This window comes from Populus nigra, chromosome 6 (genome assembly GCF_951802175.1).
Source record: "Populus nigra chromosome 6, ddPopNigr1.1, whole genome shotgun sequence".
Lineage (NCBI taxonomy): Eukaryota > Viridiplantae > Streptophyta > Magnoliopsida > Malpighiales > Salicaceae > Populus > Populus nigra.
Genome location: NC_084857.1, coordinates 7,705,914 through 7,819,406, shown reverse-complemented (window position 1 = coordinate 7,819,406; position 113,493 = coordinate 7,705,914). Strand labels below are relative to the sequence as shown.

At 33.9% G+C, this 113,493-nt stretch overlaps 13 protein-coding genes across 17 annotated transcripts; 2 read left to right on the top strand and 11 right to left on the bottom strand.

Moving 5' to 3' along the window:
* Positions 1-15,338: 15,338 nt before the first annotated feature.
* On the bottom strand, positions 15,339-17,754 carry LOC133696686 (uncharacterized; the record flags this gene model as incomplete). The annotated part of the gene is given in 6 exon segments (XM_062118941.1): positions 15,339-16,011; positions 16,286-16,475; positions 17,064-17,179; positions 17,404-17,481; positions 17,484-17,574; positions 17,662-17,754. Coding segments are annotated over 5 exon segments (393 nt in total), but the record flags the coding sequence as incomplete, so codon positions are not given.
* A 628-nt stretch (positions 17,755-18,382) lies between these two features.
* On the bottom strand, positions 18,383-19,932 carry LOC133697891 (uncharacterized). Its single transcript, XM_062120714.1, has 2 exons — positions 19,522-19,932; positions 18,383-19,369 (listed from the first exon to the last, which is right to left on the bottom strand). The coding sequence occupies exons 1-2, from the start codon at positions 19,833-19,835 to the stop codon at positions 18,520-18,522; spliced, it is 1,164 nt and encodes a 387-aa protein (XP_061976698.1). The 5' UTR covers positions 19,836-19,932; the 3' UTR covers positions 18,383-18,519.
* Positions 19,933-22,539: 2,607 nt separating this feature from the next.
* LOC133696683 (uncharacterized) lies at positions 22,540-23,733 on the bottom strand. Its single transcript, XM_062118934.1, has one exon. It carries the CDS (start codon positions 23,731-23,733, stop codon positions 22,540-22,542), a length of 1,194 nt encoding a protein of 397 aa, XP_061974918.1.
* Positions 23,734-35,928: 12,195 nt separating this feature from the next.
* Positions 35,929-43,082, bottom strand: LOC133697767 (choline/ethanolaminephosphotransferase 1). Of its 2 annotated transcripts, none has more exons than XM_062120528.1 (20): positions 42,916-43,082; positions 42,538-42,684; positions 42,407-42,416; positions 42,237-42,287; positions 42,077-42,154; positions 41,862-41,937; positions 41,744-41,766; positions 41,570-41,670; positions 41,225-41,319; positions 40,989-41,057; positions 39,961-40,030; positions 39,464-39,527; positions 39,341-39,381; positions 39,153-39,237; positions 38,177-38,239; positions 37,616-37,674; positions 37,454-37,506; positions 37,178-37,250; positions 36,555-36,597; positions 35,929-36,413 (listed from the first exon to the last, which is right to left on the bottom strand). In XM_062120528.1, the coding sequence occupies exons 1-19, from the start codon at positions 43,020-43,022 to the stop codon at positions 36,576-36,578; spliced, it is 1,287 nt and encodes a 428-aa protein (XP_061976512.1). In that variant the 5' UTR covers positions 43,023-43,082; the 3' UTR covers positions 35,929-36,413; positions 36,555-36,575. The 2 variants fall into 2 exon arrangements, with proteins under 2 accessions (XP_061976512.1, XP_061976513.1); XM_062120529.1 differs by having other exon boundaries at positions 42,538-42,688; positions 42,916-43,081.
* An 8,658-nt stretch (positions 43,083-51,740) lies between these two features.
* Positions 51,741-53,315, top strand: LOC133697207 (S-adenosylmethionine decarboxylase proenzyme). The gene has a single exon (XM_062119622.1). The coding sequence runs from the start codon at positions 51,960-51,962 to the stop codon at positions 53,025-53,027; it is 1,068 nt and encodes a 355-aa protein (XP_061975606.1). The 5' UTR covers positions 51,741-51,959; the 3' UTR covers positions 53,028-53,315.
* A 7,960-nt stretch (positions 53,316-61,275) lies between these two features.
* LOC133697205 (protein NSP-INTERACTING KINASE 2-like) lies at positions 61,276-65,295 on the top strand. Its single transcript, XM_062119619.1, has 11 exons — positions 61,276-61,957; positions 62,074-62,203; positions 62,345-62,416; positions 62,505-62,648; positions 62,777-62,848; positions 62,947-63,006; positions 63,133-63,224; positions 63,520-63,669; positions 63,779-64,120; positions 64,225-64,604; positions 64,701-65,295. Exons 1-11 carry the CDS (start codon positions 61,852-61,854, stop codon positions 65,019-65,021), a joined length of 1,869 nt encoding a protein of 622 aa, XP_061975603.1. The 5' UTR covers positions 61,276-61,851; the 3' UTR covers positions 65,022-65,295.
* Positions 65,296-65,718: 423 nt separating this feature from the next.
* Positions 65,719-68,341, bottom strand: LOC133697206 (F-box/FBD/LRR-repeat protein At1g13570). Of its 2 annotated transcripts, none has more exons than XM_062119620.1 (4): positions 68,106-68,341; positions 66,688-67,506; positions 66,343-66,501; positions 65,719-66,204 (listed from the first exon to the last, which is right to left on the bottom strand). In XM_062119620.1, exons 1-4 carry the CDS (start codon positions 68,268-68,270, stop codon positions 65,914-65,916), a joined length of 1,434 nt encoding a protein of 477 aa, XP_061975604.1. In that variant the 5' UTR covers positions 68,271-68,341; the 3' UTR covers positions 65,719-65,913. The 2 variants fall into 2 exon arrangements, with proteins under 2 accessions (XP_061975604.1, XP_061975605.1); XM_062119621.1 differs by having other exon boundaries at positions 66,688-67,513; positions 68,106-68,245.
* A 4,063-nt stretch (positions 68,342-72,404) lies between these two features.
* Positions 72,405-73,886, bottom strand: LOC133695890 (uncharacterized). The gene is made up of 2 exons (XM_062117855.1): positions 73,090-73,886; positions 72,405-72,972 (listed from the first exon to the last, which is right to left on the bottom strand). The coding sequence occupies exons 1-2, from the start codon at positions 73,303-73,305 to the stop codon at positions 72,664-72,666; spliced, it is 525 nt and encodes a 174-aa protein (XP_061973839.1). The 5' UTR covers positions 73,306-73,886; the 3' UTR covers positions 72,405-72,663.
* Positions 73,887-75,041: 1,155 nt separating this feature from the next.
* LOC133696124 (fe(2+) transport protein 1-like) lies at positions 75,042-76,814 on the bottom strand. Its single transcript, XM_062118176.1, has 3 exons — positions 76,188-76,814; positions 75,752-75,901; positions 75,042-75,645 (listed from the first exon to the last, which is right to left on the bottom strand). The coding sequence occupies exons 1-3, from the start codon at positions 76,812-76,814 to the stop codon at positions 75,340-75,342; spliced, it is 1,083 nt and encodes a 360-aa protein (XP_061974160.1). The 3' UTR covers positions 75,042-75,339.
* A 3,524-nt stretch (positions 76,815-80,338) lies between these two features.
* LOC133697615 (inorganic pyrophosphatase TTM2-like) lies at positions 80,339-88,997 on the bottom strand. 2 transcript variants are annotated; one of them, XM_062120289.1, is made up of 12 exons: positions 88,752-88,997; positions 87,317-87,679; positions 85,226-85,340; positions 84,188-84,383; positions 83,978-84,091; positions 83,659-83,832; positions 83,006-83,200; positions 82,047-82,169; positions 81,857-81,978; positions 81,582-81,705; positions 81,142-81,414; positions 80,339-80,799 (listed from the first exon to the last, which is right to left on the bottom strand). In XM_062120289.1, the coding sequence occupies exons 2-12, from the start codon at positions 87,651-87,653 to the stop codon at positions 80,587-80,589; spliced, it is 1,986 nt and encodes a 661-aa protein (XP_061976273.1). In that variant the 5' UTR covers positions 87,654-87,679; positions 88,752-88,997; the 3' UTR covers positions 80,339-80,586. The 2 variants fall into 2 exon arrangements, with proteins under 2 accessions (XP_061976273.1, XP_061976275.1); XM_062120291.1 differs by lacking the exon at positions 88,752-88,997 and adding an exon at positions 87,768-87,872.
* Positions 88,998-95,301: 6,304 nt separating this feature from the next.
* Positions 95,302-96,995, bottom strand: LOC133695809 (peroxidase 11). The gene is made up of 4 exons (XM_062117753.1): positions 96,575-96,995; positions 96,271-96,462; positions 96,006-96,171; positions 95,302-95,875 (listed from the first exon to the last, which is right to left on the bottom strand). The coding sequence occupies exons 1-4, from the start codon at positions 96,812-96,814 to the stop codon at positions 95,448-95,450; spliced, it is 1,026 nt and encodes a 341-aa protein (XP_061973737.1). The 5' UTR covers positions 96,815-96,995; the 3' UTR covers positions 95,302-95,447.
* A 1,999-nt stretch (positions 96,996-98,994) lies between these two features.
* Positions 98,995-101,187, bottom strand: LOC133696036 (uncharacterized). 2 transcript variants are annotated; one of them, XM_062118051.1, is made up of 2 exons: positions 101,082-101,187; positions 98,995-100,057 (listed from the first exon to the last, which is right to left on the bottom strand). In XM_062118051.1, exon 2 carries the CDS (start codon positions 100,029-100,031, stop codon positions 99,216-99,218), a length of 816 nt encoding a protein of 271 aa, XP_061974035.1. In that variant the 5' UTR covers positions 100,032-100,057; positions 101,082-101,187; the 3' UTR covers positions 98,995-99,215. The 2 variants fall into 2 exon arrangements, with proteins under 2 accessions (XP_061974035.1, XP_061974036.1); XM_062118052.1 differs by having other exon boundaries at positions 101,053-101,117.
* A 3,988-nt stretch (positions 101,188-105,175) lies between these two features.
* LOC133695745 (ceramide synthase 1 LOH3-like) lies at positions 105,176-109,424 on the bottom strand. The gene is made up of 7 exons (XM_062117690.1): positions 108,887-109,424; positions 107,451-107,680; positions 107,169-107,324; positions 106,769-106,954; positions 106,129-106,313; positions 105,741-105,808; positions 105,176-105,553 (listed from the first exon to the last, which is right to left on the bottom strand). The coding sequence occupies exons 1-6, from the start codon at positions 109,022-109,024 to the stop codon at positions 105,777-105,779; spliced, it is 927 nt and encodes a 308-aa protein (XP_061973674.1). The 5' UTR covers positions 109,025-109,424; the 3' UTR covers positions 105,176-105,553; positions 105,741-105,776.
* Positions 109,425-113,493: the final 4,069 nt, after the last annotated feature.

The window sequence follows — 113,493 nt, the reverse complement described above, 5'->3', positions numbered from 1 at the left end:
AAACAAACAGAGGATAAATGTGCACTTTAGTTCTCAGGAGAGACAAAAGAAAGAAAAATCACAAATAATCGATCACTAACGACAATTCAATCATGATATGTCTATATGCGATGTACCACGTGGAAGAGGACAAGTTTGCGCATCTATCTAGACGGCAAATGATTAGATTTGGCCATCAAAAAACATATCACACTCCTCCTTCATGGTGTGGAGTGAGCGTCACTCACTCGATGAGACGTGTGGAACATGCGCCAATAACTTTTCGAATAAACAATAGAAAAGATGACATGACAATACTAAAATATCTCTCATGGTTCTCTTAAACATCATGCCTAACTAAATTTTATTATCACAATCCACAATAATCTGCGACCAGAGCTACAGTGAAATCCCCATGCAATGTAGTTTTCTTTTTATATATATATTATTTCCCCTGCATATGGTGCGCATTTTTTTATATCATATATATATATATAATACCTTGCATGTCGTAATTAATAAATGATTAGGCAGTTAGCAAAAATGTAGCATGCCCAAATCTGCCGGTATCTCATAAATCTATATAGATAAGAATCCTCTCTAGTATGAGTTGTGATATGTTTGCTTAATGCAATAAGCAATTAGGTTTAGATTTTATAAAAAGAAAACTCATAAAAAACTAAATCTAAGCGCCTATTATCTGATGCGACATGCATCTACTCAAGTTGAATCATACAAACATGTTGATTTATCTTGCTTGTTGCTGCATGATTTTCACCTTTCCTGCATTAAAATCGACATTGACGAATGCTTTTCACTTCTACTCTCCTATATTGTCTATGATTTTTCAATCTTTCAAGTCTTATGAACTTTCGTGTGATTGTTGATTTATCTTGCCTGACACGGGTTGCACTTATTCAACCAGATGAGGTTGAAGCTCAGGGATATAATTTGCTAATGCTAGATCAGCCACACGTCAAAGAAGAAATAAGAATGCAATAATGGCTTCCACAGAACCACGGTGGAGGCCTAAAGGAAAACCTCCAAACGTTTTTGGGATGGGGTTGGAGCTTTGCGATGTATTCATTAATCGGGTTTGGCTTAATTATTAGCTTCCAATGACATCAGAAAGTCAATAAACGCTCTAGTAGCTAGACATAAATTTCTTGAATGGACCGGGACATTCTAACGTCTAGGTTTGCAGGGCAACTTGTGCTGTATGATTCTCTAAATGTTTTTGTACAAGTCTTTAGTTTTGTTTTTTAAGAAGGCTTTTCTTGCTTGTAATGTTGAATGCGGTACTATTTATTTTTATTTTTTAAAAATATTTTTTTAAAAAAAAATTGATGCATTAATATTAAAAATAATTTAAAAATTATTATTTTAATATATTTTCAAGTAAAAAACTATTTGAAAATTAAGCAACCACAATACCACTTCCAGACACCTTCTAGATATTGCAAGGAACCTTCCACCAACAAGGTTTGTTCACACAATTTTCCTTCTATCTATTATTTTAAAACCCGACTTGACAGATTGATTTATAATCTAGATGACTAGATCACGTCAGGTCTTAAACAAAAATAAAAAAAATTTATCTAGTTAAAAATTTAGATTAATCTATAACTCGTACTTAGAAAACCTAGTCAAAATAATTAATTGATTAATTTTTTAAAATAATATTATTTTTTTATAAAATTAAAAAATAAAATTGACTATGTTCATCCCACGTACCCGGTGACTCAATACTTTCCCTGAATCAACCCCGGCTCGGATTTAAAACTGATGCTTCTACCCCTTGCTCCGTGCAGAAGATCCGCCTTTAAGAGACAGGGAAGGGAGAAGCCTCCTTTGATATTTTCATGGACAGTGAAGTCCGTACGGTTTTTTTAAGTATTCGGCCTCGTCCACGCGACTCCCATGAATTTCTCTTTGTTTTTTCAGCTCTCCATTCATTTGTTATTTATTTATTTGTGGCTCAGAACAAGTTTCCTGTCTCGCCGCAAATACATTTTTGATAAGTCCTTTTTTATTCTTTTCTCGATAAACTCGAACTAAATGTTTAAACTCGTTTCGAAAAAACAAAATCAGAGAAAACGGCAGAACCTCTATTTTCTTTATTCTTTCTATTTCGAGGACGATATTGCTTCCAGAAAATCATTTGATTGTTTGAGCGAAGAAATACATTAATCAACCATGCGTGCTCATGCATCTAGCTAACTGCGCCAGGTAATGATAATATTGATGGATGCTGGATTAATAAGTGTTTTATTACTTTATTATGTAAACAATCTTTTTTGTATAAGATCTTCATATAGACATATGTAATCTTTATTTTGTGTGAGTTATCAATACTCTATTATTTATAAAATCCATATTTTATTACTCATCAAATTAACAGAGAGTTTGTGTAAATTTTGGAATGGAAGATTCTTGTTCCCTGTCCCATCTAGCGCGCGGAACACGCCGTGAAAGCTCCTTTATAAACATATACTCTATTATTTATAAAAATCCATATTTTATTACTCTTTATTTATTTGTGGCTCAGAACAAGTTTCCTGTCTCACCGCAAATAAATTTTTGATAAGTCCTTTTTTATTCTTTTCTCGATAAACTCGAACTAAATGTTTCAGAAAAAAAATATCAGAGAAAACAACAGAACCTCTATTTTCTTTATTCTTTCTAGCGCGCGGAACACGCCGTGAAAGCTCCCTGACCTGTGATTAAGGATGCAAGATATAGGGGACCACGGCTAGTTTCTCCTGCTCATTTACGAGGCTCCAATAATTTCTTTCGCCGAGAAAAAAAAAAAAAAAAAAGTCGGTCGTCGAATTGATGAGAGACGAGTTCTACCTGTGATTGACATTAATTTCATGAAAGTGAGTCTCTTACGAATAATTCAGGCTCACGTTAAGCCATGGAGGTATTTCACAGTTTAATTTTAGTTGGTTTTTAATGTGTTTTTTTTATATATATTAAAATAATATTTTTTTTATTTTTAAAAAATTACTTTAAATCAAGATACAAACACTTTTAAAATATAAAAACAAACAATCTCTCTTCTCTTCCTCCATGTTTATTTATTTTTGGTGTCTTCCTGAACGTAGAGCAACTGTGCAACACAAAATCTGATTATCTTTGCGATTCCCACTCCTTGGAGAAGCATGAATTTAAATTCCTAAACACTAAAAAATCTAAAATAAAAGTGTATCACAACAACACTTGAAGCATTATTATTTTACTCTTTTTTATTTATTTGATAATAAGATATTTTTGAACGTGTGTATGAATTGAAACTATATTTTTGAGAGACGAAACACACGAAGAAACGCAAGCCATTTATTACTCCAGGAAACAATCGGATTATAAACATGGCATGTGTGAAACACGTTCAAACAGGAGCCCACCTTGAAAAAGCTAGCAATAGGAGTTCATTATACATTAATTAACTAATACTGTAATACGTGTAGGGAAAGTATTATAGTTTTTTCTATATATTTTTATTTATTTGTTTGTTTTTTTTTATTAAAATTATCTTTTTTTTTATTTTAAATTATCTTTATTGATTTTTTTAATATTAAACTGGTTAATAATTTAGTTTTATAGTTTTTTTAAAAAATATTGTCGATTGCTACAGTGTTTCACCATATGATTTTTGTTTTGCTATATATTTTTTCACATGTTTTTTTTTTAAATTATCTTCGTTAAAAAATCTTGATATTCCTAATACTTTTCTTAAGTTTAAAAAACATAATCCTACGCCCACCTCGGTGGAACTTTGTTGCTATAGATTGGAACCTTCAAGTCCTGAAAATTCAAACAAAACATCCCCTCTAGCTCACCTCACGTTAAAGGGGACTTGGAAAGGACAAACCTAGCTACCAGACCTCGACATCGTCACTGAGTACCTTGCAATTCAACTGCTGCAACTGCCCGCAGAGCCAGTTTCTTCAATGTAAAAGAAATTGAGAAGGTTTGACTATACACGTACAGTAGATCATATTTGAGTATCCCTTAAAGGAGAATTGTGAATGTTAAATATTAAAAGATCCTCATATGTATTAAATAGGTAGGTAACTAACTTTCTTATTTTCTATCTGCCCGCTATAATTGACTTAATACAAGAACTTGTTACTCTGGAAAATGTTTTTTTATTCAGAAATATATTAAAATAATATATTTTTATTTTTTAAAAATTATTTTTATATGCAGATTTAAAAATATCAAAAAATATTAATTTAATATATATATATATATATATGTATATGTATTTAATTTTTTTTTAAATATTTTTAAAACTAAAAAAGCAAACAGGAATTATAATCCTGACTACGGGAACGTTTGGTACTGCGTTTGTACCTGCGTTTCGTCAAAATTTGAATTTTTTTTTTTTGCTAAAATTGAGTGCGGTTTGTACTTTTTGAATCGTTTTGATGTGCTGATGTCAAAAATGATTTTTAAAAAATAAAAAAACATCATTGGCATGTATTTCAGCACAAAAAATTATTTGAAAAGCACCCGCAACTACACTGACAAACACGCTCTACATGAAAGTTGACTAGTTTTCAGCTGTCCAGAAAGAAAGCAACGTGCTTTCGTACTCAAGGCCTAGCATTCAAATTTTCCACAATAATCTTCCATGCACGTTTCGAAATTTAAGAGATCGTCCAGGAAGAAACTTTGTTTTTCAAAAACCCAAAACAAAACCGACCACCTCATTCACTGTTGCTATATGTGAAGTCTATAAAGGTCACCCATTACCCCCATCTATTTTGATACAGAACCATTCCCTCCTTGTTCATCTCTCCCAGCTCCTTTTCTAGCTCATTTTTGTTTTTCGACAAAATTAGCCTCTAAACTCAACCAATCATGTTCATCAAATACTTAAATCTTATTAGTGCCCATCTTAGATGGGCATTTAATTTCTTGTGTTACTATCCGTTCAGCTTCCAAGAACACGAATTGTTTGCTGTGACTGCAATTGGTGAAGAACTAAACACGGTGATCAATGAAGCTCCTGCGGAATGTGCTGTGTGTCTAGGTGACGTTCAAGAAGGCGAAGAAATCAGAGAGCTGAGATGTGGGCATATCTTTCATAGAGCATGCTTATACAGATGGCTTGACTTCCGGCAATCGACTTGCCCACTTTGCCGAGGAAGTCTTGCTCCCCGGAGAACATTGATCCTTGATCAGCACCGAACAGAAGTATTGACGTTCAAGTTCTGTTCTTTCACATCCACCGATGAACGTGATACATGGTGGCTACGATGAATCAAGTCTTCAAGATTTTAGTACCTCGCTCAGGAGAAAGTACAACGGAATAAATACATTCTCCCCCCTTCTTCACAATATCATGGCATGTTCGTTAACGAGTTGCTATTGATGCAAACCTCTCAAGCATGAAGTGATGGTTAATTCCTGAGCATGTGACAGACTAATTAAGCTGAAGGTTCATTGTTAGAATATGATGTCTTTTTATTTCTTCCTATATTGCATCATCAGCTAATTTACCTGAAAGGGTGAAGCCATCTCCCTCTCAGCATCTCTAATAACATTCCTGCAATGTAGATGTATGTTGGCTCTTAGCCATGCTTGTAATAAACTTGATGTTTGGTAAGTGTAATTGTTTTAGTTAATTTTGGTGAATCTTTCAAAAGCTGGCTAGGATCCAAGCATAATACAGGAGAGAGTTGAATGGAAAGACGATGTTGAGATTTTTGTTTCATTACTGGGATGGGTAAGTTAGCTTGTCCACTACCATAAACAAAAAATCATTATTTTTCAGTTTTCTATATTACATATTATTTATTTATCACTTATATATACATATACATATATATTAAGATGGTATTTTTTATTTTATTTTTTGAATTCATTTTTGTGGCTCAGAACAAGTTTCCTGTCTCATCGTAAATAAATTTTTGATAAGTCCTTTTTTATTTTTTTTCTCGATAAACTTGAACTAAATGTTTAAACTCGTTTCGAAAAAAACAATCAGAGAAAACAGCAGAACCTCTATTTTCTTTATTCTTTCTATTTCGAGGGTCGATATTTCTTCCAGAAAATCTTTATCAGTCAATGGCTTTTAAATGACATTATTTACACCATAACTTCTCGTTTGAACGGTAATATATATGGATTAACAATTTTATAACTATTATAGCAAGCATGCGGGCATCTATAATTGCTAAAATAAATTTAAGGAGCTGCCAAGTTACCTCAGTAACTTATGTGCCAATTAAGTAAATCATTTGATTGTTTGAGCCGAGAAATACATTAATCAACCATGCGTGCTCCTGCATCTAGCTTCGACAGGTAATCAGAATATTGATGGATGCTAACCATTTAGCAGTGTCCTCTGACAAGAGTTTAAGATTAAGGGTTTTACTTTCCCTGTGATCTCAAGTTCGAACTTTGAAGTTGCTAATATTGATTGTTATTATATGCTTATTTGATCATTAACTTCAGGATCTGTGAAGATTAGTTAAGGTACACGCAAGCTGACAGAACTATCCAACTTGAATATTAAAAATATATATATTGATGGATGCTGAATTAATAAGTGTTTTATTAGTGGGATCACAAGAGTAATATTATGTAAACAATCTTTTTTGTATAAGATCTTCATATAAACATATGCAATCTTTATTTTGTGTGAGTTATCAATACTCTATTATTTATAAAATCCATATTTTATTACTCATTAATTAACAGAGAGTTTGTGTAAATTTTGGAATGGAAGATTCTTGTTCCCTGTCCCATCTAGCGCGCGGAACACGCCGTGAAAGCTACCTCACCTGTGATTAAGGATGCAAGATATAGGGGACCACGGCTAGTTTCCCTGTTCCGAGTATTAAAGAGTTTTATGTGGAATTAAGGGATTTTAATTTGAATCTTTGTACTTGTAAATGCATTATTAATGCATGTCCAAGTTATGTAAATTTAAGTAAATGTAATCCTTGTGAAAATAAATGTACTCTTCTTTTTAATTAAGGTGAAGAGTCTTGTTGTCCACTTTATTTGAAGCCACAATTCAATTAATTAATCAAATACCATTAAAATCTTTCACTTTTACAGGAGTCTTGTCCACTTTATTTGAAGTCACAATTCCGACTATTTTTCACTTTTACAGGAATCAACAAAACAGCAGAGGAAATCATTCACTTTTACAGAAGTCACAATTATCTTTTATTGTTTTGTGACTTCTGTAAACAGAAAAGACTTCCTCTGTTATTTGAACAACACGAGAAATAGTCGGAATTGTGACTTCAAATAAAGGTTTGTCTTTGTGGTGAAAGGTTTGTCTTTGTGGGTTCTTGTAGTAGCAGAAGCATGTGTGTCTGTCATGCTTATGGTTAACCATTGATTTCAAGTATTTTAAAGAGAAAAACCATCTACGATCTCTGCTGTTTTGTTGTTTCCTCTGTATTGGACCCGCGGCTCCATGGTTTCTCGATTCCCTGTTTCTGTTTCCCCTGTATTGGACCTGCGGCTCCATGGTCACAATTCCGACTATAAGAACCCACAAAGACAAACCTTTCTCTTTTAATTTTTATTTTGCACTCACAACACCAGAAAAATAGTCGGAATTGTGACTTCAAAGAAAGTGGACAAGACTCCGGTAAAAGTGAAAGATTTTAATGGTATTTGATTAATTAATTGAATTGTGACTTCAAATAAAGTGGATTTGAGGAAGGTAATTTTAGAAAAGATTTGAATTGTGATTAATTAATTGAATTGTGACTTCAACAGTTATTTTTTTTTTTTTTACTCAGGGTGTATTACTTTTGTTTTCCTACGATACTTTCTTTTTTTTTCTTCAAAATTATCTTTGCATATTTACTTTTTCAATATTGAGCTGGTTAACAATTTCGCTTTGTCATTTTTTTTCTTTAAAATACTGTGAATTGCTACGGTGTTTTTCCACAAGGTTTTCCTATTTTATTTTTTTATTTTTTAAAATTATATTTGTCGATTTTATTTTTTTAATATTGAGCTGATTGAGAATTTAGTTTTGTAATTTTTTTCTTTAAAACGTTGTTGGTTGCTACAACGTTTCTCCACATAGTTTTTTTTATTTTTGTTTGTTTTATAATTTTTTTCAAAATTATCTTTTCGATTTTATTTTTTAATATTGAGCTGGTTAAGAATTACAGTTACAATATGTGAGGAAAACACTATAGTTTATTGGGAAAAGCACTGTAGTTTCCCTCACAAAACATTGTCAATTGCTATAATGTTTTTCCTCATGAGTTTTTTTCCTTCTAGAATTATTTTTTTTTATTTTTTTTAAATATTAATTTTGTTGAGAATTTAGCTTTATAATTTTTTTTCTTTTTATTAACAGAAAAGCTAAATCATATGGTGAAAGTATTGTATCTTTCCTCTCAAAACATTGTGGATTGCTACAAATTATTTTATTCAGTCTCTAAGTTTTTTATCACCTACACAACATTTTTTTTCATCATGAAATATTGGTTATATCATACCTTTAGTTTCTATTATTTATCTAACGCTGCTTTACAATCATAACACTATTAAATATATTTATTTTATAAATCCACAACAGTGCGCGAGCATGTCATCTCATAATAACTTATTCCTCATACTTTAATGGAATTACTTGATTACTCCTCATGGATTAAAAAACTATTATGTAGCTAGTGTTTATATTTTTAAACACATTAATAATTAAATCTAATTCTTTATTATTTCTCACCTTGTTTTCTTAAAAAAAACATAAATAATAAAAAAATCGATGAGATTGGAAAACTTGGATTGAGATCTAATTAAGAACATGATAGATTTATGTTTGGAGAACTCAAACTCTTGAATTCAAATTAATGGTTGAATTTTGAATTGTGCAAGAATCATAGGTAGTATTTTTGAACGTGCATCAATTATAGGTAGCTTTTCAAAAAGTATAATTGGCAAATTATTTGATTTAAAGATAAGATCTAATTGTTGATTTGAATTTCACAGTGCATCATATTCTAAGAGTGAGAGGATTCAATTTCATAAAATTTTGTTTGTAGATATTAATATACTTTTGGTTGAAAAAAAAACTAGTTTTATAGAAAGACAAATATTGGTCAAAAAGACTATTACAAAATCATTAATATTAGTCAAAGTGGTACTTAATCAAGACTAATTAGATCTGTGGTTGAAGTAAACCGTTTGGGGTTAAATTTTTACTAATATAAAGAAAAGTTAATGCTCAAACGGTATTAGTGTTTCTGAAAACATTTCAATAATATTATGTTTCAAACCGTAACTCTAATTATAATTTTGCCGTTGTTCTAAAACATGATATCATTGAGATGTGAATATTAGATTGATTGGAAAATAAAATTAATGGTTTATTTTTTTCTATTTTTTATAGAGTTATTATAATTTCAAATAAATATTTTTTTTTAGAATTGTACTTAATTTTGTAAGCATTTATTTTTATCATAAAATTAAATAAAAATAATTTTAAAAAACAACAAAGTTATTAAACTTATTAAAGTCTATGATCCAAGTCGCAGGGTGACTAAGGTCAATTAAATCTGATATCATCTTAATATTTTAAAAAAATTATTGTCTTAATGTTTTTTTAAAAATTATATCATGTTTTTACCGGTTATCAAAGTTATTTTTGGACCTATTAAATTAATTGATTCACTTGAAATCAGCTTCTATGTAGTTTAATTGAAAACTTGAACTAAGTTAAATTAAAAAATTTCAACATCAAACCACTATTTAATTTAATGATATTAAAAAAAAATCTTGATATTCCTAATACTTTTCTTAAGTTTAAAAAACATAATCCTACGCCCACCTCGGTGGAACTTTATTGCTATAGACTACAACCTTCAAGTCCTGAAAATTCAAACAAAACATCCCCTCTAGCTCACCTCCCGTTAAAGGGGACTTGGAAAGGACAAACCTAGCTACCAGACCTCGACATCGTCACTGAGTACCTTGCAATTCAACTGCTGCAACTGCCCGCAGAGAGAGTTTCTTCGATGTAATTTAATATCAAAAAATATTAATTTAATATATATATATATGTATTTAATTTTTTTTTAATATTTTTAAAACTAAAAAAACAAACAGGAATTATAATCCTGACTACATAAAAGTTGACTAGTTTTCAGCTGTCCAGAAAAAAAGCAACATGCTTACGTACTCAAGGCCAAGCATTCAACTTTTCCAAAATAATCTTCCATGCACGTTTCAGGAATTTAAGAGATCATGTAGAAGAAACTTTGTTTTCAAAAAACCAAAACAAAACCGCCCACCTCATTCACTGTTGCTATATGTGAAGTCTATAAAGGTCACCCATTACCCCCATCTATTTTGATACAGAACCATTTCCTCCTTGTTCATCTCTCCCACCACCTTTTCTAGCTCATTTTTGTTTTTGCGACAAAATTAGCCTCTAAACTCAACCAATCATGTTCATCAAATGCTTAAATCTTATTAGTGCCCATCTTAGATGGGCATTTAATTTCTTGTGTTATTATCCGTTCAGCTTCCAAGAACACGAATTGTTTGCTGTGACTGCAATTGGTGAAGAACTAAACACGGTGATCAATGAAGCTCCTGCGGAATGTGCTGTGTGTCTATGTGACGTTCAAGAAGGCGAAGAAATCAGAGAGCTGAGATGTGGGCATATCTTTCATAGAGCATGCTTATACAGATGGCTTGACTTTCTGCAATCGACTTGCCCACTTTGCCGAGGAAGTCTTGCTCCCCGGAGAACATTGATCCTTGATCAGCACCGAACAGAAGTATTGACGTTCAAGTTTTGTTCTTTCACATCCACCGATGAACGTGATACATGGTGGCTACGATGAATCAAGTCTTCAAGATTTTAGTACCTCGCTCAGGAGAAAGTACAACGGAATAAATACCTTCTCCCCCCTTCTTCACAATATCATGGCATGTTCGTTAACGAGTTGCTATTGATGCAAACCTCTCAAGCATGAAGTGATGGTTAATTCCTGAGCATGTGACAGACTAATTAAGCTGAAGGTTCATTGTTAGAATATGATGTCTTTTTATTTCTTCCTATATTGCATCATCAGCTAATTTACCTGAAAGGGTGAAGCCATCTCCCTCTCAGCATCTCTAATAACATTCCTGCAATGTAGATGTATGTTGGCTCTTAGCCATGCTTGTAATAAACTTGATGTTTGGTAAGTGTTGTTTTAGTTCATTTTGGTGAATCTTTCAAAATCTGGCTAGGATCCAGGCATAATACAGGAGAGAGTTGAATGGCAAGATGATGTTGAGATTTTTGTTTCATTACTGGGATGGGTAAGTTAGCTTGTCCACTACCATAAACAAAAAATCATTATTTTTCAGTTTTCTATATTACATATTATTTATTTATCACTTATATATACATATACATATATATTAAGATGATATTTTTTATTTTATTTTTTGAATTCATTTTTGACATTAAAAAACATAAAAAATTGATTTTAAATAATAAAAAAATTTGATTTTTAGTAAATCTTTATCTGGACGGCACTCCAGAGCTAAGAATCTGACTTCTAAAGCAAAGAAAAGTATATCCATTAAAAACAAAGTTAATATTAACTTTACAAAGCAACTGACAGAAGTTTTCTTGATCAATCGATAGAATGAACCCAAACACCCCCGCTCCCACCAAAAGAGGGCCACGCCCAATAACCAACCCTGGGGCGATCGAACCTGCCATGCTATGAGTGAAAAAGAGAAGCAGCTGATAAAGTTTTTTTTGCGAGAGATGGGCCGGAGAATATTTTTCTTTCGAGGAGGAGAAAGGAACGGGGAATCTGTGTTTCCTCCCTCACATTCATCACTTGATAGATAGCTAGCGGCATAGTTACATAGTAGAGACACTGTTTAGTAGACAGCATGTCAACAAATTGTAGCAGAAATTGGTATTTATGCACCAACGAGATAGCAGCATGTGATAGCGTAAATGTATTAATCTTTAGTATATTATCATTTTCAGACAGTATATAATTGACCTTCTGTAGTATATTATCTTCTCTTGCACAATTTTGTTAAGCTATGACAAATATTCATTTCAATACCTAATATTTTCAACATTTAAGACTCACAGGTGCCCATATATCTCTATGATACCCTTTTCATGATTTTCTTCCTCTTTGATAATGCTTTTGACAAATATTCAAATATTTCTACCCATCATTTTAAAACTTGACTAGCCCGAAATCCAGTTGCTTTCAGGCTAGAACCAAACCAGATTTATAAAAAAAAATAGAGGTAGTTAAAAATAGATTGTTCAAACCCGGCTCGGTGATCAACCCGGTATGACTCTATCAAAACCCGATTGTAATTTGTTGACTATTTTTTATTTTTTACCAATACGATATCATTTTGATTTATAAAAAAAATAGAATTGGCCTGGGTAACCCAGTCAAAACTCGTTACTCGAGCCTTGAGCCAGGTTACCCTACAGGCCGGGTTTAAAAACACTGTTTCTACTAATTAATTTCTTTTTTATGTTAACTTGTTTAATGGAGCATCCATACATAATTTGAATTTAAAAATATTAAAAATTATATTCTGTGGTCTGAAAACAACGTAATTTAATTTTCACGAAATATAGAGCCAACAAAAGAGGGAAACTGGGGGGGGGGGTGTTTATAACAAAAAACAAATAACACCCAATAATCAACCCTGGGGTGGTCGAAACATGGTCTCATTGGCAGCTGCTCTCCCTCACAAGGGACGCTTTAAGTTCAAATTCATCTCCCCCAAAACATAAGAACACCCCATCCTTCGCACACCAAATACACAGCTCAACATCGTAAAAATGTTTGTATAGCATCCCGCTGAGCCTGTGCCAAACTATGCAATTTCAAGAAGAAAAAAAAAAAAACTGGATTTTCAACTCCTTGGATGAATGCTAAAGTAAATAACCAAGAATACGTGTCAAAAACTTCAAATGCATGAACTACAATGTGTAAGTCAACCTGGCAAAGATGATCAAGTAGTTGTTTGTCGCTCTGAACGAACTTTGCAAAGCAACCTGGCAAAGATGATCAAATAGTTGTTTGTCGCTCTGAACGAACTATGCAAAGAAGTCAGCAAGATAATTTACCAAGTTAATCTGCTTGGAACAGTTCATGTGACCCTTCAATTAATGGAGAGCACAAGGAGATTATATTGAATAATTAAAAAGGATAATGCTAATTACCTCATTGAGTGGATCGGAAACACTCAAAGGTCATCATCGCCCCCGTCCTCTTCATTCTTGAAGATCACAAAATTTTGGTTGGTACTGGGGGACGCGCAAATGAGAGAAAAAAATATAAAATAACATGATTTAATTAAAAAAATGTGACAGGTGGAAAATGTAACAATAAAACGGTAAAATCTTCATATCAATACACCTCATTATATGCTTTTGCCATTGCTTCGAGTTGGCCATGCGTAGTTCTGCCGAATGATGGAGCAGCAGCAGATCACAGCACCCTAGACTCTGCCACCCCTGACTTAATTTCCTCCCAGTCGCTCCCCTGCTGCAACAGTTAGCTCAAACCTTGAGAGTTCTATTCCTTGCACCTACGGGGACAATGACATTAAAGAAACCTGAAAAGGATGCCCCCTAACTCATCATCAGCTATTGCCTGTTCTCGGAATTCGATCACAGTGTCTGCCAACAAAGCCAATATCTGCAACATACAGAGACCAGATAAGGAAAGCGCATAAATGGTTGATTATATACCCTGTCAATTATTAACAATAAAAATAAAATAGTACGCACTGAGGTTAAAGTTCTATTCCTAAGAAAATGAAAATACCCCAAAATGCTAATTGGTGTTTTGTTCATTTGACTATGTAATATACCCTTTACAAATTGGCTATAGGATTTTTATTTTTTTTTCGATTTGAACAAAAAAATATATATTTTTTTCTCACATATGGGACAAATATTATGAAAGGGAGGAGAATTAAATTATTCCACGTCTTTTAAGCGTTCATCCGCTAGAAGTTAATGTAGCTAAGTGATGATGTCTGAAAAAATTGCCCTTTTGGAAAGAAAAAAATTATTGGGGAGGAACTTGCTTTCTCAAAGTCTTGTATAAAACATTGCTACAAGTTGATGTGCAAAAACATTGTAAGGAACAGTAAGTTTTTCAAGGAAGCAACACCAATATTGGTTTATAAATGAATAGTAGTGATTGTGATATATGGTGAAAGTGAGACAAAGAAAGCAATTGACTCTTGTTCACAAATAATTTTGAAATTCTTGCTATTGGCAAACTTTCTACCTTACAGAAGTGGGCACTATAGCCACTGATAAGGAGCCAATCTAGCTTTTGACCGAGTGGTTATTCCTGCAGCAGACTATTGATAAAAAGAGTAAGTTCTTGAAACAAGCTTGCATATCTATACATGCGCATTCAAAGCTTAATCGTAAGGATGAGCCTTTACATGTCCCTGCACATTAATTTTACTCAATTCAGCATGCCTCGTGGATAACAACAGGACCAGAGCACTTGTTGTGACCTTAATTTTTTAGGCCACTTGAATCTCTCCTGCATTCAATTACAAAGTTGGGGTTCAAAATCAATTTAGTTCATTTTGGTTATGTCATCGATAGCTCGGAAAACAATGACAGAAACATTACAAATCGATTGCAGTCATTATGCTTTATCAAAAACAAAAATACAAGGACATGTTTTATAATTAGTTCATCCAGATATAAATATTTTGCACATGAATTTAAATGCAAGATATATGACCCTTAGACATTGTAACCAAGTGAACTAGAATATTCAAAAGAGTACCTCAAAAAAGTAAAACCCACTGACCTCAACAACTAGCACATATTGGAAAAATATATGCAAAAAGTAATGGCTCCCATGTAGTTACTGAAAAGTTTCACAATACTTCCATTTATAATTTTATTCAAGCTTTCAGGTGTTAAATTCTTTCCAATCCACTAATGATTTGGAAACTTAATAAATCAAATACTTCTAAATTTGTATAAACTAAATCAGATCAGGAATGGCGTAACAGTAGATCTTCTCCATTGTTAAATAGCGCAAAGGTTTGAAGTAGGAGAAAAATGGCTCCTCATTCAATAGGTTACTTTTACCCTAACCAGAGCTGATTTCAACAAACTTCAATCTGTTGTACAAATTACAAAAACTAAAAGTGGGAGACAACCTGGTAAATTTACTGGGGAAAAGAACTAGACAGCCAGCAATATAAATCACATCCGTCATTCAAGGAAATTATAAACTGGAAGGAAGAGGAAAATGATGAAATTAGAAATTCCAAGCAATTTTTCCAAATGATATACTTACTGTAAGCATAGAATATAACCTAGCAAAATCCCATACAAGAAATGAGGATCCTACAATTTCGTTTTTCTTCTTAATCATAAGAATACTTAACGAGTGTTTTATGAAATGAGGAATCTGCAATTTCTTTTTTTCTTCTGGATAATAATAATATTTAACAGTGTCTTACGAACACGGAAATTAATAGCTCATGGCACCAAGCACTTGATTTTCCTTTAACTGTGGAATTTGGGAAAAGATGAGATTCAGACAAATAACTTAAATGGACTTATGTTACTGGTTTGAGATTCAAACAATCAGGATCAGTACTCTCTATATTAGTCGATATGAAATTTGGTAATTAAACCCGATGAATCCTGCTAAAAAGTCAAGATTCCATCAATTTATCAAATCAAATTCAACATTATAATCTAGCCAGGGCATGTACTGCACGGGCAAAATTTCAAACAGAAAGTGATTAAAACAGCACAAAAGTTGTCACTAACAAACAATGACAGAGACGAAAGAATCAAGGAATTGAACAGCTGTGGCCAGGAGATATCATCACCCCTAACACATTTGTAAATTGAAACAAAAGAAACTAGGAAGCATACTTACCTTGCTGTTTAGTCCATTCTGACATCACATAAACAAAGGAGTTTTCATAGCCTTCAGCTGGTATACCTATCAGCGCATCAAAGAATTGTTCAACATGAGAAGCGTTCATATGGACCTGTGTTTTAAACAATCAGAACGTGCAAAAGTCAGCCCATGAAAAGCAAATGAAGTGCCCGTGAAATCTTAGCCATAGCAGCTAATCAGACAGCAGTGTGTCAATAAAAGAGGATACAAGGCAAGTGATTGAAACCCTATTTATTAGTGAAATGATTGACATCTTTGCAAGAAATTATTTGACAATATCCTTAAGCATTGCCCTACTAGGCAAAAGAAAGTTGACATAGTTTGAGTTGACTGAAGCTGGAGCATCGAGTATTGAAGGCACATACCAATCTAGCAAAAATAAGCAGCAATGAGCTTTTCAACCCCACTATTTGAGCCGATTGCATTCGTTGAACAAGAGCAGCAACCAGGTCTCGGATATGCGTTGCCATTTGCAATGGCAGGTGTAAAATAAGCTGTAAAATGTAACTCCCAACAAAAACAGACCCAGAGCTTTCCAGATCAGGGCTGAGAAGCCTGCAAAGCCAAGAATTTAATCAGGGTCAAGAAACAAAATTCTACATGGAGTTCATGATTAGCAAGAATCATTTTCATTGTAAAGCTTTAGATGGAGCACCATCAAGAAACCATAAAGCAACTGACGTGCAAAATTACATTTACATCATACGAAATAGAGTTCATCAAAACAGACTCCATATTTAGAGGACCAGAAAAGGTTGAAATGTGGTAAGCAGCGAGGAATCGCGGTTTAGGCAAATAGGATCAAGAACTGAAACCCAATTTATCTGTTGTCCTATGTCAATCTGAAATGACGATGGGCAACTCATGCTCAATATATTTTCTAATTTTAAGATTCTTTTTTGGAAAACCCCCTAAATTTATCCCTTGTGTTCGTGTTAAAATTGCAATTCTCATGGTCCTGCTCTGTTCTTCAGTCACCTACTTAGCATGCATATATATGCACATGCACTAGCATCCCCACCTTTTCTTTGAACAAGTTCCTATTCCATTCATAGAAACCTCCCATTCTATAACCAACAAGAAAACTAAAACCAATCAAATAGTGCTTTCTCAAATAGCACAAAATATGTGAAGAACACTAACCTGAGGTGACGATACAATTGTATGCAAGCATGGGAACAAAACCGGTACTAGTGTTGGCACCACAGTATCATCTAGATCCCCAGAGAGAAGGGCCGAACACCTTAGAGCTCCATCCACTACAAATTCCAACATCAACTATAGCCATCTTTCTCGAGTCAAGTTTCAATGAACTGGTCACTTATAAAGATATCCAAACTCAAGATTCAATTTGACAAATAGAACTTGAGGATTTATTTATGTATTTAAAAATGTCTTGCTTGGAATGCACATGACAATCTCAAATTTAAAGTGGGGAGAGAAAAACTTCACCACAACCAAACCGAACATTCCTAAGACTTACCTCCACTCATATGAGTTTGATCGTTAATCAACTTCAAAAGAAACGGCACTAAATCAGGCCAATTCTCAGGCTAGTCATTACAGAAATCGAAGCAGTAGCCATACTAATTGCGGTACAAATTTTCCGGTGAGAATCATCCAACGAAGGTAAACGTAGTCTCTGTGTAACTTGCTAATGACAGAAGAAGAATAAACTAAAAATCAGGTCTCGATTTATGAATTTCAAGATTTAAAAAGAAGGAAAGGTGGTCATTACTACCTTCCCTTCAGTTGCGACAACAGGAGGCTCAAGCGAATCCTCGCCTTCATGCCAATGTTTCTTAATGAATTGCGTTAATAGTACCGCAGCTAGGTGATTATCAAGTTAATTCTCGGAACAAATCAAATTAAAATAAAAGTTAAAATAAATCACAAAATCTAAGAAAGAGGATATCTGACGCAATCCAAAAGGAAGTTACTTATTTACAGCAACTTTTGATAATGCGCGACTCCAAAGCCTGGAGAAATAATATTCGATTAGACTCCATCGATGATATCGGAAAATATTACGACGAGAAGAGGGAGGGGAGTGACCTGGATGGAGAGAGGCTTCGGGGAAGGAACGGGTTTCCTGGTTAGGATCGAGAGTGGTATTCAGGCAATTGAGTAGCCATTATTGATCTTGATCCATTACGCTTCCCATTTTATTTTATACCTAATTCAGCTATTCAGAAATCAAAAGCCCAGTTTTCTTTTTCCCGCTCTTACAAGGAGATTTTTGCGGTGAGAGGCAAGAGGATATTTTTGTTTCAGGTTTATTTTATATGAATATATTGGTCGAGGTTCTTTAGGGGTTACTTTAGCCTACGAGGGCACACTGGGTTGGGCTTTTAGCCCACCACCAATTTATTTCTTGTTTGAAGCCAATCCAAATGATTCTCAAAGGAAGACGGAAAAAAATAAAAGAAGCAAAGAACAGTCATGAAACATTGCTCTATCTGTTCAGTGTGTAAAGCCACATTTTATTCGCAGAACACCAAACGTTTCTTACATGCTTCTGCCTTCGTAGGCCTAGAACTCGTAGCATTTCAAATACAGTTTTAGGTGATTTATTAGCAAAAAAAAGACTGCAATTATGTCATTCCCATTTGCTCCTAATCTGAAGAGGATGCCTAAAATCAAAGGTCAGCACCACATTTCCATCCATCCTCTTCAATGCAAACCTCTCAACCAACACATAGCAACCGAATTTCCTCCACTCTCCCTTGCCATCAAACTCCTCGGTTCTCTTCACGCTCACTTGCCGGTCACCGGCCCACCCGACTCTTTCTTGCTCCCACTTCATTCTCTCCACAATTTCTAATCCCAATCCCACATTTGTTTCTCGTTCCACATCGCTAACACTCCTAAACCACATCACCCCACCAGCAACAATCTTCTGGTCATACACAGCTTCTGTCCCACCAATTTTAACCACTTGGCATTTGACAGCAACATCTATACTCACAGTATTGTCTTCATTATACGTACTTTCACAAGCAAAAATCTGCTCCCATTGTTGCTCGAGAGTCATCTCATAATAGGGTGAATTCCTCATCTGATCTTCAAGTATGTTTCCTTCTTTGATGAACATGAAAGGACAATACCACTTCCCCACCTTCACAGCTTCAGAACAATTCTGTGACAACGGGAAGCTGAAGTCTGGAAGGCGGGCACGGAGAGCCATGTTAAGGCCTGGTGCTTCGCTCAGCTGGAACTCCTTGGGAGTTGAAGCAGCCAATTCCCAACCATCTCTCCTTAAGAATTTTGGAGGTAGCCCATCCGAAGCTACAGATTTGGCAACAAAGGTACCCCGTTTTCGCTGTTGAATCTGAAATCGTTGATATATGTTTCTAGGATCCAAAGGTCGTGGTTCTAAACAGGATGTACGATTGCAGGAACGACTCGTTTTCACGCCCTCCTTAATCTTGCGGTTTACGTAAGCTTTCCTGATGCAGATCATGGTGAAATAATTATTTAAGTCAACTAAAACTATTTGGTTAGCATAACTAACAGCACAGATTGATTGTATAAGAGCCAATTTGGGCCAAAAGAAAAGGGAGGATAAAAAAGAAAGTGCAGATTGAGATAAGACACATACCCTTTATGCTTCGATTTCCTTTGAATGACATAGTATTGTTTGGAAGACAATGGTTGGTTAAGAACGGGAATGAATAGAACACGGGTGCATTCAGTGAAGTCCGGCCCGTCCGGAAACAGAACCTCTAGGTTCTTGTTTTGAGGAAACGGCAGGGCTCTAATATAATCAGTACTCTTGACCAACCCAAAACAGCAAGTAGGTTCAGTTTCATCATCTTGGATCACCAATATACCAGAGTTCGGACCCTCGGGAGGAAATAATGAACGAGCTGAAGGATATACTCGATACATTGAGAGAGGCCTTGTCACATACATGATTGTTTGTTTTTTTTTTTTTGGTTCTTTGTGTTTCCCTTGGTGTTTTTAACTAAGCATTAATGAACGTATAAATACGCATTGATTAATGAACTCATCGATTGTGGCTTGTATAACTTGATCAAGTTACATGATTGGTTCTGTAAGGTAGTAATCAACCAGTTGACTTTTGAAGATCAGTTTTCAGTGGTCTGTGCATGCTTTTTTTTATGCAACTAGGCATAAATGGTTCCCCATGGACGTGTTTTATTCGTCGGGTTGTGTTAGGTTCATCAAGTGGCCGTGTTCGTTCATCAAGTGTGCCCTTATTTATTTCAAAAACATCAAAATTCAATCAAACAGCATGTAACACAAGCATTTCCATCTGACATGCCATATGCTAGGAAATTTCCAAAAGTACTTGAATATGGAATACTTATTTGACCCCAAAAAATAATTAAATTCAAGTGGGGGAAATAATTAGTTAATTAGAAGACCCGAGATCAGAACCTATTTGAAATCTAAAGGCATTGCTTTAAAGTTATAACAGATTGGTTTGGTTTGACGAGGAAACTACTTAACAAGTGTGGGGTTGTTTTCAGTGGTCTGTGCATGTTTTTTTATAAATAAGTTTAATCATAAATATAAAAAATTATACATGTATTTAATTAAATAAATTAATAATTATTTATATAATTCATATAAATTATAAGGTTCAATCATTAACAAACTGAATATATCACGAATGATTATTTTGGTAGTTAAAACTATTGTGAATCGATTTTTCTTTTCTACCGCCATAATATTTTGACTCTCTCTTTTCTACATTAAATCATGAACCAAAAATAATAAAAATAATGTTTTGATCAAAAATGAACTTTGAAAAAAATAAAATGATGAAAATGATATGTTGCAAACTATAAGGATCATAATAAAAAATATTAGCTAATTTTGAAACCACGATCTATTTTGTATTTTCTGTGTTTTTCATATTGATTATTTGTCTTTTCTTTTAATTATACCTTTCCTTGATAAAATAAAAGTAATTGGATTTTAATTTGGCTATAGAAAGATGCGATTGATAAAAGAAAAAAAATGCAACAACAAAAATAATAATAATAAATTCATTATGAAAAGTCCGGTGAATTAAAGGGGGCTACGGTGTGTGGAGAATAGTATTTCCCCGGTGTTTTTTATTGTTTTATTAATTTTGAAAATAATACATATAAAAATCCAAATTTCCTAATACATTATGTTCTATAATAAAATCCGTTTTAAAATAGTGTTAAAGAATAAATATTGATTGATTAATGTATAAACTAGTCTTAAAATATATATATATATATTATATCATCGAAAAACACAGATAATAAGCCAAGCAGTACTTGTCGAACCCAGAAATTATACACATGCAATACTTTAATTCAAGAAATTAAATAAAACAAATGCATCTTTGAGCTTTACATGACTGGTCCATTTCAAGTGAAAGTGAAAAAGTGCTCTATGCTTTCACATGGAGATTGTGTGTATTTGGTAGGTAATTTGATGGAAGATGTTTTTTAAATATTTTTTAATTAAAAATATATTAAAATATTTTTTAAAAAAATTAGTACTAGTATATCAAAACCATAAAAAATAATTAAAAATATATTAATTTAATATTTGTAAATAAAAAAAATATTAAAAAACGAGTGAAACCATACAAAAAAAAACACATGACGAGAGGACGTTCACCACCTTGTAAAACACATACCGAGCAAGTAAAAAATCTATGAAAGTCATGGGATATGAACCACGAGGCAACATAATAGCCTGTTTAAAATTATGACAGTGGTTATAGTTTAAAATGATTTTTGTTTAGAAACGTATAAAAATAATTAATTTTTTTTTTTTGAGATTAGCATAATAAAACAATCAGAAAATATATATATAAAAAATTAAAATTAAAAAAAAAATAGTTTACACGTTTCTAAACGGGCTCTACACCAATCACTTCAAAGCACTGGAATTTACTACAACGACCAGTTAAGCAGGTTATGGTCCAATGGACCGGTTTTGTATAAAATTCTAAGAGTCCAAAACCCCATAAACCGAAACAAAGACCAATTCCACATGTTAAATGGCCTGAAAGCCGCGAACAAAAAGACGCGTCAAAGTCTTTCGATTTAGCATATCAATGGATGAATGAATTTGTGAATTCATGGTCCAACAGTACGATACGCCCATATTATTGTTTCTTGGCTTCCTTTCTAACTTTTATAAGAAACTCCAGTGAAAATTGCGCACTCAACCCAGCATCCATCATATCTCCCTTCCTCGAGTGATCGGAGATTCAAATCTCCCTTTGAGATTAGAAAACAAAAATGAAGCTCGAGAATCACAGGGAAAGACCAAACTAAACCCTTGCCGTTTGTGTTGTTAAGTTATATTTATCTGGTTTTCTACCAAAACAAAAATCTTGATGACATTTAAAGCCCAAGTAGAGTTTTTTTTCCTTCTTTTTTGTATTGTGGTAGATAACGAAATGAAATGCTTTCTTCTTCTTCTTTTTTATTATTTTTCTTTCAAGTATAAACTATAAAGTCATGCAAACTCATTTCTGTTAGCTACTTTTGTTTCAACTTGATCAATGCAACTACAGAATCCAGGAAGGATCTGACCACCACATACACATAGAAAGATACAAGAGCAAAAATCAAGATTTAGTCTAATTAGTAATTAATAATTAACCTAAGGGTTTGACCACAAGGTCTTCATCTTTCTTCTTTGCACCTGGATGCTGCCTGAAAATCCATCTCCAACTCTTGAAACTTTTTCTGCTCCTCTTGATCCCTCTGTCACTGACCGTGATCCTGCAGGAACCCCCATGACTGAAAAGCCCATCTCCCACTAAACTACCAAAATGCCCTCCATATTGATCCTGCGCCACCGCATCACCGCCTCTCAGGCTCCCCAAAGCAGAGTGTGAATCTGACAAAGAGACCATCTTTACAGAAGATAAATCTGCTTTAGATTCTGATGGGAAATCAAACTTCAAGTCAATGAAGCCTGAATCATCCACTGTAGTAAAATTCCCTTCTTTAAGTGAAAATACACGTCTGGTATTTGGTCCACTGTGGCCGGGATCAAGCCTTTCAGGCTCTAAAGCAGTACCAGTAGCATCTCTCTTTTCACCATCAAAGCCACTTTTTCTTGGCTCTGCCTCACTGAACCCACTTTTTCTGTCAGGATCAAAAAGTAGACCACCATTGACACCTGAATTTCTGGCAGCTGAAATTGAACTCCTGGCAGCTGAAATGGAACTCCTGGCACCTGAAAAGGTGCCATCTTCGGAACCAAAAAACCCACCACCTCTAAAACTGCAGAGAGACCTGCACCTAGACACACCCATGTAATCAACAACCCACACATCACTTTTCTCTTCGAAACCCCCGACACTGCTCCTATCACAGCCCTTCCCTCTTTTCTTACTAAACAGCCTTCCAATCCTCCAAAACCCACTTTTCCTCTTGATCTCAACACAGCTACTGCTGCTCCTCTTGAGCATGAAATTAAGTTCATCTCCTTTCTGATCCTTACTAGAACTTTTGGGCTTAGCAGTACCATTACTAGACTGTGAAACTTGATCATTTTTTTGTTTTTCATTTTCTATCAAGAATGAAATGCGACCAACACTGCCTACCTCAACAGTGCATGAATTACGATTGGAAGAGATCTCCGAGCAAGAGCAAGAAGAGAGCCTTTGCTCTCCACAATCTGAACAGACTAGATTGACCAAACGGTCTTTCAGACAATGAGCACATATACCAACTGAAGATGATGATGGGTGTTTCTTGCATGGAAGATCTGATGAAGTACTGTAATCTTGATCAAACAAATCATTGCTGTACATCTCCACGGCTTTGCCTCTTTCTTTCATGGCTTCTGGTGAACTAGCTTCTCTTTCAATTGAACTAGGCTTCAAGAACTCAAAAGGATTTCTCTTCTTGATGTTTCAAGAACTAGCTGGCTAGGGTGTTAAAAAGGGAGCTTAGAATTAAAGAGCTTGCTAGATAGGGGGGAAGACTGAAGAGGGACAGCAGAGGGGAGGGTTGTGGTTTTTCAAGAAGCCAGGCTCGATGACATCAGAGAGTGTAAGAGAAGGATTACATAGACTGATATAGAGGCGTTACCTTTACGTTTTCTTTCCACAGAAAACAGTAGACAGGTAGGAGTGATGAAAGTAACCACTTGGGTTCCTGCGGGTATGATTGTGTAGGGAAGTGAACGCACAACAAGTCGAGTAAAAGCGGTGAACTAGCAGTCTATTTTAACTCAAATTCTTTTGCTGAGATGCACTTTGGCAGCGCTACAAACACGACAACATCCTTGTACAGTGTCTTGCTTAAAAAGAAATAATAACGTCAGTTTATATATTTGTAACCTGAGCACCCTATGTTTAGACAAATACATCTAATTTGATAGTCTTGGTTTTTCAGTGAGTAAAAAAAGACATTCAATGTAAAATATTTTGCATTTCACACTTGCATTCTACATATCTCATCATCGTGCCTGTATTTATACTGATAGAAATATTTTATAAAGAGCAGCTATTCTATACACGCGTCAGATGGAGACATGGCACACGAATTGTACAGTTTGCGGGGTATATAAATCTCACACGCACTGCGTAGAAAGGGCAAGAATTAAGCACCCCTCACATCTAAGGAAAAAGGTGCTTAAATCATGTGGCGTAAATCCATCAATCGGTCATGGTGTTTTGTCAAACTTTATCAAGATCTTGCCACTCTCGAGTATTGACTTTATATGCAAAATGACATGAATTCCTTTCTCAAATCCCAATTGTTAGGTCTCTCTTTTAATTCCATTAGTGGGTTTACGAAAGGAACCCATCGAAAATGTTCATGAGGAAGAGCAAAAAAAAGTTGAAGCTAGGTGAGGTAGCCCATTAAACAGGCACAAATTGGGCATGCATTTTTATTTGTCCACTTTCTTTTACATAGCCATCATGATTTTACAAAGACGCCTCCAATACTATGTCATTTTCCTACCGATATTGGGCACGTGTCCAACCGACAAATCTATTGCGGGGTCCCACTTTGAGACTTAGGAGTACTGAACTTTCTAAAAAGTTGACTATTGGGGAGAAATTGACGGTTGTGATATGGTTGGATGCATTGGCAATGATTTGATGAGAGGTATGATTATACTATTTGAGGCATGCTGTATTCAATCAAAGCCTAAAAAAAAAAAGAAATAAGAACTAGGATGATGATGCCCTTAAAGTGTCACACAACACAGTCTATCAAGACAGAGACAGATACATGTCCTTTAAACGTGTCGTGGTGGACTTTGCAAAGTCTTCTTTCTGTCCTTCGTTTACAGGAAACAGGGAACCTTTTTGCGCTTCTCACCATAGCTTCAAGTCATTGATGGTTTTCCATTTTGTTACTAAAAAAATGTAGAAGTACTCACATTCCAGTAACTCTTCTTGTGATGAATGAGCAAACTTGTACGTAGAAGTTGGTGTTTTGTTTGAATTTAGTGGTGAAGGCATGGTGATCACTTGCCGAGTGATCGTAGAAAATTTCCCTTTCTGGCGTGCTATCGGCTCTCTCGTGTCTAAACTATCTCGATCACAGCAGCTTAAGCACTCAGTCCACATTCCAAGGGTGTGTTTTCCGTGCTTTTATAAAAATTTGAGATTTTATTTCATGTTTTAATATGTTAATATAAGAAAATATATTTTTTAAAAAAATTATTTTAATATATTTTTAAATAAAAAAAAATATTTAGAAAAGGAACTACTGAAACGCTCTCGCATGCTCTTTTTCTTGCAACTGACAATCACAATCCATACCCCCACTAACTCATTTCAGTGCCATAAAAGAAAATTTCTTATGATCAAGATATAATATATCTCTTATTTTCAAGAGTGTTTTACAATTTTTCATTATATACTAGGATGGGATGTAAAATAATTTAATTTCAAACAAAAAAAATAAAATTTTTTCATTCCCAAACGTTACCTGTACAATATTTTAAAAGCCAGTCAGTGACATTCAAATGTGCTCAACTTTAGCGGGGGGTTTTTTATCATTTTTTTTTCATGCCTCGATACTTATTTACCTGCAATGAAAAGTAGAGTGGCATCATAAAAGCAGGCACTGTGGAGTCTGATTTTTCTTCTCTCTCTCTTTCCCTTCGATGAAGCTTTGCTTTAATTTGAACAAATTGAGCAAGCTGAACTATTCACGCTGTTCTCGACAAGTTCATATAATAATTTTCTTTATTTGAGATTGTTGTATTGTATGATCTGGCGGTTAGCAGAAAAGGGAGATAATTGTAGAGGAGACGAGCTCTGCAAGGAAATGCTTGTTGCTATACATGTATTGTTTTGTTAGAGAGTTTGTTGTTTAATTCAATACCTGTTATATACCAAAGTTCATTGAAAAATTGAAGGAAGTTGTTTCTGTAGCTGCTAAACCAAATAAAAGATGTTCTGAAAGCCGTCGAGATTCAATAAGGATTAAGGAAGTGTTGTGCAGATTTATAGGAAAGAAATAAAATGACCCAAAACTAAGCTACCAAGATAACAGGTACAAGGCATGTCTTCTCGGAGCCATAATGTTAAGGAATGCACGTCCCACGCATGCCCAATCCCAATGCATCATTGGGACAAATAAACAATCGTTTTTAAGGGATGTTTTTTGTCTATTCAATCGATACTAAGATGCTCATAATCATGATGATGACGATGTCTTAGTTTATTGTTTTTGGTCCGAATTGTCTTTGTCTATCAGGGATACTGTTGTTTTCTAATTCATGATTATAAGATGCCCAAGTATAATAAGGTTTTCCTACTCTTAACTTAACTCACTGACCAAGCAACATTTCTTTTTGTCTTTTGAATGGATTTCATGATTGAGCACAATTTATTAGCAACATATTTGCTGTCCAACACATATGTTTAGGGACCCATCAACCCTCGAACAGCAAATTAACCTTTCTCCCTCCCGAAGGTGCATTGAATGGAGCGAGTGCGGGGAGTGGAGGAATAATTATTATTGTTTATTTTTTGGTGTCTATCAGATACTGTCTCGTGCAAATAAATACAATAAATACATTTTTTTAATAAAATATATTGATCCAGTTCTTTTATGTTGTGTAAAAAACTACTAGTCTCATTCTCTTAAGATTTTGATTGTTGAATTGACTGTTAGGACAGGTTATTGTTTTTTATATAATTTTAAAAATAATTAATGCATTTTATGTATTTGCTTTATTCGATTAGTTTCATAAATAATGCCATTGATTGTTTTTATCATTAAAGGATTGTGTTATATTATGTTTCATTAATCAGTTTTGTAAAAAACAGCATCTGGTATTTTCAAGTCATGAAAGATAATTGATCCGGTTTTATTTATTTCGATAAATCAATGATTATTTCAGTTTTTATTTAATTTTATTGGACCATTTTCATAAACATCACATGAAACAACAAAGGTCAGGTCAAGATGATTGAAGGGCATTTTTAGACTCGAAGGTTGAGGGATACGTTGACAATCTTACCAGTGGAATTGAACAAACACACCCCATTTGCTTTGGATAAAAATTACATTTTGGCGATATATTTTTCCACTTTCCCTCGTACTATCCTATACTGTTCTATGTATCAAATAAATCGTAAATGCACTGACACAGTTTTGTTATTTCAAGAGGAAAAAATAACGATTCAACTGCATTTTTTCTAACCCTGGATTGATTATCAGGGTTATGTTACATTGAGATCTATATCATGGTTCTTGGAATTTTTTTCTTTTTTATTTCAGATAGTAATTACGCATTCAACCGTGTAAATATTTTGAAAATCATGCTAAAATCAAGTGGATAGATTTATGTGATTTTCTAGGCCCCTTTACAATACTTAGGATCGTTTCAAGTTATTTTTTTTTATTTTTCAATTTTGTTAGTGTTTGATGTCTAAGAAAAAATAAAAAAAAATGCTCTCTTGGCCTTGTATTTTTTTAATTATTCTTGAAACTATATATCCATATTTTACTGTCACTCGTGAAAAAAATCAGCTCAAAATATCAAAACTTGATTCAGACAGGAGACAATATTTATCTAAAATAAATATTACAATCCTAATAGATTAGAGGCAGAAAATGTCATCAAATAATAATAATAATAATAATAATAAATTATTAGATTGGTGGAACTCATGATTTAAAAACTCATAGTATTTATTGTATTTGTTTTAATGAAACAACATTGCAGAAAGGGTTCAGCCGGGGACTTAAACCGTTAACAAAACAATTAAATGATGCGAGGTGGATTTAACTATTCATTTGAGTTATGAATCCGTTTAATGTGTATTTTTTTAATTAATTTATAATATTTGATTTTAAGTGAATATTTCGTCATGGGTTTGAGCTTCGGGGGAGGGAGGCTAAACAAGACAGGTCGTTTGCTCCATGTAAAAACAAAAAAATACCGGCCAAGTCATGTAGGCAATCCTCAAACCCACGGTCTCGACTTTTTCCTGGCCTTGTTCCTTTTTTTAGCCTCTTTGTTATATTTGTTCTTTGTTTTTTAATTTTTTTATCAATTATATTTTTTATATTGTTTTTTATTGTTTTTTATTATTTAGTGTTAGGTTTATTGTAAATTATTTTTCATTTTTTTATTATATAATAAAACAAAAAAATAATTTAATCTAACTAGATTTACAATCCAAGTTGTGAATTTGACAAGTTAACTAAGATAAACCTTACCTATTTATTTTTTTTTAAGATTTTTTTTTTTTTGAATTTGCCAAGCCGACAAAGCCATACTAGGCAATCCCATGCGATTTAATTTAAAATATAAGCTAAGTACATAATGAGGTCAAGTTTTTAAAAGTTTGAACTGTTATATCGAGTCAATAACAGTGCCACCAAAAATTATGGCCTGCCTATTATTCTTTCATGCTCTGATTTTTGTTTTGTCCAAGCTGTAATGGTAGCGTAATAAATAACCTAGTTGCTCACTGCTTCTAAAATAGTTGGGGTGTCAACTCGCTTATTTCATTGTTTATATAAATAATAAAGGAGATGTTTTATATTTTTTTTAATTTTCATAAAAAAAGTTTTCTATTTCATTCTTACACAGTTGCTTAATTTTTATTTTATCTTTTTAAATTATTTTAATTTATTTTTTATGAGATTATTATAATTTCAAATAAACTTCATGATATTCTATTTGTATTTGATTTCACTTATTTCTATTGTAGTATAATTAAAAAAAAAAGTTTTTAAAAAATAAAATTCTCAAACTCAGTGGAGCTTAGAAGCTGAATCATGTATTATGACTTATTAAGCTGTGAAATTCTAGTTGATTCAATATGTTATCATCTCAGTATTTTTTTAAAAAAAATCTTCTTGAATTTTTTTAAAACCAAACCATGTTTTTTTATGCGTTGTCCAGGTTATCTTGAGATCTATCAAATCAATTGGATTATGTTGAGTTAACTCTCATACTATTTAATTTTAAATAGTGATTAAAATAAAAAGTTTGGGCAAGAAAATTTTAAACTAACCCTTTGTTATTGGATTTAAGGAAACTTTATCTCTCGGAAAGCGTACTTTGTAGATCCAAGTAAACGAGTAAAATCCTGACTGTCTCAGGCTTTTATAAGAGATAAACGCTCTGACTCGAACTCAAGACCTGCTATGCAGATCTCAAGCTCTTTGTCATCACGTTACGTCCCTTGAAGACTTTAAAACTACCCCGCTAAATCAAGTTTAATAACAAAACTAGCCTAATTTTTATTTTAACATTCAATTTTTATTTTTTTTGAAAGGGAGCCTTAACGTAACATTAACCTGAATCAGCCTATACTCTATAACGAAGCGAGTATAGAAGGAGCCGAAATTCTCAATATTTGATTTTTACTGTCAGTGTCATACACGTTTATATAAACGGAAAGGGGTATTGGATATTTGGCGTCACACGCGCTTAAAAGAAACAACAAACAGAGGGTTAGTTATGGTGGGAGATTTGGCAAGAAATGAACGGAGTTGATACTCCGTCTGTTGCAGATGCATTTATCCACAACAAAACATATCTTCCGCTCCTCATTTTTGGTCAAGCTATTTCACATGAAAAATAATAGAGAGCACTAGAAAATTACGAGTCATTCAATTCAAGCGGGAGTTACAACACACACTCTCTACTTGGATTTTTTCAATATTTTTCGTCAAATTATCTTTGATCCATTAACACAAGCAAAACACTTCGACCCAGAACCCAGTAGATGATCACATTGTAGCCCAAGACCAAGCCCAAGCCCCCCCACATAACAGAATTCGAGGACCTAGCCCCAGATGGTGTGGTTTATCAGAACACTGAGATTATTTTCTGCAGCCGATTGCAATTCGGATGATGAAACTAGTCAGGTTATTCTTTTTTTTTTTTTATCTAAAAATGACCAAAAAAAAACAACCAAACAAGGCTGGCTGGCACATGGCCCAGTGCACCGAGCCTTTAGAAGGAACGGTCCAAGCGTGGAGCCTTTAAGCCTAGGTCTGCACGTGCGTGTTTAGGCTTGTTTTTCTTTCTTTCTTATTGAAAGGGGCACCCACCCCTTTTTATTTTTCTCTTTTGAAATACAAAGAAGACCTGTTTTTTTTGCCAAGAGAAGCTATATGTGTCATCTTCCCATCTAAATTACAGTTATTATTAATCCAACAAACCAATTCTCAATCCATTTAAAGAAAAAAAAACCTCTTAAAAATCAATAACACGTAGAAATCAATTTAATAAACTAATGAACTTAAAAAATAACTCAATTCACAAAATCAAACTAAATAAATTTTTTTACTCTCGACTTAAATATGTTTTTAGACAGAATCAAAATTTAAAACAACTACTCCCTTCACCGAGTGTAACCTCTGAACACCAATTTCAATCATATTAGTGGTTTAAATAAATGTAAACAAATCCAGCGAACCCCTCTTCTCTTTTAAAAAAAGATTGAAAAATAAAAAAAATAAATTTTGATATCAAAACTAAATTTTTAAAAACTAAAGAGACTAATCACCTCTAAACCAAAAAGAATAGTAACTCAAATAAATTTTTTTATATGAAATTTAAATTTATTATCTATTTTACATGTTATTTTTACTTTATTCTTTGACTTTCAATCCAATCTTTTTTCTAAAAAAAAAGTATTTAGTTGTAAATTTATGCTCAAAATAACTCTATTATGTAAAATAAAAAAACTCAAGAATAAAATTTAAAATTAACTATTCTAATCTAGAGCGATCCGTGAGAGAGTGCACGGCGAATTTTGTTGCATTGTTAATTAATGCACAGTATCATTATTGGCCGGAAAATGCACAATAGATTATAGTATTAGGCGCAACGCAACCAAGATTTTAATTGGTTATACTATTAGGTATAGTATTAGGCGCCAAGCAACCAGGATTTTAATTGGTTATACTATTAGGCGCTATAATATTAGGTATACTATTAGGCGCAAAGCAACCAAGATTTTAATTGGTTATGAAAAATCTAAAAGTTTAAGCTAATGCGACTAATATTTTATATACATTTTTAATAATTGCGCTATTAAAAGTAATGCAACTAATTGAATTTTGTCCCTCCATGTAACTCTTTTTTTTAAAAAAAAATATGCGGGTCAGTTTGCGCATACCTTGATTAATTCTACTAGCCTTAAAATTAACGACCATATAAATTTTTAGTGACCCTAAAATAATTCAAACTCATAATTATTAAAAAACAAATTCATATAACATTTCTTAATTGTATTATTGAAAGCAGTGAGTCCTATTATATTTTATTTATTTTAATTAGCATAACCAATTAAAACATGTCATTTTTTTATTTTTTTCTCACTAATGTTAGTTTATAAATTATTCTTTACAACTAAGTTCTTTCCAATAAAAAAAATTCAAAAGCAAAGTAGAAAATCATACTTCCTAATTCTTGTAACGAAATTTTAAGTGGGCAAAGTGACAACAATCTAATTCAAGTTAAGTTTTAAAATAAATAAAATTAGATTTCACTCATGTTCAACCAATAATTCAGTAAAAATTTAGTCTGATATTTTTTTTAAGTTATAGACTTGATTTTTTAAAATAAAATTTCAAAATAAAATTATTTTTAATTAATGAAGATAAACCCATCTAAACACCATCAATCTATAATTCAAATCTTCAATTAAAAACTTTGAAAAGGACATGAGCCTAATCATTTAAGAGACGAAACACGAAGAAACGCAAGGCATTAATAAGTAATTTGGATTATAATTTTGGCATCTGTGAAACACATTTAAACAAGAGCACACCCTGAAAAGCTAGCAATAGGAGTTAATTAATAAAGTAAATACTCTGAAATGTGTAGGGTAAATATTGTTCTTTATGCTTACAGTTCACTCAAAAAAATTTATAGATTGTTCTGATGATTTGTTCCTTAATTATATTTTTAGAAATTATTTTAAACAATAATTGAAAGATAATGAATTAAAATAATTAAACAATAATTGTTATTTTATATAAAAAATAAATAAGGCGAGATGTTGCTAATCCTCAAAAGCTAGACCTGGCGCGGCCCATCTATAAAGGGCTTGTGCATGAGCAATTAATTTTTTTAGTTAATGGTATGAAAGATGTATCGTCCGCCCCAATTGTTTGTAAAAAAATAAAAGACAACACGTGATTTATAGGTATCAAGAATTCTGCCATTGATGTAGCCGGAAAAATAAGGTTTTTATAATAAAAAAATTCATTTTAACCTAAAATATCTTGAAAACATAATAAAAATCTTATTAAACCAATTTATAACCTCCAAAAACACAAAAAATTATCCCAAAACCAGCCAAAACAAATTGCCACCCAACATCAAACAGTAGTGTCATTGTTCTCTTTTATATATATATATATATTGTGTTTTAATTTTTTAAAAATATTAGTATAATTCATTTGTAATTTATATATAGATTTGATATGTATTTTTTTATACTATTTTTAGTATATATAACCTTGTATAATATTTGTTTTCCTTTTATTTTATTCAATAAATTTGTTATGCGTCGATTTCCATTACAAACTAATTTTAATAAATAAATTTATTAGATACAATCAGGTAAATAACCCAAGTTGTGATATTAAATATTTTTATTTATATTGATCTCTCTTTTTTTTAATTACATTTCTATTTATCATTCATGAATTTTTGTAAAATTTATTTACAAAATAATTCATGATTTATTTAATTTGATGTATGCATAAATTTTTCAATTTAAATTTATTAATTTAAATAACCTGTAATTACACTCCTAAATACGCTCTAAGTCCGCAGAGTCAGAGAAAAGTTGCTAAAGATGGTCGATTGTCCACCATTGAAGTCTATAAAGGTCACCCATTACCCCATTTATTTTGATACAAAACCATTCCCTCCTTGTTCATCTCTCCCAACTCCTTTTCTAGCTCATTTTTGTTTTTGCGATAAAATTAACCTCTAAACTCAACCAATCATGATCATCAAATATTTAAATCTTATTAGTGTCTATCTCAGATCGGCATTTAATTTCTTGTGTTACTATCCGTTCAGCTTCCAAGAACACGAATTGTTTGCTGTGACTGCAATTGGTGAAGAACTAAACACAGTGATCAATGAAGCTCCTGCGGAATGTGCTGTGTGTCTAAGTGACGTTCAAGAAGGCGAAGAAATCAGAGAGCTGAGATGTGGGCATGTCTTTCATAGATCATGCTTATACAGATGGCTTGACTTCCGGCAATCGACTTGCCCACTTTGCCGAGGAAGTCTTGCTCCCCGGAGAACATTGATCCTTGATCAGCACCGAACAGAAGTATTGACGTTCAAGTTCTGTTCTTTCACATCCACCGATGAACGTGATACATGGTGGCTACGATGAATCAAGTCTTCAAGATTTTAGTACCTCGCTCAAGAGAAAGTACAACGGAGAAACTACCTTCTCCCTCCTCCTTCAGAATATCATGGCATGTTCGTTCACGAGTTGCAATTGATGCAAACTTCTCAAGCATGAAGTGATAGTTAATTCCTGAGCATGTGACAGACTAATTAAGCTGAAGGTTCATTGCATCATCAGCTAATTTACTTGAAAGGGTGAAGCCATCTCCCTCTCAGGATCTCTAATAACATTCCTGCAATGTCATGTATGTTGTCTCTTAGCCATACTTGTAATAAACTTGATTTTTGATAAGTGTTGTTTTAGATAATTTTGCCAAGCATAATACAGGAGAGAGTTGATTGCAAAGACAAGGATTCATTTTTGTCATGTCTAAACAAAAAAAAATAACTTCGTTTTTCAAAAATAAAAACGACCACCTCATTCACTGTTGCTATATGTTATCATCCCACTTTAGGGCTTGTTGGAGCTTCCGAGCATAACGAATTGAAGCCGAGGACGGATCATGGTAGCTTCCCTCGAAAAATAACAACGATGCGATTCAGTCATTGATATTAAAAAGAGAGGAATAAAGTCGATCATGTTTTTTACCGGATATTCATGCTGTCTTGAAACATGTTAAGTTGATAGGTGAATAGCGTAATTTAATTTTAAATATAAATTATAATAAAAAGATATGTCGACAGATTTCATGGTTAATAACACTACTAACTTAATTTTTCTTCTAGCATTCAGATTTTTTTGAATTCAAGATTGTTTGACATTGTGGTTGGAATATTATTTATCTAAAATTTAAAAGTTTTTTTAAAATTAATTGTTTTAGTGTTTTTTTATTATTTTAATATGTTAATATTAAAAATAAATTTTAAAAACATAAAAAAATATTAATTTAATATATTTATAAAAAAAACCATTTTAAAACAATTTTTTATTCCATAACAAAACGAGTATAGAATCAGCCGAAATTCTGAATATTTGATTTTACTGTTGGTGCTTAATTGGAGTTGGAGTATAATATTCTAAGATTTATTAATTTTTATCTAAAAATATTTTTCTAACAAATCATCTAAGCTGCTCCTCTGCAACACGTTAAATTTCACTACCATCGGATTTGACGACGACAGATCAGTCGTGTCAAGTAACCAATATACAGTGCCATTTTAGTCATTTACTAACACGTTAGGCTTTGGTACGGAAGGAGAAAGAAGAGACGTGAGGATTTATTGGTGTTTAATACCGTAATAATAGTTGTTTTTTAAGTTGTTTTTTAAATTGTTTTTAACTTATAATATATTAAAATAATTTTTTTATTTTTTAAAATTTATATTTAATATTTACATATAAAAACACTCAAAAAAACAAAAAAAAAACTAATTTTAAATAAAAAAATATAAATTCTGACTATTTTAGCTTCAATCTCAAACAGAGGCTAGCCAAACGCACGCGAGACATGGCTGCCCTAATTGAAGGGTGATTTTCTCCTCGGAGTAAGGGATAATTGGTAGTTTTATAAAAGACAGTCGTGGTTGATTAATCTGTCAAAAAATATATAGTTGCTATTAATATGCTTGGCATCCTTATTGAATTTTTGCACTCAATTAATTATAAAAAATTATTTAGTAAATATGGGAATAACACCCCACCCGGGCACCCACCACCGTGATAAATCGCAAACGCCCCGGAGGTATATTCCAAATGTATTTATTAATATATATATATATATTTTTTATCTTTGATTCAGTTTTAAATACTGTTTAACATTGCATTTTAAAAATTCTTTTGAAAAAATTTTAAATTTAGTTTTTATTTTAAATTATTATATATTTTTTATTTTAAATAATTCTTAAAAAATAAAAAATATCATTTTAATATATTTTAAAATAAAAAACACTTTAAAATAACAGCAACCACCACTTATTTTTAATCTCGGCCTTATATGTTGCATAATTCATCACCTTAATTTGAGTCGATTATCGGTAATCTTAGCAGATTTCTACAATACGGTTCAAATTTTGGTGGTAGTAGTAGAGGGTACAAGTTGAGCCAAAAGAACGCAATGCAGGGAAAAAAAAAAAAAATTCAAGACAGTAGCGTATCATACTGCTATGGTTTTCGCTTCTGTAAAGCATTCAAAAGACCCGCTTCTCAAAAGAAAAGGAAAAAAAAACCCACTTCAGTTCCAAGGCCATTATTCTAAAAGATTCGTGGCAACTGTCTTCACCACTGCCAAAACTTCAGCATAAAACAATGATGATACCTATTAACCGCACCGGATGAAACTGCAAGGTCTCAACCATGAAGGTGGCGTTAACCAGGCACAGGATTCAGCAATTATACGCTTCATTAATGTGGCAACAGCCTACCATTGACTGTCCCTGAACTGAAGTACTGAACGGTGTTCATCCAAAAAGATCCCCAACATCTATAGCCCAGGCATCCATCATAAATTTCAATACACAACGGTGCTTAAAAAAAGCGTGCATTCCCCAAATCGCCTAACTCTATTGTCACATTAATGAAATAGTTTGTAACGGAGGTTGAACCAGACCCAGTGCCACTAGATCCAGTTACAACGCTACTCATCAATGTTGAACCAAAAATGACATTCCAAATCGTTTGCCCCGCTGCACCAGAATTGCCAGCTGAAAAATTTTCATAATGTAACATGAAATCACTAAACCATAAAATATAAGATAGAACCATAATCAAAAACCGTATTGGATTCACTCCAAAAATCTGGGTACAGTAGACAACAATCAGAACATGAGTATGGAAGGACATACCGAAAATCAGAACAGTTGTTTTCATGCTTTCTTCCTAGTTATCCTGTAAATTAAGAATGGAGGCAGTTAGCAACCAAGATCGTGTTTGCAGGAATTTCCTAGACAATAAGCACATTTAAGAATCAATTTTGTTGTAAAAGCAACCAAATACCAAGATCACAATCAGATTGATCCATCGATGCTACAAGCAGATCACAATCAGATTGATCCATCGATGCTGATCCATGACTACTTAAGCACACTCATTAGACTTCGGAGAATCAAATGCCAAGATCACCCAATATACTAAACCTTGAACCAGACATGATTTGACGGCATGTAATTGAAAAAACAGAACAGATGTCTCTAGCCCGATTGTGCAAAATATCTTTGCTTTAAATATTTTAATCTGGCTTAGCTCACGTAATTTAATTTGGTTTGGTTTTTTGATAGTAGCCTTTGGTATTGTTCAGATTTGAATTCAAGAGATCAGATCTACTTGGTTTTCAGTTAGGTCTAATGAGCTTTCAGCGTGGTTGGGTTATGCTGAAACCTTTATGACTTTTTTTATCTGAATTTTCCTCGAAAACTGGAACTGAACCAAATAAAATCATGAGCAATCCTTTGTACATCCAGATTCTCACCTGAAGCAGCATATTCCCAGAGCTGTTGTAATTTCATGGATGACAGATGTGGTGAAGTGCAAATAGAGTAGCACTGAGTTCAGAAAAAGAATTGTAAGACATTAAATAAAACTGTAACAACACATGGTAAGAGCAATAGGAATTATTACACCAACTCGAAACCAAGAAATGCAAAATCAGAATGATTAACATGTACAGAACAGTTTCTAGTGTGAAACAAGTAAAAACATATCAACAATATAGGTGAATTAACAAAGCAAGGTAACCAGAACATACTTGTGAATACACAATAACCAAGAAGAACCCAGAACTCATCCACTAAAGCAACTCTGCAATAAAAGTTTCTCATAAAATTAACACCACAATAAAAAATATATCAAATCAAATTCTCGTTGTTTAAAATCAGAATAAAAAACAACACTACCAGTTACCACTTACCCATCATTCAGTCTGGCTGCGAGTGCATTTGCGATGGCAAATGGTAGATATAACAGAGACTGCAGGAAGAAAACATGGAACTTAGTTGTTCAGCACTAGGTTTATAATTAAGTTCACATGTAATAATATAAATCTCACAGGAATAAAGTTGAGAACTGAAAAGGGAAGAAACAGAAACTTCTGTGGGAAAGGAAATTCAACAATAACCAGTTTGATACTGGAGAACACCAAACATTCCTCCCACAAATATTCCTTCCAGAACATAGATATGAATTCTTCAAGGAGAACAAGTGTGCATTTTTTTCATTAGTAGGAGCAAATTAACTCCAACAAGTGAGCTGTTGGTGTATCTCACAAGTGTCAGTGAAACAACTCAGATAAGGCAGAAACATTTGTTGGATTTCAGTGAATCATTTAAAAATTTGATATATAAGAGATCAAAATATTTCTGCAACCTGTGACATACAGCAAAATCACAAAATACACTCTTTCTACCAAAGCATAAGAATAAACTTTAAGACTACACATGATTTCAGTAGTAAAGAACGGAACAAATCATACCAAGCACATGTTGGTTTTCAATCCCTTTGGTTCATCACACAGGTGAGACAGAATCATCCTTCCCTGTCAAATGAAACTTCCTCTCAGAAATGGTGCAATACAAGTCAATTGTCAGCAGCACTTGTATAATTTAGAAAGATATTTAAAACTTCTACCACAGCAGCACACGCAAAAGAATACAATTAGATCCCAGCTCCCCAACACCCACTGCAAACACATCGTGAAGATATACAAAACTGTTATTTGCACGTGGTTTTCCAATGCGATTTCAGCCAGTGGTAAGAAGCTGTCATGATAACATATGCTAACTGTGGACTTGAATGAATCTAATTCCTTTTGGGATCTACAAAATTATTTCCCTTTCCTTTTCTCTCTCTCTGTTTTTTTTTGCCAGAATTCAACGGCTGCCAATTTGCAGCACCACCATGTGACAAACTTTTATCAGCTATCCTAGAAATATCATGGTAAAATTTCAAATTTTGTAAGATCCCTGATAATGTGCTAAATCCACTTCAAAAGTGCACATAACAGCCATGAATGGGAGGTGGTGCATCTGCATGGTCAATGGTGAAACTAATTTGCACCATGTTCAAAAAATTAGCGACCATGTACGACTGCATTTTGCAACAGTGTCCCACCAACATTTGAGTGTGCTTTCAGACACAAGGTTTCGAAATCGCATATTCAGAAATCATTTTGTAAAAGAAAGTTTAAATTGGAATAAATCCCTGTCAATAACATAGTCAATCTATTTGGAACCAGCATCACCGATTTGATACAAATGCCTGCAGCTGGCAAACTTTCAGGCAGAACTCCAGGACCACAGGCTCCTAGTACAACTCAATCAACCATCTCCTTAGCACGACTAAGCTAATGAATTTCACTTTGAAATGGCAACAGAACAGCAATTTAGACAAACTAGATGGGAGACACATAATTCCTCAAAAGATACTCATGTAAACATTGCATAACTTACCACAAGAAACCCAAATGCAAGTCCAGTTCCCAATACAACCAAATGAGGATAATTCGCCATTAGATCAGATGGAGACAAATAATCCCTGCATGAGAAGAAAGATCCACATGAAGACCAAGATCCTCGCGTCAAACCCAATAAGAACATCAAGAACAACATTAATAAAAATATTGCAGGTTGAGTCATACCACACTAGGACCCCACCAACGAGCACAAGAAAAGGGTAAAGCTGACAGCAATAAAGAATAATGAGACAACTAAATAGCATTCATACAATTAAGAAAGGGATGTCCAGGTGATTGTAGATTTACCATTGCTAAAGCCAGTAACATGCTGCTCTTTCTTGCTTGAACAACCTTGTAGACATTGGACACACTGCAGAAAAAGGTCATATGGCACAAATATATCACATTATGTAATTGAGATCCCAGCTAAACTTCACCAAACAGCTGCAATCTTGGCCAGCATGTGACCTCTAAGGAAATCTAAAATGAACCATTCACTCGAACCATTTGGCACAAATGACCCCATTGAAGCAAAATCAAGCACATCTGCAACAGCAAAAAAAACCCACCCCTACTACCCCCGCCACCCCTTCAAAAGAAAAAAATGATGATGATGTCATTTTCTCAGCATGTGCAAGAAATAACCCTCATCTATCTGTCTTTCTTCATAATTAAATAGGTAGCCATACATAGTTTCAACAGGGAAGATCAGCTGAGATGCAATTGGATAAGAAAGGAAAAGACCAAAACTAAGAACATTAGATGTAAATTTTCAGCCATTTTAGATATATAGAATTGCTTACTTGAATGCCACTGTGGGTATAACAGCAAAAGCTGTCATTAATAACAGCACGACTCTGTAAGTTTGGATTTCTGAAGTCAAAAGAGAGAAAACAGAGAGGGTAAATGAAAAGGTGAGTTACAACTATAAAAGAAAACTATGAAATTAAGTACAGTAGTACAATGAGAGAACAAAATAATGAGCAAATGGAAAGTTAGAAGGGTATAACACAAGCATCATTGCCTATTTTAACTAGTCTTTCTGCCACCAGGATTGAGATAATGACAAATCAATTAGCATAGACATTGTAGTATTTGGTGTAATTTCACAATCAGATAAACGAAAGACAAAAACTATAGTAAAGTCCCACCAGATATAATCTGACAACTCAAACATCAGTTCATAAAACATGTATTATTTAAATAAAAAAATCAGAAAGATGAGATCAGCAAATTGCTCCATGAAAATAGTGAATGCTGATACATCAGAGAGAATCAAAGAGCACAAATAAAAAGAACAAGCAGTGAACACAAGACAATATATAAGCAACTAAGAATAAATTGAATAAGTACTTGATCTGAATTGCATAAGCAATCAAGACAAGTGTTTAAAACATGTGATTGCGTGTTTATTGAGCCATTATCATGCTGAACAGTTGATCAGACAGAAGAAAAAAAAACAGCAGTACAGCAACATGATGAGTATGTCATATCTTAAATGGAAAGCAGTTCAAATGTCAAACAAGCACAAAACATTTTTAAACCAAGAGTGAAGACATTTTATTCCAATTGCCATCAAATTGTTTGCATTGGACTTGAACAAAAAAGGTAGATTGCAAAGCATTCTAGTCTTAGATTTGCACACATGATTTGATATTGTGCACAAAAGTTTCCGCTAAAGATATCCAAAAAAGCTCATTTCAGTCGGTGACATATAAGGTGGAATAAAACCATTGACAAAGTCATCAATTATCTCTAAAAAGGGAAAAATAGCAAAAGATTGGAATGATGCATTCATCACCAAGTATATCGAGGAATTGGTGATTCTTACCACTTACAAATGGCACCCAACTCAAGAATGGGAAAGACATCCCAAAGTGTTGAACCCACCACTCAGCACCTTAAAAGAAAAGAACTTGAGTTAATACCAAACTGAAAGTATCAAAGTGGAAGAGAAAGAGATGATAGAGAGAAGCAAAAAGGACCAACAAAAGATTACCATGATGTGCTATAATAAAAATATCACAAGCATAATAAGCAGTGGTATTGCAAGTAGGAAGAAATTACCAACTAAGGCTGTAAACAAATGTGCCACATATATTAGCATCAGACCCTCTGTGGGTCCATTAACTGCTGGAAGAATGAGAGTGTTGGTGAAAAAGCTGGATGCAAGGAACCAAATATTCAAATTGTCAATAACATACAGAAGCCACGCAAGTGAGAACTCAAGAAAAATAATGGAACAGAAGACTTCAGTCAAGAAAAAAAAGTTGCAGTAGGTCTGAGCAAAAGGAAGATAAATTTAAATGACACTTATGAAGTCATATTACATCATTCAAACCCATACAAAACAAATAACAAGCAAGTTTTCTGTTCCTTTTACTTAACAAGTAAATGACACTTATCACTTACTGTTCCCATGTTGCACCGTAAAATGGCACAGCTGAAATAAGCCAGAACCAGAAAGAATCTCTTCCACACATGGCAGTGCTACCAAAAGCCAAGCTTTCAAACTGAAAAACAACAAAAACAGATACTGAAACTGAATCTGCTAGACTAAAAAACCAGAGACGGAAAAACACATACTGCACAAGCGAGCGCATCACATCCTGCAGTACATTGAAAACACCAAAAGCAAATTTCAGCAACAGTTAACAATATCAAATAGTAAAAGTAGACAAATAGATCCAACAACATAAATCACCATGGTCAAAAAGCTCCCCCAATGGACTGGACGAGTTTGTCCGCCGCGCTTGCTTTCCATCAACAGCATCAAAAGTCTATCAAATGAAAATAGAAACAAAAACCCATAAAAAACCATGTCACAAACACGTTAAACCCTGTCTACAACCAGGCACGCCATTAAAAAATATTAAAAAAAAATACTGACAACACCACCCGTGAGAATTAGAATCAAACCTGATATAAAAATAGAAGCAATCCATGCGCAAAATGAACCCATCTTGGTGGAGGCGTATCCAAGCGAGGTGAATATATCTAGAAAAACAAACATAAACCACAAACGTTAGAACAGAAAAATCATCACATAAATAACATTTTCACGAAATCCCCCACTTACATATCCGAGCAAAGCAGAAGTCACTAAGAACATAAATCCCATAAGCGTGATCTAAAAAATTAGAAGAGAAAAAAAAACAAATTAGACAAAAAAAAAAAGCAAACAAGCAAGAAAACATAGCCCAACAATTTAACATCACTGATCAAAGCATAAAGTTGGGTTCACCGTACCATGTTCGGTCTGAGGTACATCCATAAGTACATAAAAAAACCCATTTCGATACAAAAACAAACAAGTAAATGTTAGTGAATATTCTAATTGAAATCAAATTACAAGAGCAGAAAAGAAAGAAAGAACTTACGGCATCCAAAGAGGGAAGAAGTTAACACAACGGCTCCAAAAGGGTTGCAAAACATATTTAGCAACATAAGAGTGATCTACTCCACTGTATTTGTACCTGTGAAGTGCTGCTATTCCGTGTGATCCTATGTATCCCATTTTTTCTGACCTAGCTACTCAAAAACAAACACAAACGCACACAGAGCAAATCATCAATAAGCTAATATGATTGTGTCAGTCTCTACAGGATTAATAAGGAAAGGCAGACAGAGGTTTTCAAGCTAGCCTGAGAAAGAAAAAATGGATCTGAAACTGGGATGATGTTGTAATTCAGAAAAACAACAACAGATCTGAACAGAAATTGTTTGATATGAAAATAAGAAAGCTTAAAATATTGTACCGTTGGGAATGGCGATACCGAGAGGGATTTGGAGTTTTTTTTTTTTTTTTTGAAGTGCAGCTAGGTTTGGGTGCAGATTCTAGGAAAGAGGAAAAAATTAAAAGCATGGATTTATCTCCCGCCCTGGAAGAGAGAGAAAGAGGGAGAGAGCATAAATTAATTTATTTCACTTGTGTGAAAGGGGAGATTATTTTTATGCTGCCTTTTCTTTCCCTACAATCTGCGGTTATAGAATGTTTTCATAAAAATTTAATTTTTTTATTTTTTTATTTTTTTAATCTTCTAGTAACATAAATAAAATAAAAATATATTATTTTAATATATTTTCAAATAAAAAACATTTCAAAAAAAATATAATTAAATGAGTTTTTATAGTAGTTTTTAAATAAATTTTGTATAAAATATATATAAACAATTACAATTTATGTTGTGAATGAAAAGATTATTTCAAAACAAAATTATATTAAAAATATATTATCTTATTATTTTAAGTTAAAGTATTTAAATAAAAAAAATTATTTCATATTAAAAAAATACAACTTTTTCTTTGTGAGTATAAAATAGATATACTAATTATCTTTTAATCTTACGTTAAAAAAATTCTAGTATTTATATAATAAACTTTAACATAAAATAATAATTATTAAAAAAATGGTAATAAGCTCACCCATACATAGCTCAATTACTATATTTTTCTAACTTTTTTTATATTTTAACATTGTTATAGTAATTATAATTTTTTAATTCTCTAATTGATTTTATTTTTTAGCACTCTTTGAATAAAAACAAAATATTTTCTTGCATTTTAAAACCTTGTTGAATGTTTCCTTACATTTTTTATCTTGTTGTCTGCATCCCTCGTTTTTTCGAGAAAAAAACCTCTTGAATCCCCCCAAAAAAAATAGTATTGCGTGGAAAAAATATTCCTAAATATAGTATCTATACACTTCTCATGTTTTATTTGGTGTTTTTTTTGCTTATGTTCCTCGTCATATTTTTACCAGCAATTTGAACTTGTAGATATCAAGAGATTACTGCCAAAAGATCATTAAATCGGGGTGTTTATTAAAAAGGAAAAACTAAAAATGGGAATTGGCATGGAAAGGTGATATGGTAATTGAGCTCATATATATATATATATATATATATATATATATATATATATATATATATAAAAGTTTCATTTCATAGATATAAAGGAGTATATAAAGGAGGACATGATTCCTGGGTAGAAATTGTCGACAAAAAGACTGCTACAAAAAAAAGATGAGAATTATTTAAAAAAAAAACCAGTTAGAGATTTGTTCAATTCGTGACTTTAATTATTTTTTAATTAGTAAATGATGCGGTTTTTAGTTAAAAGAGAAAAAGAGAAACAACAGAATTTATTTCCGATACTTAGGGATTGTTTTGCATTACAGTACCAGGCTTTTAATAATTTTAGGTTTTTTTAGTTTAAAATTAATATTTTTTAATTATTTTAACATATTAATATTAAAAATTAAAAAAATACTTTAATATGTATTTTTAAATAAAAAATAACATTTTCATATTCTGCTGTTGCTTTTACTAGAAAAGTTGGTTAAATTTTTCACTCGATTATAGAGATGTTTTGTTTGAAGGTATGATGATTCTTTTTATGAGATTCATATAAAAAAAATATGTATTTTTTTTTGTTGTAAAATATAATTTATATTTTAAAAGGATTTTATCTTAAAAAAAAATCAATCAATATCTCCCAGTCAAACACACATTTGTACGAGAGAAATCACCTCGCTGCAAATATCATTAACCATCGAAGAAAATTGATGGTTCACGATTCGGTTGGGCCACTCCTTTTCCAAATTTCGAAGCACTGATTCGACCATATGTTTTGCGGTCACTTTCTTACCAATTTACTTATTTTTTCCATCTCTCAAGACATATTCTTTTATTCCGTTTCCATTATTCTTGCCTTGTCTGTTGCTTTAAAAAAAACAAATGAAAATATCCATAGAATTTATTTTTATAAAAGTGATTGTTTTTAAAAATATTTTTATTTTAAAATAATATTTTTTTATTTTTTAAAATTTATTTTTATCGTATACACATTATAATAATTTTAAAAAATTGAACATACCATGCTCGAACTCGGTTATCATCCTGCGGTGCCAAAAAAGAGAAGAGCCCGAACCTCTCCTCCTGATGTGACATCTTCAATAACTTCGGACGCAATACATGAATGCGTCCTAAGAAGCTTCTCTTTTTGGACACGTGTCTAGTTTTATTTACCGTGAAAGGCCCCCGTGGCCCAGTCTTTGCTGTCTAGCGCTATGCTTGGGTATAAATTCAGGGTGCATGGTTGCCTGTCAATATCACCACGTAACTACAAAGCACTGAAGACACCTCTACCTTGCTAGCGCAGTGGTTAAGATTGACACAATATTCTTCTCAATATTTTGAGTTTAATGTTCGTTATTTAATGTAATTTACTAAACTTTTTCAACGCACTGTATTTATAACTAGGATATTTTTAAGATTGTTTAAAAGGAGACTTAATTGTGATTTACGAATAAAGTGAACAAAGAATATCTTTATGATCAAATTAAAAAAAAAAGGTTTTATTTATCTTATTTCTCATGAAATTAAGATGCTGCCGCTGGTGGGTTTTTCACTTGTTTTCCGACTTTTACCTAATCTTTGAATTATTTTATTACTGTCCAGCTTTTTTGGTCATTGATCATTGGACCGAATTCAAAAGTTCTGGAACGTTTTGGTAGATGATAGTAAAATCCCCAATAAGCCCATGCCGGGTCTTTGCTGAAATTGCAGTGTTCAAGGGAACGTGCCTTTTCTCTTCTTTTCTCTTGTTTTTTTTCCTGGGAAGGGAAAAGGGTGTACTGCGGTATTGCTCGGGGGCATCAAAAGGAGTCAGATCTTGAAAGTTGATGCTTTTTACAAATCTCCGGTGCTGCTAGTATATGCCTTGCTGTCTTGTTTGCAAGTTGCAAGTCGCAGATTTGTGTCTGTTTTTGCATCCTTTAAGGGCGGTGGATTGCGCATATCTTGCGCTCGAATCTATGTACACTGGAGAATTTGCCTGTCCCCGTGTGCAATTTTTTTTTTGTTTTCTAATGGGTTTTTTTTTTCTAATTAGAAAGGTAAGCTTAAAATGTAAGGAAATGATACATTTGAAAAAATTTCGGTGAAATGGCATGGTTTAATCTTATTATGCTTCTGAAAATGATATCCTCTACATATCATATTTTTAAAATACAACAATTTAAAATGACAGGTTCACAAACATGTCAATAATTAAAATTTAAATAAATAGAATACAGTTTGAATACACGACGTTGTCTCTCTCTCATATTATCTTGTAATGATTGTGTGTGATGGTATTTTTAAGATAATGATTGATTTTTTCATCCAAAATAGTATTAACATAATAGTATTGTATGTGAGTAGTCGAACAAAATCTATATATATCTCAACTTATGCAGCCTTCAAGAATTTTGACTCCTAAATTCTAACTTATATTACCATTTTTAAAAAAATATTTTAGATAATCTTTATTCAATTTATTCTTATTTAACACGTTTTTTTATCATGAATTATATATTAGAAATGTCTCCCGGTTATAATTTAAATTCTAAAGTTATTTTCTACAAGTACACATCAAATAAATTTTAAATATAATTTACAATAAAAAGATGAGGCTGGATACCGTATAAAATTTAATACAGATTGAGCATGTTACTATTCAAGATTCAGATCTTATAAGATATCATAAAAAATATTTATTCTTAACGAGTCAAGCATCAATGTGCGTGAATGGTATGTTTGAGACAAAATAAAGAAACAATAATTTGTTTATTCGAGACACCCTCCTTCGTACGCTTCCAGTTTTCGAGGAAGTATTTTTTATACTGAATTGGGAGCCCGCGTCGTTCAGAGAACAAAAAAAAAAAAACAAATGGTAGCCCGCGCAACCACTGGGCCTTTCATGCCATGTTATCAGGCAAACACTAGCCTTTCATTTGGATTCATTATCTTTCTATGTTATATATTGTTTCCAATTGTTTAAATCATTTTCTTGCATACCAAAAAAATTAATCAAATCTGAGACGATAACTTGTGAAATAACATTGTTTCAAAACTGCAATAAATAAAAAGATGATATTGGTTTCGGCAACTCTTTCTCTTTTTTATTGTTAGATGATATCTAAAAGTGTGGTATTGATTGTTTTTAAAGTGTTTTTTATTCAGAAATATATTAAAATAATATTTTTTATTTTTAAAAAATTATTTTTAACACCAACATATCAAAATTATCTAAAAACATAAAAAAAATATAAATTTGAAACAAATAAAAAAATAAATTCTTTTATTTTTTTAGAATATTTTTAAAACACAAAAACAAACAAGTAAATCAAAATTAAAAAAAAAAACAAGGCATTCTAGTTTTGTTTTTAACAGTGATTCCTTGATACCTGACCCGGAAAAAAAAACTTTAAGTGATGATTTAAGTTTTGGTTAGCGGAATCCTAGGATTTTTGAGGATTATTTAAGTCTAAGTTTTGTTTTTCCGCTTAACTGTGAGGCTATTTTGGGTTTAATATATTGATTTTTTTTTCATGGTTATAATTGAAGTATAACATATGTACGTATTCACGAGATATATATATATATATATATATATATATATATATATATATATATATATATATATATTCTCGCGTCCTTCTATAAAATTCGAATCCTGACTAATATTATAGAGAATACGTCCATTCAATAACCAATTTAGGTCTTTGTTGGCGGGTTAATTATTTCTTGTGGGTTATGTGTATATTTAAACCCAGCCAATCTTAGCCACCTAATTTCCTAATGTTAATTCTATTTATTTTTGTGTTTTAAAAGGATTTTAAAAAAATATTTTTTTTTATTTTAAATTAATATTTTTTTGGTATTTTTAAATATTTTGATATGCTGATTTCAAAAATAATTTTTTAAAAATAAAAAATATTATTTTAATATAATTCTAAATAAAAATTATTTTTTAAAAAAATCACAACATAAATAAATCTATAAATTCTTGTCCATGTTGGAAAAAAAAACTACGCTTATTTTGGATTTACAGTCGAGCTTTAAATAAAGTACAGCCAGTTGAGTACCCACACACCTGTATCAACGAGGTGATCATTTTTTAAAATTTAATCGACACTCTATTTTTTGCACAAACATGGCTATATATTTTACAAATAATGAAATATATATTACTGTGTAATTGGCGGGTTTTTCAACCCAACCATGTCGAGTTGATAAATCATAATAACTAGTGTAGAAAAACTCGTCACAGTAATTAAAAATTATTTAATAATATTTTTTTTTACAAGATAGAAACATGAGTTAATTTTGTTAATGGACAGGGATCCAGAAGTTTTGTCGTGTTTTTTAGCTATTAATAATATTAAAATTTCAACCATTGGTTTTTTTTTTTGATAATCCAGAATATTCGAGTCAGTTTACAAGCACCATAATTAATTCTCGTGTTCACTGAACATTCTACAAGTTCAATAAATATATAAGATATCATGGGGAGTGACATACATACATAATAAAGCTCGAACCCTGATACAGAAAAAGTAAAGAAGTCCCTTCCACTCGCCACAATCTCAAATGCAAACTCACTAGTGAAATCCACTTGCGTTGGATTTTCAATAAATGAATTGTAGAAGAATATCTGAATCCAAATTCATGAACTGTTTACTTAATGAGGTTTACTGGCAAGTGAATTTTAAAAGTATATATTATAATATTACAATCGTCTAGAAAATATATCAAAGTCCAATTTACTGGTCTTGTAAAAAAAAAAATAGAACGCAGGTGTCGTTTTGACTTTGATTGCATGGAAAAATTTCGAAAAGTCACTGTCATTTTCTTTGAGTTAAGCCACTGAATTAGTAACATAAATTACGAAGGCATAACAGACGAAGGATCTAACCGTCCGTGACCAAGTACATTGCAATTATACTATCTTCTATATTCAAGTATCAAAAGTGACATCCTATTCCTTTTTTTAATATATATATTTTCCACGATAAAAAGAGAATGTTGAGGGGATAGTTGCTAGTGTTTATTTAATTTTAATATTTATAGTTTATTTATTTATTTTATCTTTGTTATTTTATAAATTATATTATATATTCCAAATCAATTTAAATTTTCAATTAAAAACAAATCAAACCACCATCGTATATAATATTTCATAAACACGACAAGCAACATACCAGTTAAGTAAAATTTATCTATTTTAATTTTGAGAGGTATAGTTTAACTGCTTAGATCTTGAGTTTGCTCCGTAGAGATTACCAACTCGAGTATTACAAACATTAAGGCCACTAGAGTCTTACATGGTCGTTAATTTCAAGATCTGTGAGATTAGTTGAGGCATGCACAAGCTGACTTGAACACCCACGCTAATAAATTTTTTTTTTATCTATTTTAAGACATGATTTCCTTATCATCTCTACATAAATATAGAACAGTCCAAATTAAAACCTAGGTGTTGATGGATTGTTTGGTGGCAAGGGTTTCAACATGTATTGGCAGAAGCAGTCTCTGGATTGACAAAAACCGTCGAGTTGACATTTCACGGTGAGCATTCTTTGATGACTTCTTAAATCTATAACGGCTGTTCTTTCTGTTACATGTTCAGTATAAAATTATTTAAGAGACAAGCTTGATTTGTAGTGGGTGTTTTTTTTCATTGTGCGTGTGATACAGAATTTTTCAAGAGATGGACTTGATGCTGAGATATCCATGTTTTTCTTTAGCTGATGATCCTCTGATTTTGAGATATCTTGTAAATAATTTGTTTTTTTGGTTGATTTTTATTAACATGTTAACTCGGATATAAAGTGTTATTAATTCATAATGTAAAGGTAATTAAAAAATCATAAACGAGAAAACTATAAAAGACCTGACTATAAAATTCTCGCTGTAGTTAACCTTTATTTTTATTTTTGTAATTAATAAAATAGTCTCTTGTCCCGACCCATAAGAATCTTTCATTCAGACCTCCTGTTTCCTTCTGGACCAGGAGAGGGACAGCAGCATAAAAATCATATGCAAGTTGTCATGAACCATCCCGACTAATAATCCAGGCCTTATTCAAATTCACACCTAATTTAGGTTTTGCAATCATAATAATAATTATTTATAGTTTTACATGTCTAAGATAGATAATTTTAGAGCTAATTTTTTTTTATATAAGTATTTCAAGAATGAAAAATATTGTTCATGAAAAGATATTTTATGTTTATTTTTTATTTTTGAAATACATAAATTCACTTTTAAAATTATTTCACAAACATATTTTTTTTATATTTTTATTTTTTCAACCAATCATATTTATATTTTTAATATTTATATCTTTTTTGTACCAATATAATAACCAAACTATAAAAAAATTATTACAACGAATTGGGTAGGTCGGTGTAACGATTTCTTTAGATTACATCTAATAATTTATCCAGAAAAATGTAGTAACTGTCAGTAAAGTAAAGGGCAAAAGAGTAATTGAGCACAACCCACCAACCCTAACATCCTATTCTATTATAAATTCACTCATTGGTTCCCAAGAGCCGAAAAAGCTCACAATAATTTCGTTGCAAACAGAAAAGGCCAAAAAGAAACAGAATCCTGTCTTCCTGTTAGCCTTTCAAAACTCGTAGGGTTTCCACTCTCTACAAATTTTGGTAAGCGTCTCTCTTGTTGTTTGTTGATCCTGCAAATCTGCATTTGTGTTAATTCTTATTATTTTCATCTTTACCTGTTTCCTCTGGTTGCTTGGGCTGTTTTCAGGTGATTTCTGTAAGATCAATAGCGTTTCGGTTATCGCTGGCGTTGGAAATCGCACGTTTTTGTATTTGTAAGTTTCATCTTTATTAATTTAATTATACGCTTCGTTTCTTTGTTGTTTGATTTATTTATTTATTTTCAGGTCTTCGTATGATGCAAATTCATGGTTACGAAAATTTAGTTTAACGGTTTTTATTTATAATCGTAAAATCCATGTTTTTCCGGCTATTCTAGGTGGTTGTGTCAGTGGCCGAGCTGGTATGGTGAAGATTTTGATATTTTTTGATGTTTTTATTATAGATCTGGGTTTCTATTATTAAGATTTGCGTCTTTACGTGCAACCTAATGTACACGCGCGCACGCGCGGGCGCGGGCGCGCGCGCACACATATATATTAGATTGTCACTGATTTTAGATCTTGTATGGTCAGAATTCGAGCCTAATTGATTTGGTACTTTTGTCCGCCGCATTTCTTGATCTGGGTTCCAAAATTTTAAATATCAAATTCTAATTTATTTGCTTTTTGTTGAATTATCTAGGATTATTAGATATTTATTTTTATTTTCTGAATGTTGGCTTGTTAGATATTTGATTGCCTTTTCACATGCCGTTTTGATTTGGATTCAAATAGACTGTTTACTCTCGTTTGGTTGAGTTTGTTGCTTTACTTTGATCTTAGTTATTGATTTTCAGTATTTTGTTGTGTAGGAAAGACTGAATGATCTAATGGAGTCAAAAGGTGGGAAGAAAAAGTCCAGTAGTAGTAAAACCTTATTCTACGAAGCTCCCCTTGGTTACAGCATCGAAGACATTCGACCCAACGGTGGAATCAAGAAGTTCAGATCAGCTGCCTACTCCAACGTAAGCGTTCTCGATGATTTTGCTTGTATCGAGGAAATTTCTTATATCATTGAAAAAATTGCTAATCTCTTGCTTCTCTTTTTTCCCTTTGCAGTGCGCTCGCAAGCCATCCTGATATTCATTAAGAAGGCTTTTTGACCACATAACGTGGTCCATCATCAATTGCTGTATTAGTTAGTATTTTAGTCTTCTTCAATCAGTCTCTCCCTCTTTCTTGCCTCTCTCTATGCGACCGTGATTGCCTTGCGACTGTGATCACCTTTGGATTGTGTTATTTGCAACTGTGAACTTGTTATTGCAACTCCAATAATCTGCTGCTGTCACTACTTCTGTTGGTCAATATGGACGTGGCTGTTTCTGCAATTGGATTTGAAGGCTATGAAAAGAGGCTAGAAATCACTTATTTTGAGCCGGGCATCTTTGATGATCCTGAAGGGAGGGGCCTTCGATCTCTGTCAAAGCCTCAGTTGGATGAGATTCTTGGACCGGCCGAGTGCACCATTGTTGATTCGCTATCAAATGAGCATGTGGACTCCTATGTCCTCTCTGAGTCTAGCCTCTTTGTATATCCTTACAAGATCATCATTAAGACCTGTGGGACTACAAAATTACTCCTTTCAATCCCAGCTATCCTGAAGTTGGCTGATACCCTTTCTCTAAATGTGAGATCTGTGAGGTATACTCGTGGGAGCTTCATTTTCCCTGGAGCTCAGTCCTATCCTCATGGCAGTTTCTCCGAAGAAATTGCTGTCCTGGATGGCTACTTCGGCAAGCTTGGTTTGGGAAGCAAGGCTTACATAATGGGTGGTCTGGACAAACCACAGAAATGGCATGTTTACTCTGCATCTGCAGATTCGGCTCTCTCTCGTGACCTTATTTACACTATTGAGATGTGCATGACTGGCTTGGACAGGGAGAAGGCTTCTGTGTTTTACAAAACCCAATCATCTTCAGCAGCAGCAATGACTGAAGATTCTGGAATAAGAAAGATTCTACCTGCCTCTAATATATGTGATTTTGAGTTCGAACCTTGTGGTTACTCCATGAATTCAATTGAAGGAGCTGCAATCTCTACCATCCATGTTACTCCGGAAGATGGTTTCAGTTATGCAAGCTTTGAAGCTGCAGGATATGATCTGAAAGATGCGAGCCTTAACCAGTTAGTTGATAGGGTGTTGGCTTGTTTCCAAGCAACCGAATTCTCCATTGCTGTGCATGCTGATGTTGCTGGAGAACAACTTGAGCGGATTTGTTCCCTGGATGTCAAGGGATACTGTCGTGGAGAGAGGAGCCATGGAGAGCTTGGTATGGGTGGTTCCATTATCTACCAGAAGTTTGTTAGGTCTGGGAATGCTGATTCTCCTAGATCAATCCTTAAATGCTGCTGGAAAGAGGAAGAAGATTATTAGTTCCATGTTTAAGTATTTCCTTGTTGTCCGTGTCTATGAATTGAATAGAAAAATTTGCTTCGCCATACCCCGAGGACTGCCATTGTAGGAATTATTCTGTCTTTTTTTTTTTAAAAAAAAAAAACTCTCAGCAGCTCTTGGTAGTCATAGGCAAGGATATTGCCAGTGCGCTGTCTTGGTTTTAGTCATTGTCTTCAAATAAGAGTCTGGAGCTTGGATCCTGACTAATTATGATGTTATTCTGTTCGACCGGTTTTCTGGTATTGGATTTGAAGAATTTTCTGATCATTGCTATTTTTCCATTGAAGTTTTCAGCTAGCTGATAATTGTGTTTTTTGGAACGGCAATTGTATTCCTTTCGCGGAAGTGTGCTTTCATTTATTCCAATGGAAGCGTTTATATAATGGAAACAACTTGAGTTTATCAATCTTATAAAAAATTAAAAATAAAATAAAATTCTTAATATTAAAAAAATAAAAATAAAATATAAAAAATAACTTGACTTAATCTAAAATCTTAGTTTAAGAAGCTCTGTAGTATAGCTTTTTTCTTCTTGGAAATTTAATTTAATTTTAAGGATTAAATAATTATGGTAGTGTTTGATATGTTTTTAGAATATTAATTTAATTTTTTTTTGAAATTCAAATCATAAAAAATAAATAAACCATTTACTTTATTATTAGAATTTCAAATAAAAAATATTATTTAAAAAATAATTCATCCTTCTCTCTCACCCTACAACTGTTGCTTCCTCTTGTTTTGTTTTTTTTTTCCCGTGTGCAATCATGGTGTCTGGAAAAGGGTAGTGCTTAAAGACAAAATCAAAACTTGTTCGGTCGATATTACAAGGAGTTTATATTATATTGATTGCTACTTGGCACTCACTCAGCCAGTAGCGAGAACATGTTGGCGGTTACCAAAATCAACACCGTCCAGGATCAAGGCTTGGTAAGCCAGGGAGCGTCCGAAAATATAAAGGTAGCTGGGCGAGTAAAGATATAGAGGGTCACCATGTACCGAGCTTTTGGGTGAGAGAATGAATGGTGAGCTCGAGACCAGCAAAGGATTTGGAGAGCCATAAGATATCGCTAATAATAGAAAAGGAGGTTGTGAGTTTTGGAAGGAAATAATTAAGAGGTTGAAGAAGGCTTTAAGAAACACAAAGAGGCCGGAGATAGAGATGACGATGATGAGGAATTAATCTCCATGTTTTTTGTTTTGAGGTAAAATTGAAGTTAGAGTAGTATAATAAAATAAGGACAGCTGATAGGATTTGGTCTTCAACTTTCGTTGGCTATGGCCTCTGGGGATGATATGTAGACAAGGTTCAAGAAATTAAAAATCATATAACTAATATATTATCACTAGGATTTCATAGGTGTTATTTAGTTCATTTGTTTCTTCAATTTTATCCTATTTTTATCAATATTTTATTTCATGAAAACCGACCACGAAAAAAACCATATGGATTTCCTCACCTTTAGCTATGAAGAACTAAAAATTATCTTTAATGAAAATAAAGATAGATATGAAGGTTAAGAGGTCTCCATAAGGTTGAAAGATAAAGCTACCTTGCCCTCCTCAACCGCACTCAACCTTTCGCTTTGAATCGTTTTCTCCTTCTCCATGATTATACAGCGGATCAACCATAGTTTTTCCCGATGATCATGGCTGTTGTTAGGCGTTGAAGAATTAGCTGAGAGAAGCCTTGGACACTAAGCTAATGTTTGATATAAAGATGGACTAAACATTATAATTTTTTTTGTGAAACTGTTTATATATTTTTGGATAATTCTTAAATAAATTTTTATCTTATGTTTTAGTAAAGAGATTTTTGTCCTATAAAAAAAGAATAGGATAAACTTGTTTAATTTTTTGTAAAAATATTAACTCGAGTTGATTAAGGTTAATATAAAGATAAAAATAATAATTATTATAATTTTAAAACTTGACTAGACATTAATCTGGGATAAGATTTAAGTTATGAATCAGATTGATTGTTAACTCGGGTTAACACAATGATCAAAATTGTCATTATTATAGTTTTAATTAAAATCCAATTAAAAAATCAATCTAGGACCATACCGAGATCACTGGTGATCAAAACAATTAACTCAAGACAATATAATAATAAAAATAATTATTATTTTAACTTTTACTTCTAGTAATGTATATTATATTTGATGGGTTATTTGCCATTCCATTGGAACAATAGTCTTTAATAGTTTTTTCCATTTGACGGGCTAATCATAGGTAAAATAAATGCATGCATGCCAAAATACCCAGCTATTCAGCAAGTTTATTTCTTCTTTTCGTTTTCATTTTAGACAAAAACATAGATCATTTTGCTGTCGTAATATTTGTATTTTATTTTGTGGTTTATTTGTAGTTTTTATTTTTCATTTTGAATCATAATTATAGCTATGTATTATTTGCTGTTCTTGTTTGGACTGCTCAATTACCGTAAAAGATTTAACTAAATATCTGGCTTTTTTTGTTACCAGCCAATATCATATTGTGTGTGAATCAATTCCAACCTTCATCATGTTCGAGCCCAAGCCTCCCAAATTATTCGAGAGGTTTACTTCTCTCCGTGACCCTTCAATAATATTCTTGTATCTTACTAGTAAATTCATGGATGTGGAACTCTTCAAGATGCTTATTGAAGTGGAAGAATCCTCGCTTTGTGCTTAGCATTAATCTTGGTCTGCAATTTCTATCTTCTTTTTCTGGCATTGGTTTTTCTGGATCTTGCTAGTGCTGGAGCCACCAAAAGGCCTACATGCTGTGTGCTAGTGTTGACCGAGCCTACCAAGGGGGAAGTACTGGGCAAGGAGGATCAAGAAAAATTGAAGCCAGATTATGATCAAGTTGTTTCGGATATATGTATCTGAACTTTTTTGAAAGAAAAACGCAGCTTTGGTCCGTTTTATTAGTTAATTAACAGCATCTTTAAGATTATTGCAAAGATTATTTTTTAAAAATAAATCAAAATAATATATTTTTTATTTTTTAAAATTTATTTTTTACATCAACATATAAAAAAAATCTAAAAACAAATAATAAATTAAAACAAAAATTAAAATTTTTTAAAAACAGGTTAGATTGCAAAAACAACCTAATTAAAGCTATGAGTAGGCTCTGCTTCAATCTTATGTACTTGCCACTGAAATGAGGATCTATTGCTGCTTTTTTTTTTTTTTTTTTGTTTATATAGAGTATAATGCCTTTCAGCTGACCGACTACTTTGCTCTTGAAATGCTTGATTAAACACCATTCCTAATAGCATCTCCAATGTAAAAAGAACCATTTTGAATTTTAAAAATTATTGATATATATAGCTTTTCGAATAGTATAAATATAATTTTATTTCTCATGCGCACTTCAATAGCAAAAAAGCTATTTTAACAATTTATTTATATTTTAATATATAATATATATTAATACTTCTTCTAGCTTTTTTGGAGAAAAGTCATCGAGAGAAATTGTGGAGTTGAAATTGTTTTTTTTTTTCACAGAGAGGATTTTGGCTTTTCATTTGGCTATCAGGAGGAAAAGCTAAATTGTTTTTTTTTTTTGGCTCTTTTTTGGGCTCTCCAATATATGCCCTGAGCTTCATTGAGCATACGGTACGTGATGATGAAAAACTGAAACGCAGTTAGAACGCACTCACAAGCACAACTGTGTGTATAGTTGGATGGCTTTGTATGTAGGTTTAGGAATTTCAACAGATATGAGGTAACATTCATGCTTGCTGTTGCAAAATTTGAAAGTCCTGTAGGTACTGAGCATGACAGACAGTGCAATAAGGAAGCTAAAATGTACTTGAAATCCCACAGAAAATGTTCAATCTCCTCCCGCTTTGGGTCTACGTGGTTAATTGCAGATGATTGGGCTATGCCTGAAGATATCACGGGGGTGAAATGTTTCCTCTCAGGATATTGGCAAAAACTTTAGATTCGACATTTTTGGACATGATACCAAAATTCAGTGATCAGTCCAATGATATGTATACTCGTGTAGTAATATCTGACCATTTGCGTCCTTGAAAACAAAAAATGACCTCACAGTTTTGGAAATCAAATCCCCGTCTAAAGACACTGGGTTCTAGCAGCATGTGAAAGGGGTGAGATTGAGACGCGTGAGATGGATCTAGGTTCAAAGAACTTTGCACGAAAAGGAATAATCATTTTGGAAAGTTTATTCCAACATGATGTGCTGAAAATTCCTTCTAAAGTTGGTTCTAAATGTGCCTATCTTAGGGCATCACGAGCCGCTCAAAGTTGCTCTTTTTTTGCCCTTGTCTTGTATCGATTTTCTCACAGATCTTTTCAACTTTTCTTTCAAAGGAGGAGAGCCGAAAGTGTGAAAATGAGCTAATAGGTAACGATCATGAACGTATACTTTTGTTCTTGTAGCGCCTTGCTTAAACAAAGTTACTACCCAGTGCCATTTGCTCTCCTGCGAGGTTGGATTTTGGGAGCTTTCTTAGTTTGGTTTATGGATACACATGCCCTTGTTGAGAATCCAAATCAGGGCTGTAATTATCTCATAAGCATCACCAAGTCTAGGATCTCTCCAATATTAGACTTCAAGATAATGTATACCTCAAAGCCATTTTCTGCCATGCTTACCAGTTCAATGTTTTCCTTGCTGATGACCATGGTTTCTCTACGTTTTTTTCTTAAATTTATTGGATCAATAATCACAAGCTAAGCCTCGCTTTATTATTGCTGTCTGATGTATGCAATCAAAGGGTTGCTGCAGTGGTAGCTGCATGATTTTTTTGTCTTGGCATTAATTGTTGGCTCCACTTTGCTTTTTGTAATGCTTCTAAAAAATCCCATCATTAACAAGGACGCTACGAAGACAGATTTGAACTGTGATCTTCACCTTAACAAGATAAGATCCTGCTTTAGTGACCGATTAAGACACCCCCTAACAAATTCTTAAGATAGGAAAATCTTAAATACTGTTAGATTCTCTTGTTTAATTACTGATTGAAGACAAAATGAGTAAAGAAACTTGTTTTTAGACTTAAACAGTGTAATTGCCTGATTGGTGCTTGCGGGTCTCTCTCTTCATGGGACCAAGATCATTCAACAAAAAAGCTCAGGGCCTATTTTCTTTCAGACCATGTGGCTCCGTATGAGCTCCTATACACCTGAACTACTTCCAACTTTCTCATGGCTGGATGTGGTACTAATCACATTCCAAATACGGCGCCCCAATGAGACGAGGGAGGGAAAGAGAGATCAGCAGGTGACGGTTGCTTTCCTCACCTCTCTTTTTATTGGGTGGTATCACGAATTTAGGGAGAAAGTATAGGCTATGGATGCACCACAAAAGGAAAGAAAAAGTATGGCTTGCGTGTGAGGTATCCGAAGCTTTCAAGAGAGCCCACTTCTGAAACAGAATTTATTCTGCCTTGGCCTTTTTACAGAGGGAGCCTTACTGATAATCGAAGACACGCACCTCTTGGCTGCTAATTCGGTCAAAATCGTTTGTGCTGCAATGCCAGGGTTATTGTTTCAGAATTCAGACGGATACGTGTGGTATCATTTACTCAGTTTTCGTTTTTTGTCATAACATAGACAAGAAAACACGATTGTTTTGAACATTTTTATTGAAAAAGAGCAATGATCACAATTTTTGAAAATCACTTCGTTTGACTTTGATAAATCTTGACAACTTGTTGTTTTTTGAAATCAGAAAAACAAAAAACAAACAAGTTTCCTAGTTTCGTTTTCAAATTTAGTTTCTGAAAGTAGAAAATGGAGAATATAACAAACGTATATAATTATCAAAGCAGTGACCTTTTCCTTTTTGCCTCAATAAAGGAAATGCATTTGTTGCTGGATACAGTCTTGTAAGCTTCTCCAGCACTATAATCCTAATGTCACTCTTTATTTTTTTCCCCTTTTCTAATTTCCCCCATTGAAAAGCTTATTTAGATAATCACGTACAAGGGCATGCTTTAGCCATTCCATAGATGACACGGAAAAGAGCATTCTTTTAGCATTTTCGGTTTCCCTTGGAATGTATCGTCATGAAGCTAAAAGCTATGAAGAAGGAGCACATGGCAGAGTAGTAGGCCCGTGAATATTTGGTACAAAACCTAAGTGGGTGATGGATGATATGTGCTGAGGTAATTGGGGTACAAGATGGGGTTAGAGAGTGTCAACTATTTTGGATGCTTTATAATGTTTCCTTTTTAATTTTGATGATCCAGAGTCATGTGAAATGGAACATGTCGTTTGCTTGGAAGGAATAATGGTGCTCTCTCTCTTCTTTCAAGAGGTAAGCAGAGCAATTATTTCCTACTCATTTGTGGGATGTCCATAGTGCATATCTTCATTTAGTTTATCACTCAACTCCTCTTTATAACCCCACCCGCTTTGACTCCTCTTTTGACCCCATGCCCTCGGCTGCCATTGCCGACTTCCTTTGGTATTGATCGGTAAGTTTAGCCATGTCGAAGGGGGTTGGGTTAAATACTTACATTAAAGGTAGTGGAGCCTACGCGAAGCAGGGATTGAGTTGACTGAAAAAGACATCAAATCTCTGTCAAAATTTGAAGGGAAAAAAAGAGAAGAGGATCCATTAAATGGGATTTTAATTGGTTGATGAGAGCGAAGGGAAGGACAGCATATACAATGTGCATTTGCTCCTTAATAATTCACTCCTAGTGTTCATCCAAGGGCAAATCCACTGACATTGGTCCTACTGCACCCTTGCTCTCCTATAATTTTATGTTTTTTTTAGCGTGCACTGTCCCAGTCACAAGAGAGATAGCGTACTTTTCTAAGTAGGCAACACGGGACCCTTACTTCCTAATCTGAATCCTACCTCACAGGAACATCTCAGTAGTTGGAATGTAATTTTCAGGAATTTTAAAGGTGGTGCATGGAACTAGCATCCAACTAGTTTTTCTTCGTAACAGTATCCAACTTTCTTTCAGAGAGATTGTTGGTCTTAAATCCTTTATCAATCACCAGATTCACCACCAAATAAAGTTACAAAGTTCCTGCCTAATATCTTAGCAGAATATATATCCTTTTTTTTTTTGGTGGCTTATATACAGATACTCTTCTCCACCTTCATAGATGCTCATATTTCCCTCAAGTTCCTCCAATTGGCTATAAATATTGACCAAAAAAGAAAGAAACAGCCACGCTTTAGCTACCATTTTGTGTTGTAGAGATCTAAAGTCAACCCGTGTAAGGAGGCTATTAATTAAGAGCCAGAAACAAGAGTTGCCCCAGTTGAGTTGAGAGACATTTATGGTAAGTCTGTCAAATGCTGCTTGCTTCTGACCCTGGGAAATCAGGCATATCCACTAGCCAAGAGCCATGACAGATGGGAACTAGGATTTAATTTGAAGTTATCGTCTCTATCAAGACCTAACTTGCATTTGAAGTTAATGTCTATACCAACTCCTAACCATTTAATTAATTAATTAATTGAAACCCTTATGTCGGATCATTAACATTCAATAAGGATATACTCCTTCCATTCAATGATGATGATCATGAAATATGTTTGAACATCAAGTCAACAGCCATTATTGGGTCTGAATTGCACGTGCATCCATCTACGCTAGGCCTATCCATCATAACATGTAAGTATTTTGTATGTAACTGGACCCCAACTTCAATTTTGTGTTTGATAACGTGGTGTAATTATTATTATTATTATTATTATAATTGCAAAAACACATTTTATCCATTATTTTTCAATGGTTTTTATATAAAGATATATACAAAACATAAATTTGATATATGTATATATATTTAAAAAATCTAAATGTATTTTAAAAAACAATTTAAATTGCAACCTTTGACCACGGAAAGCATCACCCTCTGTTCTTTATCAGATGGCAGTGAATGCACAAGGGATTACTAGTTCTGTGGGACGCTACCACTAGTATATAAATACATTAATTTGTAGGGAAAAACAGAGGGGGGCAGCTTTTGCTTTTTAAAAAGTTGGCTGCTTTTGGGACAATTTATAGGGACTGTGGAGACAAAGTGATTGTATTAGAATCAATAAAGCAAAACCCAACTGGGGTAGTAGGGTAATTCAAAGTAAAAAAAATGAAAGAAAAGAAAAGCAAATGGGAGGAATAATTCACGCTACAAAGATCTCGCGAGGGGCAAATCACTACATCACAAATCTCTAAGTTCAATCCCCTCGAGACTGTAATTTTTTCTCTTATAATAATTAAAGCAAGGGTTAGAGAAGAAGAGTGGGATTTTGATACCTTAATATTTTAAGAAAATGGCCAAGTACTTGAGGGAATGTTGGATTCCCACAGGTCACACAGTAGAAGCTTAGCAAACCAAAGCAAATCCCAACACTTTGTCCACTTTCATTGTCACTTGTCACTAATATGTTCTAATTATAAGATGTTACAATGCTTAACAGTTAACACTTCACTTGCTTTTTCCACAATTTTTATAAAACAGAAGAGAGAAATTCTATTATCAATGATATTATCTAGACATGGTTAGCGCAGCTTGTTGCCTTTATATTCTTTTCTTATACTTTGCTGAACCAGTGGCAGGCATGTTACTCCTCTTTTACTTTTAGAGTCTTAGTCTTACCAAAACCTCTGGTTTTCTTGACTCTTTGTCTCTCAGAGATAAGGTGTGAGATAGTGCAATTATAGGACAGCATGAGCAGTTGTAGTACTAGTGCCTGGTTCGTATGCAATACCAAGACAAAACAAAGACTACTTCAACACTGTTTTTGTTGAGTCTAACAACCAGCCCTTTAATAGCCTCCCAGAAGCTGGTTTTGGTAACTAGCAACCTTTGATTCAATGGTGGCAAGGAAAAAGAATGCTCTTTTCTATTGTGTGGGTTTGTTAATCTGCTTATGGAATACTGCGTATGGAGAGCTAACAGCTACAGGTGTTAACTTTGAAGGTAACGGGAGTTTTGCTCAGTAATGGAGAATTAAACATGTCTTTTAAATTTTTTTGAAAAGTTAAGAGCTTGAAGTAATCTCTACCTTTTCTTTTCTGTTATTTTTCTCCTCTCAGTGGAGGCTTTGATGGGCATTAAAGCTTCATTGCACGATCCTCATGAGGTTCTTAAATGGGATGAACATTCTGTGGATCCATGCAGCTGGATCATGGTCACTTGTTCTACTGATGGTTTTGTCACTACACTGTAAGTAATACTAAATTAATGACTAACCAAGACACTCAGAGAAGCTGAATACACAAGCAAATAATTTGAAAGCAAGCACCCCATTTAATGAGAGTTAAAGTGTGAAAAATCATTTGTAGTTAAAAAGTGGTTTTGTTGCAGAGGAGCTCCAAGCCAAAGTTTATCTGGCACTCTTTCACCATCCATTGGAAACTTGACAAATCTCCAGTCTCTGTGAGTATTCAGTTAATATTCAGGAAGTGTGATTTTATACTTTCATTTTTTTTTTGTTTAAAAACCTTGACAATATGGTGTTTTGCAGGCTTCTACAGGATAACAATATTTCAGGACATATACCCGCTGAGCTTGGCAAGCTCCCAAAGCTTAAAACAATTGATCTTTCCAGTAACAACTTCAGTGGTCAAATTCCTAGTACTCTCTCTAATCTTAATAGCCTCCATTACCTGTAAGTACAAAGTGTACATAGACACCAATATTTATTTTTGTTCTTTCATAACAATTTTAAAATCAGGCGGTGATTATTTTTAAAAGTTTCTGAAGAGTCTGATTCTGACAAAGTGGAATTTGGATCAGGAGACTGAACAATAACAGTCTTAATGGAGCAATTCCTGCCTCTTTGGCTAACATGACTCAACTTACCTTTCTGTAATTCTCTTCAGACCCTTATCCTTGTGCTATTGTTATCTATAATTTTATCTTAGTAAAATCCATATGATTTGCGTGGATTTTGTTCAATGTTCCAGGGACTTGTCTTACAATAATTTGAATACTCCTGTACCACCTGTTCATGCTAAAACATTCAAGTACGTCAATCCTAAAACCTGTCTGTCCTTCTATATTTCATTTTTCCCTCATGAAAACAGAAAAAAAAACTATAATCTCTTTTCCATAAATTAATTAGTTGATGTTGCTTTTTTTTATTGACATAGCATTGTAGGAAATACTCTGATATGCGGAACTGAGCAAGGCTGTGCTGGAACCACACCAGTTCCGCAATCTTTGGCTGTGCATAATTCACCAAGTAATTGTCTTTCCCGCCTGTTGCAAAGTTACCTACTTAATTCCAAGTTTGAATTTATTCCGTTCTAAAAGTTGTTGTTGTGCTTCCCTTTTGCTTTTGTTTTTTTTTTGCAATTATTTTGCTCTTGACTTTAATTTGAAGCTCGTGATTTTTTTTTATCCTTTGGTATAAAATACTTTTCAGATTGTGTTACTTTCCTTTTGTGCTTCAAATTACAAATCTTAATTTCTATATTATTCTCTGTAAATTATCTCATCTTTAAATCATTCTCAAAAGTCTTTCTTTGTTTCTTAAGATTCTCAGCCTTCTGGAAATAGCAAGAGCCACAAAATTGCCCTGGCCTTTGGTTCAAGCCTAGGCTGCATCTGCCTGTTGGTTCTTGGATTTGGCTTCATTCTTTGGTGGAGACAAAGACACAACCAGCAAATATTCTTTGATATTAATGGTTAGTAAGGCATAAATTGACTGGAAAATTATAAAGCATTAGCAAAATTAAGCGGTTGTTAGCAACAGATACGTGTTTGTTAACATTTTTCTCTTTCCAAAAATACCAGAACAGCATCATGAAGAACTCAACCTAGGAAACTTGAGGAGGTTTCAATTCAAAGAACTTCAGATTGCAACAAGCAACTTCAGCAGCAAGAACTTGATAGGAAAAGGTGGTTTTGGGAATGTCTACAAAGGGCATCTCCAAGATGGAACTGTTGTAGCAGTGAAAAGGCTCAAAGATGGAAATGCCATAGGCGGTGAGATCCAATTCCAGACTGAAGTTGAGATGATCAGCCTAGCAGTGCATCGAAATCTCCTTCGTCTCTATGGATTATGCATGACAACAACTGAAAGGCTATTGGTTTATCCTTACATGTCCAATGGGAGCGTTGCTACTCGTCTTAAGGGTAATGCATCCATCAAGATAGCCCTACAACTTGTCAGTCACCGAAATATAATTGACCATTCTTTAATCATGATGTAAACATTGTGCCTATCATTTCTCTTGCAGCGAAACCTGTCCTGGATTGGGGTACAAGGAAAAGAGTTGCCTTAGGAGCAGGAAGAGGTTTATTATACTTGCACGAGCAATGTGATCCCAAGATAATTCACAGGGATGTGAAGGCTGCAAATATATTACTTGATGATTATTGTGAGGCTGTTGTAGGAGACTTTGGGTTGGCAAAGCTGTTGGATCACCAGGACTCGCATGTGACAACAGCTGTGAGGGGCACTGTGGGGCACATAGCCCCTGAGTATCTATCAACAGGCCAGTCCTCTGAGAAAACAGATGTTTTTGGATTTGGAATACTATTGCTAGAATTGATATCTGGCTTAAGAGCTCTGGAATTTGGGAAGTCAACAAACCAGAAAGGAGCATTGCTTGACTGGGTAAGCTAAACAAACACGCTTTACTTTTTGGATACAGTTCAGACAAATCCAAGTCCCATTTCTCAACCATCACTAAATTTATGATCTTAATTACAGGTGAAGAAGATACATCAGGAAAAGAAGCTCGAGTTGTTAGTTGACAAGGATCTGAAAAACAACTACGATCCAATTGAGCTTGATGAAACAGTTCAAGTAGCTCTATTATGTACCCAAAACCTTCCAAGTCATAGACCTAAAATGTCAGAAGTGGTTCGGATGTTAGAAGGAGACGGGCTTGCCGAAAAATGGGAAGCTTCTCAGAGAGCTGAAGCAACTAGAACAAGAACCATCGAGTTCTCCTCTTCGGAAAGATATTCTGACCTGACTGATGATTCATCATTGCTTGTCCAAGCAATGGAGCTCTCTGGACCCAGGTGACATGATTTTCAAACAGATAGCGTTTACGAACTTTCAAAAGGATGCGATACAGTGTGTGAAAACAAGCTTCGTGTATATTTACCACGTATTGGAGCTCTCAAGATGTGTTAAACTTTCTGACTGTACAGAACCGGGATCTGTAAAAATGACATAGTTGAGGGTTTTATGTTTTTTTTTGTGTCTTGCTGGTCGAGTGAAGATTTTTTTGGCTGTGTTTTGCTGGGGTTCACTTAATGATAACCTTAGAATAAAGTTTGTTCCTCCTGAACTAAAATATTACCCTTGGAGCTCAGAAGAGAGATTTATCTTGGTCAGTACATGAGAATTATGATTGCTTCTGAAAGTTAATAGTTTATGGGGATGAAATTCATGGTCCGACGGGTGGCTAGAAAGGCAGTTTGTCTCGCAGGGTGATCTTTCATCAAACGGTTGCAGGGCCAGCCCCCACTTCAGCTACAGGAAATTTCTTGGCATCAAAATTCAAAGATGAGTACTTCCAATGATGGACGTAGCCAATTGAATTATAAGAACTCAAGTGATGTAGAGGATCAGAGAATAAACAAAGTTTCTGAATGGTAAATAACAAGTGAGGAGGGTACCAATACCATTAACATGCAAAGCATATTCCTGAAACATTTATAAGAAATCCCAAAAAACAGAAGTCAGTTTTTATCAAGTACTTCATAAAAAGAAAAGATAAGGACATGAATCTCTATCATTCTTCACTCTTCTTTGAGCTCGAGAAATTAAAGTTTATTCCGCAGCACCCATGAAGGGGCAAGATAAAAGACCAACAAGATTTTGTGCACCCCGTATTCTTGTACACTTGAATGATGTTATTATTTCACAAATATCCACAAGAAAAGCAGCTTTTCATGGAATACACAGCGTTTCATCGGGTAAATATAATTTCAGCTTCAGCAGAAGCCCTTCGAAACCTGACCAACTGAATCAGCATATTCAATCTCCCATCCATGACATATACACAAGGTGTGATTGACATTGTCTCAAGCACTGGGGAATTCGCAAGCAAAAATTTCATAAATTCCATTTCATGTGGCACACCAGACATATCTGTCATCTTTACAACTTTAAGTTGTTTAAATGTGCAATCTTTAGGGCACTCTTTCGCCCAAAATTCCAAATTCGGTGCTTCTACAGAAGCCACAGCGGTTGATGAGCCCTACATAAAAACCATAGATGAAAAAACAAAAAGTTTGCACCAGTCTTGAGTGAATTAATGTAAAATGCAATGCGCAAGTATATTATAATTTCACCAAAAATCACAAAAGAAGATCCCAACATGTGCAACAAAACTTACCGAGATCCGAAGTTCCTTCAAATTAGGAGAGTTCATGATCAAGCGAAGAACAACACGTATCTCTTTCATATCTTCAAAACTAACTTGATACAATTCAATTATTTTTAGGTGGCTGTATGTAATAGCAAGACTTCCTGGATAATCACCTATGCTCAAATACTAACACCAAAAGAACAGAATCAAACTAAGGAAAAAGGAAAAAAAGGATGACAATAAGAGTTACATAAGGACATAATTTTGCACTTTATAATCTAGATCCCTCATGGTTCATTTACCAAAACATAGGAGCAAAGACAAACTACATTGTAAATTCATGCACCAAATAAGAATATGACACGGTGTTACCTTTGTGAAGTAGATGTGCCCAGCAAGCCTCTCAAGACGAGGTACACCCCCAAGAAACTTGATAAAATTGCACTTTGAACTTTGCTCAAAGCATTCAGCCATTTCGTCATTCATATACATAGCAACAGACATGGCAACTAAAAGTGGGGTATTTTCAAGACAAATATCAGTAAATTCACCTTCCAAGCACAGGTACTTGAGATTTGGAGCACGGATATTAAGAGCTAAGCTATCAAAATAAGACAATGCAAGACTTTCCAGAAGTGGGCAACCGGAAATCAGACTTTCAATTGCCTCGGGAGCAACCAAAACTTGATGAAGACTAAGGCTCCTCAAACACAAGAATCCTTTAAAAGTAGGAGGTGGATCAAATTCACATCGGAAAAGCTCCAAACAGGTCAACTTTTTACAATTGAAAAGACATGATGGCACCCTAAACCACTCGCCTTCTCCTAATTCAAGCACCAACTCTTTAATATCACTCCTTGAGAGGAAAAGTATCCACTGATCAATATCCGGGCAGCATTGCAGATATGAAGTAGAGAGCTGGAACTTGTGAATAGGTCCTTGGTGAAGAAAGAGTGCCCGAGTGATGAAGTTGACCATGCAGTTCTCAACCACTGGTCTATCACTGCACATCCTGATACATTTGTCATCGAAAACAAGGTGAGTAAGTGTAGTCCATCGATACCTCCATTTACTTGACAATATGCTTGTTCTCACAGCATCTCTTATTGGTAATCGAGTGAGGATGCTTTCCAGAATGCTCTGAGGCAGATCACTTATCAGATCCGGATCCTCAAAATCTCCCATTTGCACCTGCCAGCTTAAAGAACAAAGAAAACAATGGAAGCCTCACTCTTATAATCAAACGGATGTAACAACCAAACATTAAAAAAATAAAAGAAAGTTAAAGAAAGTCATGATCTTTCCCTCAAATTGGATAAAAACTAAAAAGAAATGGCACCGATTCAAGATAGAAACTTTCGTCATTTGGGACTCCACAAAAATGAAACCCACCACTAAACTGAGCCTATAAATGGACTGGTAATTGACTTGATTAAAAAAAAAAAAAAATTCCCTTCTGTTTCCTTCGCAACCAAACACAAAAGGGCGAACGGAAAAAGAACAAACTCTCAAGAAAAAAGTAAACCAAATTTGACAACTGGGTCAGGCAACGAACCACAATCAATCTTATCATCAACAATCTATTTCAATTATAAAATTGAGCAAATTAGACCAATGAGTGTCCATTATGATGATTGAAAAAAGATTTAGCAAAAACAAATTCGTGACAGAAGAGATCCAAAATGATTCATGCAACAAAGGTTTGAGAGAGCACAAAACTCAGCGTCAGTGCAGAAGGGTAAGAAGATGAGGTTAAAGGGGGTAAAAAATAAGAGTAGAGATTTACTTACATAAATAAGAACTATAAGAGTGCTGAAGTGGTAGTTGAGACTTCGAGTTCGAGGGAAGAATTGCTGTCTTTCCTTGTGTTGTTGTTTTGGTTCCGGTGAGTGGTCGTGCCATTTCTTACGCTTTATTTTTAGTAAATTATTCTTTAACCGTTGTCTTGTTAACATGTCTACTTGTGTAATCCAATCCTCCCCCACTATGTTGTTGTTTCTATATATATATATAAAAAATATATGATACTTTTGGGAAATGACAGTGGTGAAGGAGCGCTATCCTACTTATAGGGAAATGACAGAGGCTAGCAATTGAAGCCCTGAAATTATATTTTCAGGACAATTAAGGACTAATTCACAATATCGTTTAGGATACAAGGACTAAAGAACAATCACTTTACTTCTGGAGGGACGCACCGCACGTAGAGTGTGTTATTAATGATTCGAACACGGCTGAAACTAATTTCTTAAAAATTTGAAAAAACATTTTTAATATTTTTATATTGTTTTGATGTTAAAAATAATAATAAAATATTATTTTAATATATTTTTAAGTAATTTTAACTACTTATCATTATTCCAAATACTTTTCTGGATGTCGTGATCAGAAACGACATGTCATTGATAAGTGAAATGTCGTCTCCTTTATGCGTATGATAGACATGTGGCTTACCTAAAGAAGACTATCTCTCCGAGTTAGGTTAACCAGACATGAAGAGGAAGTTTTAGTTATTGGTGTAAATGGACTAGAACTATAACCTTAACGTATATTCGTGGAGACTTCATTTTCGTACAAGAAAAAAGGTTGTTCGGAGATAATTGGCTGAAAGTATCATTGAACAAACGCTGGTTAAGGTTTCCCAATTCATGTCTCCGTTGGCTTGAAAACCAATTAACTCAATGTTCACAGCATTTCGCAATGGTAACACACTCACATGGGTATATTTTGTGCTGGACGGGTTGGAAGATGACGGACCTAAAGGAAGTTCTTTAATCCAGAAAAGAAGAATTCTGTAGAAGAAGCCAGATTACATCCAACATTATACAATCATCATCATAAACATAATAAATGAGCAAGACGTTGCTCTTTGGTCTGTCGCGATATCATCTTAATTCATAGTAAATACTTCGACAACGCACAATAGTTGAGAAAAGAACAGCATGATATCTGGCAGCTAGATAAGACAACATAGCAAAATACTGCCTTCATAAGACGAGTAAAAGATCATTATCTTCAGCTAAGGATCACAGTTTACGACTTCTGCCTCTGATACATGCACGTTGAGATTGAATCACCTCTTTCAAAATCTCAGGTGCTCGTCTATCATTTGTTCTCAGATATGAACTGGTAGTGCTTTGGCTAATAAAAACTCGATGAAGTCTAATTCAGGCGTTGTGCCACTGATACAACGAATGTCCACTTCTGTAAGTTGTCGAAGAGAAATATCAGACAACTGCTGCTGGGGTGTGCCTACAAATAGATAACGAAACAAACTCAATATAGATGCAAAACAAAATAACATATCCACAAGTCTGTGCACAAATCCACTGTATATGATGCATATAATGACACGCCTCAATCCAAAGTCTACTCAAGTACGGTGAGCTGCTAATCAAACAAAAAAGAACAGATACCTCCGCCATCCCTCCAAAACATAAATTTGGCAACTCGAGGACTTTTAGGAGTTCAGCTGATGTTGGAAGCGTCTTTGGTACACCATGTGCAAGTGGTAGCTTGAAGCAAACAGAAAAACGAGGTTATCCAAAAGTTGGTGCGCTATACATATGCAGCTTGACAAATAATGACTGAGAAATAACTTGCTTTCCATACGTTGCAATCTGTGTGAATTTTTTCCACCAAAAGGTAGAGAGGCAAATACCTCAGTTATATTGGAGGTCTCCATGAGCTCAAAATTTTCCTCTCTATTTCCAAATGATCCAATGGATACTACTGCAAGGAGTGGCATATTCTTAAAGCATATAGCTTTGAAAAACCGTCAAAGTAAATGGTTTTGAGATTAGGAGCTTCTATTTAGATACAACGAAACTCTGTTCGGCTAAACAATAACAACTCTTTGAGCAACGAGCACTTGAAGACAAAAGTTTCAAAACAAATCAGCTTTAAGTGGGTTATTTTTTTAAGCAAATTGGTTTGAAAACACCCGCTCTCAAAGCAGATCTCCTGGAGAAGAGGAACCTCGATATTTGGAGACCCTGAGATTCTGTTCGGCTTGACAAGTGCAACTCTTCGAGTAGTAAGCACTTGGATATAAAAGTTTCAAAGAAAATCAATTGCTAAATCAACTTCTACTAATTCCAGAGTAAGCGCAGACTACTAAATCCTTTAAATAAACATGGAGGGTTGAACACACAATAGCATAGATTTAGCAGCATCAACTGATTGAAGACATGATAAAATTCAGGAATGTATCTTGGTCGGCCACCCCGCCGAAAGAATCTCAATGCAGCTTCTCAATGTAGTACAGGAAAGAGTATAATTTTTATTGGTTCAAAGTGAATCAGTAGAACTTGAAAAAAAGTCAACATTATACTGCTTCAGGAAGGAGAGGTGTTCTTTGCTAATGCGTTGACAAAAGAATCATCGAATATCAGTTGCCCGCTGATGCCTCCATTTTCTTGACAAGATACTTGTCCTCACTGCTACGTACGTTTATTGGTATAAGCTTGAGAATCTTCTTTTTGATATTGACTTGTAGTTAGCTGATGTAAAACTATGTTTTGGTAAATCAGATTCAAACCCAAATCCAAACTCAAACTCAAATCTAGGTCAAATCCAAGAACTCAATCTAACCTATATATTTAAAGAGAATTTTTGCTAGAGAATTGATTCTCTCTTCTTCTCCTTTCCCCTTCCCTGTAGTAACTTTTCTTCCAAGTATAAAAAAGAATCTTAAGCTTTTAGGTTTTAAAAAGGGTTTGAAAAAACAAGTACGTATCATGACTTCCTCTTCTATTGTTTTTGAATGGTGATTAAACATCATATCTTCATTAGCTCTTGGATGGGTGAATAATCAGTATATGGATGATATATAGCATATGAGCTAAAAACAATCTGAGTGGATTCACAAGAAGCATGTTCTAGGATGATTGTGATAGTTTGTGGATTAAAAACATGTTTTGGGATTTTATGATGTTCATATGTTAATTTGAGAATTGAATGATTTAAGATGTTTAATTGATATTTTAAGGTATTAGTTTGACTTAAAATGATTGATATGAAGACTTGCGTTATGTGTTTTTTAAAAAATAAATTGAATTTTAAGGATATGCAGTTTTAGAAGACTGGTATATCGGTCTTGAAATCCCATAAACTAACTAACCAATTTGTTCAAGTCAGTTGACTGGTTAGCCTGATAATTTCAATCAACTGGTTGATCAAATATATCCGAAGACTAGTATTTTATGAGAAACATGTTTGAAGCGTAGCATAAATTGAAAGTTCTTATAGCATTACTTTTGCGTTACTGGATCTGGAATTTGGATCGTGGCAGCTGAATGGTCGATTCACGAAGCTGTTTCATTCTAACTAAGGGTCCAGTTTTCTCAAGACCGAGCCTGATAATCATATTCTACGACAAAAGTTCAATTTCTAGGTCCTATAACCACTTTAATCGTGGAACTGATGCAATGACCAAGAAAGGAATCAATTCTCTGAGGCTAAGACTAATCTTAATTATCTGGCAATAATCCCTCTATGTTAATGGCAAGTTTCTTCCAAGTTCCAAGATGGACATTAATATTCCAATTCTTTTTGTAAATTGTGGTAGGCTACCTAGAGTATTGCTATGAAGTGGGAAAATGGGAAGTCAGTATCTTGAACGTTTTTATGGTTTTTAGGAAACGTAAAGTGTAATTATGAGTGTTCTATTGTACAGATGTTTCTAGGAAATACTACAAGTTTTAAGTTACAGACTAGTTAAGTAAGTTATACATGTATTAATGCCTCGTCTCATCATAACCAGTGTTTTTACCATATATTGGCAAGTAATAACATCACCACATACTATATCTTGTCAATAGTCCGCTGTTTGCTGATACTTTGCCGAGAAATATCATTAGTCAACATGTGGATCGAAGAGATGAGAAGATCATCACTCACAGTATATCTCATCCATTAGACCTGTCCTCTAGTAAAATAAAAGGAAAAAGAACAGAAAACCTTCAATCATCAAACAAGAACAGCATTGTCGGTGAGGATTTTTTTTTCGATAAAGCTAAAGATGAACATTTAGTTCATGCTAATCCATGACTTTGGGTCGAGAGAGTCCTAGTTCGACTACAGAAATCGAATTTTAGTCTCCTGTCATTGTCTTGTAATAAATTTAGCTACATGACATCGCCTTCAAATCTTGAATGAGTCCTTTCCAGATGTAAAGCAACATGGAAGCATCTCTTACAAATTTATCATACAATATATTCGAGTAACCCCCATTAAAAACGAGTGGTTCACAATCGCACTCTGCAAGTAACCAGCAACTTAGAAACATCAACTCTGAAGACTACGTAGATCCAGGGGCATCACATATATTTTAAAAATAGGATAGTGCTAAACCACATCCTCACTGAAATCATCGCAAGTGATTTCTGCTTCTGGTGATGCGCGTTTAAATCGAATTATCTCCTTTAAAATCTTGAGCTGTTCACCGGCAACCATTTTGGAGGGAGGCTGAATATGCATCACCTTGAGTGCAGATGATTTGGCTAACAAAAGCCTAACAAACTCCATTTCGGGCAAGGTGCCAATGAAGCGTTGTAATTTTACTTCCTGGAGTTGATTCAAGGAAAAATCCAAGAAGCCATCCCGCTCCGAAAGTTGAAGGAAAGGATTAGTGCTAACATTGCGGCTGCAGAACACCTATAAAGAAGAAAAAGGATTAAGAAACAAACTCAATTAAAGCCTTCCAAACGTAAACCAAACAGATAAATGTTTTGTAAGCATAAGCATAAAATAGCTCAGATCTATATGCCCAACCGTAATAAGAAGTTTTTGCAGGTTAGGAGAGCTTCTAATCAAGCAAAGCGCACATGAGACCTCCTCCACCTCTGCATAACACAAATCGTTTATCTCTAGAAACTTTAGATTGGTTAAAGAAGCTTGAAGCGTCACTGATGAATCAGGAACAGCAAGGTCCTTGAAACAACCACCAAAATAAAGAGTTAACAAAAATTCCCTGCTAAAGAAATACATAAAATAAAGGGCATAAACCTATGTTACCTCCAAAAAGTATTAATCGACACTCAGGTACTCTATAGCAGGCAAAGAACTAAAAACCTCAATCAAACTCGAGTGATTCCTTGTCTCGTTGTCTAGTTCTGCAACCGGTGTCTGATAAACTGAAAGTTCTGCTAGCCGAGGAGCATTTTTGAAATAGATACATTCGTAAACGCCAATGTAGTGTAGCAATTTCAGATTGGGAGCATTGATTTCGAGGCAGGAAATTTCCACATAGCGATCCAACACCAGTTTTTCAAGTAGCGGACAATTGGTGAAAAAATCTTTTAAGAAATCAGCATCAAAGTGGACTTCACGAAACTCAAGACTAATGAGCTTGCTAAACCCTTTAAATGATGGTGGAGGTTTGAATATACATGAACGTAGTTTCAGGTATCATAGTTTCAAGCATGAGAAAAGGTATGAAGGCAACTTATGGCGGCGATGATCTTCGCTTGAGATCTGAAGATTGAAATCACGGATATCTTTCTTAGACAGGAAAAGAATCAAACGATCAATCTCAGGACAACTTTTTAATCCAGAGATGGAAAGGATGAACTTATCTTTCACATTTTTAATATCAAAATTTTAATTAATGTGTAATATCTTATTAATGTATAAACCTATCAACCCGGGAAAAACGTGGTAGAGGTTTTTTTTTTAATTTTTTTCTTTTTACTAGAAATCTTTTTTATATATATATTTTTTAATTGATTACTAACTCATTTCAAAATTCACTATATAAATACTAGAATAATATTTTATTTTTTCAATATATAATTTGAAACTCTTTTCACAAGAAAAAAAATTATTTTTTTCAACGTGGAATAAAAAATATTTTTTATTTAAATACTTTAATTTAAAAAAATAAGATAATATCTTTCTAATATGGGATAAAAAAGCTTTTGAGGTAATCTTTAAAACTTAATTGTTTACAACATGTATAACCTATATTCACATAAATTATTTTCTAATTTTTTCATATAAAATATTAAAATCTCAAATATTTTTTTTTAATTTTCCCGTTTTGACCCGAGTTAACCCATATAACTTAGGACCCAACCTCTTGGTAGGGTCAATCCCCAGGTCGGGTTTGATAACTATTATTATCATGAAAATATATTTTTTGATTTGTTATATTTTTTGAACTATCAAAATGTATTGAATAAATCAATATAAATAAATTTTTATAAAAATTTAAAATATTTGATTCGATACGAGTTATATAGCTAGTATAAAACTTAATCAGAAGAGATTTTTACCATACACCTACACATCTCACTGCTCAAAATAAAATGTAATTACTTTTTTGCACTTTGAAAAAAAAAACCCGTAGCCTTATAGTTGGGATCAACGGCCATTAGTCAATTAAAAAATTATTGTAGATAATTGTATCTTTTCTGAATTTTTAAGCGACTACATTGTTTTTAGAGATAAAATTTTAAAAGCTGACATCCTTTTCTCTTTTTAGTTATTAAACTATAATAAAATAACAACTTATTCTTCGAAGCAACAATTTCAAAGTTTGTGTGCAGGGCTTCGGCTTTGATGCTGATTTTTTTTTATTACCAAGTAGAGTGAATATAATTTAATCTTTTAGTAAATATTAAATATTAGTTAAATAGAAAATATTGTTCACTCATGCAATATAGACGGAAACTCAAGGAGTTGCCCATGCATTTCAATTGGTGTCTTCTAACTTCCAAAAAAAAAAAAATTCAAGTTGTTGTAATTAGATTTGTGATCTATTTGTGATACCATGGTAATTTTATCAAATAAAAATTAAATAAAATTATAAAATTTAATTATTAAACAACTTAATATTAAAGCATGAAATTAAAAAAATTAATTAAAAAAAATTGAATTAGCTCAAATTAATCTACTATCTTTTAATCATGGGTATAAAATTTAGATAACCCATGAAAATGAAAGTGAAAAAAAAGAAAGAAAAGGAGCATTTTCTGTGTTCAAAATGACAACCTAGCAGTCCTGCCTACGTCTTCAAATCAGCTAAGCCCATTTTGCCATAAGCGACATGCCTCCTGCGCCGAGTAGAACAGCAACAAATGACCATGCCTGAAGCCTCATACTGTCTTGAAGTTTAGGCCCCATGAAGTCAGCAGCTAAGAGGTCCACCAGTGCCATGTAATTCAGTAATCCAGCAGATGATGCATTCAGTAATCCCACAACAATTAGAGCTGTTGGGCTGCTCTCACTGTACACATTTGACAAACCAATTCCTAGTACAATTCCAAATGGGGTTGTTGTAGAGAAGAAGAACACCAGGATTGCTTTTATCTTCATTCCATATTCAGCCTGATCACATAAATGCAATTCTTAGAGAAGTGTTCTCCTACTAGTACCAGAACATTACTGTATACGGGGTCAGAAATTTAGAGGATTTGTGACTATAAATAAATACCTGTAATATGCATCCTCCAAGACCCATTCCTTCAAAGAGTTGATGGAAGCAGAGAGCAGCGATGAGCGGCCTGATTGTGCACGGATTGTTAGAGGCACCCATTGATAAACCAATTACAACTGAGTGCACTACAATGCCGATCTCCAAAACCTGCACATGCACATGATGTAAAATCATCGTAAAAAAAAAAAAAACGAAAGAGAAATTGCATTGCAAATCAGTCAATTAATTAAGTCTCTGCACAAGCTCGTAATATATCTTCGAGAAAAAACAACTCTAATCACCCATGCTTGTGCAAATGAGAGATCTGAAGTACGCACCAAATTTTCTCGATATTTTCACTCAATTAATCCTCAAAAAATCGATAACAAAAATCAAATTTACATAACCTAATCATTAATAAAATGATTTACGTGACTACAGTAAGGATTCATACCTGAGCCACAACACGATTCCTCAACAACATTGAATCCTTGTCGTTAGCCCCGCCATTAAATCCATGGCAATGTCCAACATGTGCACCGCCATTTTCAACATTCCCCAACCCTCTCTCCCCATTGTTCACTTTCTCACCGTCTACCCCAGTACCACCCTTCCTATCAAAACCGTGCTTCTTGTAGTAACTCATCGCGAAAGAATCGATCATGAGAGTGAGTATAGCTGACAGCATGGCAACAAAAGTGGTAAAAGGAAACTTCTTCCAAGGATTTATCGGCAAACAATCAGACATCAAGTCGTTAAAAGAGTCCGGTAACACGTGCATGTACCCCGTCGCAAGGATAACACCTGAAGCAAATGCCTTTATCACTACAAATAAATCTCTATCGGGCATGAGTGCAGGGATCGTACGTGAAAATAATGGTAAACACGCCCCAATCATACTAGCAACCAAGATTGAAAAGATGGCAATTAGCTTTAGCTGTAAGGATTTGGCCTTGTCGTGGCATCCTCCTGTCGAAGCGGAATCACATTGTTGTTGTGCCGATGTTGATGTTGGCAATGTGAATGAGAGGATCAAGATTAGAGAAATGGTGATTGCATTGATTTCTGTGAAGGATGCCATGCTGATGTTATGAGATTTTAAGTAAGTGAGCTCAGGTGTGATATTTAAGGAAGTGTTTTTAGGGATTCAAAGTTCAAACCCTCGATTTTAATTATAAAATGACGCAAGTGCCCTTGACTTTATGGCACAGTAGCTGGGTTTATAGCTGGGACATTATGGGTGATATTGGGTATAGAGGTTGGTATATTTGAAAGAGGGAGGAAATTGTGGCTGGCGCGTGCCTGATTGTGGTCCAACTAGGTCGCGCCTTCCATTCTTCCTAGTCAAATCCCTCCAACTCATCCTTCTTTAGCTGACGTGGCTTGAAGTTAATTTCCAAAAATACCTAGCTGGCCTCATTTTTAACATAATGATCACAACAAAAACAACTGAATTGTTTTGAAGACACCAATAACAAATTCATTATACCCTGCAGAAAATCTGCTCCCCCCCCCCCCCCCCCCAAGCTGCCTTATACATAGAAGTTTTGTTATACAAGGAGTCTAACTCATCCCCTAAAAATCAGCATCTAGTATCTATTATAAGATAATCTTTATAGTTAATATTAAGAGTCCTAAATTGTATATATTCCTAATAAAGAAGAATTAGCAATGTTACAAAATAGTTTTGGATGCAGAGAATCATAACAGAGTTGAATTGGTGAAAGCACCTTTCGCCGTTCTCAAGTCTCCTGGCGACTCTATCAGCAGAGGCTCGCAAAAGTGCTTCTTTGGGGCTTGAAACCAGATCCTCATCTAAGCTGAGCTTTGTCTTCAAGTCATCTGGCAAAGCCTACAGAATGATCAGATCAGGACCACTTTTGCAGGAGAAGTCATCATAGGTGTTGGATATTCACGTACCATGACCTCATTTACAAGCCTTTCTAGTTGAATCTGTTCTATATAGTAGTTACGTGGAGTGTGCGAACCTTCCAAACCGTTAGTGTATGATGTTTCAATTGTGGTTTCATCAACGGTATCATTTCACCAGGAGTTCCATCAACGGATGCTGCTTGAGTTTTTATTCCTTTTTTTGAGTTTTACACAATGAAAAGGGTTTTCAAAATTGAGTTTGTGTTTTTCCCTTTCTAATGATTTTAAATGGTTCTTGGCATTTGTTCAGTTTTAAGTTAAATTTAATATGAATGTGTCAAAGCAAGATTGCTGCTAATTTTGGGGTGAAGTGAGAGATAGTGACCAGTCAAGTGGATGGAAGAAGAGAGGTGGGGATATTTGGTTTTAGATGTAGGAGGATGGAGAAGAGTTGTTTGGTGAAGATGATTCCAAGCAAGGATGATGAAAAACCAGTCAAGGAGAATACAGAGTACTGTACAAAAAGTCAGGTTATATAGGGAAGTGCTAAGGCTGCAAGGAGTGTTACGTAGACTTTCTCATTTTTATAATAATACAAAGATTTCTATGATAACTAAAAAAAAATTGGAGTAGATCTTATGTGATAAATATCAAATTTCAATGTAAAATTGTTTTTTTTATTTTTTTATTGATCTCTGAAGGAAGAATTCAGTCCTCTAAATATATGTAATAATCCCTAATTTAATGTCTCTAATCCCTGATTTATAGTCTACAATAAATATAAGATATTCTATTACAATTTGGTTACCATATATTGTTGATATTCTTGCTATAATATACATTGACATCCCCCCTCAAATTGATGTTGGCCGATCAAGAAGCATCAATTTGTCAATCACGAGTTGATGTCGAGGTTGGGACAAGGCCTTCGTAAAGACATCAGTTGTCTGATGCTCGGTGGAAATATGAGGCAGTGTAAGAATAATATGATCAAGAGTTTCACGAATGTAGTGACAATCAACTTCAATATGTTTGGTGCGTTCATGAAACACAGGATTAGTAGCAATCTGAATAGCACTTGTGTTATCAGCATGAAGAGGTGTAGGAGTGTGCTGAGGAAAACCAAGTTCATGTAGCAAACCCTGGAGCCACACAATTTCAGAACATGCGGAGGACATGGCTCGATACTCAAATTCTGTGGAAGATTTTGAGATTCGGTTTAGCTTTTTGCTTTTCCATGAAATTAAAGCATTTTCAAGAAACATACACCACCCAGTAACAGACCAACATCTATCTATACACCCTGCCCAATCTGCATCACTATAACTTGTTAATTGTAATGAATTATCAGCAGAAAAAAATAATTCTCGCCCAGATATGCCTTTAAGATAGCGAAGAATTCTTCGAACAGCAGCTAAATGAGGTTGACAAGGAGCTTGTAAAAACTGACCGACTTGTTGTACTGCAAAAAAAATATCTAGCCAAGTAATGGTTAGATAATTCAAACAGACCATCAATTGCCTGTATATAAAGGGATCAGGTAACAAGTCACCATCATTCTGACAAAGTTTTAAATTAATCTCGAGAGGTGTAAAAACGTTATTCCCTGATTCAAGACTGCTCAAGAGAAGAATCACTTAGGTGTATTTATGCTGATGTAGAGAAATCTCATTAATTGAACATAGAGTGCACCTGTGGACCAAGGAAATAGTGAAGGTATCCCAGATCCTTCATATCCTTCATATGAAAGAACACTGTAAATCATTGATTTTAATTATCAAATGACGCAAGTGCCCTTGACTTTATGGTACAGTAGCTGGGTTCATAGCTGGGACATTATGGGTGATACTGGGCATGGAGTTGGGTATATTTGAAAGAGGAAGGAAATTGTGGCTGGCGCGTGCCTGATTGTGGTCCAACTAGTTCGCGCCTTCCATTTTTCTTAGTGACATCCCTCCAACCCATCCCTCTTTAGCTGACGTGGCCTGTTAATTTCCAAAAATACCTAGCTCGGCTTGGATCGGTAATTTGCTTTGAAGTGTCCTCTTATTTAATTTTATTGATTAAAATCAATTAAAATTTTAGAAATTCAATTTAAAACTAAAATAAATATTCAAATTTTTTTATAAAAAAGAATATCTTTATCTCAATTATCTGACTCAATTTTTAATTAAAATTAACAAATTTATTATTATTATTTTTAATATATATTTTTTAATTTATTTTATTAAACACACATATAGAATTTCTTATCAAAAGTTCAAATATTTCTTGATGGTAAAACAAAATTCACTCAAAAAGTATTAAAAAAAACCTTAATAGATTAAAATATTTTCAGGTTCATTTAAGAACATAATTATTAAATCTAAATAGAAATAATTTAATGTATAATAAACGATAAAAACAGATTTTTTATATTATTTTAATCTTTTCACCTAATCTGGATCATTAAATTTAAAATGACATGATTAAGAAACATGCCATGGAATTGGCAGGAGAGGGAGGCTAATGGTTTAGATGATTACAAGGACAGATAAAGAAAGGTTTAAGGCATTTTTTACTCTTAATTTCCTATTTCAGAATATTATAAGGAGTCGATTAACGTTGCCAACATGGATAACCCCTCTTCTACAGAGAAGGTGTGCTTTACACAATTTTTATTTTTAAATATTTTTTGTTTAAAAAAATATTAAATTAATATTTTTTAGAATTTTAATGTACTAATATTTAAAATTTTAAAAAAATTATTTTAATATATTTTCAAATAAAAAACTAATTAAGAAAGCAACAAGCACTGCAATCTCGTACACCCTCAAACTATCGGAGAAACTGAAGGCAAGGCTCCCTAACTCCGAACATAATAAACTCGATGATGAATATTTGATTTTCCCGAACAAGAGGGCACCGTGCAGAAAAATTCAACGAGAAACATAGAAGCAAAAAGATGGAAAACAGGAGTCGGAAACAAAAATATGAATCTACTAGAGTCCATTTCGAGCTCGAACAAGCCAACACAGTCCAACGCACCCAACCGCCAAAGCTGCAATAAGAGGTACTTGGCCATCACGGACAATCAATCTATTCCTGTTTTTTCTCACTTCCTGAGACCTCTCTCCCAAGCTATCACGAACAAGATTGCTCAACGTATCTAACCGAAGCATGACTTGACGTTGCGATCGGGCAATTCCTGATAGCTGTCCACATTGAGCAATAAATGAGAAGATTGGAAGGCACTCCTGCTAACTGGATAGTATTGATGTGTTTCAAACACATGATTAACAGAACAACTCTACAAACTTGGATGCACTCATTTTCACCTTTAAGTTGTAAGAATTTATGCAATCATTCTGTTTTCTGTTTTTACTATACTAGTGACATCCCTGTTTTTAGGATTATATTATTTGTTCCTACTTTTGTTAAGAACTAAAAAACTTTCAAACCATTGACTACAGGTACTTTTGTCGAGGATCAATAGACCTATAAACACAAGTACATAAAATAATTATGAGATGGTTTGAAAGGGTCAGCCATGATACCTCCTCCATTAAAGGTGACTCCTTAGCCAACTGGGATGAAGATGAGGAATTGAACATTCTGGATCCATTCAAGGAAGTATTGCCTGAACCAGATACGAAGTAAGAAGCTGGAGCAGAACCATTGCACACTTCAGCTTGGAGAGCCATGTTTTGTTGGCTAGGAGAATTCTTCTTGATGGTTAGCTTGGAATTTAACTCTTCAATACATGTTGTGAACTCATCCATTCTGTCATTTAGTGAAGAAATCTGTTCTGAAAGTTGAGTTATGGCTCCCTGCACAAGAATATATGTAGCAAGAGAAAAAATGAATACAGTAACACAAGAAGATTTCAGTCCCACCACTACATACTACAAAAACAAGAAAACAGCTATAAAGACTTGAATTCAACAACTACATGCTGGGAAATGAGGCATAACAGCTGAGAAACTAAAAGGAACACCTGGTTGGCTAGTGCAGCTGGTGACTCCAGATTTCTATCATCAAACCTTTTACTGGTTGCAGCAAGCCCAGTAAGCTTGGACAGGTTCTTGTCCCTTTGAGAGGAATATGAATGTGACATGCCACTGTTTGATGTAAAATATGATCAGTCTATATCACTGCCATTTCAAATAGTACTTAGAACACATTAAGTAAGGACAATAAAGAAGAATTAGCAATGTTACAAAATAGTTTTGGATGCAGAGAATCGTAACAGATTTGAATTGGTGAAAGCACCTTTTGCCATTCTTAAGTCTCCTGGCAACTCTATCAGCAGAGGCTCGCAAAAGTGCTTCTTTGGGGCTTGAAACCAGATCCTCATCTAAGCTGAGCTTTGTCTTCAAGTCATCTGGCAAAGCCTACAGAATGATCAGATCAGGACCACTTTTGCAGGAGAAGTCATCATAGGTGTTGGATATTCACGTACCATGACCTCATTTACAAGCCTTTCTAGTTGAATCTGTTCTATATAGGTACGTGGAGTGTATGAACCTTCCAAACCTAGCTGCTCTGCAATGAATTTTACAACCAACCGATCTCTTCCTTGCACCTTTTTTTAGACAAGCAACAATGTGAGTGTTTTATAGCTCAAACAACATGCTATCAACGAGATACATAAAGGACAGAAGATTGATAACATGTGTTTCGATCACAGAAATAAAACACTACATCATCACACTTAACATAAATCCAGTATTTCTATAAATACATAGAAGTTGATAACATTAACCATCTTTGGCATTGGATAACATGGCCGTATACAAGAACAAAATGTGCTCAATCAACAGTACATGTTTGGAGTGGAACGGAACCATTTGAAACTACCAAAAAAACTTACTAGAAAAGAAAATTACCAAGGCAATACTGCCTTAATCTAGTTGATTTAACTTTACAGTAACGATTGTTATCATTAATGACAGATCAAAGTATTTGTCACCATCAGTAAGTATCAGCTATGTTATAGGAATTTAAATAATTTATTATTTACATCCTTGCAGATGTTGGTGCAATTTAACATTAGTCTTTTGTATTTCTAGAACTGACAGATATAGTTGATCTTCATAATAGATCAAACTTTAGACCTCACGTTGTCTCCTTGCTGAAAGATGCTTTATAAAGACTGCCATGTTAGTTCTAAAAGCAAATGATCTAACGTTTAATTGCTTTAAAACTCGGGGTTGAAAATAATTCTCCTAAGAATTCTCAATATAATCTAAGAAAACTTTTGCATGGTATAGCAAGAAAATTCAGAAATTAAGACAAACTTTGACTGCAGCTGAGTGATACGATATTTAACTATTTCATTACTGGTGCTTTCAACCTTGTACATGGAGGCACCAGCTTACCTACCACGTAAACGGAAAGTGAGAAATTATTTAAAAGTACCTGAACATATTGACGATTAAGTTGTCCTAACCAATCAATTTTCACACACACTCTATCATCAGAGAATATATGGCTACTTCTTTGAAGGATAGCAGCTATTGTGTATCCCAAGGCCATCAGCCCACTAAGGAGTTTAACAGTGACTTCAAAAGTGATCCTTGGTGATATGATAAATGGAACATCTGCAACCCATTCCTGAAAATGAACTATCATTAACGAACAAGATAAATTTGTATACATAATAAAACAACATCATGAAATCAACATACCACAGATCACCCAGATAGCCATTATAACACCAACATATTTTGTCCTACTGAGGTCGCAACAAATTTTTTGAGAAGCAATGTAAGTCTACAGGACTTGCACATTTTTCTACAGTAGTAGATTATAGTTGCTGGATACCTGATGCATGTGCTGGACCAGGGGGCAGAAAGGTATGGCGTACAAGAGACAAGTTAAAAATTTTAAGAAAAACCCAGAAACTCTTTCAAGTCAGAAAGGCTGCCCATACTGCTCAACAACATATCTAGGCATACCCCCACTAATATTCTTTGGCCACGAGTTTGTAACATTTAAGCTACCATTTACCAATGCATGCTAGTTAATTTTGCAGAACCTTAACTAAAAGGAAACAAACTTTCAGGACAAACCTCAAACATAAGATTGTATTTCCCATCTTTATTTCGCATCCTCAGATACGATTGGCATGTTTCTGGATCTTCACCAGGTGGTAAAAGATATATGTCATAAATCTGCTCCATTGTCTCTTTTTGGTCTTCAGAGAGAACAGCTTTGATCTGGTCCACCGTTACCTTTCTTGCTGACTACAATAAAAATACACACTCAGAAATAGATGTATATTAAAATACAATCACTGGAGCAACTACTGATTAGAACAATAGAAAGATATGGAGAATTGAAAAATGCAAATAAAAGAGTAAATCAAAACAGATAAAAGTGAAAAACAACCTTTAATATATAAGTTGGACTTTGGAATCCAGAGAAGGGGTTGAACTTATTTATAATTTTTATATGCGCTGTTTGGAGATCTGGCTCAATAAAGGCTTTGTACATTGGATATACCTGCAAAATAGTGAAGCTTGTACTTGAAAAATAAACATCATGACAAAAAAAGGATGTTCAGAAAAGGAAAAAAAAAAGAATATAACACAGCCCAACCGTTTCAGATATCTGTTGAATTATTTCCTCTGGTTCTTGGCCAGCACGTTGGATGTCCCTTAAAACCCGTTTTACAAGGTCAAAGTGAACTCCCCCAGTCACAGATACTCGGAGGTCTAACAAAGGTCGCAGATTTGCACTTAGAGCATAGATTCCTTCAATAATCACTATACGAGAAGATGGTACTTCGAGTGTCCTGTTACAATTACATACTTAAATTAGGTTAAGTTAAAGGTGCACACTGCACACGAGAAGTTAACAATATTAGGATTGAGGTTGATTATTTTCAGCAAACTTGTAAAAAAACTGAATTCTGCTTGAGTTTTGCATCATCATGTTGAGCCAAGTCAACGTTTCAGTCTTGAGTGGCCTTCACATACAAAACCTAAGACACAAATTCAATTTGATTCTTTTGCGACACTTTTGAAGTCCTGCTTTTCCATGATTACTGAGAGTTTGGCCATTGCTACTCTTGACTCTTAAAAAGTACACCCATCTTCCAGTCAACACCATACCATTAGTGTATGATCTTTCAAATGCGGTTTCATCAATGGTATCATTTCACCAGGAGTCCCATCAATGGATGCTGCTTGAGTTTTTATTCCGTTTTTTTTTTTAGTTTTACGCAATGAAAAGGGTTTTCAAAATTGAGTTTGTGTTTTTCCCTTTTCAATGATTTTCAATGGTTCTTGGTATTTGTTCAGTTTTACCTTAATTTAACATGAATGTATCAAAGCAAGATTGCTTCTAATTTTGGGGTGAAGTGAGAAACAGTGACCAGTCATGAGGATGGAAGAGGAGATGTGGGGATATTTGGTTTTAGATGTAGGAGCATGGAGAAGAGTTGTTTGGTGAAGATGATTCCAAGCAAGGATGATAAAAAACCAGTCAAGGAGAATACAGAGTACTGTACAAAAGGTCAGGTTATATAGAGATGAGCTAAGGCTGTAAGGAGTGTTAGGTACACTTTCTCATTTTTATAATAATACAAAGATACTAGAAAGTATGATAACTAAAAAAATTGGAGTAGATCTTAACCTGTATCCTGTTCTTGTGCTAGACTTGAAATCATAGATTGGAACCTCAGCTGGTTTCCCTGCCTTTAAATCATGAACATTCTTGAGCAATGTGTCATAGTCCGTCAAGCGTGGGTCTGTTGCAAAGTAGCATTAGAACCAATAGCATACACATGCATGATTTTATCATAACTTCAAAATATTAGAACTGCTGTGAATAACGATTCAAACTTTTGAAAACTGTAGTTACATCTTGCCATTTCAGCTTTCCACATCACAGGAAGCAAGTATAAACTCACTACTCAGCAGAGACAGCTGAAGTTTTAGTTAAATTTATAGCTGTACAAGATAGTCTGTCCGCGGCCATGTCTAGATTCTTTTACATGTGTCTCGTGCAGCAAGGAAACTCATCCACGCATTCAAGTGGCAACAAGAAGGTAGAAAATGAGTGGAACTTCAGAAAGACAACTAAGACTTGCAATGCACGCAGAAGAACTGTAATCATGATCTCATTATCACCTAGTATGGGCTGAAAACTGCTAAGGCCAAACTTAAGCGCAGTTATTTACCAAATTCTACCTATGAAATAAAAATCTTCCAGTACATACTTTGAAATGAGAGAAGCGGAAATGAAACTATATTCCTGTCTTCTTCAGATATAGATTATAGTTCAAAGCATGTTCTGTAACAACCTAAATAAGCAGTAAACCATCTCTCACGTAGCATCCACATCTCCACACCCCATAAGACAATAGAAGTGCTCTTCATATCAGCAACACCATTTTGTGAAGTACTCTTCACAACCCAGTTTGTCTCAAGTTACTCAAAATTTGACACACCACATCTACACCTAACGAGTTTATATCAGCAGCCAAATCTCAAAGCCACATTAAGTATGTTCTAGGTTGAAATGGAATTCATGGCTTTGAGAATGTAAAGGTATTAGAGCAGCTAGACACGATTAGAGACTACAGCTAAGATTCACTGAACTGCAGAACATATTAGATATGCCATTGGCTAATGGTGTAACCACACAGAGAGCTTAAAAAATACGTGCACAGACACCTTTTAGCACAACTGATATATACCATTTCCAGAAACCAAGAGAACATGCTGTAAAACTAAAATCAGTTGTGAATTACGACAAATTCAGGAGCAAGGTCATGGAGGAAAGTGATATACAGTTGCAAATGTCAATAAACCTGCAACAGCGGAAAAATTCAAGAAAAAGTGCATTCCAGAACTCTAAATCCATTGAAATCTCCATCAGTTCAATGCACCTTTAAAAAACTGATGACATAAAAATTCTCTGTTGACCCACTGAAGCATCACAGATGCTGGAATCTAATAGAACCAAAGGTAAGGCGTTGAGTTAGGGATGTAAAGGACTCTATATCATAGACGCATGATCAAGAAGGGTGATGTGATGTTGGCACGAGGAAGACAATGGGATGATAAAGATAAATAAATGATAAGGGACAGGACTCAAATTTCAAAGGAGAAAGGGAAGGCAAGTTCCAAGAAAATTGGGAAAAAATCGAACTAATTAGCATCACCAACTAACAAGTTTGTCACTGTGATGTCCACAAAGACAGACTTTATGTCACTCCTCTTTGTGATATTATCATATTATGATCCAACAGTGAGTCCAACAAAGCAAGTCTTCAATCACAGAAGTACATGGGAAATAAGCCTGGGTCAGCTTTTGTGTTCAATATAATCTTAAAGAAAGCACGATTGTTAAGGTTTTCTGCACCAACAGGACCAAGTCCCTACCCTAAAAATTGGTTTCTTTAAAACCTTTTACATAGTTACAAATACTGTCTAGCATCAGTAAAAAGTACACATCCATATCAAAAGTACAGTAACATTTTGCGTGCAGACTTTTTTGATAATCTGCAGTATATAATTGCTACAATCAGAGGAAACTAGAATAATTTATTTAAACAAACACTAAATAGCTCTTTCCAACAAATTAACAGTAAGGTTCAATAAAAAATTTGCAAATGATCTTCAAAAATTGAAGTCGCATCTTCCATATCATATTTACCCAGACAAACTGCTCACAAGACTAAAGTTCCAAAGGAATGACACATGTAAAAAGCAACATTACCATCAAAATTGCCATCGACAATTCGGCTTGAATCATTGTAGTTGTCCATTGATATGACAGCAACGCTGGGCAAGAAGTTGAGAATTTTTTCAGTGAAAATGGTCTTCCCAGCTCCTGAAGGGCCTGCTATACCTACCAGTATTATTCCATCATTCTTTTGTGCTAACAATTGGCAGGCACGGATAACAACAAAAAATCCCTTCTCAAATGACAGAGGATTTTGGATTGGAACTATCTCAAAGCGATCAGAGTCCTTTTTCTTAGTTGATCTGACTTGATCTTTCAAGAGTCCCAGCCGTTTTGGGTGTGATTCAGCTTCAGAAGTATCTTTAGCCATGGATAAGAAGACGCTGGGTCAAACCTCTGCAAGTAAGACAAATTAGAGAATATGAATCAGAGGCAAAAATTATGGCATTAAATGGTAAAAATAAACAAATGATTTTCCACGCACTACTAAATGCACACAACAGAAGGGCAAGTTCCAAAGATATAGCATTGAAACACAGGATTTTAGTTCAAAAGGGTAAGATCATCTTTTCATACAAAAATAGTCACTCGCAAAGTATTTGATAAATAGCTATAAGTTTAGAGCGCCCCTAATATAACATATATGACTTAGCTACCAAAATAAAAAAATCAATTAAGAACTCCAGCAGAGCAGGCTCAATTCTGAACTTCTCGTTCTACAGAAAATGACAGTTCATTCATGAGAAGAATCCAAAAAATGCTATATTTCCATTATAAAAAGTTATGATAGAATGAATGAATAATGGAGCTATATTCAAACTTATTAAACATGACAAGTTATGAATGAATGAATAATCGAGGTATATTCAAATCTATTTAAACAAATGTAAAAATTCCATGGCCCTCTGCTGCAGTAACATCGCAATTCAAATGAGTTTCTCACTAGATTACTGACACAACTCATTATTAAACAATAAGTTCACGTCCTAAAGCCAAATTACTTTTTTCCTATGAGAGAACTGCCACATTTAGCATTAGCAAAAGAAAAGGGTCGTTTTAATTCAAAGTATTCAATTTTTATGCAATGAATTTTGTCAGCACATTCTTTCTCCTGAATCACACCAAAATTTACTGCTCTAAAGATCCAAACAAAACCTTAGCTATTCCTGAAAACAAAATACAAGAATGTTGACCCAAAAACAATAACACATATCATTTAAAAACAAAAACAAAATCACTAGCAAAATCAAGATAAGAAAATCAATACAAAAAGAAATCCAAACAAGCCAAACACCAACAAACAGGGCTAAAAACTCAGCCTTGGCAATCTGTACGGATCCACTATAACACCATCCCAAAGCAACCGCCACACGAAGAAAAAAAACAGTTGAATTTAATAAGAAAATGGGAGAAGCAGCACAACCCAGATGGCAAAATGAATGAAAAAAAGTAATAAGAGAGGACTAACCGAGTCAGAGTGAGTTTTCAGTTTTGTTGCAATGGCAGTGAGGTTTTTAGCAAGCAGGGGAAGTCAGGTCAGCCTTATGAGGTCGGTTTCTTACTATAAATAGAGAAAAATAAAATATTTTCCTTAAAAAAAGAATGAGATATTTCCAGGATTTTACTTTTTAATTGTTTTATAAGATAGGGGAGTTGGGAGTTGTAGAGATTCTGGAACTTCACTCGAGAAAGACCCCTGGGGATAGAGAAAATTATAGGAGACAGCGGAATAAGATTTTATATTACAGTATTATTAACAAGGTTTTCAGCCGTGTTTGTTTGTGCTAAGAATTTTTTAGTTTTTTTTTTAATTTTAAGTTATTATTATTATTATTATTATTTATAATCTCAGATATACTCTTAACGGGTCGGGAGTCTCTGTTACTCTTCCGATTTCAATTTAAATTAAAAGATAATACAAATCTAATATCCATGATAAGAATATTTTTATTTAGGTTTCTCTTCTGTATTTATTTATTTAGTGGGAGTCTATAAAAATAACTGATAAAAAAAAATATTTTTTTATAAGTGACCCTTGGTCCGGGGGATTGGTTCGGGTCATTTTACCAAGGAAGATTTTAGGGTTGGAGTACAATTATCGATCCCGTTGCCAGTAGCTTCGCTCAAAAAGGTCTTCAAGCTTTCCATTTTCCTGTCTTCGCTTGTCGTCAGTGTGCGCGGTTAGCCGTCTCCATGCTCGTTTTTTTAAGAACAATTTAAGCCGTCAGATTGGATATGATGGCAATGTGTAAACTGTTTTTCCGTTGATTATTAAAATTATTTATCTCTTCCCTTCACAATCGGCTGTCAGTTCTCGCAGGAACTTTTCCGTATCAGGGATGATGTGGTTGCATTAGCTGGAGAAATCCATGCGGTTAGAGTTCATATTTTTTTCAAGAGGACTTCAAGAATAATTAATATAATATTATTAATTATTCTTTAAACATCATCGTAGATTTTTTAATAAGTTTAAAAACTTGTGAGATCAAAATAGTATTTTCATAATTAATTATTATGATGTGAACATGCTTGTTATTTTGCGCCGCGCTGCAATTGTTACGCTATGTTGTATTATTTGATGCTATGCTGTTAAATAAAAACAATCTTTGGTAATTAATTATCGTCTTTATAAATGTCTAAAACAACTCGATGGTTCCTCAAAAAAATCCCATGTTCATGTTGATAGATAAATTGGTTAGTCACATGTTCTCACACAAGGTTATGTACTTGCCGACAAAAAAAAATCATGGTGGGTTAAGGGACTCTTTGATGCTCAAATAATTATTTTTGTAGAAAAAAATATTTTAAAAATATTTATATAGTTAAAAATAAAAGATATTCAGAACTTGGAGCTTTAAAGATTTATAGAATATTTATAGCTCATAGATCTTGTTTTTTATAAAAAAAATAAGATTTGATGTAATTTTATTCTAATAGCATTTAATGAAAAATAAAAATCTTCTACACAAATATATATACGAATGGAAATAAAATAGAATATTGGGAGATTTTTCACATACATAAAGGTGTATGAAGAGTAAAATATAAAATGCAGCTGAGTTTATGAAAGCTGAGCTTTTTCTTCAAGTTGAACAAAAAAAATAAACAAGATCCTTCCCTTAGCTTAGCTCATGGCATTGAAACTAAATACGTTGCATGAAAACCGGTGTATTGATAACAAGGACTATATTGAAAACATTTAAACATGTACATTTTATTTTTTTCTAATATGTGAACATATTTTCTAACAATAATTCTTAAATTGAGAAAAAAAAAAGATTGGATAGTGTCATAACTCAATTAATTTTAATTCATTTGCTTTTAATTTAATTTTCAAGGGGATTAAAATTTGGAATTAAAAAGGTGCAATTTGATAATGCATAGCAGAATCAATGGCTAAAATAGTTGTTTCTTAAAACAAATCACCCGGGATATTCAGTTAATTAATTTTAATTTTTAAATTTGAAAAGCAATGAATTGGTGTTTGTTTGGAACTGTTACGCTCCTGTATCATAAATACGTATTCCAGGATATAAAAAGAGAGTGGTGCAGATCAAAAGATTCTAGGCAGGGAGCAGGGAGAGAGAGAGAGAGAGAGAGAGTCGTACAGTAACATCCCAGAATTATCATCAAAAAAGGAAAATCTAGCCCCTTTCAATTTCATCTCTCCCCCATACTGTCACTAGAAGAACCAGCCGCCTTCACATAGAAAACGACCCACCATTCTTACATTTCACCCAAAACCAGTCGTTCCTTTCCTCCTCCACCAATCGGCCACATAAAAAAATCTCCCTCATCTCTCCGTTATCAAAAACAGCAGCAATTACCACTGCCCCCAGACCGACGCCCAGCAGCTCACCCCCTCCATCACCCAAAACAGCACTGTGACCCGTCTCACAAACCCGATCGTTATAAACCAACAAGTTTCCAAGCCAACCAACAGTCCTTTTTCTTTCTTCGACTTCGGTCGGCGACGGGCACAGTTCCAACAACCATTGAAATACTCTACCCACGACAGTAACGCCACCACCAGCCATTAGATAGTTCAAAAAAACAGTAGAGAAGATTGTGTGAGAGAGAGAAGAAGATCTAAAAAAAACACCTTTTTTAAGATGTGTAATTATCGTGTGCGCGGGTTAATTAGTAAAAGAGAACGCGTGTATTTGCATTTTCTCTTCATGTATTTGAATAATAAAAATTAAAAAGACAAGATTAAATATTTTAATTTAGCCAAGTTCTAAAAGAAAACCATAAAAAAACGTGTGTTTGCATCAACTTTCATCTCTTAGCATAAAAAAAAAAAGAAAAATAAATTAAGAAAAACATATTTTTGCATTTTAAGCATCTAACAAAAATTATTGTTCTAATTTTTTTAATAAGAAAATATTTTAAATGCATGTGGGCCATGTACAAGTTTATAAAGTTCGTTTTTTTCCCTCCATATCAAATATAAAATCAACTTAAAAATTTATTGATATAATATTACAATAAAACTAGTAATGCAACCTCTTTAATATAAAATATTTTAGGGTGATATATATATACAGAGCATAATCAGTCTTTTATTGTAAAACTTTTTTTTAAAATTACAAGATGTTAGATTTTTTATATATATATAAATATGGTCATCAAGAGTGTTGGTGTGACAAATAAAATTATAATATATAAAAAAATTATAATTTTAAATATAAAAAATAATCTCCGTGCTTTTTATTTTTGTTATAAGCCGAAAATCATGAACGAATAGTGTAAAGGCCAGGAAAAAGAAAGGACACGGCATACATTTTGATTGAACGGTCATGAATGTTTTGTTGTTTTAGCCATTGCTTTTTATCTCATCTCGATATGGTTCAAGTGCAAATATTCGGTGCGTACGTGCATAGGTTTGCTAATTAACTTCGCTTTTTATACGATTCGGTTAATTCATAAAGCGACACGTAATAATTCCAGTTGACTCACTGAGTGGACTTGGGAGATTCAAGGCGAGTCTTTGTCAACCATCACATGACCTGAGAAATTGCCATGTGTCCGCCCTTTTTCTTCCTTGCATTGATTGACAAATTCAAAGATTACTACTGGCCTCAGTCTACCCAGCTGATGGCAACGGAAACCCAGTATTCGTGACTGGATGGAATCTAATCATGAAGCATCTTGGACAAATGGACGGTGATAAGCATGAAAAGGTGTCTACCAAAGTATTTTTAAAAGTTTTTATTTTATTTTATCGAGTTACAATAAATAGTAATTTTCTATTAATTATTATTGGAGCTCTATTTAGAGAAAAAAACAAATATATCTTTTTTTTATATGCCATGAGTTTCACCTTGCTTCGCTCTCTATGTCTGTTATTTATTAAAAAGATAAATTAATAAAATAACTAACAAGATAACTACAATTGGCAACGCCTTCGATGGTCAGCTCGTCGTGTTTTTTAAGTCATGTTTTTGACAAAAAGGCCCTTGTTCGGCCACCTTGGAGCACGTGTGACTTTTTTTTTCCTGATCGCGTCTCACTTAGGTGGCGGTATTCAATTGATCAAGGTGGTTTATCAATAAATAACGACTTTGACAATCATCCACGTAAAACAATCTTTTCGTTCTGCATATAATATTCTGGAATTACACAAAATTAATTGATTTTCTCCGTGGATTACTTGCTCTGTAGCTACAGATGAATTATATTTTTATTTATCGAGATTAAATTAATCTTTTTTAATCTGGTTAAAGGCATGTTATATTAGTAGCCATGCTAGAGAGATTTTTTGTTGTCGTTGCAGTTATCTTGACCATTCATCGTTCTTTTAAGATTCTGGAACAAATGGATTTGAAGAATTCCGTGACATCTCTACGATCAGTAAACGACAGCGTTTGCCCATTAATGTCTTGTCACTTCTAAAAGAAAAATATTCGCATGCTACCATGGGGACACGTGGAAAATTATAGGTTATCGACAAGCACAATTGTGGAAAATGAGGACCAACTTGTCAAGAACCTACCGATGTCTACAAGTTAAATTGACAATTCCAATTTAGCAATTGGGAGTTTGGTTGTGCTATATTTTTTATTTTTTAAAATATTTTTTGATTTTTTATATACTGGTATTAAAAATAAAAAATATATTATTCTAATATGTTTTTAAATTAAAAAATATTGAAAAAACACCCTCCAGCAATATCTCAATCACCACCTAAACCTTCTTTGCTGCGTTAATTAGTGAAAGTAGTCTAAATGTGTGCTATCAAGCCTTTACATCTTAGAAAAGCCGTCAAGGGAAACAATGGGAATACAATTAAGGTCTTGTGCGGGGTAAGAGGGATAGCTTTTGTTTCTTAGTCCTTTTTAAAAGTAAAAAGCTTTATTAGTAAAATAAAAAAAAAAGAATAACTTTGATGTAGTGATATTAAAAATATAAAAAAGTAATATTTTAATATATTTTAAATAAAAAATATTTAAAAACACGCTACAGTACAATAATTCCCAAAAAACAACCTAAACATCCTTGCTACGTTAATTAGTGAGAGTGGTCCAAATGTGTGCTATCAAGCATCTACACCTTAGAAAAGCGTAAGGGAAACCATGGGAATACAATTAATTAAGGTCCCATATGTGACAATTGCGATCATTTTTGCTTTGCAGTGCTTTTCAAAAATTTAATAGTGTTGAAAAAATATTAAATTAATATTTATTATTATTATCTAATAATTTAATGTTATGAAGTTAAAAATAAAAAAATAAATTTTTTTTTTTAATATATTTAAAATTAAAAAACAATTTCAAAAGATACCCTCCACCGAACACGCAGTGAAGCTTCGTACGGGGGAAGAAAAATATCAGCATCGAACAATTTCTTTTCCAGACTCACATTTCGGTGATAAGACATGTACATGGACTTTGAAGGTTTTGATGACCCGAAGAAATAATTTCAAAAACTCAATATTTTTTTTTTAATTTTTGTATTTTAAAAATATTTTTAAAAAATTAAATTTTTTTATTTTTTTACTTCAAATTAATCATTTTTTTATATTTTTAGATCATTTTAATGTGTTGATGTCAAAAATAAATTTTTAAAAAATATTATTTTGATATATTTCTGAATGAAAAGTATTTTAAAAAACAACCTCAACCATACTCTTAAATATATTTAAATAAAACAACAAAAAGAGTATATTCATCCGAGTAAATTAATATGCCATTTTGTTGCCAAATTTCATAATCTTACCCTCAACAAATACAGCTGAAAGAGCAGTTTAGATGTTTTAAGAAAGTTAACAGTCAACTCCAGTTAAATGATCGAGGAGTAACTTGTGAAATATAAAAACCAAAGGGGCTAAATAATTACGAGAGAGAGAGAGAGAGAGTGAATGAATATAAAAGTTACCCCCTGCTGGAAAAAGAAATTCCACGAGCCTGTATTTTCGAGGCAAATGACAGAATGTTTTTGTCTCGTTATCCTTCGAAAAGTGTCGAACCTTGAAGTACGGAGAACTGCGGAGGATGCTGACCGACTTCAGAGGTAACACGGACGGAAATTAATACCTTAAAGGCAAAGTTTCTTCCTGGAGCCATGGTTGGACCTAAAGCTCCAAACCCAATACGTGTGTGTGCAAGTGCCGAAGGAGTGAAAGAAAGGACGAGGAAGCCTTCAATGGAAGATGGGCTCTTGGAACGAAAGCCCTTCATAATCTGGACCTTGGCCCAATTATGTTTAATGAAATTCCTTCCCCTCTGTTAAAAAACAAATCACATAAGCTAGAGCCCAAGAGAGTGTAAATGGGTGCGGTACCCCGCCCAACCCATTTAACATCTATGGAATCCGTATTTTACAAATTTTATGCTATATTTTAAGAATACATTCTCATACAGTCACATCCCTTCAAGTTTAGCTAAAATCTGTATATGTTATTGCAGAAAAATAATAATAATTTTTTGAAACAAAGTGGTGATTGCGTGCGCTTTTGCAGGATCTACATCCATGGGGGAATAATGGTTGAGCATAAAAAAGGAAAAAGACGAGAGAAATAATAGTTATATGAAATGAATAAAAGAGTATTCGAGCTTTAATATCAACCAATGGCTAATATTATTACATATATTTTCCACTTCTTGACATGACAAACAAATAATATAAAATCAAATTACTTTCCGCAAGCTCGCAGTTTGGCACTTCATGTGTTCACAAATCTGCAGTTTGTCCTAACTTCCCCGTTGACGAAGCTATCAGGATTTGTAATATTTCCCATTTTCACCATAGAATCTGCGAATTGCTGGAAGAAAGCAAGGGAGTCATGAGCATACTTTATCACAAGATTCTTTGTTTCGATTCCAAGCATGCTTGAGTACAGTTCCTGGTCTGAGCTTAGCAGTCCATCTCCTTTCAATAGTAACTGATAGAAAGAGTTGTCAAAAAGATTAGGCGTGGCATAGTCCATCGCTGATATGTTATTGTCCCCAGATCCTCCAGCAGCTGGGCACGTCGATTTCAAGCTGTTGAGATAGGCCTCAGACATTGGACTTGCATCCGAAGTTGTTTCAAAGTCCCCGTAAATCCTTGATCGAAAATTCGCACAACGTGCCATGCCAATAGTGTGCGCCCCTGCAGATTTCACACACAATAATGGGTTCTAAATATTAGAATTGGAATGGTTTTATGAGTTTTAAAGTAGTAGTTCTAAGCAGGGTTACTGTTCCTCCAACTATAACAGAACCGAGCATCCTATTCCTACCTGAAAGAGCTACCAAATCAGTAGCTGAAAGGCCCTGGTAAAGGAACTTGGTCATGATAGATAGCAGACCCTCATCTGCTGTTGGAAGATTTGATGCTGCGAGCTCGAAACTTGCAGTTTTAGAATCTTTCCTTCCCACAGGAACATCCCAGTATGGTCCACCAACCTGTCAACATTGCAACCAATCGAGAAGGAGAAAAATATAAACTCATTCTACCACCAGTACTCCTGCTAGCTAATATATAATGCTGAATTGTATTAGTACCAGAATGACTGCATCTCTTGCGGCGATGGTGAGGATATCTGCACAAGAGACTATTCCAGGGCACTCGGACTCGATCTTGTTCTTAATTCTGTCAATGATTTTAAATCCTTTTAGAGAGTTTGTGTTTGTTAAAGCTTTCTTTTCCCCTTGCAAGGTGATTGTGTCGTCTAGCAAAACTGAACCATCACACCCCTGCACCAATTATGGGACCATACCCTATTAGTTGGCTTGGGTACCATTTAGGATAAAGGATATTAGAGTTGAAGAAAATCAATGATAATGCCAAAAGAAGAGAGATGTGAACCTGAACGAAGCAGTCATGGAAATGTAATCTCAATATCAAAGCTGCATTACGTGGATCAGAAAGAACTTCACATTCCATTTCTTTCTTGACAATCTCAAACACATCGGGGCATGTCGAAGCATAGTGGTCCAAAGTTAAAGGAGGGTCACTTGCATGCAAGCTTCCGCTGAGGATGGAGATAAAAACCAGCATAGCAAGTGGTAATACGGGAAGCTTTGATTCATGAAGGAGAAACGCCATTGTTGCTTCTTTTGCCTTCCTTGAATGATAGTAGAGAAGAGTGGGAGAGATGGGTTGGACTCTGTGAGATATATAAATGGAAAGAAAGTAGATCCTTGCACTTTGGTTTTTGCATGGCCGTTTGAGTATTTTGCATAAAGACCTCCATAGTCAAGAGAGGATGCAACTAATGCAGGCCTGGTTGGTGGGTGCTCCCATACCAAAATCACCAAATAGATACTTGAGATACACCGGAAGAAGTTCCCTGCAGACTTAAATTACTTAAATGATTTGGGCAAGTCACCAAATCTAAAACTGAAAAGCTACTGATTACCCCTCATGTTTTACCCATTCAACTTTCAAAACAATCTTCATATTCATGTCTCTTTCCTTCTCTCCCTCACCAAGGCAATTGTGCATGGCTATGATAATATATGTTTGATTTTATGTTACTGATTGATTTTTAAAGTGTTTTTTTTTTTTTAAATAATAATTTTTTTTAAAAAAATTTATTTTTAATATCCAAAAGATTAAAAACAAATTTATTTTTTAAAAAAAGCATGCCCGACATCTTCAAGAAAATGAGCTGCCCATCTATTATTTTAAAACGTGCGGTAATCTACTTGAACATTTTAGACTGTTATTTGGTGTAGACTTCTTCGGTTGGAAGGTCTACTTTTAACATATGGGGTTACAATAAGATGATTTGATTTTAACAATTTGATTTCCATGAAATTGAAACTAGCACTTGTAGGTGCTAGTTTCCACGCTATCCAGGTCAGTACACACACATCCTTTTCAATAATTCTTCCACAACAACAATGCCTACTCTGCCTTTCTTTCGTGCTATCCAGCCTCTGTACGAGAGCGAATCTAGAGGGAGAAAATCAACTCCATCATTATCGTCAAGTTATTGACCTTGTGTAAAATGATGAAGCATCTTAGTCTGTGAACTATACATTCAAGTTTCCAACTGTTTTCAGTAATGCCCAGACCCCAGGGCTCCGGATTGCCTAATACAATGATGGAAGCATGGAACTAAGCTAGGAGAGGAACCTTTATACAATGGCTGGGCTGACAGGTTAATGACTTGACCTCTACACGGGGTTACCATGGCTGGAGCCAGCAAGAGTGCTTTGTTTTTATGGTTTTTAGTTTTCCTGCTCTGCCAGCGATTGGCGATCACACTTTCACCAGGCAAAAACTTTGCGCTGTACATTCAAACTAAAATGTCGAATTTGGTTCGGAGAAGATCTACTTTGAACAGCTAAACTTTTGTATGAGAGCAAGTTGTCTAAAAAAAAAACATTTTTTTAACATGATACAAAAAAATATAATATAAATTTGGATTCTAAAATCGTAAGTAATTTTTTTAATTAATTATATATTGATAATTCTAATTAAAAAATTAAATTACATTAAAATCTGATAAAATAAATCAATAATATTATAATTAATGAGTGATCTAAATAAAATAAGATCAGATATAGATAATATAAATTAATAAATCAATAACATGAAAAAATAAAAAATCTCATAATAAAATTTCTCAATACATGGGAATCACTGAAATGTAGAAAGCACATATAAACCTAGTGACAACCTGGTTGTTCCCATCATAATAAGTCTTGATAGACCTTTTTTGGGTTGCAAGTTAATGAGTTTAAATTAGTAATTATCTAACATAATAATTCAATAATGAAATAAACCCCTAAACAATATCTGTCGTGCTAGAAAAAATTCAAATTAAAAATAATTATTTAAAATTAAATAAATAAAAAAATAGAATAATAAAAAAAAACTTCATGTTAAAATTCATCTATGTAACTTGAATCTTAAATTTTTGTATATTATTGACAGATTCTCTCTTGATTTCAAACATGTCGTTCTTTTTTATTTGGATGAATTATTGAGCCTACAATATATAGTTAGAAAGTTTTATATGTCTAATTTTTATCCCAACTTTAATCGAAGCACAATTCTACCGATAACTCTAGATATATCCCAAACAGTACGCGAAGATATTGTTTGACATATTTAACAATATTAGTTTGCTAAATTTCACCCTATGAATCATGGGAGAGTGGGAGCAACGAAAACACATGGATCAGAGCAAACAATGCTCGGAACAACCAAGTCTGGGGCCTGAGTTAGCATTAGACACCAGGGATGATCAGTTTGTCAATGTATGAATTATGCACTTGTGTTAAATAAAATCCCAACATGCACTCGTTATACCTCTATAAAGTATGAACGGAAAAATGTCGAGCAGAAAACTTGCATGCAGTTTCAGTGCAAGGTGAAAAATACAAGTCAATGATGGAAACCAAAATCAACAATCTTCCTGCTCATGTCTTTCAAAATTCTTGCAGGAACAAAGTATTACTAGCGAGCTAAATGAGCACTATAAGCTTAAAACACATCAGGTATACATATCAGAATCAAAAGGATAATTCTTAATCGAAGTGAACCTTGAAGATTTATCCTTGGCATCTCCAATTGTGCTTAAGTCAAAGCCAGGCAACACATTCCTCTGCAGCAGAGACTTCACCATAGCCACCACATAAACACCATATCGAGGCCATGAAACACAAAGAGTTCCTCTGATTTTCCTCATCTGACATCTGGCCAACAGAGCAGCTGCCAAGCCATCCAGCACACTTCCTGAAGGGAAATAGTCTAAACCTTTCAATAATGATGAACCTCCACAAACATCACCATCCAGCCCTTTCCTCTCTGCTGATGTCTCTAGCTTGAAAACATATGTCTCATCTGGTGCGAGCTTACCCCGGAAATTCTGGCTCTGAACTGAATCCATTATTAGAACCCTCTTGGGAATAATTTGATCACCAATAAGCAACTTAGCAACTGCATTGGATCTCTCAGCACTGATAGAGCACTGAACCAAGACAACAAGTGTCAAATTGTCCATATCATTGAGGGCATAGATATTGCAAGACTTGTCACCAAGTGAGGGCTCAGTTGAGTTCCCTGAGAAAGGGATCTCAGGTAGTACAAGACTGCCAATTAGGGTCTTTGAGGATATATGATGGAAGATATACAGAGAAGCGGAAGATAGTGCAATGATGAGGAGAGAAGGGCAGAGAGGTTGATCGGGTTTAGGATTAGAGAACAGCAGGGAAGGAGACGAAAGTGGTGGTGACGGAGTTGCAAAGTTGTCCAGATCTTCCTGAAAGAACCTTGAAGGGGGCGGGAGCTCTGTAAGTACATCTTCCATCTCTTACTCACAGCAAATCAAACAACCTGCAAATGGATGTATTTACATGATCAGTGTCATTTGATTACAGATGAAAATGGATGCCTTGTGCTAGTTAGTTCAAAAGTCTATCAGTTTGAATGTAATGAAAATCAAATAGAAACAGCAAAGATTACTCTTTCTTACTGAAGACTAATTTGTGAGATAGTTTTGGGCCTCGAGCTTACAAGAACGCAATTATGCTAACACCATCACATTTGTAAATAAAGCGCGTAATTTGAAAAAAGCATAGTTCACCTTCCCTCCAAGGCCCTTATATTCCAGAACATTTATACTAAAAAGTGTTGTATAGCCAATTTCAGGTTAATCTATAGCAATGCCAATGTAAATAACCTCCCTGGTTTGGAGAAAAATTAAGTGGATCTTCATTGTCATAGCTAAGATTCACTCTTCCTTTTTGGAGAGTAAATATAATAGAACATGACTTTGACAGTACTGACAAAAGAAACCTAATTACCTTCATAAGTCGTATGTATTGAAGCATATTTCAAAAGAAGGTCCTTAAATCGCACACACTTTCCCGAGTGGAAATAACTGTCCCTCTGAGTACTAGTTTAATTATTCAAATATGCAGTTTTTTTGGATTTAATAGTAGCAAAATAAGGAACCAACCTCAAACTCCCTTAGGTCGATAAAAATAAGTTGACAATACAATACGGAGCTTCCTAAATCTCAACATTCTCAAAAGAAATAATAAATCCCCAAACTCTACTGCAGCACATTGAAAACACAGATGCCCTTTGAACTTGAGATTGCTTTTCGATCACTGGCACAAAAATTGACGAGCGCAATAAAATTGAAATTTCTATTCATCCAAAACCTAATTCTGATATATATAAAGATCTAAAGCTAATTGCTAAAACCCATTATTAGTCAAAGGAAAAGGAAGCTCAAGAGACAAAATAATTGATATTCTCGCATCCAGTTAATGCAATCTCTAGCCCAATAATCAGTAGAAGAAGAAGAAGAAGAAATAACTGACTTCAAAGAAAAAGGAGAAGAACAGCTCACATAAGAACGATGTCGTCGCGTAGGGAAGGAGCTTATCAAACTGGTAAACCACTCTCGCACTGCGGTTGTCTATTTGTTATATAGTACACACTTTTTAAACATGTTTGGTTGGACTTGGAGTTGTGAGCTTTTTCGGTTGTCTTTGAAAAATAAAAATAAAAATAAAATAATTTTTTTTATTAATTATGATCTTTAAAAAATATATATTTAATTGAAATCATTGTAAAATATATTTTTATATATAAAATAAATAAAAAATATAATATTTTAAATTTTACAAAACTAAAAATCTAAATACAATTATATATAGGGTTCAATATAAAAACCATAAATTATTTAAATAACAAGAAATGATGCTAACACAACACTAAACATTATTTTAATGTATCATAATATAATGACCAATTATATTTTTATGTTTGGGTGTTTGATTTTTAAAATGGTAATGTAGAGGATTATTATAATTACTAGTTATATTATAATCATTATAAAAAAAAGCTACGTAATGATTAAAGAATAATTATATAGGGACCTAACTGTAAAAATGTTTTTATCATAAAGAATAAAATGTAATTCTTAAAAATCTAAGGACCAAAAGACTTTTAAATAAATACCAGCTCTTGAAAAATATAGGGACTAAATTTATTTTAAAAAAAATCTCAAGGATTGAATTCAAACTTTATAAAAACCTTCCTTACTTTATTAAGAATTTTTATAACCAAACAAAGTAATATAATGCATCAATCCATTCTATTACATTATATATATATATATATATATATATATATATATATATATATATATATATAGTTTGTGTTGTTTTTCCTAAATATAGTGCAATTAAGTTTGTAATTGAGGGTTTTTAATGTTATAGGTATTATGAACTATATGTATAATGCATCGTTAATTTTATTTTCTCGAGCAATGTTAATTTCTAAACTATGTTAAATAACTTGAATTATGTTGTTTCATTTATTTATTAAATATGTCATTAGCAATTAATTGTGAAAGCTAATAATATATATATCATCATTACCTTCAAATCATCAGTAACGACCAGAGATTCCTTCTTTATGCTAAGAACATTTATTATTCACTTTTTTTTTCTCGGAAAAACTGGGCAATTCCTTCACAAATCTTTCTATAAAATAATTTTTTATATATATTATTAATATAGATGTCCAGATCAGCTGACATGTATATTAATTAATTTCATGAACCATAAAATTAATAACTATATAAACCTTTAATAATTATTATATTAGCAATTATAAAATTCAAATTTAAAATTATTAAAAAATAAATTTTTTAATTTCAACTCGAGCAACTACTGGATAGTTACCTATAAAATAATTCTTGTTTCTCCTTGTCCTCGCCGTAACATGATGCCCTTAAATGGCGCCACAATCAAAGCATTTGCCACGATTCTCTGCCTTTGTTTTGCTGCAATTCAAGCACAACGCCATGTGCTTGCAAATTTGCAATCGCTGCGAAGTGTTATATTTATATTAAGTGCGATATAGTCATTTTTTAATTGACGGTAAGGAATTGTAGAAGCTTCTCTTCTCTCTTTCTTTTATTTGAACCAAAATTTATCTTCTAAAATAACTTCTGATAGGGTAAAAATTGATCATTGTACTGTCTAAAAATTCATGAAATAACTTCACAAAAAAAAAATCATTTTTTATATCTATCATCCTGAACACTTTTACAAAAAAGAAAAATATTAATTTAATATCAATAATGATTTCATTAAGTTAATTTCAATTTTTTTTTAAATTAATATATGAATATTATTTAGAGATAAATTGATATTTTTGCTAATTTATAGACTTTTTAAAATTTCTCTATAAATAGTAAGTTATGCCTCTTATTTTTAAGAGTTATAATATGTTAGACATAAAAACTATATAAGTTAGATAATAAAGAGCTAGCACTTTAGATTAAGGGCATTCACGGTCCGGTTCGGTCCGGTTTTAACCCAAAAATTCAACCAAACTGAAAAATAATAGTCCTTGTTAATATAACCTGAACCGAATCGAGAACCGGTTCAAACCGAATTGGTTTTGTTCGGTTCAGGTTGGTTTTTAGCATCCAAAACTAGAAAAACCGAAGCATTTTTGTTGCTGCCGTTGTATACCTTAATTTGGGTTTTGTGCCAATGAAGAAACGAGATGTTGTACTACATCTTGAATATATTGCCATTTAGGATGAATCTAAAACTTCCAAAAAGCAAAAAAATCTCAAAAATATTTACAGGAAGACAATGAAACAATCTTAGTGCCTCATCTATGTCCCAAGAAAAGTTTGTAGCGGCCAAAACCATCACTATTTTATGATGCCCATCTTCAAAAGTGAGGTTATTATTTACACCATCTACCTGAACCAAAAGTTCAGATTTGACATTTCGAGATGATTCATGTTCCCTTGAAGCACTAAAGATTGAGATCATGAAGGGTTAGGGGAAAATGGAGGGGGGCGGCTGTAAGGTTATGGAAAAAGGAAGGGGCGGCTGGAAGGGTTACAGGAAAAGGAAGGGGGAGAGGGGGAAGGGGAAAGGGAGTGGAGCGGCTGTGAGGGTTAGGGTATTTTCTTTTTATACTTTTTTTTTAGATTTAATTAAACTAGTTCGATTTGATCCGGTTTAATCAGTTTAAGTTTTTTTAAACCAGAACCGAACCGGACCGGTCAGTTTTTTAATTTTTTAATTGGTTTATTCGGTTTTTTTATCGGTTTGGTTTTTTCGGTTAATTTTTTTTTGGTTTTTTTGGTTTAATCGATTGGTCGGTTTTTTTGAATACCGCTACTTTAGATATGACAATATCTCTTTTCTAAATATGAATTTGAGAGTTTCTTACTGGTGATTTATATACATTATATTTGGGAACCGAACAATTGGACGGTTTGTGATTTGTAATAATTCAGACTTTAAAGAATTATTCAATGTTAAAAAAGATCAAATTTTCATGTAATAAATACTTAAATAACTCTAGATTTTTTTAACAAGATTCTAAAAACTCTTAAATAATTTTATTTCATAATTTTCATTGCATGTATAGATAACCCAACATATTCTTTTAAAAATTCATCATCCAGGTTTAAAAAGCTAACGAATGTACACTTAGCATTTTTTTGTGGACCATACGTGATCAAGTTAAATGTAATTAAAAGTTAAAACAACAATATATATAGTAATAATAATTATTCAAACTAAAAGAAAACAAGAATAAAAGATGACTTTATTCAAATTATATATATAAAAAATGATTAGCTCAATTTCCTCCACTTTCTCACAATCCAAAATAAATCTCCACTTCTGATTTTAAAAGGTAAAAATATTGTTTTTTTGATTTCTTTGTTGCTTTTCTATTTTTAATCTTCTTACTCAACGAATCATGATCCACACAAATTTATTATTTTTTTTACAACTTTCATTCTATTTTCTTTTAATTTGAAAAAAATGATGTTATGATTTTCTTATTTTATTTTATAATTTAATTTAACATATGGCCGCCGAAAGATGACGAAGCATGAATAAATTTAGCTTCGAAAATCAGAAGCACTCAATTCATAAAATCTTGAAAAATAGGTACTTAAACAGAGAAAATAAAAGTACATGTGCTTGTATAGAATATAGAAACACGATTAGAAATAAAAACAAGTGTCTGTGCTCCCATGACATGGAAGTTTGCATGCTGATATTGATTGCAGAAAAATTGGAAGTTCAAGAACTCAAACAGAAAAAACAAAAGTAAAGATTACTAAAAACGTAACAATGTCCTTTTGTTTTGCTCGTATAATCTTGTTTCGCCCCAACAGAATGTAGAAAAGAAAAACACTGGTCATCGATATATGGCAGTACCTGTGAATACGCACACAGGCTTGTTGAATTGCCTTGCTTAAACTGCTGGTTTGGGGCTCTGAATTCATTCTCCCATATTCTTTCACTCACAAAATAAAACAAACAGGTTAAGTTTGATGCAGGCATTGCAAAAGACTACGGTCCGAATGCACTTCAGGGAATTCGGATCGTGGTTAGTAACTTAATGCCACGCAACAATGACTTGAATCAAAATCTAAAAATACATGAACAGTTAATCAAAATCAGTTAACAATAATGTCTAAACATACATGAACAGTTCATCAAAATCAATTAACAATGTCTTGATTCAAAACAAGGTTAGTTTCCTTGGGGCAAGAGAGAGAGATCAACAATAAACCCTAAAAAATGGCAGCAGACCCAAGTCTTACAACTATGGTAAGTTTTTCTTACAACAAATCATTGGCGAGAAAAATCAAATCCGACGTGGCGAATGAATAATCAAAACTATTTTCCTATTCTTATCTTTCCCTCCTGCTTTGGCATCCGATCTTAAATCTACACAGGCCCTTGATCGAGAGATAAGTTTCTGATCATGTTCCATCTTCGGAAAAGAACACCTCCAGTATTTGAAACCACAATCGTGCTTCATCTGTTAAAAAATGCCAGAAACAGATCTTTCCTCTCAATTTTGGTTAGAAAAATGACTAGAAAAGGCACAATTAAATGTTATGTGACCTTGGATTATGATTTATACCAATACATTACACTCACAACTGGAGTAAATTAGCGTCTTTCCTCGTAAAGAAAAATAAAAAAAGAAAGATGAGATAACTTACCAGACTATTTCTTAGTATCACTAGTCTAGTTTTTTATCAATCTTCATGTTCATCTTCGCCCTCAGAATCTGCATAATAGGAAATAGAGGGAGAAGCAATACAGGATTAACCACCAAGATAAAGAGGCCGGGTAGAAAAGTAGAATAAAATTTTCCTTAAAATAGGTTATCCTAATATGATTTGCAAAGTCCCATACATCATTGGTTAGCGATATAGGCTAAGTTTAATCTGAGTTTTCTTAACCAAATTCTCAAGCTGGATAATTTAATCCTCACCAAAAAATGACTTCAAATGTGTTTCCTCATTCTCAATTTCATGCTGCAACTATGTCTGTCTATACAAACATTACAATATAAAACCATGCAATCAACATGTTTTTCATGCATACCTGATCGAACATCATCACTAAGTTGGCCCCTTGCTTGGATTTGCTTAACAAGCATCCGATACATCAGGACCCACCAATAAATATGTAGAACAAGCAAGCCGTAAAGGAGAGTGTTGAACACATAATAATAGATTGGACCATCCACTGCGTGTTTTTCCTTGTCCAAGTTCAGGAGAACTTCATAGCTGCATCAAGGGGAGAAAATATATGAATTCTTCTGTAAAGTATTAAAAAGTTTATAAATACCAAGAAATTAACAAGCAACAAACCAAGATAGTTAATGAAGAAGAAGATGGTGGTCAATAATTCCTCAAAACACTAGCCATACATGAAGGTAAACTTTTAAAATGAATTTACTTTATTCTCAGAAGTTGAAATGCAGATAAAAAAGTATTGTTCTTTCATGATAAACAAACTTGTCCATAAAGTTAAATAATATGAAGGACTCATGGTTTCCAGGTCCGAATTGCAAAGCCAAAAGCCAGTAAAATGAAATACTTCCTGAAGGAGCACATTCATTACGCATTATCAAATTTAGATGTTGATTGTTCAGCGCTATGACCCCGCAAAAAGATAGGCATGCATATCAGACTCAAAAAATTCAACAGTTGGTATAGCTTAGGCATCAATCTATACAAACCTTGTACTCCAAAGGACCCAGAACGGATAGTAAATGAGCCGCAGCAAGATCCAAGACAAAACAAAAAGAATAAATGCAAAGCTAGCAATCCCTTCAGCACCACTGTATTTGGACATCTTTCCTACCTCTAAAAATACATCACTAGCATCATGAATAGCTAAAACAATTGAGCCAGCACGACCAAACCTGCAAGAAACAGAGAAATTGGAATAGAAATGAGAAAGCTTTATGAACCTTTGATGGTGTCACTGCAGCCACTGAGTTCTATGAAGCTTCTGCATAAGTATTATATTTGAATGGGCAGCATAGTTATGATTTCCATATTTTTTCTAATAAAAAGACCCAAGGAACTTCCTCAGTTAAATATTACTGAACCAAAGAAAAACCTGAACCACAATACCTTAATATGTAGGACAGCACAATGAGAATGACAGTGGCAACATGATGACTCATGGACACCCCAAAATCTGAACGCCTTGTCTCCCAAAAAATCAGAGCAAATATGGAGTACGTGTAAAATCCAGCAGCATACATATATGCTCCTTTCAATTTTAACCTGAAATTCATTAAGCTGTCATTTCTTTCCCATTCAAAGTACAAATCAATAAAGGAACAGCTTGAGCCAAACAAATAATTGAATAAGAAAACCACAGCAATATGATATGCAGTTTATAAATCTTACTTCATTTTTTGGTCTGGCCAGACCTGACTTCCTGGCCCTACCCAAAAATATTTTGTATTACCAAACCAAGGCTCATCATAAGTAACATACAAAACCAGAATTTCTGCTGAAAGAAAATATATGCATTTCCAAGCTGACTCCTTGAATTTTCCTATCTTCTTCCTTCTGTCATCTGGCTGAGCATCCAGCATCTGATGCTCCTTTCCAAAAATCAAGCGTTCTGCTAGTTTCTGCAACAAAGAGAAGGAGAAACAAAGAGCTGAGAAACAGCATACTAGCGACCATCGAAGTGCGAGAAAAGGAAAATTTTCAAGTACAAAAGCAGCCCTTTTTGCAATTTTATGTTGTATTTGTAAATGTGGTAGAACCTGGCAACACTTACCAAATATTGCTAAATTCATTACTAATTGATTTGTCTTACAATGACACAGTGGTATCAAAGAACAGATGCTTATGAAAGAGGTGGATCACAGGGAGAAATGTTTACAGCTCGGAAGAGCCCTCAACAACTGAAAAGATTTCAAACTTTTTCTGGAATCTAGGTGTTTGGAAGCACGAATCATAAGAAATGATCAAGCAGCTGGACAGGGAGTAAGCTCCATCAACGATAACTTATGCTAAGATAATTATGCAACTGGATCATCTAAGCATTTGGTTATTTCCAGCAGCAGCTATATAAATCACTTCATAGAAGACTTTTCCAATCCTATTATGCTACTCAAGAAATGGGGTGACAAGATTCATGAATTTCCCAAGAGCAGCGAATGCCATGCAAGGAATAAGGGTTTGGAATGAACAGAAATAACAACATACAAAACCAAGCTTCAAAGTCAGACAAACTACAAGATGCAAGCTAAGCTAAGGTTTGTTCAAGCTTGGTCCAAAGTGGACAGCCATTGAACATAATCAAGAAAACAAGATGGATTTCAGGTTTGAACCAAAAATTTATAGTGTCAAATAAGGCTTGTCAATGAATATTGATGGCAACTTTACAACTGATTCATATCTCATATAAGGTTATTAGATGTTTGAACCCCGGGATCACTAAACTGAAGCAAAAATGCATATAAATTCTAGGAGTAGTAAACAAGAATATCTATAATACTTCAGATCAGCCAATTGCTTCTCAGATGTAATTAGCTCAATACTTCAAAAAGAAATAAATTACCAAAATCGAAAACATCGTAGTTATCACGATCATTTTCACTCAAATTACTTCTTTAATCAATAAATGACTGCAAGATTCAATTATTCACTTAAAGAGCAAAACATCTCACTAAACTAAATCCAATGAAGTAAAAAGAACCCAAAACAAGCCAAAAAAAAAAAAAAACTAAGAAACTAAACCAATGAAGGCAAAAACTTGAACTAAACCGATACAAAAAAAAGGAAACAAAACAATAAAAAAACACTATCAAATGTTTCAAATAAAGTACCTGGAAGACAAATCTGTCGAGAAAGAATCGAACAAAGGTGAAAAAGAGAGAAAAAAGTGGAAGGACAATGTAATCTTCATAAGCTGGATAAGATTCATGTTCCCATTGGATTGATTTCGCGTATTCCATGAAACCCATCTCGGGTTTTGACCTTTTCTTCCTTCCGATTTATCCAAGATTGGATTTTTCTAGCGTTTTTGTAAAATCACATACACAAAAACACTAGCAAAGCTAATGCCTCTCTCTCGCTCTCTCGCTCTCTCTCGCTCTCTCTCTTTTACCTTGGTCTCATACGTTTACTCTGTGTCTTTCTAAAAAAGGGTGCGGTGATTCTGTCGAAGAAGTGAGAATTCACGGAAACATACTACAGATTGCCTCGGATGAGTCCACAGATTATTATTTTTTCCTCTCATTTAGATCCCAATGAATATTTGTAAACAATTTAGTCTCCAACGTATACTGGATCTTCAATTAAATCCTTCTGTCAACCAATTTGCAAGAATCTTCTCACTTGAATTCCCAAAATTAATTTACACAGTTGTAGGCATATATATATTTGTTGAAAGTGGAGGATTCATAAAGATGCGTTAGGGACCCAGTTGGTAAAGAATATAGGTTGGTGACTTAATTAGGAAAAGTTGTTGTCCAGATGACTAATAAAGCTGTTTGAGAGTGCAGCTCAAAAATACTTTTTATTTAGAAATATATTAAAATAATAATTTATTTATTTATTTTTAAAATTTTATTTTTAAAATCAATATATCAAAATAATAAAAATATAAAAAAATTAATTTTTTTAAAAATACAATTTCAAACATGATTAGAGGTTATCCCAGTATATGCCAAAGTTATCCTCCAAGTTGGTTATTCGGGTTTCCAATTTGGTCCTCTGCTCTTATTGATGTATTTTCTAAAATGGACATGGTTTTGATTTGGTTTGACGAAATTAACCCTGCAAGTTATGGATTTGTTGACTTTAAAGTTCGAGGAAAGTGACCGTTTTATTGGATAGAACATTGGAAAGGTTCATTCGGGGACAGATGCTTGCGATCCAGGCTGTGTGGCGCAAAAAAAAAAGAAAACTATAAATTTTATAGCTTTACAAATAATTACTTTATCCGAAATATATCTGAAAAAAAGTTATTTATATTAAAAAATAATTTTTATATGCTGATATAAAAAATAAATTATTTTAATATATTTCTAATAAAATATATTTTAAAATTCAACAATTATAATAATATTAAAATAAAAAACCGGCCTTAAATGAAGCATGATTGAGTGAAGAGAGTGAAATGGTTAGGTCATTGAATATTGGATGCTAATTAAATCCAATATTCCGACCTTTAAACAACATTTGTATGCTTGTCAGTGACTGCATCAGCTTCCGAGGACCACATGCTTATGCTATGCCAAGAGGCATCTTAGGCTTGACTCTTTCTGTATTGATGACGTGGTAATTGCAAATTACACTAAAATGTCACGTGCTGCTGTGCCGAGCGCTCATGAGTTGTGGAAATGTGACATCTTTGACGCTATCGTATCGCCCTCTGTTTTTCCGAGTTTGACTTTATCTCTCAATATTATTAATTGAATCTTATTCATCATTTAATATCGTAGATTAATAAATTATATATACAAAAACACGCCATTATATTTAAATGATTGAAGAAGTCATGCTAGAATTGTTTTCGTACTGATTTGAGACTGGAGGTGCCAGGCTATATCGTGGAGAGGCTATACCGTACAAAGAATTTTAGTGTAAAAAACTATTGGGTAAACAATTAAAGAAAGAATGAACAAGCAACTTGATAGCGAGAGCATACGGGCAAGGAATTTCGAGATTTCTATTGGGTAAATCCTGATCTTAAGGATTTTATTTGGAGCTCAGACAGATCAGGCATTCGGGATTTCAATTAAGCAAATTGGGAGACTTTTGTGGTACAGGCACAACGCCTGGGTTTTAGGTGATATTTCAATGATTTGCTTGATGGAATCCACTCGAGAGGAGTGTGAATCAAGAGACCTCATCGTTTAACACAAACAGCCTCTTAAGGTGGCCGGAAGAACAAATAAAAAACCGACGTGAGGAATTAGGCTGGTATCCAGTAGGGAAATGAAAGAAGCATGATGGCTATGATGCTATTCATGCCGCACTGATCATCATATAAACACAATTCGGAATGTCATGTCTGAACTGTTAATGATTGACTCATCCTTCCTATTTAATGATCCTCCATCCAGGAGGGTTTTCCAAAGATGAATCACATCATGGAACGATTCCAAAAGAATTGTCAAATCTGCTTTCAAATGAAAATCAAGAAAAATACATTATTCATCAAATAGTTGGAATTTCATAATAAAAAAATCGAGCACCTCATGTGATTATAATTGAAATCAAAGCTTGTTTTCTCCGACAAAAATTATTAATCAAAAAGGGGTTAAACCAGGCACGTTCTGCTAAATACATGCAGGATATGTGTTTTCGGATGTAGCATCCTCAAATAGAATCCACTTTTAGAATGTCATGTGACAGTATCTTCTAACAAATTATTATCTAATACTCTCATTTCTACCACAGCAGCATACAGATCTGGTTCGTCTCCCTGAAAAACTATCAGCAACAATGCAACGAGTCGAAACAGTTTGAACTCGACATGAATGATCAACAAGAACATTGTGAACTAATGATGATGATCCCTGAATAGCAAAACCACAAGAACCAGTAAACCATACATTATCTAGCCTTGCTGTCTATTGTATTTTGTAACTGTATTTCAGTGCAAGTAGAAATGATGCACATAATGGAATTAGTCCTCAAAAGCCATGCTGTCTATTGTTATTGTGGTCTGCTCCTAACGCAGAAGCAGCCACATAGATAATAAGTCAGGCAAGAAACAAAAAACAGGATATGACCTACTTTGGCCACAAATTCAGGAAGATGAATTGATAAAATAACTAAAGGAAGGGAAACAAGGTGCACCAAAACAGCAATATAGTTACTCCTCAACTATCAGGACAGCTGCTTCTTTTGCTTCTTTCAATGTCATATTATATCGGTGGTTGCTGCAGTGCTGATACTTAAGAATCGGTACAATGCTGATGGTCATCAGGGTCATTAGATTTGCTATTTTTATTCAAATCCAGTGGCCTTAATGACCATCGGCAGATACCAATGCTCGGATCATAGGCATTCTAGATTTCCCCTGCAACAGGAACCACTTTCTAAGTAGAATAGTTACTGTCACATTCTCCGAAGATTGTCCTCCAGCAAGGTAAAAGACATAAACATACTTTTTGTAGAGACGAGAAATGGCAACACAAGGACAGGGGAAGCTAAATCAAAATGACCTTTTGCCAACCTGATCCTATCCAGCTTGATACAAAATGCCAAAACCCAGTTGGGTTCTCTGCATGTTACACAAGAAAAGGCTGCTCGTTGCTGATGAAAGACAGAGGATTAAAGGAGTGAAAATTAAAGTGCATAGTAAAAGGCATTGTTGTAGCCTATTTATGAAAATGGGTCTCACATTCCCCTATCTGTTTGTGGAGTGGGGCACATCTGTATTGCTACCTTGAATGCTGCTCTTTATTTATGGAATGGCCAGAGAAATAAAGGAAGAGGTATTTTTTCAAGAGAGAGGTCTAATAAGCGAGTGACTTGCCCCACTTCATTCAATTTAAGGACTTGGATTTTTGCTCTATTTGATCAGACAGATTTCCCTCGTTTATCTCTCTTGCCTGTCCTCTAGTAATTCAAAGCAGAGAAATAGTGATGCTAGGATTTACAGGCGGTGAAAGTTGCTTGGTAATTCAATAATGAAGCTTTGATGTACCTGTGGGAGGGGTCTCTTCGTCCTATGCGTGGAAAAGTGCGTTTGGTTGATCATATACGGGTCTGACAGACAAAGATATAAGTGATTTTCCAAGGTGATATTGAATGCTATAACCATTTCTCCAGCTACTTTCTTTAGTCCTCTTCTTCAAAGTTTGTTGTGTTGCGCTTTTCTTTTCTACTCTACTCTACTCTACTCCTCCAGATATCTACACTAATGGAGTTCTCCCAAATTCTAGGATGCACAGAGGAGTATAGTGGGGCCAATGGCAGTGAGTCTGGGTGGACAAAATATATTGCCTCCCCCGTCAAAGAAAACGACTTCGATGATGATAATGCTGATAGCAAGAATAAACAAGGAGATTGCAGAAAAGGTAATTATGGGAATGATGATGGTGGTGGTGAGAGTGATGATTCCATGACCTCAGATGCCTCTTCTGGTCCAAGTCATCCTGAACTTCCATGCAGGAGCAGTAAGGGAAGTGTTAACATAGGTCCTTCCAAGTATGCAACTAGCAAAAATTCATCAAAAGCAAAACTTCAGAAACAAGTGAAGGAAAGAGATGGATCAGCAAGGATCAGAGTAGAAAATGAAGTATCAGTTCTCAAGGCAAATAGTGCTGCTAGTTATGTGCAAAGTGGAACCAAGGTAAGAAAATCAGAAAGTTGAATCATTAGAAGAAGAGATGTGCTCTGGTTTCCTCTCTCTTGCTTTCGCTTGTGCCAGAAATGTAGAAAATTTTTAAGTGCTGATGTTCTTCAGATGTCTACA

Coding starts and splice junctions, on each gene's coding strand:
- LOC133697767 (XM_062120528.1), bottom strand. CDS start 43,022: ATGCTTTTAATTTTTTCCTCTTTCCTAGAATCTGCACCCAAACCTAGC. Junction 39,528..39,960: donor ATACCCACAGTGGCATTCAA/GTAAGCAATTCT, acceptor CTTTTTCTGCAG/TGTGTCCAATGTCTACAAGG. Junction 37,507..37,615: donor GCAGCCAGACTGAATGATGG/GTAAGTGGTAAC, acceptor CTTTTATTGCAG/AGTTGCTTTAGTGGATGAGT.
- LOC133695809 (XM_062117753.1), bottom strand. CDS start 96,814: ATGGCGTTTCTCCTTCATGAATCAAAGCTTCCCGTATTACCACTTGCT. Junction 96,463..96,574: donor TCCATGACTGCTTCGTTCAG/GTTCACATCTCT, acceptor TAATTGGTGCAG/GGGTGTGATGGTTCAGTTTT. Junction 96,172..96,270: donor CAAGAGATGCAGTCATTCTG/GTACTAATACAA, acceptor CAATGTTGACAG/GTTGGTGGACCATACTGGGA.
- LOC133697206 (XM_062119620.1), bottom strand. CDS start 68,270: ATGTTAACAAGACAACGGTTAAAGAATAATTTACTAAAAATAAAGCGT. Junction 67,507..68,105: donor CTCTTATAGTTCTTATTTAT/GTAAGTAAATCT, acceptor TTAAGCTGGCAG/GTGCAAATGGGAGATTTTGA. Junction 66,205..66,342: donor TGAAGGAACTTCGGATCTCG/GTAAGTTTTGTT, acceptor GTTTTTATGTAG/GGCTCATCAACCGCTGTGGC.
- LOC133696036 (XM_062118051.1), bottom strand. CDS start 100,031: ATGGAAGATGTACTTACAGAGCTCCCGCCCCCTTCAAGGTTCTTTCAG.
- LOC133695890 (XM_062117855.1), bottom strand. CDS start 73,305: ATGTATTTCTTTAGCAGGGAATTTTTGTTAACTCTTTATTTTGGTGGT. Junction 72,973..73,089: donor TGCAAAAACTTCTTATTACG/GTTGGGCATATA, acceptor TCTTCTTTATAG/GTGTTCTGCAGCCGCAATGT.
- LOC133697205 (XM_062119619.1), top strand. CDS start 61,852: ATGGTGGCAAGGAAAAAGAATGCTCTTTTCTATTGTGTGGGTTTGTTA. Junction 62,849..62,946: donor ATGACTCAACTTACCTTTCT/GTAATTCTCTTC, acceptor TCAATGTTCCAG/GGACTTGTCTTACAATAATT. Junction 64,121..64,224: donor CGTTGCTACTCGTCTTAAGG/GTAATGCATCCA, acceptor TTTCTCTTGCAG/CGAAACCTGTCCTGGATTGG.
- LOC133696124 (XM_062118176.1), bottom strand. CDS start 76,814: ATGGCATCCTTCACAGAAATCAATGCAATCACCATTTCTCTAATCTTG. Junction 75,902..76,187: donor GGAATCGTGTTGTGGCTCAG/GTATGAATCCTT, acceptor GTGCATGTGCAG/GTTTTGGAGATCGGCATTGT. Junction 75,646..75,751: donor TTGGAGGATGCATATTACAG/GTATTTATTTAT, acceptor TTATGTGATCAG/GCTGAATATGGAATGAAGAT.
- LOC133696683 (XM_062118934.1), bottom strand. CDS start 23,733: ATGAAAGAAAGAGGCAAAGCCGTGGAGATGTACAGCAATGATTTGTTT.
- LOC133695745 (XM_062117690.1), bottom strand. CDS start 109,024: ATGGGTTTCATGGAATACGCGAAATCAATCCAATGGGAACATGAATCT. Junction 106,314..106,768: donor TGGGTCCTTTGGAGTACAAG/GTTTGTATAGAT, acceptor CCCTTGATGCAG/CTATGAAGTTCTCCTGAACT. Junction 105,809..106,128: donor TAGTGATGATGTTCGATCAG/GTATGCATGAAA, acceptor CCTATTATGCAG/ATTCTGAGGGCGAAGATGAA.
- LOC133697207 (XM_062119622.1), top strand. CDS start 51,960: ATGGACGTGGCTGTTTCTGCAATTGGATTTGAAGGCTATGAAAAGAGG.
- LOC133697615 (XM_062120289.1), bottom strand. CDS start 87,653: ATGGCTAAAGATACTTCTGAAGCTGAATCACACCCAAAACGGCTGGGA. Junction 83,833..83,977: donor GTCCAACTTATATATTAAAG/GTTGTTTTTCAC, acceptor TTTTTATTGTAG/TCAGCAAGAAAGGTAACGGT. Junction 83,201..83,658: donor AATACAATCTTATGTTTGAG/GTTTGTCCTGAA, acceptor GTTCATTTTCAG/GAATGGGTTGCAGATGTTCC.
- LOC133697891 (XM_062120714.1), bottom strand. CDS start 19,835: ATGTATGTGACAAGGCCTCTCTCAATGTATCGAGTATATCCTTCAGCT. Junction 19,370..19,521: donor AGGAAATCGAAGCATAAAGG/GTATGTGTCTTA, acceptor GATCTGCATCAG/GAAAGCTTACGTAAACCGCA.